Source organism: Triplophysa rosa, linkage group LG2 (assembly GCF_024868665.1).
Source record: "Triplophysa rosa linkage group LG2, Trosa_1v2, whole genome shotgun sequence".
NCBI lineage: Eukaryota > Metazoa > Chordata > Actinopteri > Cypriniformes > Nemacheilidae > Triplophysa > Triplophysa rosa.
The window spans coordinates 12,292,229-12,430,013 of NC_079891.1; the positions used below are offsets into that span (position 1 = coordinate 12,292,229).

Below are 137,785 nucleotides of genomic sequence, written 5' to 3' on the forward strand. Positions count from 1 at the left end.
GCATCGTGTCCGAATACGTGATTGAGGAATAAGATGGCGGACCGTCTTTTTTGGGGAACGGTCAGACAAGCGAAACGAGGTGTGAACGGTCCGTGAGCCGTGGCTGGCGGATTATTGCTCACAGTAATCCTCATATCACCCTCGCTGCTTGCCATAGTGGACGGCAGGGCCGTAGTCCTGCCGCCACGGAACGGGGAGCAAACGAGGTGGTGGCTGAGTCCCGTGGGAACACAGCCACCTGTGACGCAACATCTGAATCGTCACCGCCCGCAGTGCGGGCAGAACGTATCCACAACATCTGCCCCAGCGTACTGGAAGCAGGCATTGTTTCCGTCCCCCTCCTCGATGAGTGTGTTGCACCTATGAGAACAGCGGGACAAGCCACGCTGGAGAAATTTGCTCTTTTAGAAAAGGAAATTGCTCGAACACCTCCGGAACTGCCGAGACGCCCAAGGGAGAGTCACTGCAGGAAGGGACAGTCCGCTGTCCACGTCGTAGATTCCAGCAGAAAGAATGATCACCAGATCGTAGAGAAGCTCATCAGATGCGTAGGCTCTGAAGAACAAAAGGTGAATGAATGAGCACGCCGGCTTCCCTCTTACACCCGGACATCCGGGGAGGAGCCCGGCATGCAAATTTCATTCGCCAATTTTCATTGGCCTTTTCTAAATACTCAGAAGATGATAGGTTCTCAAGACAAACCCATTCTGTCGGTTCGACACAACGTCGAGAGACCGAGAGAAAGGGAACCTTTATTACCCTATGGAGCCATGTCGAGCAGTTTTTTGATCGGTGGATGCACTTTTCAGAGCTACAAAATCTCGTCCACAATTCACTACCATTCTGACGCTTGGGAAAAAAGGGATACGTGGTATTACAACTCTGTCTGCATTATTCTTGAAGAAAGTAAAATTCAAATAGGATGCCTTGAGGGTAAGTAAAACATGGGATTTTTTTTTGGATGAAATATCCCTTTAAAAGCTAACGTAAGACGTCAGCACCACCAAGTCTCCACCAACTATTTTTTTTTTCCTGATGATAAGAACTACCCCCCGAATGAATCTCTAGTCACACTTTTTGAGATTTGTACTCATGTTGCAAGGTTTATTGTGGCGTTTTCTAAATTCAAGCAGTTTTAAATGCAAACATATAGGTTTGTATAAAAACAAACTGAAATACATGTATAATCAAATATACAGTAATAGATGTTATAAAAGAATCTTGACCTGTACATGTTCATCACATTGCACTCAATCAACACTGCTCTTGTGTTATTTTTTATTGTTTGGGGGTTGAACATAAGGATGAGTAAATAATTACAAAATTTTGATTTTGGATAAACTATTCCTTCATATAAAAGTTAAAGGGGTGGTGCCTGTAACATTTGAAGAACCAGGCAGAGATTAGATGCAAATGCATTTTAGAAATTTCATTAAATAAACAAAGACAAAACAAACCAAGGTAATCTACGAGCAACACACGAATGTAAAACAAAGACCGACCCCAAACAAAGAAACACTTGGGCTTAAATACACTGGTATAACAAGGAAACAAGAAATACTGGGGGCCGTGGTGCAGTGGCAGAGGCTGGTCAGGCGGCCAGGGAGGCGCAGACTGGTCAGGCGGCCAGGGCGGCGCAGGCAGGGCGCCAGGGCGTGGAAGGCAGGGCTGGAAGCCTGGGCGTGGCGGCCATCTTGGCAGAGGGGGTGAAGGTGAGGCGGTCATCTTGGCAGCGAGCTCAGGCGAGGTGGCCCTCTTTGCTGCGGGCTCAGGTGAGGCAGCCATCTTGGCTGCAGGCTCAGGTGAGGCAGCCATCGTGTCAGCGACCTCTGGAACGGCATCCATCTTATCAGCGACCTCTGGAGCGGCAGAACAGTGCACAGCCCAAACACACCCCAACGCAGCAACCACCACCAGCAGAGCAGAATCCCAGGACAGGACCTCAGGAACTGGCGCCTCCAGGACCACCGGACTTGGGACCACCGGTGTGGCAGCCACAATGACTGGAGACTCTGGACAGGTGGCCATCTTGCGAGCGGGCTCTGGACTGGCGGCCATCTTGCGAGCGGGCTCTGGACTGGCGGCCATCTTGCGAGCGGGCTCTGGACTGGCGGCCGTCTTGCGAGCGGGCTCTGGACTGGCCACTGCAAACTCCGAGCCTCCCCCTACCCCCAAAAAAATATTAGAGGCGATCTCCTCCTGAACCTCGCCCACGGTAAAGGGGGAACCAACAAGACACAGGGCATAGTCCATATGTTGTCGAGAACCACCATGGGTAAGTTTGTCCTCGAGTGGCTGGTTTACTCCATAAATGAAAAAATCTATAAGCATGAAGTCCGGGAGATTGGAGGTATTGGCAATGTTCAAAAAATACATAATGTGGTCCTTGAGGTTGAGAGTTCCCTGGCGTAGGTGGACTATGGCGACTGCTGGATCCATAGTAGGTCAGTCTTTCTGTAACAATTGAAGAACCAGGCAGAGAGTAGATCCAAATGCAGTTTAAAAATGTAATTAAATAAACAAAGCAAAAAAAAACAAGGTAATCTATGAGCAACACAGGAACGCAAAACAAAGACCGACCCCAAACAAAGGAAACACTAGGGCTTAAATCCACTGGGATAACAAGGAAACAAAAAACACCTGTGGAAACTAATTAACATGAAAACCTACAAAGAACTACAAAACAGGGCACAAGACAGGAAATAATATAAAAGTCCATAATAACATCGGAACACAGAACAGATCATAACAGTGCCACAGTGTTTCATGTATTCTATCTTCTTTACAATGTTAAACATGCTGGCTTCTCATGCTTTTTTTACATGAAATTCCCTTACGTAACAACTTTTCTTAGTCCCTTATTGGACAATTCTCCCACGAAAGCAAGCTCCCAGGGTGGGTGCAGAGGTACTGCAGGTGGGGCGCAGTGCAATTTTAGGTTGCGCACAAGAGCTTAATATCTATAAAGTTGGCAAACATGCACTCAGGAAGCAGCAGCAATTACCTCTACATCATCTTAAGAAACAGGTAGAACATTTCTGGTTGTCTTTCAGACTGCAGTTTCAGAATAAGCGCAAGTCTCTCTCTCTCCCGATGAGTTCAGAGTGTGCGTGAAGGGAGTGGCGTGTAAATAAAGTGCCTTTTCATATATTTCTGAACTTGGACAGATGTTTAAAGGTGTTGACAGTTATTAAAGATGTAAAGCGTTATTTTCGACAGGCAAATGACACCACACCGCTGTGTTATAAACTGCAAATAAACTCTCGCTCGTGTTAAAATCAATGAAACTCGCACCGTTCTCGTGATCTGGCAGATTGATCCTTTTGGAATAATAAAGGGAAGGTGGAAGTGGGTAACCATAGGGCTGGGGAGGTTAAGATGGAGGGAGAAGGCAGGGTAGGGTCCAGAGCAGGGTGAACAGAAGGATCCAGAGACAAGCCAGGAGGAGGTCCCAGGGTGGAGTCGAGGGAGGGAGGAGCCATGGTGGAGAGCAGACAGACGAAACCCTGGGGAGAAGTGACGGAGAGGACGAGGGAGGAGTCCAGGGTGGAGCCATGCAGGCGGAGAGCCCAGGCGACACTGAAGGTCCGAAGGGCCAAGGCAAAGCCGATGGCTCATGCGACCGAGGCAAAGGCGTGGACACGGCAGAGCCAGTGCGTCTGAGGATGGAGGTGGAGCTGAAGGGAAGGAGGAGCCTGACAGAGCCAAAGGGGCAGAGAGACGAGGCCCAAGGCGGCGGATGGTCGATGACTGACCAAGGCAGAACCGGAGGGACGTGGGAGCCTGGTGAATCCAGTGAGATGATGGGCCACGGCGAAGACGAGGAGCCGAGGTGTAGCCGCTGGGTCGAAGGACCGAGGTGGAATCTGGGTCTCAGAGGCTGAGGGTGGAGACAAGATATAGTCTATTTCAGGGGTAGTTGGCGGCTGGAGATCCTGAGACTCATTCGACCCAACGGCGCTGGCGTGCTGAGGGATTTCCGGGTGCCAACAGGCCCAGGGCTGACACACAGGCTGACGAAGGCAGAGGTGGCAGGGGGAGGGATGGCGGGAGCTTCCTTGGTACTGGCAAAGGAGAGTTGGCTGCTGAGGGAGGGCTGGGCGGGGATGTGGAAGCACTGGGCCGGACCAGCAGGTAAGGTAGCAGCCAAAAGTCAAAGTCATGAGTCCAGTCCAAGAGTTCAGAGGCCGTTTGCAGCTCAACCTCAGTGGAGAGGAGTATGGGCGGAGCTTCCTTCAGAGCCCACGAAGTCCACCAGTACTCCCACTGCGGCAGACTATGTTGCCGGCTCACGCACCTGGTCAGATGTGTCTCGCGGCTCAGGCTGGACTGCGGAGGATTGAGGCGCGCATCCCAGGTGAGCTGAAACAACCCTGCCATTTACAGCCGGGACCGGATGACTACTGTACTCGCAATCAACACTTTCCCCAACACAGAATTCACACCCCACTGTCTGGAGGACCTGCCTTAATAAAGTCCTCCAGGGGGTATTCATCTGCGTTGGGAAGCATAATGAGAGCGAGTAGCCCATCATCCAGTACCGACAGAAATAAATTGTTAAATTCGGGGTCACTCCAACTCACCAGTCTGCACGCCTCGAAGAAATCCTCTGCATACCTCTCCAGAGACATGCCATCCTGGCAGAGCTGCAACAGCTGGGTCCACGGTCGGTGCCAGACTACAATTAACAAGGGGGCAAGTGGCTCCCAACGGGAGGGCACACAATCAGCATTATTAATACAAAATAGGTCAAAACTACAACATCTGTGCAAGGGCACACTTAAACAACTGGTACAGGATGCCGGCAAATTTTTCGTACATACAAACAACAACACAAATTAAACGATATTACCACAGTCAACGAAAACAACAGGTTGACAATTATATGGCGTAATATAATGCCCCTTTGCATTCAGGCTTCCAAAAAGTGAATGAAACGCATAACATACCTTTTTAAAAAAGCTGAAGGCGCTGCGTGCTAAAATTAAACCTCCTTAAAATTGTGTCCTTCCATTCGGATGTACATTTTCAAGTAAGATCCTTTTCAAAAGTCAGCTGAACTAACTGGGCCTTTCGTTTGTGAAGCATTGAGCATCTGTGGTCCGTAAAGACATTGCGCAGTGAAGAGAAAGAATTCTCATGGGTTGCCGTAGAAGCACCGCAAGCCAGCGCATGTTTGAGCGCAATTAGTACACTAGGCATTGTTTGCAGAGCGTTGTGGTCCTTGGAAAGAATCAATCTTGTGGTCCATTTTTCCCTATCTGTGTCTGATTCCTTATCAGACACAGACCTCAGAAACTGTTTTGCAACCTCAAACTCAGCTTTAACGATTGGTGATTGTGTCAGGTCTATGATATGCTTCACAGTCTCAGGATCCAGAAACGATTCACTCTCCGGATCAATCGTAGCCAGTGCGTGGTACAGGTGGGTGTTACGTTCACCAAATCTCTTATCCATTTCTTCAATCACTGAATCCACGGTGCTGTAGTACAGTCTTTTGAGTTCTGTTTCTATGTCATAATCTCTTTGACCAGTCGTTTCTTCCACCAGGTAATCAAACATAGTTTTGTTTGCTGTGCGTTTTCGCTTTGGGGTCGTTAAACTTGCTCGTGCACTGGCAGACTCCAACGCTTTCTCCCACACTTTTGTAAATCCCTCATCACAGCGAAGTTTCTGCACACAATGTTTTGCACTAGCCACAATGCTCAAACCTGCCCAAAGGTCAGTGTCCTCTCTCTGCAAAAGTTTACTTGGTGGATCCAACAATGCTAGCACTTCATGCACAAAGTTCGCAATGAACAGGAAGCTGGATGCAGTCATCTCTCTCAACAGACCAACAGCTTCCATTCGCAGCTCTGGACCATGGGCTCTTACAGAATCAATTTCAGTCAGAAGAGATGTTATCTCTTTGAAATTTTTCAGAATGACGACACTGTAGCTAAATGTCCTGTCCACCTTTGCTCAAGAAGTCGCTTGAGGCGCTCTCCCTTGTAGTGCACAGCAATTGTGGGCTTCTTGCAATATTTGTATATTGTATATTTGTATAAAAGGAATTACACACATTAAAAAAATCCTTTACAGCTCCCTCAGATGACATTGTGTGGACTACAACCAAATGTAACTGATGGTTAAGGCAGTGAATGTAAGGGATGTCCTTTTTGAGTTTTCCCTGTAACAGCATTCGGACTCCACTAACCTTTCCCGACATCAGCGATGCAACATCATATACCTTGCTAAGGATCTTTGATGCGTTAAGACCAGCTTTGTGTAGCACTGCTAAAATGGTATCCGTCAGCGTCTGGGCATCACCCATTTCAGTTGTGGCTATGGTTAACAGGAACTCCACCACTTTGCAGGACTCGTACTCTTTCACAAATTGAATGACGATTGACATATTTTTGCAGCCTGTAGGGTCACGGGTGCCATCAACTTTTAAAGTGTAATAGGAGTTTCCCACTTCTTTCACGATACTCTCAGTCACCACATCACTGAGTAAACCTATGAGCTCATTTTGAATATCGTGACAGGTATAAGTGGCATTTCGAGGAAGTGTTTTCACCGCGTCAGCCAACAAGGGATGCTTTTTGATTGTATAGTCCAGCAAAGAAAGGAAAAGGCCACTGCCTCCATCCACCATGTTGTCAAAAGCATCCAATTTTCCGCATAAAGGTAGCTGATTTTCCACGAGAAAGCCAATAACGTCTGGAGGACACATAGTACCTGTTCTTTAGGAGCTGGTCGGCGTTTAGTCGAGTTGAGATCTCTTTTCCAGAGCTGACACGTCTTTCTTGTTCTTTCCACATTGTGTATGAAGAAATGTGTTCTTTAGAAGTTTCGTGTTTGTGAAATGCTCGGTCTGTTTCACTGGCATTTTTCCAGTTACAATAGCCTGCGTTTACATAAGCATCCGAAACACGGCCAGCATTAAACTTTCGACAGCAAAAATAAAACGCTGCATCAGCTTTAACGCTGTACTCAAGCCAGTCTCGATTAGTACAGATTAAAGCCAGTTTTCTGTCACTAAAAATGCGAACAGGATACTGTCGTAATATAACTTGATTGGGCTGATCAATCGCGAGGTCATCCACGGCCTGAGGATGTGTTTTCTCTTCGGAAATAGAGCCGACAGGTGGCTTAGTTGTGGATGAAGTAGGCGGTGTTAGCTGAGAAGGAGTCGACAGAGTGCTGGTACATTCTGAATCTGAAAGCCTTGCTGAAGCAGAAGCACCACCACGACAAGCCATTTTCTGATGTCCATGTTTTATATGTGATCTATAAAATGCTGTGACAGCAACACTTGCTAATTTTTGGGCTAGCTCGCACTGCCCATTGGTCTGAGGGTGGAAACCGGAGGACAGACTCGCTGAGGCCCCGATCTCTCTGCAAAACTCTTTCCAAAACCGGGATGTGAACTGAGGACTCCTATCGGACACGACGTCAATGGGCAATCCATGCAGGTGAAAGACATGGTCCACCAACAGTTGAGAGGTCTCCCGGCTGGAAGGAAGCTTGGGAAGGGGAATAAAATGAACCGCTTTAGAGAATCGGTCCACCACCGTAACAATGACGGTGTAGCCACCAGAGGGAGGAAAGCCAGTGACAAAATCTAAGGCGTTATGAGAACATGGGCGGGAGGGGATGGGAAGCGGGCGGAGCAGACCAATGGGAGGGCGGTGGGAAGATTTACACTGGGCGCAGACCGGGCAAGCCAACACAAACTGACTAACATCTGAGGCCATAGATGGCCACCAAAACCTCTGGCGGATGGACGCCAGGGTTCCCCTGTTACCTGGATGGCCGACCAACTTGGAAGAATGACCCCACCGTAGGACTTTAGGGCGCAGCGCAACCGAGACAAAAAGCTTGCCCTCTGGACACTCCCTCTGTACTTGCACCCCTCGACCGGCCTGCTCTACTTGTCTCTCGAGATCCCAGATAGCAGCCCCGACCACCATCCCCTTGGGGAGGATGACCCTGGTCGGAGACTCCCCTTCGGAGATCTCGAAGAGGTGAGAGAGAGAGCATCAGGTTTGACATTCTTAGAGCCTGGCTGGTACAAGAGGGTGAAGTTAAACCGACCGAAAAAGAGTGCCCAGCGGGCCTGGCGTGAGTTAAGTCTCTTGGCTGAACGGATACCCTCGAGATTCTTGTGATCCGTCTAGACCAAGAAGGGTTGCGCTGACCCCTCCAACCAGTGCTGCCACTCTACCAAAGCAAGGCAGACCGCCAACAGCTCTCGGTTACCAATGTCATAGTTCCGTTCAGCAGGGCTGAGGCGATGGGAGTAGAAGGTGCAAGGGTGCACCTTCCCATCATGACTAGAACGCTGAGACAGATCCGCGCCTACCCCAACATCGGACGCATCAACGTCGACAATGAACTGTCGCTCAGGTTCTGGAAAACAAAGCACAGGAGCAGAGACAAAACGGGACTTGAGATTATCAAAGGCTACCTGAGCTTGGGAATTCAACCTGAACGGACTCTTAGTGGAGGTCAATGCAGTGAGCGGTACGGCTATCTGGCCGAAACCCCGGATGAATCGCTGGTAGAAGTTGGCGAAACCCGGGAACCGCTGAAGGGCTTTACGGTTGTCGGGAATGGACCATTCAGTGACGGCTCTGATCTTGGCGGGATCGGGGTTGATGCCTCTAGGTGAAATTACATGACCAAGGAACGAAACTGTGACAGCATGGAATTCGCACTTCTCCGCCTTCACAAAAAGTTGATTCTCTAATAATCACTGGAGAACCTCCCTGACGTGTCGGGTGTGTTCCTGGAGAGAGGGGGGAAAATAAGGATGTCATCCAGGTACACAAAGACAAATCGATTAATCATGTCCCCCAACACGACATTTATGAGGCCCTGGAAGATGGCAGGAGCATTGGTCAAACCGAACGGGAGAACCAAATACTCATAGTGCCCCCGAAGGTGTGTTAAACGCCGTCTTCCACTCGTTCCCCTCCCGGATACGGACCAGGTGATAAGCATTACGAAGGTTTAGTTTGGTAAAGACCTGGGCTCCCTGCAAGAGTTCGAAGGCTGCAGACATGAGAGGCAAGGGGTATTTATTCTTAACAGTAATCTCATTCAAACCTCGATAATCAATACAGGGACGCAGGGAGCCATCCTTCTTTTGGACAAAGAAGAACCCCGCACCTGCCGGGGAGGAGGAATGGCGAATGAGCCCAGCCTGTAGACATTCATGAATATACAGTACTTGTCCATGGCCTATCTTTCAGGAGCGGACAGAGAGTAGAGATGCCCCCTAGGCGGAGAAGTGCCCGGGAGGAGATCTTTGGAGCAGTCGTAGGGGCGATGCAGAGGGAGAGAGGTGGCTCGCAACCTGCTGAAGACAGAGTGAAGATCGTGGTATTTCTCCGGGACCCCAGACAAACCAGCGGCCTTGATCTGTAACACCGGAGACATATGGACAAGAGACGGAGCAGATCCAAGACAAGACACATGACAAGATGCGCTCCAGGCCAACACTGAACTGTTAACCCAATCAATGTGAGGATTGTGCTGTGACAACCAAGGATGCCCTAATATGAGGGGGGTATTGGGGGAATCGAGGATGTACAGCTCAATGCACTCACAATGATTACCCGAAAGAAAGAGCCTTACGTAAGGGGTGACGTGGGTTATGGTGGCGAAAGGCAGGCCCGCTAGCATCTGGACCAAGATGGGTCTGGAGAGAAGCTTGACAGGAATCTTCCACCAGGCAGCGGTGGTGACATCGAGAAAGTTTCCTTCGGCACCGGAGTCGAGGAGAGCCTTGCCGGTATGACTTCTTCCGTTGAACATGATCCGGAATGGCAGTAAGGAATGGGAAACAGGAGAGGAAATAGGAATGGCGCCCACCCGGACTCTCCGCTTTACGGGTGGGCGGAATCTTTTAACGGGCACTGAATGACCTGGTGCCCAGACGTCCCGCAATAGAAACAGAGTCCTCCCAGAAGGCATTGCTGCTTTTGCAGCGGTGAAAGGCAAGAGCGACCCAGCTGAATAGGCTCCTCTACGGGGCTTGCCCCGGTGACTTTAGGAGGTGCACTGGCGTCTCGGACTCGCCAAGAGGTGGGTGAGGGTTGCCAGCGTCGGCAATTGTTAATTCGGGTCTCAACTCTGAGGCAGAGGTTGGTAAGAGCATCCAAATCCCGTGGGGGTTGAAGAGTAGCAATCTCGTCAGCGATGGAAGAATTCACCCGTCAAGAAACCGAGCGCGTAATGCTTCCTCGTTCCACCCGCAGGTGGCCGCCAGTGTTTGAAACTTGATAGAATAGTCTGTGATCGAGCTACGGCCCTGGGTAAGGCGTGAGAGCTGAGCGGCCGCCTGCTCGCCTTGAGCTGATCTGTCAAACAGCCTCGTCATTTCGGCACGGAAAGCCACAAAAGAGTAACAACATGGGGCTTGGGAGTTCCACACGGCAGTTCCCCACTCTTGCGCTCGACCCGTCAGCAGGGTTAAAACAAATGCCACCCTTGCCTCTTCGGTGGCATAACGGCGAGGTTGGAGAGAAAACACCAGAGCACACTGAGAGAGAAAAGGGCGGCAGGCATTGGGATCTCCATCGTAGACCGGGGGGCTGTTAACATGAGGTTCACATTCGGCTGGATACCCTCGTGAAGGGGGGTCGGGAGATATCCGACTCGCAGCGAGTTCCCTGCGTAGCTCAGTGACAAGAGTAGTTAAGTCAGTGACTTGCCCGGCGAGTATTCCTACCTCCTGAGCGGTGGTGTTGAGCCGTGTGACCTGCTGTCCGAGGGCGACTCCTTGCTGCTGTAGGGCATTGCGTAAGGGATCCATCCCCACTGAGTCTCCAGTAGGGTCAGACCGTTCTGTCATGACACGGGGAGAAACAAGAGGTTCGGAGACTCAAATGCGGGTAAAGAAGGTCTTTATTGAACAAAATAGTCCACACAGATCAGCAGAGTCACCAGCCACAGGTACCTCGTGAGCCCGTGGGGAGAGAGCTCGACCCAGCGTTACTCATGGTAAGAAACAGTATAAGAATCCGGACAGGAAATCTTGACTCTACCGAACGCTCAGCGGGGAGGAACCTCGACCCGCTGGCAGACTCCGAGATGCCAGAGAACACTGAGGGGCACAGAGGGAGAAAGTAGAAAAAGGCAAAGGCACTGGAACACTACAAAAACCAAGAAACAAGACTAGGAGGTAACTGAGACTAAGACGAGATAAACAGTACTAGACTTCAGCAGTCAGAGCTGGCATATAACACGCAACGGTCTGACACAAGACGAGAGAACAAGAGGGATTAAATAGAGGGGACCTAACAGCGGGAAATAACTAACAGGTGAATAAATAATGAGGAACCAGGGGAGACTACTAATAGCAACAAGCTACCGGAGTGCAGGTGATGAGGTAATAGGAAACCGGTGAGGGGAAAGCCTGACGGGGAGACACGGGGGCGGGGCAAGTGACGTAGACACCGAACACGTGGAGAGCTGTCAGAACGGTTCTCCATGAGTTCGACAAAACAAACACAAACATTCCCACATGACACAAAAGACCACGACAAGACTGAGATCACGACACACAACACAAACTTATAGTGAATCAACAGATATGCAGGGATAATGCGATGATGTATTGTGTGCTCGTGCTGTTGTCCCCCACCCCCTCCCCTCCCCTCCCCTCCCCTCCCCTCCCTGCACGTGTTCAGGGCTCGCCTGTTTTTGAAAGACTCTTCGAAGATACGAAGTATGCAATACTACTCTATAGGTACTCAAGATAAATATGAGATTGGCAGAAACTGTTTGTGTTACATCCGCTTTAAACAAACAAAGCAGTGCTTTGATAACACAACAGTCACATACTTCATTTGTTGTAGCTGCATATTAAACTGGGCCAAAAGAAAAATTTTAACATGGCAAATACTTCAGCTTTAAAATAAGTGCACATATAAACATTATGGCCCCAGTTAGAGCCCCAGTCACTTAGCCATGACCCTTGACATGTCTAAAATCTTTAAGCTTTCACGATGGCTTTATTTGTCACTCTGCACTGTAGCCAAAAGCATCATGCCAGCTATGGTGAGATTAGAAAATTAAACAAATAGAAGGGTGAAAAGGTATCATTGAAAATGGCAAAGGGTTGAATGGGGAAGACATTTAAAATGAGAGCTCTGTGTTGTTAGGCTGGCAGGATGCTGGGAAACCTTGGAGCAGCATGCTGAAGAATCATTACACTTTGTGACAGTGCTCCAGGACAGCAGCCTTAGGATAAAGATGGCATGTCGCGCCCAGACAAACAAGAGCGCAGTTTAATCACGGAGATTACTGCACTGCTGCTGCTGCCATGACAGGGACTAATTGAGGAAATACAAGACACCTGCTAATGAACATCTAATTAAAGCCCCATAATGTTCCAAGGTGCATCTTAAGGAACATAAGGAAAATAAGACAGGGCACGTTTCCCAAGATGAAGGATGTACGCAAGCTCTTTTTGGTTTGTTTCCTGAAAATTATTATATACTACATAAATGTATTCAGATAAGACAAAGTAACTACTGGTAAGCGACAACACCTCCCGATCAAATAATCATATTAACATTTCATGGGCATTAACAGTCTACAATGTTACAGTACTTTTGGTTTAGTAATGTTTTATTGCAAATTGGAACAAAAAATGTATATGAAAAATGAAATTTGTATTTTAAGTTAGATAAAATTTAAATAAAAAGTGTGTGCCAAATGCATAAATGTAAATGTTATCAATGATCATAATTTGAGTAAAATTGTAAATTGTATATTATTTCAGAAAAAAAAAATATTTTCTTAATTGTACATATATGCCATTTGAGACATCATGGATATTAGTAATTTTTTACTTCCTTTGATTACTGACCTTCTGGTAATGTCTATATATTTGCATCTACAATAATTGTAAACTATACAGTATGTTTTTGCAGAAGAATGATCAATGTTCAATGCTTAACTTCCTGATTATCAAGCCCTGTCCTGGGGAACTTCTTCAGGACAATGTTTTGATGTGGAGCTTCTCTTTAACATTATCGGCTGGTATGCGTTTAATTTACCCAAGGTGCCAAGTTGGATGCCAACATATAACCTTGAATGGTACCTTAATTTGGACCACTGTTGGTCGCATTATATTTAGATTCACCGAACTCTTGGAGTTGCATCAGAAAATGACCCTTAGCAACCAAGGCATGTAACAACATTATTATCTGCATTATAACAAGCTAGTGACTTTTTGGAGAGCCTTTTGACATTGCCATTCAATTCTGTCTCGTATGGGCAACATAACGGAGCCTAACTCTGAGGACGAATGCCAAGGATGAGACGCATTTTCAAGATGTCACTTTGCTGGTCATTTCACCCTAATTGGGACATCACCGATCTGCTTTCCCTGAAAATATGTCACGGTTTGCCCTTGTAATTATGATGTACCTGTCAAAGGCTGTAATATCACACCAAACAACTCAACTTTTGCTTATTTTATGAGAATGAAACAAACTTTCTATTATATGTAACCTTTGTATATACCACAAAGCAACACTGAAGAAACTTAGTTCCTTAAAAAAAGTTGCAATCTTTTTTATGTTTAAAATCTACAAAAGATGTATGAGACAAATTAGTATCCTAATTATTGATGTGACAGTAAATATACACTAAGCAGATGACAGATGATTGTTTGTTGAATGTACGTTTTTGTGGGTTTCTGTTTTTGTGGACTACGTTATAGGAAGATCAGATCTTGTGTTAGATATTAAACATGGTACTATATATAGATACTAAACAGACGCGATTGTCAAATATCATTAAGGTTGTTTGAAAAAGTCACACTTACAGCTAATTACCTATCCAAACTTTAAAAGATGCTTACCATCACAAATTACACAAACATCAAATTCGCTGGAGCTGTTGTTTTAGCTACATGATTATAAGAGCTAAATATGTACAAAAGAAGAGATCTGTACCTCATCTTTCTGTAGATTTTCCTTGGCTTTCAACACAAACATTCTGCCACCAAGATTTAGTCAGGGACGAAGAAATGGCAATAGAAATATCCCTCAGGTTAAAACCCATTTTTACGGATGGTTTAAGTGACAATCACCAAAATTTAAAGCATGAACATTAATTGAAGTACTCTTTGGCCCACATTACCCACAGGAGCTTTATCAAACATTTTGCCAATTTTAGTCTTTACTCAACTGCTAATATGTTTGACAAGTCCTTTAAATCAGTTATACCGATAAGGCTGTTTGATTGGACCAGTTGTCACTTTAAAAAAGATGCCTGAGGCTGGTGATTGACTCACTCTCGATGGAATGAGAGAGCCTTGTAAGAGCTGCTGCTCTAGAAGTGTCCGTTGGATTAGGAGCTATTATGGGAACATCTATTATGACACCTAAATCATCAGCTGCAAGACGCAGCCAAATGCGCCATGAAACGGACCCGAGAAGACCTCACTCCTCACACTCCATCTGTGCTACTTGTCACATGCTTTTTCAGAGCTGCTAAGAGAGCAGGCTGGGGAGAAAAGAAATATGTACATATGTAGGCACTTGATCTATACAGTGCAACCCGAGGACCGCTTAAAAATACCTCATTGAGCTGAGATGTGTTTGTTTCCATTACACACTTTTGGGGTCAATCCACCACCCTATTGCCCTGGCTTGCTGTGTTTAAATTTGTAATACGACATGAGTTGTTTTTATCAACGTCAAATTGTCAAATTAAGTCTGACAACGGAATTAATTTTATGAAATGCAGTCCATCCATCCGTTCTCTGAACCTGCTTATCCTCTATTGGGTCATGGGATTAAATGCAGTTGTTTCAAATAAATGCTTGATTATGAATAAGACATACAGAACAAAGTTAGCTTGTATGAAAGGACCATGTGAGGTCTTGTCCCATTTGCTTTTACCTTGAGGTGAGTTCCTTCCATCTAATTAGGAGATAAAAGCTGCCACTTCCAGCATGCCCAGGGCATGCTCAGAGCATCAGAGTGAGTGAAGGCAAGAGGGAATGAGTTAGGTTAAAGGTGTTCTTGGGTTGCCATGGACACCTGTCAGGGCGTTGAAGTTCAAGCTCTGAGCACTGAAAATGCAATGAAGAATCTGAAGGTCTACTGTAATTTTAACAACTTAAGCAAACCGTGTTGTGATGTTTGTGTGATTAATGACCTAACTGATGACCCTAATTTTAGCATTATTTAACCAGATATGCTTAATAAAACTGTCATGTTTACATTGAAGGCCTGGCAGCAAGAAGGATGGATGGGAGCAACCTGTCCAACCCATGCAACAAGAAATGCACAAACAACGCACTGGACCGTTCACTGAATTAGTGTCTCTATCCGCAGCAGGAGAAGCTTTTGTCTACCATCATTCTAAAATTATATTTTGCAATGATGACATGTTTTGGAGTGTGATTTTCAATTTAACCCATGAGGATTAACTGTATTTACATTACACCCATGTATTTATTATATTACATACAGCACAGCATAAAACAGTCCCAATTGCTTTTCAAAACATACAAATATTCTAAGTGTACTAAGATCAAACAATCATGTTTATAAGTAAAAGACCCTGAAGTGAGCACTACCCGCAGTAAATCTTCACATCCCGGAACTTCCGGGTGATATACACGTTTAAAATTATTGGCAGATGAAGTGACATGTCAACTGTGATTGTAAAATAGCATTGGCTCCCGTGTATCTTGTGACTGATTCCGTCATTACGTTGGCTTTAAATGTGAAGTGCCTATAGGTGTTCAACTTCATGCAGCGCCACAAGAACCAGCAGGAGGATGACATCAAAGTATAGCTAAAGCGATTAGAAAAAGAAGGAATATGCTTTTGAATCATTCTGGCGATACGTTGATGTCATCCACCCGTCGGTAATTGTGCCGCTGCATAGTCGAACACACCTATTTGGCTCTCGTGACCGATTGCGTCATGATGTCTGAATGAGATCTGACTGCATTTGTTGCTTTCGTGGATATCTTCGTATAAAGTTATCTAACGGCTTTAATTTAGAAGGTTTGAAATGTGAGTTGTTTTTTAATATACTGTTTTTTAGTCAATTTATGCTATAAATACATGTGACTGTACTTTTAGTCATGTGTTGTGTTTTGCATGGCTGGGAAGTGTTTAGGTTTAGGATGGTGGTGGCGGTGGCGGTGGCGGTGGCGGTGGAGTCAGTGTTCCAAAATATCTTTAAAACCATAAATATTGCTGAAATTATTGTATATACTATAACAAATATAAAGAATAAAATGCATAAAGAGTAAACAACCTAAAGCGATGGAATACCTGGCACATCAATACTCATAACCGTAATAAGTATTACGGTTACGTAGTACGTAATAAGCTGCTGCTGCTAGAGGGCGCTCATCTTTTAGAAGGAATAGGGAGACAACAAAGAATTATACAAAGCTATACAACAATACACCATATGATTGACAGAGCAGAAATAATGACTGTTCAGCTCGAGGGGGCATACATTTGGTTAATTTAATCAATTTGCACCTACACATATCACGCTTTAAATTCTTTATTTACTCACCCTATTCAAAGCTGCACTTTTGGCTTAGTTTACACAAATACTAATTAAACAAACAGCAATAGCAACAACAGTAATAAGCCCCTTTTATTTTAGTTTTTTTGCTATTGTAATAGCAGGACATTAAAAGTCAGAGCAGCCAAAATGTTTAGTTTTTTTGCTTTGGGAACATTGTAAAGGATGCAATTGGATGATTTAGTTTGATATGTTGACACTGTAACATTTATTGAGCTGGTGTCAAAGACTAATCATGCAAGTGAAAAAAAAAGTTTCATGTTTTAAAAAATGTTTTAAAAACATACTTAGAAACCCTTATTGTATTCCTTTTGTAGTTTGGAGTAGTATTCATGTAACAGCAGGGTGGTTGTCATCATAGAGAGTTTATATGAGAGCTGGTGGCTGTGTCTGTGGCAACCATAGTGGTAATAGGGGAAAAATAAGTTGAGGCACCAGCCCTAATCCTGCTTTCAGAAGATCCAGATGGCTAACCTTTCAGTCAAAATATTGTTTTTGGAAGGAGGTGTGCAGACTCCTACCTCTCTCTCGTCTCTATGTTCCCCCACCCACCCCCTTCTTTTCCTTTTCTGTGCTTCATCAGATCTATTCAGGCTGAGAGTTCATGAGAGTTTTAGCATGGACCACGCAATCATGTGACATGCTACACGTGTGCGCATGCATTTGTGTGTCCATGGATGAATATGTGTGTTAAACGTGGGCTCCCCTCAGTCTTCTGGGCAGGACACACACAGAGCGACCTTGTGTTAAGGAGATGGCTGGCTTGAACCTGCCCACACCACTCAGTACGATTGATATAAAGACCACCAGTGGATTTTCCATAGAAACACAGTTGCTGAGAGTACTGAAAACTACTTAACATGTGTTATGGCATATGCTGATTTGGATATTCAAAACAATTCAACGGCCAATTATCTATACAAGAGACCACAGAACAATTCCAGCAGAAAACAGAAAACTTCAAATAGAATACAACAATTAGCAAATGTTTTTTTTCTGTTGTATCGAAGAAAGTATGAAATCAAAATATTTATTTAGTTATAATAATAATAATAATAATAATAACATTTTAAATAGAATAGCTACAAAATACTTTAATATTTTAGTGCTATTTTATTAGAATACTTTTATTGATCATTTTATTTAAAGTATTTTCATTTACTTAAAATAATTGTATTTATTTAAACTAAATACTTTTATTCAAAGTTTTCTGGTGCTATTCTATTAGAATTCAGTGTTTCCCAACTGAGTAAGCCTTTTTTATTTAATTTAACTTTCGAAAGACAATCTCACAAAATTCCTTAGCACACTTTTTTCAATAATATGGTTAAACCTAAAACCAACATAGTAGTTAGTTGATCAAAAAATAAGTATACAATATATAATATATATCTATCAATTGAATTATCAAAGAATATGAATTGTTACTCTTATTCAAAATCTTAGAGGTCTGTCTGCCAAGGTCTGTAAAAACAAATCGCAGAAACAAATCTGTCAGTAAATTCATCAAGTTAATTGTTTTTAATTTGCTGTTAATGACTGAACTAAAAATCTAATTGCGCTAAAGTTTTAAAGAAAACACAGCCTGAGGAAAGATGCAGTTTTGCCCTTCCTATTCGCCTTCTGTCACCTTTAAGATAACAGAGCATGTGGTGTTAAATACAGACATAGGCCTACTCACCACACTAAAATATACACATAACATTTTTTTGAACAAATCCTTCTCTTATTCTCTCTCTTTCTCCCTCACACACACATACTTGGGTTCAGTCAGTGTGCCTCATGGGGGGAGCCGCGCTGGCTCCTGTGGTTGAATGCTAGGGCGTCTTTGCTGCTGTGAATTGCCACTGGTCTTCTTTCCTCCAGAGCCGCGCAGACAGGCAGACTCCTAGATGTTGCTGCCGCTTCTGCCGCTGGAGCATGCAGCCTGTCCAGCAATGAGGGCTCTAAGAGCGCCTGGCCATTAAACATAGAGACGGTCACTGGGAAGCTAAGAGAGAGCGAGACATTCAAGCTTAAAAATGTTTTTATTCAATGTAGGAAAGCACTGTCTGTGACTGGTTTAGGAGGAAGGAGAAAGGCAGAAGTGTACTGACTCTCACATACACTTATCCAGGCAAAGACCTGGGTAAATGAGGCAACGTATTGTAACTCAGTTAAGAAAAGTGGGGACGGCCAACAATAAATGCAATTATGAGCAAATTATGTTTTTGTTACTAAGTGCTCTGTACAGTAAGGGATAATTACACCTTATCCCCTTAGCAGTTTCATGTTCCCTTGTGACTGGCCCGGTCTACATCCTGTTGCAGTGTTTTTACAGTCAACGAACACTTTTACTGCTTTCTGTCATATTTTTGTGTCCTATACCGATTAAATCCCCATTATGCTATTGTAACATTAGCTATCTATGATGAACTCATTCCATCATACCCAAAACCCATTCCCGGTAAAGGTCACATATCCCAAGGATATTGCAAACAGGGTCAATACAAATGTGATGTCACAAAGAGAATGGAATTCTGTGAGCCTCTGGGAATACGTGTTTGAAGCCGTAAATGCTTGTCTCCCCTGTTGTTGTGCTATTTCAGGTTAAAATATCATTTATAATTGGATTATCATAAATACTTCTTGAAAATGTGTTATGACACGGACAGCATAATGTGCTACGGTTTGATGTTATTCAAAAAAAGTAAGCTAATCAATGGCTCATACCGGAAGGTGCTTTTACTTCACACCTTTCACACTTAAAAATGTGCGATAGCTAAATCTATCAATCATCCTTATGTACATATTCATACAGTATGGACGGCATGTCCAGTTTTATTTGATGTTCTCTTCTTGATGACAGTTGGGGACAGTGATCTGGGCCAGCAATGACAAAGGTCTGGGTGTCACTGATATCTCTGAAACCTTAATATAACTTTAAGGCTGGAGAGACAAGAACAGGTGGAGATCGGGCAATGCCAAATACTTGCAAATACTGCAAATCTTCTGGGTAACTTTATTCATGGAGGGGGTGTTTAGGGAGTAAGTGTCTCATTTATGTGCGTACGCATAACACCCATGTCAGATTCAAGAGAGTTTGCAGGGTAACACAACCCACATTAGGATTTCTGTTCCAAGCCAGCTGGCCTGGCTTTATAAATGCAGGACATTTCTTATGCTTTCTTCGTAAATATTGTTTTGTGAAAGTTTGACTTACCTGCCTGACAGCTGGAACTGCAGGGTGTAACTTCCTGGGGAAGCACAAGATCGGCACCGGTGAGTTTTTCTCTCCAAGCTCTGCCCTTCCTCTTTCCCTCTTGTGATGAGCTGAACAAATGTGTCCATGGAAAACACGAGAACTGTACCGTGGCTGGGCACAGTGTGTGCCGATAGTGCCCAAAAATTGTGAGGTAGTTCATTTTCTGAGGATTTGTCCTTTTGTAGGAGGATTACAGTTTGAACAATATGAACAGAGACGTTTGAGGGGGTCTGAAACAGTCATCTCAGGTTAAAGAAACATATAAGCTACGTAATGATTTTGCACTTATTTGTATAATCTAATATTAAAAAAAACCACAAGAATTGGCACTTTAATGTTGTCCTTGTTCCTCAAAGTCAGGGCTAATTATGACTCTTGTTTAAGGTAATTGAATGTAACAACTATTTGCTTGGTTTGAAGTGAAGCACAGGGAAACTACCTTGCCCCAGCAGAGTGTTTAGATTCTCCTCACTTCTGAGCGAGCTACCATGACAAAATCAATATCAATTTGTATCACTTTGGCCTTAGTACAAGTTTGACATTGCTAGTTTAAGTTTAAAATAACAAGGGAATTTGTGAGCTTTCACTATAGGAGCAGTCTGAACAGTTTGCAAATGAGAACTTTTGAGCTTGAGGGAATCTGTGGGGCGTGTTTCAATAAATGACCAGAAAAATTGAGTTATTGAAATTGGAATTGGTGTTCTTTATATATTTCATATATAAATATATATGATGAAATGTATATATTTCAATTTAACTTCATAGGCCTATATAAGTTTTGCTAATGCATTGAACATGTATTCTATATAAACTTTAAATTCAGAGTGTTTTCAAGACTATAAACAATTAAACGGAACTTAGATTTGACATTAATTTTCAGAGGTGGGTAGTAACGCGCTACATTTACTTCGTTACATTTACTTGAGTACCATTTTGGAAAATATGTACTTTTTAAGTAAAATTGAAAGTGTGTACTTTTACTCTTACTTGAGTAAATTTCTAATAGAAAATCTGTACTTTTACTTCGTTACATAACTTACATTGCGTGACGTTCCTTCGTTCCTTCATTTTAAAATATGCTTTTTAAAACGCGTTGTTTATTTCAAGGTTGTCGTCTCTTTTTACGGGTGATTGATTCTTTTGAGTCGATTATTTTGAAAGCATTAATTGAACAATGGGCAAAACCATTTGAATAGGCTAATGAATCAGTTCAAATGATTTGTTCAGTTCGCAGCACGATCTGAATCATCTGAATCAGGATTACTCACTCCTCGTAGCGCGAAATTTAAGAACACGCAGAACACAAAGAGCGTTGGATGAAGTGGATATTAATCTATATCTATACAATCAAAACTGCAAATGTGTCATATTGTTTGCCAGCAATGATAAATGCCGGCCATATGCGCGCACCCGCGCGACCTGTTCGTCAGACACCGCAACATGCGCGTTACCCGTCAGACACAGAGACGTGGGCCTGCAGAAATATACATTTGAAGAACAGAAGGAAGAAAACTTGTTGATGGGCGTGTGGTTCACTGTTTACTGTTTGTTTACAAGTAAGAGCGTTTCACAACACACACGTGACACAACACGAGAAAACATGAGCTTTGTTCAAAAGTGTGTATTTCATTTAAGAGAGCACTGCAGATGTTCTAGATCATCTTAGGAAATGCTCTGAGTTTAGTTCATGCTTTAGTTTGACATGGTCTATTATTCTAAATAAGTTGTGTAAACTACATTGACATCAGGACTAGATGAAATTTACAGAAATGCTTGTCTCTTCTGTGTTTGTCTATTCTTTAGTCTCTCTAGTATATTGCAAAGATATCTGCTTATGATAATAAAAATATTTATTAAAATATTGGCGTTAATATTAATTTTATGTAGTAGGCCTATATAATAAGATACAAAGTAACTAAGTAACTAGCTACTTGAGTAGTTTTTTCATTGCATACTTTTTTACTTTTACTCAAGTAGTTTTTAAAATAGTGACTTTTACTTTTACTTGAGTAACAATTTCTCTAGTTACTTGTACTTTTACTTGAGTAAAGATTTTGGCTACTCTACCCACCTCTGTTAATTTTGAGAATCCTTTTAGAATAGAATTCCAAGCCCAATCTGTTTTCTCTTCTAGCACAGGTTATTTACATTCTGAGAACAATATTTCTGAGGCAGCATATTTTTAAGGAAGCATCCCTTATCCCTTTCTTGCCATCAAATCCCTCTCTTCCTGGGTGTTCAGTGGGTGACATTCTGCACCCCCCACCAACCCACCCCACGGAGACACAGCCAAGGCAGCTCTGACCCAGTTTACCAAAGCTCCCATGTTTGTCATTTGAAAAACTTTCTCGCTACCAAAATAAATAAATAAAATATAAATCTTTGATCTGAATTGTGGTTGGGAAAAGCGTTGTTTTCTTGCAGCAAAGGTGATGAACTTAGTAAAGGAGGCACCCTTTTTTTTTAACTGTTCTCTGACTTTTTAGCCAGTGGCTATGTCAAGGATTCGGTTTGTCTGTTTGTGTGAATGTATGTGATGTGTGTGTGTGTGTTTGCTAGTCCTCTTCTCCAAGAACTCACAGACTTTACAACAGTCCCAAATTACAAATTGCAATAAATCGAAATTACACAAATTGTGCATTCTGCTGTTGCATTTGTTTTTTCTCCTTTTTACATTTTCTACAAACATAGCCTTAGCAAATAACTTCAGTATCACCGCCACTTGCCAGTAAGTGTGTGACAAAGACAAACCTGTTTGCATAGGCTACTTATACAGCTACTAAGCCTGCATTTGCTGTGAAACATATACAGTGCTGAGAAATCAACCCCCCACGTTTATTTATATTAATCGTAGTTGGCACGCAGGCGTCGCGGTTGTTACCATCCTTATGTTGCAGATCCAGATACTATGTTCTTAGGTTACATGGCTCCATATTATTCAGGAGTATTTCATATTTAAAACAAATTATCAGCGACATAATAAACACATGGAAATGGTTTTATCTCTCCAGCACTGAAACAAGGGGAATTATCTGTGTTGCTGTATAATTGCTTGCAGTGACTTCTTTGTTTGTCGTTTTTCCTCCTTTTCATAATCTATTTCCAATATTTCACACTGGGGCTGAAGTCTTGCCTCTTTATCGATCATTTTCTCTGTCTGTCTTTGCTCAGCTTACTCTTGTCTGCCCCTTGGAGAAGATGGAATAAGCATAGAGCTCCACTCCTCCGTGGATCTTACATACATGCTGGATGGGGCCCATCTGAATCTACAAAACATGAGTGCTTCACTGCCTTTTGATCTCAGGCTAATCTCTATTGCCTGCCTCCAGTCTCATCTTGTTTGAATAAGAATGAGTCTGGGGTGCTATTGCAGGCAAAAAGAGGTTTAGGTGGCATGCGTTCAGCATGCATACACTTGGAATCGTTCGTCAAAACTCTCCTATGATTTTATATTCTCCAGCGTAAAGCTTCTGCAAGTATTTTTGCGAGCGGTATAATGACATGCTATTCTTTTAGGTGAGGATAGAATATTCGTGACTTTACCTGCGCATTTACTGTAATTAGAATGTGTGATCCAATGTGTGGTCCCTCTTGTTACAAAGTTTTTATTACAAAAGTTATTTTTGTTGGGTTTTCTAATATAGTGTGGTTAAAATGACAGCAGTATTGCTCTTTCAGACAGAGGGTAAAGGAGAAAAGTTTTGTTTCTTTGCAACCCTTTATAATAAAGATATATATCTTAACAATATTATTAACAATAATAAGTAAATAAAATTTATTTTCACTAAAAGTGGTGTGTCAATGTTTATATACTAAGCCTTCTAAGTACCCCATTCTAATATATTTCTTATATATATTTAATAGTTTTTAAGCTTGCATACAAAACCAGTGTGTACTAAATACTAAATTAATGCTAAAAAATATTAGCACAAAGAACTTACAGTAACATAACCCGTGATTAATAAATGATGTAACCTTGCCTTGTCAGTTTTTCAACTGCTTGAAATGTGTATGTGAGTGTCCTTGGCATCACAGCCTAAAGTTACTCTGCACAACACTGCGGGAGTAAGAGAAAATGAGTAAATGAGAGAAAAATGTAGGTATAATAGAGAGATGAAAGTGAGTAAATAAGAGAAAAGAATAAAGGGAGGTGCTGAGATATTAAATGTTTTATGTAATTTTTTGGGGGGGGTAAATAAAATGCAATAAATACATGAAAATAAAATACATAGTTTATTTCCTTTAACGCTATAAAAAGCCCCTCAGAGATAATCTGAACTGTCTGGTACAGAAACCGTTTAGGTTTAAACATCAGAAAATATAGGTGTAATTTTCACTGCCTGTCCATAATACCCAACATCTGTTAGGGCCCTACTTCTGCACAAGCTCAGGAAACACCAGTTGGCACTCTGAGTCTGGACACAGAAAAATGTGACGTTGGCATCTTTTTTAGTGCCGCCAACCTTAAAAAAGTGTTGAAACAATGAAATAACTGTGCAAAGTTTGCAGAGGTTTTGAGTGAATTAGTTTCCAACCATTCAAAGGAGGAAAAATCATTTGAGTCAGGTTTTTATATTTTTTCCATCTTTTAGTATTAGACAGACAAAGGGAACTTTGAGCTGAAGGGTGAACATAACAGTGATTCAACTGACTGCAGGAGGACCTGTCTACTTCATAAATTTGAACTGAAAAATTAAAGGAGACTGCTGGTGCACTCCATGAACTCTGAACACATGAACTGAGAGGTGTGCATGCTTGTTTTTACACTTTTTTTGTGTTGTTGTGACATTGCATGTTTTCAGTTTTGCTGCTTAACATGCACTTGTTGTTGTACACTATATTCTGAACATTTTGTAACATTCACCTTTCAGTTATAATCAGAGGTGGGTAGTAACGCGTTACATTTACTTCGTTACATTTACTTGAGTAACATTTTGGAAAATATGTACTTTTTAAGTAAAATTAAAAGTGTGTACTTTTACTCTTACTTGAGTAAATTTCTAATAGAAAATCTGTACTTTTACTTCGTTACATAACTTACATTGCGTGACGTTCCTTCGTTCCTTCATTTTAAAATATGCTTTTTAAAACGCGTTGTTTATTTCAAGGTTGTCGTCTCTTTTTACGGGCATTCCCGAGTGATCGATTCTTTTGAGTCGATTCTTTTGAAAGCATTAATTGAACAATGGGAAAAACCATTTGAATGGGCTAATGAATCAGTTCAAATGATTTGTTCAGTTCGCAGCACGATCTGAATCATCTGAATCAGGATTACTCACTCCTCGTAGCGCGAAACTTAAGAACACGCAGAACACAAAGAGCGTTGGATGAAGTGGATATGAATCTATATCTATACAATCAAAACTGCAAATGTGTCATATTGTTTGCCAGCAATGATAAATGCCCGCCATATGCGCGCTCCCGCGCGACCTGTTCGTCAGACAGATTTCCTGCAGAAATATACATTTGACGAACAGAAGGAAGAAAACTTGTTGATGGGCGTGTGGTTCACTGTTTACTGTTTGTTTACAAGTAAGAGCGTTTCACAACACACACGTGACACAACACGAGAAAACATGAGCTTTGTTAAAAAATGTGTATTTCATTTAAGAGAGCACTGCAGATGTTCTAGATCATCTTAGGAAATGCTCTGAGTTTAGTTCATGCTTTAGTTTGACATGGTCTATTATTCTAAATAAGTTGTGTAAACTACATTGACATCAGGACTAGATGAAATTTACAGAAATGCTTGTCTCTTCTGTGTTTGTCTATTCTTTAGTCTCTCTAGTATATTGCAAAGATATCTGCTTATGATAATAAAAATATTGATTAAAATGTAATATTAAAATATTGGCGTTAATATTAATTTAATGTAGAAGGCCTATATAATCAGATACAAAGTAACTAAGTAACTAGCTACTTGAGTAGTTTTTTCATTGCATACTTTTTTACTTTTACTCAAGTAATTTTTAAAATAGTGACTTTTACTTTTACTTGAGTAACAATTTCTCTAGTTACTTGTACTTTTACTTGAGTAAAGATTTTGGCTACTCTACCCACCTCTGGTTATAATACTGTTTGTTCAACTGTGATGGACAGGGTTGCCTCTGAGAAAGACTTAGTGCGCCCCTGCTGGCACAGATGTGTATTGTAGTTTCAAGTTTTACTTTAAAAGCCATGATCCATTCTCATAAATTGGCCTTTGCACCATGCTTATACATTATTGGAGTGCAACAAATATAGTTTTCAACTTTTGCTGTCACTTGTCACCAACTCATTTGGGCCTGCATAGCAAGTAGGACATAGTACAGGTGTATTGACAGGGGAGATAAAGACTTCAGTAGAGTTCAGAGTAACTGGAACTGGGCTGGCTTTTTCCAGCACACAGCTTTAAAACTGAAACCAGAGCAGCAGCATCCTGCACAAAGGCTTAACCGAGTTGTGCTGGTTGTGGTTCATCTATAATGAATCAAAGGTGTAGCCTTCACGCGTTGTTTGCCCAACAGAACATGCAAATTACCAAATTTGTCCCATGCAAGTAAACACTTCACTTGCATTTTTCCTCCAACCACAATATGTGTTAATGTGCACAAGTGCTATTTAAATTCAATGAAGAAAGGACTCAGACCATGATGATTGCATCGTCTTTGTGCTTTTAGCAGTTTGTAACTTTTTACTGCAACTTTTTCTTTTATACCTTGAGGTTCATAGAAAGTTTTGGTAATATAGATAACATATAACTGTGTGTTTTGTTGGTCTTATATGCTGCCTGTAAGGTCATTCAGACATTTGTTTCATTATTATGTATAACATTAAATTGTTAATATAAATAAAACTAAATAATATTACACAGATTTAGTACATTTGGTGCACAAAGACCCGTCTTATAATAGAATTATGTGAGCATAGGGTAGTATGGCATATCATTATTTTGCTCTCAATTTTAATTTAAACTGAAGGAAGAAAAAGAAGGACATGACACAAAACATACTGTGGTGTAGCAGAAACAAAAATGCACTTCTTCGTCACCCATAGCTGATGTACTGTTTAAATACCAAGTTAGTTTGTTTTTCCCCTGTCTCCCCTATTTCTTCAAAATGCAGACGTATAAAGAGAGGAAATTAATCTAATTAAAGGTGGAAGTGAGAGAAGCAGAGAGGTGGAGTGAGATAAACTGAGAAAATTAAGGCAGGGAAAAGGAGTATCTATTAGCGGGCCAGGCTGCAGAGACACACTCATCCCCAGTGTTCCCCTGCATTGTGAAAACTCAGTGCTGGTGTTTGAGCACTTGACAAAATTATCAGCAGAAACTGCCAGATTGCGTTTTCACATGAGCCTGATCAGCAACTCATTACACGCACACACTTGCACATACACAAACGGCCTTGGTTTGTTCCTGTTTGCCAAATGTAATTTGTAAAATGTGTTGATGTTTATCATGCTCTTAAGATAAAATAGAAGCTTTGTCCCTCTTTCCTCTCTGAGCGCTACTTATGTCTGACAGGAGATAATAAGATACACGTGGGTAACTATCGGCCTTCCGAAAAGAAAACAACGTAGGTGGGATTGTTGTCAGCCATTAACATTGTGTATTTATCTTTCACCTTACAACTGCTTGTTACAAACACAAACAGATGAAATAGAAACTTCAAAATTACTTTTTTACTGTTTTACATGTTTGTGTAAATGAAATGACATAATTATTACTGGGCACTTTTAACGCTGCTTTGAAATTTTTAGAACTCATTTTGTTGATATTGAGTAATGGCAAGCAGGTTCAGTTTGGATTAACTAAAATTGAAAGATTGAAAATAAGAGGGACAATAATTCATTTGTGCATACATGTTTGTAAATTAGGTCAAATCTAATCAAAACATCAATGTTTAATGTTATAGATGACATAAAAGGTGTCTGTGTGGAATATGTCAACCAAGGAATCGTAACAGTATTCCACAATCAGCTCTAAACATTTTAAATTGTCTCTTGTTTATGACAAAGGAACAGGATATTCAATTTTATATTGTTATTCAAAACTTGTGTTGTGTTATGTTGTGACCTTACTCATTCCACTTTCATTTACATTCAATTTAGGGATTTGTGCAACTATGTTTTACCTTGTATTTCAATTTTAGTATAATGAAAATAATTGTGTGTGTTAACCTCATACTAGACATTTTCTTCTAAATCTCCTTTTCCTAAAAATGTTTAATATCTTCGCTGCCCTTTTGAAAGCTTGTATGTGAAAATCTGCAGTTTTTTTCAGGAAATAGAAAAAACACAGTGCTTTTTAAATGATTAAATACTGTGTTTTATTAATTAAATTATTTTATTAATTTATTACATAATAATTTATGCAAAAAATATAATAATATCAAAATATGGAGATACAAGGTTTCAGAAGGACAGCAGCGATATGAAAAAGTTGTTAATGAGGCATGTAAAATACTATTATTTCAAACATGGTAATACTTTAAAATATTGATTACACCAAATTCTAATGTATAGCCTATATATTTCCTATAATACAGAACCTACTGTATGCACAGTCAGAACTGAATCAGTTTAAATAGACCATCTATGGTTAAAAATGACCTATATTTCATGCATGTCAATGGTGTGCCTTGGAAGTCACTGGTCTCTTTAGTTTTCTTTTAGTTTTCATTTGATCAGAAGAGTGTTTGAAGATTAGGGGTGCACAACCTGAGAGTAAAAGTGTGCAAATAATAGACCAGACCCAGCCCAGCCACGAAGAAAGAGGGACAGAGAATGACAGGAAATGTCAGGAACAATTTGTAAAAAGAAAATATAAACATTTACTTGCATATTTCTAATAATGCCTTTTGTCTTTATAAGGAAAAAGATATCTGGAACAAACTAATATTTGTGATTAAAACTGCAATTAATTTAGGCAGATCTCAACAGGGTAGCACTGATAATGTACAGTAGTTGCCGTAGTTACTGTTGTTTCTGTTCCTCTTAGTTTATCTACATGAATATGCAAAGGCAACTCAATTACAGTGTTTATATATTTATTTATTCCTTTTGTAGTTCTTCCAGTCATGCAGTTTATCCTGAATCTATATATGGCTATTAAGACACAAATAATTTCTCTCTCTATGTTTCTTCACCAAGTGCCAACTAAACAACTAACACCACGTACTGAAACCTCAAAGAGTCTCCTGGTGAAACCAAGACAAACCACATGCTGGATCTGAAAGAACTGAAGGAATATTGAACACAGTGAGTAAAACATGGTAATAAAGTAAATAAATTACATCCTGACCTACTCTATTCTGATCATGAGGTAAAAGCAGGTCCTGCTAGGCAGGCTGGAGGGCAATCAGACATTCTGAACGGGCAGCGGTTGTAGTAATATAATCATAGTTCATTGCATGCGTAATTTTCTTTGATTATTATGTAATATATTATTATTTAATAGATAATACAAATAAGAAATATGTAATGTTTAATTTTGTCAGCTAGACATTTTTGAAGGGACCCAAAGGAAATCTGTGAGGACAGTGTCCTCTCTAGACCCAGCCCTGGGTTAAAGACATTTTCATTGGCTTGCATTTACATTGGAAAAAAATGTCTATGCAAATACATGGTGAATCAAAGAATCTGATGAAACATAGCATACAGTATGGTATCATATAGCTGGTGGAATTTAAGACGTATTGATTTAAATATGAAAATTACCAATAAAATGCAATTCAAGATTACTGTGTAATCCAGAAGTGGGTTCTAACAGAAGCTGATACCACCTGATCTAGTTGCAGTCTGTCAAGCTGATTAGCAGGTTTTATTAATTTACTAACTGATTTAATGTTTTACCTCTACATCTGGTTTGTTTCAGTGACTCAAGTGGCCCACGCTTGAACCTAAGACTTAAGATGAGGAACTGAAAGCAACAAAAACAAGATAGTTCCTTTGTCAAACCTTTACACTTATAATCGATTTCACATTTTTTATAGGCTGGTCACTGGTGGGGAACTTTGGTGAGTGCACCAAAGTGTCCCATTGTATTATTCTAATTGCCTTGACTCCTCCTGATATGCTTAAATCATTGCATGGTGAGGCAGTGATTGAGAACATTTAATTTATGTTTTCTGAGTAAGATAAGTAATAAAAAATAAAACGTTTTTTTTTTTGTACAACTGCAAGTTCTGTTTGGGTTCTAATAAAAATTGTAATATAATTTCAATATTTATTTAAGCTAAACATGTTAAATTGTAACAATAACAATCTCTCTCTCTCTCTCTCTCTCTCTCTCTCTCTCTCTCTCTCTCTCTCTCTCTCTCTCTCTCTCTCTCTCTCTCTATTTATATTGTTGTTGTTATTTCAAAATTACATTAAAAATGTATTGGGTGCATCTGATAAGTGTCAATCAACCTTGTTACTTGCGCTCAGGTCAACTTTGATAATACTCAGAGTAGCTTGACTTTTATCAGGTAGGAGATAAAAACGTGGATAAAAGAGTGTTGCTTCTTTCATTAAAACGCTGGAGTGATCTAAGCCCGTCCCCCTTCAAGAGTAAACCCGGCGTATTTGCCGTATTTGCCCGGCGTGTGGGGAGAGAGAGAGAGAGAGAGAGAGAGAGAGAGAGAGAGAGAGAGAGAGAGAGAGAGAGAGAGAGAGAGGCTGAGGCTCGGAGCGGTGCTCAACATCATCACTCGCAATAACGGCTTAATCATTCCTCACCGTGGCCGACCGACACCAAGCGCTATATCCTCAGCATCTGAAACGATTCATCAGACACAAGAAAAAAAACACATCTGTAGAGAACGACACTTTTTTCGGTGGTGGTAGTGATTGTTGGTGGATTTTAAGTGTTAAGCGGTGAAGTCCACCCGGCGGCTCAGCGCCTTTCGTCACACCGCAGGACAAACTTCACCGGACACACTTTACACGCACCATGAAGTAAGTAACACTAATATCTCACACTGTTGTACGTTTGTCAATGAAGAAATTGCGTGAACTTGTTAGAATGTTGTGTTAAACAAAAAATAAAATAATGCGTTATATCTCCGTTAGTTCCCGCGACCACAAGGGTGAGTGTTACAGTAATAGACTCAACTACAGTAATAGTTGACATGACAAACGCTCCGCTATTTCTACAACACTCACATGTTCTTTTTATTAGGACTGACATGCAGAATAACAGGACAATCACTTAGTATACCGCCTAAACACTTTATTTATTTTAAACATAGACCCATGGGTAGGCTATTTTATGCCTACTAAAGTGCTTTCTGAGTGCAGAATAAACTAACACTTTCAAGCTGTTTAAAACAATGAATGAAATTACAATCAAAGTGAATACAAAGCTTGGTGTTAAACCAGTCCGGTGGTCATCAGGAGTTAATGCATTGCTAAAATATTATGCATCCATTTATGATTAATTTTCATTAATTTCATTCAGACTATTTATTTTTATATCTATTTTTTGTAAGTGGGTAGATCAAATTTAAATGTGACTAACTACTGACCAACGTTCCAAATAAAATGGAACTCTGGAGTATAAATAACAAAACCACAGCAACTTCTAGTAGGCTAATAGTAATTGTAAGTATAGTAAATAAAACATAATGCAAACATTACTTATCCAAAACCAATGCAAAAATCCTATTTTTCAGTTTATTAATAATAAATTATTTGATTTCCCTTTTATTAATTTTTTATTATAGTTTATTTGTAACTTTTTAATTGCCAAGTAAATTAAATCTAAAAAGAGATAACAGTGAAGTTTGCAAGATTGAAGTTGAGTGCCAAAGATTTTAAACAGCTAAAATAAGTTAAAGTGTTCTTCATGCCAAAGAAGTGTAATGTAGTATAGAGGAATTATTTAGTGATATGAATCAGTGTCAGGTAATTTTTTATATCATTTTTTTGAAGAGTTAGTCCAATTACATTTTGATGTCTAATTAGGCTGGTAGCTGCAAAAATATGAGAATTAGTAGTTTTACATATAAAGGTGAAGACAGAAACAGATATAAATGAATGAAAGTGATTGTTTAATTAACAGAGGAGACGCTTCTTTGACAAAGAAGGATCTCCTCTGTTAATTAAACAATTAACAGAGAACAAAAATGTGACAAAAGTGACAAAGAATCTATGTCACTGTTTTGTCTAAACAGAGATATTATGTTGCCGTTTCTGTGCGAAACAATATGACAGGTTCCATGCAATAGTTTTCTTTGTTAATATTTTAAGCAGCATTTCAAAAATTTTAAACAAATGTGCAATTTCTCTGTCTGAAAGGGCTTTCGCATATTTTATTTCTGTCACTTGTATACTTCAAGTGCACTGTTGCCGACTACATCATTAGACAGACAAACACAATCAATGAGGCTCTAGTATTTATCTTTGTGTGTGTCTCACCTGTTGCTCTCCTGGGATTTAGTGTTTGTTTAATCTGCCCAAGAGGAAAATGAATTTACTTTCATGTTAATTCACATGGTTACACTCAGAGACGTGATCATATATGCGCACACACGATTGGTCCTCAGACATGTCCTCTTTGTGAAATAACTGGGGATTAGGCTTCTGTCGATTCACAAAACCAACAGTGACAACAGTGTTACACTTCCCTCAAAGAGGGATCATCTTGTCATGTGTCATTCTGATTGGCTGAGGTACTTGAGCCGATTGTTAGGGGCTTTTACAGGCACAGTTTGTGTGACCCTCCGAAGCGACAATCCGTAATTGTTCCTGTACTTAATAAATGTCACTAAATATTTGTTCAGGTTTTACACAGTTTATCCTGTTAAACAGAAGAAAATGTTTTTATTTGCAAATTGCGTACGGGTAATATGCAGTCCAAATGTAAATTACACTTCACATACATATAGTGGTGTAATCTCTAATCATTCAAGTAAATGTAGCGATTATATTGAATATTCCATAGTGATTCATTTTAAAACATTGTATTATTTAAAATAAGCAATGGTGTTAATATGTAATCTAAATATGTTACGTTTTTAAACCAAAGTGCTTAAAAAGGTGTTTAAACCAAGCATTTACAATTTCCCATTGACTTTCAAACATTCACAGTTAAAGAAAGATGTCTTTGTTTTCATTTTAACAGTTAAGCAATAATAATAAAAAGAGGTGATATCGGTGCATTTTATTACACAGCAGTTCGTTAATTTTGAGTCAAAGAAGTTAAACATTTTTCTCATTTCATTTTATTCCATTCTCTCTCTTCATTTACTAGGCTAAAATTGGTTTAATAAAGCTAATAAACCAGCATCATATCAGTCGTTTTTACCCTCAAAGGGTTATGAGGTTGGGTATTAGATGAACGCACTCAGTGCATATGAGTCTGTCCTGGTTTCTGCATAATGAATTTAACTTCGCATCTGTCTGTGTTTAGTAATTAGCTGTGACGCTTGGCAATTTTCTTTCTGTGTGTAAAAGGGAAGGTAGTGCAGAGTCGATTCACCAGAGTACTAGACAATCACATAGGAATAGTTCTGCCTTTGATGTTTAATTATATTGTAAAACACATTTTAGAATATTTCTGCATAAAATTAAAATTTTCAGCTGAGCATTCTCTGTTCTAAAGATCCGCTGCGAGCTCATATGGTATGTACAGAACACAGAGTAATTATTATGTATGCTCAAAAGTGTCTGTATTCGACTGGAAGTATTTCCAAGAGTTGTGTATGTGAATGCATTTGCATGATATGAAACGGATTGTGTTTTAACGTGTGTTTGTACATGAGAAGATAATAGGATGCTTTGAAAGATAGGAGAAACTGTCACAAAGAGCATGCCAGACAAGTCAGTGTGTCAGTGTGTATGTGTGTGCAGCAAATGTGTGTACACAACATGTCACACGGTGAACATAAAAGAGGTGCTGTTCCACAATATCAGATGGGTAAAGGTAACTCCTCTTTCTCATAATTTCTCATATTGAGTTTTGACACTTTTGCCCTGGGTGGTCCACCATAGACACGTTTGGCGTTCTCCTTAAACACAGCGATTCAAATCCAAAGGTATCTAAACGCTTTCATTACAGTCAGTATCTTAAAAGAAAAATAAGACAGGTTTTAAGCCCAAAGAACACTAGAAAAGAATGACAAATATAGTCAACTGTTTGGAAAGGGTTCAAGGGTTCCTCCAGAACGTAACATAAACAATTTGGAAAGCACATTTGATGCATTTCAGTTATGTGGTTTTAAAGTATGTAGTTAAATATAGCCAAGGTTTAGAGAACTAGAACTGTCTTTTAACCAAATAAATCCAACGAACACAGTGATGATCTGCAAAGCAATTCCAGCAGTCTTGGTGCCACCCAACCTTAACTCCACTTTTTGTTGAAGCGGCTAGATCTGTGTTTGCCGAGACTTTACTTACTGTTGTCGCAGGTTCTGTGATAAAGCACATTGGCTCTGTGTGCGCTTCGCTTTGCGGCTGAGGGACCCATGGCACACCAATGGATGCAAGCCTATAAAATGCCAAAAATCTAACAAAAAATGGGAGACAAGTCAGAGGAGGAAGGAAGTGGGGAAATGCTGAAATATTTTTCAGCTAATGTAATTTATCATTGTCAGTGGGACAGCATAGCCCAGTCATTCTGTAAAGTTCTCCGGTGAGATGGGGGACAGAGAGTCCTCTATGCCCCAGCTTCTCGTAAGATTCTTAACCCTCAATGTCTCTGTTGCTGGAGCTGCCCATAGCACAGTGTTGTATGTCAAGACGTATATTTTTAGCAATTTGTGCACTCACAATAGAATCAAAAGCAGAGGCCCTACACTTTTAGTAGTTTGCAATACTGTGATTTTTTTCTCATCGTTATATTCTTGTCTAGTAAACACGGTCAATAGGGTGGCCCCTGGAATGCAAATAAAAAGAGTGTTTTAAATGAATTCAAACTAAAACGTTTGGAGGAATAGTCTTTTCCTTAGTATAAGGATGAGGTATTTAATTCAGCCAAGCTTGCAAAGACAGCCTCTCAGCGCAGCTCTGGCGCTCACAAGAGCAGCTCTTGAGTGGTGTTCTGCCAAGCTACACGTGTGTCTTTCTGCAGTCTTTCTGTACCGTTCTCAACAGCGGCCTGTCACCATCGGATGCTGAAACTCCGAAAAAAACCTGCCGTGCTGGACACTCGAGATAGGAGAAAAAGAAGGGAAAAGAGAAGCAGTGAGAAAAGAAGAGGAGATGTGTCTCTGAGTTTGGCGTTGAGACACTTAATGCCTTTGTGTTTGTCGTGGCCTTTGCACAGGGCCCTTCACCAGGCTGTCATCCACCTCCAAACAACCAATCAGATGAGCCAGTTTCAGCCATTGGCTGTCTGCTCTGTCTAAACTTGGTTTTATACAAAATCAATGTCAGGCACAATTAAGAGAAATGCATTCCCTCACAGAGTTTCTGCATAGTTTTACTTTTTCCTTTAGGTTGAAAAGTGAAAAACGTTTTGATCGTGAGGACAAATATTTTATTATTTGGCAGTCTGTGCCTTTATTTGTCCACTTCTTGCTTTAACTTGTAATCAGACCAATGCCTTGTCTCATGCTTCTAACAAGTTTTTGTTTGTTTATTTGTTTTTTCTTCTTTGTTTTTATATAGTGTTTACTTGGATGTATGGATTTTTGCAGTAGTTACCCCAAAGTTTAGCCAATGATGTCATTAATTTTATTACAGATTTTGCATCTGGAAAAAAAGAAAAAGAGAGAATGAGAGCGAGAAGGAAAGGAAATGTGCGGCACTGAGTTGTATGCATAATTAATAAGAAGCAGCACTTCATTTGGAACTTCAAGGTTTGGTGGGCAGCACGGGCCGTGGAGTGCTTTGCTTTGTATGGTGAAGTGTGGAGGTGGCTCATTTCACCTGCAGCTGCTCTGTTACAGCCCCTCTGGAAAAACAAATAACCTTGTGCATGCACGTGTGTTTGTGTGCGTGCTTGTGCTCAACCCTGACAATGGCGCGAGCTCCTATGACAAGAGACTGCATGACGCAGGCGTTCTATTACGCTGCTAGCTGGCTCATGGCCCAAACTTCCTAAATGGTGCTGTCCGTCCAGAAATAGCTTGGCCAAGAGATTAACTTTTTGTGTTTGTTCGCTTGTGTGTTGTGCATATGTATGCCAGAGACTACAAAATTGTGAGGCTGCAGTATTATTCAGGTTAAAATTGGTCACTGTCTTATTTTTGGATCAGAGTGGCTCATGGGTTATAAATAGAAGAGGAAGGGAAGGGAGATACCTGCCGAGACTCTGGCTAGCTTTGCCGTTCCCCCTCCACCCATTATCCACATCGTGTTCCTGTTTTTCCACTTGTATCAAACTCTCTTTCTCTTCTCAGTCTTTGATCAAGGGTATTTTAACAGGCATTGTTGAACTTATAAAAAAACACAGCCCAGTTGTTGTGAAATAAATATATGTTAGGCTTAAAGAGATGAGAGCTTTCAAACTGGTTTATGGTTTTCACGTCTGGCAAAGAGAAGGTGGTGTGCGAGAAGAGAGAAAAAGACGCGTAGGCATAGAGTGTAATCTAATATGGCGATGTCCACATCATGAAATATTTTTAGAAGTGAAGTGCTAATTTTATTTCTTCATTACAAACTTGAGCTGTTTGTGAACACTGAAGTTATTTCCCACCTCTTATAGAAGTATCCCATACAATCTAACAGCTCTAGGTGTTAAAAATAATGTAATTTCAGTGTGTGTGGAGCGAAACTTTCATGATTTTTGCCAATGGAATAAATCAGTTTACTAAATTCTTTAAAAAAACTATATTTTACTTCTGGGTTTAATTAAATATATACAGTATTTGTTATATTTGTTACAACAACGCCCCACACTTAAAACATGAAAACATCTCATGTCCTGTTGCTAAGCGTATTAAGATTTTAAATGAATGATGTGGCATATTGAATTTGACTCAGCAAACATTCCTGCTAGCTCACCCGAGTTTCCTGCTGGTGTTTTTCTTGACTGGTTGTGTATCGGACCCGTGGACCCCACTTTAGTGACTCTAGACCACAGAGGGATGCCTGCACAAAGTGCTGTATTACTTACGCCATGTCCTAATGTGGCACAATACAAGAAGCGAAAATTCATAGAGGAGATTATCATTTGTTGCTTTGTTGCATCGCACCTGGAACACAGAGTTACATCTGGGCTATAAACCACACAATAATAGTCAAATGTTAAATGTCAAATAATATCTCTAAAACCTGTTTCCATGTTTCCGCCTTTATACTTTTTCTTCTTCAACAGCACTGCATGTCTCATCAAAGTGTAAGACACACAATGGACATAATTTTGTTATGTGAATAGTTGCTTTTATCCTCTGGTTATTATTTCCCTGGTCAGATTAAAATCACTCTGCTCTTAGTCTTTAGGCCTGTTAATGCAGGAGCAATCTGAACAGATTCATCGTCTATAGCAAGAAAGATGAACAGCTCTTGCCAAGCTTCAGTTCACAGGTGAAGAAACTGTTGTCCTCATGTATTAATAAACTAATTAGCTTCTATCCCGCTCCTTCCCTTTATCCCTGAACAGGCAAGTGCCGTTATTATTGTATTTATGACGCTTTAAGAGGATAAGCAGGCCACAAGTAAAACGTCTACTATTGTTTTCACCAAGAAGAGTGCAGACCTTTTTAATGCTCTTCAAAATTCTGCCAGGCAGCCTGTCAATGACCCACTTCTGAGACAGTCGGGAAAACAAGGATGAGCTGAGTACAAACCCTTGAAAATATGAGACAGAGAAAAGAAGGAGGGATAATTTTTTTAATTTTGTCGGGAAGTTGATTTGAAATCCTTTTTCACTTTCCCTCCCACTCTTCCTTCTTCTGAACACAGCCCACTTTTCTCTGAGCTTCCCTCCAGCGGAATCGGAAGAGAGGGACTGGGAAAGCTGGTATGGCTTAGCTTCCGATGCTTGGCTAGCCCCCTTGGTTAATTACATGTGTAGTGAGTTGTTTATTTGGAATAATGCGCAGCAGGAACGTCTGCCTAATGCCGGAGCTGGGAGCAGACCCAGGGAGAGCAAAAGAGAGGATAGGAGGATAGAGGAAATGAGAAGACTGGAGAAAGAGTCTCTACTGTCAGCGCCAGCATGAGGAAGGGAGGAATTGGTGGAAGAGGGGACTGGGCATTCTCATCCCATCTCAGGGTCAAACAGCCATAGGACTTTTCTCAGGAGTAAGGGGAAAAGAAATTAGGAAAAAACACACAACAAGGGAAATGAAAAACAACGTATGGGGGGGCAAGGGGCGATATGTGCCCAGCGGTGCAGAAGGGAGTGGAAAAGTCCATGGGTGTAGAGGCAAAGGAGGGAGGGAGAAAAGTGAGAGACAAGTTGTGCTATCATAAGCCGAGAAGGACAGCTGGGGTTATGTGAACACTGCAGCTGGATCGGGAGCTGAGGGAGATCATTGGGCAGGTCCCTCTGCTATGGAGTGACTGGAGCATTGGAAAAAAGCTTCTCCCTCTGCGCAAACTTCTGCAGGCTGCGCTTTCCCAACCCCCCCCCCTGAAATTGAGATTGTGTAGATAAGCCTCTGAATCGTGAATTAAAAACACACAGACTTGATTTATACATCACTGGCTGTAAGCACTTGCTTTCACCTTGTTTTCTTTTCCTTTGTTATCAGCTGGAATCAAGGAACGGTCATTATTTACTGAGAGTGAGCGATTGCCATCAGAAAAACAGCAATTAGAAGGGTGATTATTTTTTATATAAATGCCTTAAAAACAACACTATATCTGTCTCTCAATTTTTATTCTTCATTATAAGCAGAGATTTTTCTTTTTCTCATTTCTTTTTTATTTGAGTAGGATATTTTTCTCCTTCATTGAGATGACTGAAAACAGTATGAAACAGGAAGGGATGCTGGTTAATCCGACATGTAGCACTGGAAAACTTTGGCTGTCACTGTTTTCTGATCAGAAAAAGAAAAAGAAAAACAAGCCCTTCACAGCTGCAAGACGCAAGAAACAAGAAACACACAGCAAAGGAAGCTATGCAAATGCATGCAACCCTGACACGCTACTGAACAACAAGGCGAAGCCTGAAAAAACAAATAAATAAATAACATAGCGCACATTACACATGGATACTCCTGTAAAACGACTGAATGGTGGAATTGAGAGTTGGGGAGAAAAAGAAGATGATACAAGATACAGAATTTATGCTCACACAAGGGAGCGACAATGATGCATGGCAGGACATTTTAATGTCACTATGTTGTAAAAAAAACATACCTTATTTCTTACCTGTACAGACTATTCTATGCTAGCAGTGTGTCAAGTAAAAGTAGGTGATGGACGAAATGGACAGAGTTTGGCATTAGGTCATCTGTGTGTTACCCAGAAGCTTATTATGAAGTCAGTCAGCGTGTGTGTGCGTTTAACACACAACCAGAAAAGGCCACTCCACCATGAGAGAGAAATATATTTACTCTCGATTGCATTCTGTTGTTTTATTTTCTCTCAAGGGTTAACCAGCAGTACTCTTTATCAGCTCGCACCAGCTCTGCACTCTAAACTACTTGTTCATGTTTTGTTTTTTTTCTGGGTCGTTTTGATTCACCGCAGCTGTGCTGACTCTTTAATCAAATGCTATCTTTTCACTGGTTTTCCCTGTATACCCTACCCACTCTTCCTCCCCTCCCTTGTCCCTTAACGCATCTTAATTGGTTGCTTTCTGTGACAAATTACGAGCGCGTGCTTTGATGAGGTCGGGCCGAGTCGGTACTGGAGTAACTTGTGCCAGCCCCTGGTGGTTCCTTTCACCACTACAAACGCCGGGAGGGGGTTATGTGTCTGCATGCTGAGGCCGTAATGAGAGACAGGGCCCGGGGCCGACAGGGCCCGGGGCCGACAGGCCCCCCACTTCACGCTAAGGATGCCAAAGGGGGAGGGGGCTGGGGGATGCAGGTACCGAGGAGATCGAAGTGTTTTATTACTATATTTCCCTACATACATTTCATACAGAAAACAATTCATACATGCACTGGGCTTGCTTTTGGGGCAATTTATCATATTTTGTTTGAATTAAAGGAAGTAGAAAATTAAGGGAGTGAGTCAAAAAAGAAGGATTAGAAAAGGAGAGATCGGCATCATTGTAGCACTCGTGTTTAGACAAACACTAAGCACAAAAATCACAGTTTAATGATCCACAATGTCAACAGCACAGTAATGTTTACAACAACCAGGTGAATTGGATTGGTTTGCGTTAAAGTCCCAGTGAAATTAAAAATGTCAATGCCTATTTTTTCATGAAATATTGCAGTGTTTATTGTAAATAGTTTATCAATGTGGGTCATTCTCTTTTTAATTTTTTTAAATTCCCAGGGCCGGCGGGTAACAACTGAGGTGCCCTTGAGCAAGGCACCTTACCCCTACTTGCTCCCCGGGTACTGCAGTGATAGCTGCACACTGCTCCGGGTGTACGTGTGTTCACCACTTGCTGTGCGTGTGTTCACTACTCTCTGGATGGGTTAAATGCAGAGTCACATTTCGGGTATGGGTCACCATACTTGACAAATAATTGAATTATATTATATATTATAATGACTATCCATCTTAAATGATGTATCCATCCATTAACTCCTCCCCTTCAACTGTCAGACTGATGCCAGTTCCTTTTCAAAATGCAACGGCTGTTTTTATACATCCAATCAAATCGCATAGAACATTTACATTTAGTCATTTAGCAGATAGAAAGACGAAAGCTACACCCACTATTTTTCTCATTAGAAATTACATTTCACTCAGAAATGCGTCAAAATATGGAAGTAAAAACGATCGCTACTTCCGGGTTCACGGGGACTTTAAAACCAAACTGTGATATTATTTTGGAAAGCTGAGGTGGGGGAGGGGGAAAAATAGCATGACATTTTGCAGCTAGAGATTTGAGATAGTGTCTGGTCTCGCACAATCTTTCTCTCCTCTTCCGCGTTCTCTTCCTCCTGATCTGGGTTACTCGGTTTCATCGTGGGACCCATGAGAGTGAGAGAGAAATATGGGGAAGAAAAACTCAGGTCAATGTTGTGAAGGACATCCTTGTTGAGTGGGTTTCAACTTCAAATTATGTTTTACCTGACAGATCTAAACGGAAAATAAAATGTGCATTGTGACCAGTTGAGATGTCTTCAGGTCACCTAAAGGGGGGTTCGTAAATTCAATGCGTCGTAAAGCATGTAAGGGCAGGTATTTATTCATCTCTCTGGCCAATGTAGGCACAGCGAACAGTCATTTGGAAATATTGCTTCGTCAGTTTGAAACCATGCCCCTGCGAGTCATGTCATTTGCTTACAGAGCTGCTCGCCATTCAGTCAGAAGCTTGTATTTGCATGGGTGATCCAGCAAAAACAGGGACATTGAGATTTCTACATATTACTAAATGGCATGTACTAAATATTCAATGATACTTCCGCTGACTTTTATTTGCTATTGCCTTGACTGCCACTTTTAACTATTTTTGCTTAGTTTTGAATACAGTGAAAGTGAAAGAAACATCTGGTACCAGACTGTTTCACCATCATTACTGAAACATTACTCATAAAAAGACATTTCACGCAATCACAGCAGTTTGATCGGAGAAGGGAAGCGTGATAACTTCTCTTTTCCACATTACCACCAACAAAAACTTTAGCTTGTAAAAAGACAGCAAAAAATGAGAAAACAGCTACCCCAACAAACAAAAAGATTTGGGTGGGTCGTGCTGAAACAATAAGCTTTGAAAGGTAATGGTTACAGTGATGGAACACCATGGGTAAGAGGTGTTTGGAAAGCATGTTTTACTATTACTCAATTTTTCAACCCAACCAAATAATACAGTTCATTAAAGGGATGGTTCACCCAAAAATGAAAATTCTGTCATCATTTACTCGCCCTCAGATTGACCCAAACCTGTATAAATTGCTTTGTTCTGCTAAACACAAAGGGAGATATTTGGAAGAATGTCAGTAACCAAATAAATCTCATCCCCCATTTACTGCCATAGTAGGGAAAATAAATGTTATGGGAGTCAATGGGGGGATTAGATCTGTTTGGTTACTCATATTTTTCCAAATACCTTCCTTTGTGTTTAGCAGAAAAAATAAATGTATACAGGTTTGGAACAATCTGAGGGTGAGTGAACTATCCCTGTAACCAAAGTGTTGGCAACCATTTCTTCGCCAGATAGATAGATAGATGGATGGATGGATAGAGGGAGGGAGGGAGACAGAGAGAGGATAAAAACATGGCAAAGGAAGTATCTTGGCCCTCGCACTTCTTCAGTGAGCCACGTTAGCCCCTGGGCTTAATTGAAGCCAGGAGGGAGCATTTAATAATTGCTGTCAGAAGATCAAATTTAATTCTCTTTTCACAGGACCGCTGTAGGGTAGAGTGAAACAAATTGTCATTGGAGATTTCCAAATGAACAAAGCTTTTAATTAGTCTGATTACAATGCCATGGTACAGACCGATACAAAAATGTGCTATAAAATGATCATCCAGGCATGCAGTCTGATGTTGTGGGAAGGTCACATGACTTTGTCTGCCGTCACATAACAACTCTTGACCCCACCTGTATGGCTAACATCACAAGACATCGTCATCCTCCAATGATAATGTAATATTCGGGTGGCTCTGTCTGTTTGCAGTGACCATTTTTTGTGGATAAAGCATGGAAAAAAGCTGTGAGAACAGCACGAGTGGGGAATAAACCTAATGTTGTTTCCAGTGTTGGCTCCTAAACTTTGTATCTGCTGAACAAGTTTCCCCGATGCTGGTGAATAAAGTTATACTGTCAAATAGCCAAATAAAAAAACATTGTGGTTCAGATAAATTAAAATGTTGCAAACATGCCAGTTTCTCTCTGTCTCTCCCCCTCTCTCTTTTTATACATGCTCAAGGCAAGCGTGGTTAGACTTTATTTCAGTTCTCCTTTCTTTGTTTAACTCTTGTTCCACTATACTGAGAACTCACCCAGAATTTGTGTTTCTTCGAGGTAACGTTTTTGCCATATTGATTCATGAAACCACCTAAGATAACTCACACAATCTCCATTTTATGCCCAGCACAGGGCCATTGACCTCTTCATAAACAGACTAAGTAAAGTCTTATTGCTTTATTTTTGCCCTGTTTTTCTGCTAACCGCTGGCCAGCCACAACAGGGCTATGATCAGTCACTACAACATTCACTCAGTGTGTATCTGTCAGCTGAGCAGCTGGTTTCTCTGCACCTCTATCAGTTAGAGTTGACGGTACTTTGTGACACGCTTTGCATGGACCAGTTACCAATTGCTAATTGAAAGACAGCTCTCAGCTTTCGCGGCCCTGGCATTAGTGGGCTACAATCACTGTTTAATAAGTTTGTGAAGGATGAGTCTGATGTTAACACCCTTTCATCCCTTTTTCCAATGTGAAATTAGGTCACATCACATGTTTTAATTTTAAAGACCAACACATCAGCGCTTAAACCAGAGAGGTTCATAGGTGTTATTATCTTATTATAATAATGGTGACGATGATGATTATAAATTGTGTTGGGTTTAAAGAAGACAGAAAAGGGTGAAAAGTAGAAAAAGTAAAGGTGATTTGGAGCTTGATTCAGAAAATCACAAAATATGTCCAGAGCATGCTATGTTTCTGTCTTAGCCTATTCATATGCAAAAAATGTTTAGCTGTTTTAGAGGTGAACTTTCAGATGGCAGCATGTTTTTAATGTAGAACTACGTATATGGGTAATTAACTGTTGATTTCTGTAGAGACAGAAGGAAGGTAATGCAACAGAGTCCTGAAAGAGGGCCCTGTATCACCTAAATAAATTCCTCCACCCAATACGCTAATCTTGCAAAGCACCTGAAAAGAGCTTTTCACTAATCACTGCAAAAACAGAAAAGCAGTTCAGCCATAATTTTACACATTTGCTAATAAAACCTCACATTTTAAAAATGTCTCTTTTAATCTTTGCTCTTTTCCCCTCTGGGCTAAAGCGAATTTATGAAGAGAAAAAGTGACTCTGGATTAGAAAATAAACTAGGCTGTAAAAAAATTGAAATTGAAATTAGATTGTTGTGTGTGATGAGGGAGCTCAAATCTAGTATTGGTTAAAATGTCAAATCTAATTATTAATAATTAATTAATAAACGTCCAATGATATCTGGTGTATGTTGTGTGCAGCAGGTTAAACCTTGCTGAAAAGACCAGATTAGACAAGCATAAACTTTCATACTGATTCAGGATTGTTTAAACTGATTACACCATTTTGTTCTTCAGTGAAACCTAGCAGTTGGTGCTGGTTGACCAAGTCTTGTTGGGTAAGCTAGTTACGAAGCCTGGTTCAAATACCAGCATGCAAAACATATTCTGGAAGTTTCAGCATGGTTGTTTGTACAGTTTTGGCCATCACCAAGTGTGTACAGTAAATGAAATCCACAAAGCTTTTCTGTCAGTGCTTGCATCAGTGGAAGGCTTGTTTACAGTCAGCTGTGGTGGCTCAATATCTCAACTCTTTTTCGCTGTATTCTTCTCTTCATCTTGGTCTGGAGAAGGAAGCGCATGAGTTTTGGTTCCCATTTTGTGCACACTGGAACAGTTTAGGAAAGGAAGCACCTTTACAACTTTGATTGTCTGTGGTTGCTGATGTCACATCCTTCCACCATTCCATGTGTGTGCACGCGTATGTTTCCTGTCTGTCCAGTCTTACACTGAGGGGCTTAGATGTGAAGAACTCAGAAAGATACTGATGAACCCTTACATTAATAAAATTGTAAGTTTGTGTTACAGTTGTGCTTAGTTTACATTCACAACATGTTTTTGGTGCATCTGATTTTCCTTTATTATAATTGTTTTAACAGAATAAGCATTGTCCCTTCCATCCCCAATAACCACTTTGTATATGTTCAATTTTTTATTTAAAAAAATATATAAATCATCCAATTGCACAAAACATGTACTGTCAGCACTGTAAGCCACCACTAAAACTGCCAGGGCCCCTCCCATATTGATTGTAATCTTAGGTTAGTCACCCATCCTGTGTGTTTTCCACAGCCCAGATTTATAGGCTCTTGTCAGCATTGTCCCTTAGGCAGAAGCTGCCACACTTAAGAGCCACTGCCCATAATGGCCTCACACAGACAATAGGCTGTTAACAATCCTTGCTATGACCCCCTGTATTTATTTAATTGTATCCATAATGTCATGAAAAGTTCTTGGGTTTTAAGTCTCAAATCCAAGACAGCCCAAAAGCATGCTGTGTATTCAAATTGTTGGGATAATGTATTCAATTTTGTATTTTGGGCTTCCTAAGGAAATGAGAGTTTATTTTGAAGGAGCAAGGGTTTATTTAATTTATCATGCACCTCCTAAAAGGTTTACTTTTTGCCCTGTAATATGTTATTTCAAATCTTTGCGACCACATTTCCCCATGAGGATATAGGATACAGCCTTTTTTTAAATATACGAGTACCAAATGTCTTGCAGATGTGCTATGCAGGAAAGAAAAGAGGAAAAGTGGAAGTGAGAGAGTATACCAAGAGTGGCAATATTGTGCTAAGGTAGATATCTTAAAAGATCTACTCCAGTTTGATTGTAAATGATTGTAGATGACTTAAATTTCTGAGGAGGCTACACTTTAGCTCCCATTTAATGCCCAGATTGTGCCAAGGCTCTTGAAGGTCACTTGAAATTTTCCATGAATCCACTTTGCAAGTGTTTCATTATCATATCCGGTTTTCGCACTTTTAACAAATGTAATTCATGATGTTTGCATCTTAATAATTTTTCATTCTTAACACAAAACTCCTAAGAGAAATAAAACAGCTTTGTTTCTTTTTTAACAAAATTATATCGCTGGGCATGGAAAAGTAATATTCACTTCATTACGACTTTGACAAAACAATTGTGTGCATTTTTTTTATATTTTTGGAGGAACACTAGGGAATGAGACGACCCAGGATTCAGCTTGTTTATGAATGTACCCACTGCCCTCACAGTTCCATTTCTTAAAGGTACAGATAAAGAAATATGCACACCCCCTTAAGGGCCAGGTATACTTGACTTTCCGCGTCCATGTCCGTCTTGCACACGAACGCGTCTGCACAGCTTCTTGAGATACTCAATCACGGATAAACGCGGATAGACGAGTTTGACACATGCGCAATATGTCACCGAGTGGAATTGGCCGATTCAACATTTTTTCACTCATGCGCTGTTGTACGCGTTCCGTCCGCGCGGTCTCAAAAAATTAGCTGCACGCGGACGGGGTGTGCAGACGACCGCGGAGCCTCCTGATAACGAAAATTACATCATGCAGGTGGCGTGCGGACGCGGACGGCCGGACTATACTTTGGGCATTATTACATCCCAGTGCTTGTGCTCCTGCCTTTCTATCGTTACATAATGTTTTTCCTTGTTTCCTCACCAACCTTGTGCTCTTGTTCTCATCTGTGAAGAGAGGCATGGTTAACAGATGGAAGAGTGGACGGCAGCCTCCGCTCTTTTTCCTCGAGGGAGACCCTTCTCACGTCACTCTCCTCATCTCTGTTCGAAAACCTTGTGAGCTTCCTTGATGCTTATAGGCCTACATGCTATGCGGGCAGATGCCTTTTATGGTAGCGTCATAATGAAGACTGCTAAGTGACCAATTTGTTGTGACCAATAGACAGAAACTCCACTCAAATACCTCACAGGAGATTAGCAGTAGTGCTTTCGGGCGACCCCAATCTGGGTCCCTGCTTTCGTCCGTCTCTGGATCCTGTTCCCACTCTCCCATCCAGTTTCTCTACACTACACTCTCACACATAAAACTGTTAAACCCAAGATGTAATTTACAAAATCATTATTCTACTGCATCTTAATTGAATTCACTACCTTTATAAAACCGTTTTTTTTGGGGGGGGTTCTCTTTGTTTCTATCTCTGTAGCATCACTCCATGACCTTTCCGCCATGATGGTGACCCCTCTTCCAAGCGTTCTTGTTTCACACTAAACCAAATCTATTTTGAGATTATTTTGAGGAAAGGGAAGGGCTCTTTTTTGCCCACTGTTCTCACTCAACCTCCCTGTATGCCTTGGCTATGGATTAGTCAATTGGCGTACCATGGAAGAGAAGCCTGTTACTAGACTCTCTCCACCTCACTCTCTCTCTCTGGCATAATTGAACAAACTCAACACTAAAGCCATCAAACAAACATATTCATTCTCAAACACACACATTTGTTCACATGCTTTTGTCAGGGTATGTGTCAGCCGCGCTTGTATGTCAGTACAAGGCTTGCCCAGTTTTAGAGTTATTTTCTCTGGTATTATAGAATTGCATGAGAGCAATTCTGTGATGGTGACAGGCCTGTTTTTACATCTAAAGTGCCTCTGGCTGGTGATCAACTACAGCTTGTCGGCACTGTAGTTTGGCCTCACTAGTGTAAATTGGATTGTTCTCGTCTGTGTTAATCTGAAAGCAGATGAGTGTGAGCATGTGTACACCTGAAGGAGAGGATAAAGGAGTTAAAGGGGTCAGGGCTGAGGGCAAAAAGGGTAGGATGAAACCGTGCTTAGGTTGACTGTAGTTGTCTGGTGCTTATGGGGGGGAAATGGGATTACAAAAGATACCTAGCTCAGCCCCCAGTGCAGGAAACAGACAATATTTTTTAATTCACATAAATGTAAATTTATTATTATTATTATGTATAAAATTAATCTTCTAAACTAGTTCTTTATAAAAGATAAAGCTTTGTCAAGATGGCTGTGAGTAATTCTGAATCGCTGACCTGTAAACTCTTACTATGATAATGGGTACTTGAGGCTTGTAATTCAGTGTAATCGCTGACTGGCTATTCTTATGATGTTATACATGTTATAAATATACATTGTAAAATACACAGTTTGTCTTATTAAATATATATTTTCATTTAAATTAGTATTTTATAATAGTTATAATAGTTGTGTTAAGTATGTGGTTAGGGCGACAGTTAAATGAATCCAAGGATTAGATGGAAAGATTTCCATCAAATGTTGCTGTGTTGGGACTACGGCGTTGTTGAATCAGGGATTACAGACCTGTCATAAACAATGATGAAGCTCTTCTGAGACTTGGGCCATAGACCCGGTTTTGATTGAATTATCTAGCTAATCAACTTTCAGATGTGACCGCTGAAACTGAACTTGGTGACGGCAAGTTTGACTGTCTGCGTGATGGGTAAATAGTTACACAGGCGTCAGGTCATTATCATTGGCTTGTAGTCGAGTTGTTTTGCTCCTTGTTTAATTTCTTTTACAACGGTCCTCTAAGCAATCATCAACCCACTTCAGATTTTGCCACTTGCGCGTTAAGACATACTCGCTAACAGTCCTGCTAACAGCTCCTTGCGAAGTTTGAGTGATGATGTTTGGTTGCTAATAGAAAATAATCGTATTCAATGTTGTTATTATTAGAGACAATAAAACACAGTGGAACAGACATTATATCAATAGCACCACAATGATGTGTTTGTAACACAGAATATGTGTATTTGACGACTCTCATTTATATTTCAACGGCTGCCAAGGAATCCAACAAATTTGTGGTGAATTTCATAGATTAGCCACACTTTATAAGGAGCAACAGAATTATAGTTTGCTTGTGGTTGACGAAATGGAAAAGTCTTGCAAACACCTAAAACCGTACCTCACCCATAAACACTTGATTATTAATATATGAGGTAAGCATTGGTGATGCAGATAAATGTAAGTAGAGACCGAGCAGCTTCTCATTAGAGGTGTCTACATCAGTGTTTCTTGCTCGCTTTGGCAGGTAAAATCTAGTTCAGATACAAGTAAAAGAAGGAAAAAAAAAGAGAAAAGGATGGAGGGCTTTTAATGTGACACCACTGACAGCTTTACTGCATTACACTGAGCTTAAATAATGGGACGCTCATTTGCATAATGAGGGACGTTATCACCTCTACTGTCAGAATAAAACACAACAACACTTCTGCCGATCCTCCCAAAGATGAATCGGGTTGGCCTACTTTACGGCAACAAAGAGGTGCGCACATGCACACAAACACACACGTACACACGCGTGTGTTCTGTGATCGCTAGCTCGCACACTGTGCGGATCTAAGCTACGAGCACTTTATAGAAAGCCTGGGTTAGCTTCTCGGGTGAGGGCAGCCTTTCAAAAGCAAAAAGATCTCTGCAGGTGGGCCCGATAAAGGCCTCGCACGCGTCTCTGCCTCAGAGCACAGCAAAGCTTGTGACGTGCTAACAGAATGATATTCCAGATCGGTTCAGGAAGCTTGTTTGACGAGGGGTAAATCAGGATGGCCCGGGTTTGCATTAGGCTTCTTCCTCAGAACATAAGATACCTGGATCGTCTTTGTAAATAAACCGCGCTATATAGGAAAGTCTCATCTGTGGGGGCCACCTGCCACCGTATCTCATCCACGGTCTCGCCACTTCAATGAACCAATTCTACACACAAATTCATCTCAAAAGGAGATAGCCATCTGATTGCTCAGTTCACGTTTTACAAAAACACATTTGTGACAATTCAGTGTGATGTTACACCGGTGTTTTGAGGAACGTGCCGCTGCTTGTCGTTCAAGCAGCGGTAAATGTTACACTGCAAGTGATTAGAGCTGTTAAGTTAGTGGCATTTCCAAAACACTGTCAAATTCTGGGTGATGGTAGCGGGAGCATGACAGTGCTGTCTGCACTTGCATTCGCAGCCAAAGTGCGACAATCTGATTTGCATTATATTTATGGCAGAAAACAGAGCGGCCTTGGAAGTTCAACGGATTCTTTTGTCTTTATTTGCTGTTCCATGTTGCTCAGGCTCTGCCTCTCCCTGTTTTTAACGCTGCGGTTTTGCTGTATTTCATCTGACTTAATGCCTCTCTCTCTACTTTTCACAGGTACAGCTACTGGTATCTTTGAATTAAGTGGAGGAAGTAAATAGAAGAAAGTCTGGTTTGAAGAAACGTCTGAAAGAAACAGAGGGACAAAATAGTCAAGTATAGTGGTGAAAGTGAGAAAAGAAAAGACGGGGAAAATGGGGAGAAAAAAGATTCAGATCACCCGGATTATGGATGAACGCAATAGACAGGTGAGTCACAGTGACCGAAGAACTCACTTAAATCAGTTTCAATTAACTTTTTGACCGAGGCTTGATAGGCACCAGTGTGTTTTATTTCAAGTTTCAATAGATCTAATAGGTGGTGAACACACTCTAATTATTGGCATACCAGCAGTTCTTATAGCAGTGGAATATAACTTTAGGAGGGGCAGGGTGGATGGGAACACAAACATGCAGGCGAATAGAGATGGCAGTAGTGGAATGATGATACATTCATCAGGGCTAACGGTGGAGCCTGGGGTAGATGTGAGGTAGATGATGGCCTTCCCTAAAATTGACTTCCCTAAACTATCTAGTAGCTTTGCTCCTTTGAACCTGCCCTTTTTTGTGTGGCTTGTAAATCATCATTTTAAATGGGTTACTATAGTAAAATCATAAAACTATTGAATTTATTTTGTCCTCATGTAAATCAAAACTTTCATTTTTTGCCATGAAACATGATCAGAAACCTACAAAAAAACAGACAGATATTATGCATAGGAGATACTGTAGTTGTATTGATCGTATTGGTGCCAGTTACATAGATGCTTTCTGCAAGATCAATGAACTTTCTTTCGGAATGACATTTACATTTGTCTCCTTTTGAACAAAATTAAGTTTACAGATGCCTTCAAAAAACGACCTGTCAGAAAAATCTGGGAGGCACTTACACTTTGACAACAAGTAACCTTGACTAGTTTGAGGATGTTGTATTTGACTTCTCCTGTCTCTTATTGCTTTGTGCTGTAACTTGACTCTTTGAAATGCTCTCTGAACAGTCAACCAGAGTGCTCATATCCCTTCACAGGATGACACTTTGTCACAGGCGCACGCATTTGAAAGTTCCTCAGTCTGTTGTGAAAAATTTGATTTTGGGGAAAGGACTTGGCTAACAGTTGATATGACTGAGTGAGACCATATTGCTGCAGTTAATGGCGGCTGTCTTGACCTCGGATGGGTTGATCAATTATTGAAGATAGTGTAAGAGCCTAAGGAGAAGTGGGGGAGAAAAAAAAAATGGGCGTATCATCAGGAGCAGACGGAGGGGGCACAGTGACATTAGTCATTCAGTACTTGTGGGTTGAGTAAGTTCTCCCCCTTGAGGGAACCAGAGGCTCACATGCATGTGGTCTGTCATGCAGAACGCTGAAAGAATGAGTCAAGGTTCTTCTCAAGCCAGAATCATCTTTATTTTTAAAACCCAACAACTTTAGAGTTTAACAGGACAACATTTTTACTTTGCCTGTAAGTTCAGAATTTAAAAAATGCAATGTATACATTACCTAGTTTTGTATTTATGTAAAAAATATTACAGCTTTGAAACAATGTTAAGCATAAGTCAGTAATAACAGATTTTATGTTTTGGGTGAACTATTCCTTCAAAAATAGTTTAAAAACCTATATTTCTATACTTCTTTTAATGTTCAAAGACATGCACAATAATAATTGGGGTGGTTGAAAAGGAAAGAGGGAGATAGGGGTGGGGAGGAGGCTGAGGTCAGGATGTTTTTGGCAATGCTATCGAGTTGCACAGAGAGCATCCTGTCTTGGTGTTATCACCGTTCTCCTCTCTCTTTCTCTCGAACTCCCCCTTAACCAGATTTCAAGATCAGAGATTGATACAGGAAGGACACCTGATGAGAGTCAATGCCACAGATTTCCAGGTCCTGAGTTAGAAAAGAAAAGGAAAGAAGAGGAACAAAGAAATTAATTTCCTCTATTCCAGTTGCCTTGAAATAAGATTAAAATGCTTAAGTGCTTCAAGTAATTACCTTCAACTTATAAATATAGCAATATAGACAAATGCTCAAATATTTTCAAACACAAAATCACACAATAATGAACATATTGGCAATTTATTGATTAAAAAAAGATTCTTATTGTTTATGAATTTTTATATATATTTACAGCTTGTGAGGAAAAAGTTACTATTTAGCAAAAAACAGAATAGTGTAATGTTCAAATACTACAAACCCAAAGTTCAATCTAGATCCAGCAGTGGTGAATTTAGCATTAAAATAAAAATTGTGATCAGTTCTTGCAGTATTAGAAAAGTAATTAAAAATTAATTAAATTAAAATTAATTAATTATTTACATTTTTATTTAAAGATGTGTGTTTCACTAACAAAAAATAACAGCAAGCAAATTTGGAACAACATGAGCAAGGTTAAATAATGACTTCATTTTCAACCTAAGGTGATTAAAATAAGTTCTAAATACTGCATAGAGGTTTTGGTCAGCAGATAGAAGATGCTTTGCTTATGAAAAAAATCATAAATTGTAGTGTATTTATAGAGAGCATGCCATAATCGACAGCTGGAACAGAGGTTATTATTAACTCTCGCCCCTCGCTGCCATTCATTAGAGGCAGTTGCAAACAACCCGGTTCTTTGTACTACAACAGCACCATGAAGACAGACATCACAAGACAAGAATGGGGGACATTTGACCTACAAAGGGTTTTTTCTTTTCTATTTTTTTTCTCTCCCCTCAAACTAAATGTGTTAAAGACGGGCTGCGGCTGTGCATATTTTCACTTCCTCTTTAAGGAACCTTTCCATATCAGAGCCAGATAAACAATACACTGCTTCAGTTGTGTTACCTTAAGCACAACATTCTTGAGATGCATGTTCTATTTTTATGCAAAAACATCCACATTTTGAAAAAGCACCAGGGGTTTCTTTTATTAGCTGACCAAAGGTTAACAGGGTTACAAATGTATTTACTCCATATATCAGAACACATTACATTATTTTTTTTATTATTTAATATGTCGTTACTGTCAGACTGAAACCTTGCATCTCCTTTTTTTCATAAATCATTGCTATTTGTCACCCTTCATGTTTGTCTGTGGGTTTTGCAGATATTTAACCAACAAAAAAGTATTTAAAAGAACTTGTCAACTTTCACAACAGTGTTTAATTGTTGAAAAAAAAACTTTTTTTTTCATTTCCTAGACAGTTTTTGGAGACACAAGCTTTCAGTCTGAAATAAAATTATTTCAGTTAAAATTATAATGTAATTTCTCTGCTAAATGGACCTGTTTAGATCAGCATGATTTTTTAGACATGCTATACTAGTTAGTGGAAAATTTAGTGCTGGTCAAGCTGGTAAACAAACACAACCGTGCTATTCAACACACAAACCCAAAGTGTGCAGCTGATTGACCAGGATCTGGTCTTTCTGGTGAAGCTGGTTAACCAATGAAATCTTGCTGTTTAAGCTTTTTGTGAAATCTAGTGGGGAGCACACCAGAATTCAAAACACAACATAGTGAATGCAGATGAGCAACAATGCTACTATTTTTAATAAGATATTTGCTACAGTGTGTGTTTGGAAAAGGTGATTTTGCTTGGTTTATACAAAATGTTTAATCATGAAAGCCACAAATATAGTCTACTGTACAGACGCAACAAGCATAAATACAAATTGGCAGTACAATCTCGAAATAGCCTGAGACTAGTTGCTTTCTAAGAATCACTCCTAATACATGTAAAGTTTCAACACTCTCAAATCTTTGGCCAAAATGTTGTCTTCCATCATTTCCTTACTGATATCACCTCCTTCAGATTGGCAGTCTCTCTACGGCCCACCCTGTCTCTGGCGCCATGCTTATGGGCACAAGGCCTCAGTCGCCCTGTGCGGCCACTTTGGCTCTCTAGCCCACCTCCTGAAAACACTTGTGCAGAGCACAGGCACCTCCAGTAGCCCTCCCTGGCGTTGACTGGCTGCCCAGAGGCTTAGACAGAGAGCAACAGTGTTAAGGGCCTGGCTTTCTTCCCCATTGCCACTCAAACACTTTCCCTGGGCAGGTCACATGAAAGGACCCCCTGTGTCATAAAAGTGCTAGCCACATCGCTAACTAGAGCATGCTTAAAGACTGATTTGCCCGTGCTGAAAACATAGACGACGTAGAGATGTTATTTATGTCAAATTGGTGTCTATTTTAATATCCACTGAAGTATTTTTAGAGGAAACAAGACAATAGCATGGATATCCATTTTTTTCCTGGAAAACTAAAACCATGAAAAATGGACAGATGTCACTCTTTGGTTCTTTATTAGAAGCATGGTTTCTGAATATCACCAAAGTTCATTCAAAAGTACATAATTTAATTGGCACTCAGCATTCACTAGATATGGTTTTTCACAAAGTGACTTGGCAAAGCAGGCAACCACACGTTCTGTAGGCTTCTGTTACCTTTCTTTTCATGTGTGATGGCATGGAGACATGGAGTTTGATCCAGCCACCCATGACAACAAAGGCGTCTCTCCAATCAACAACGGAAAGGTGTAAAACAGTTTGAGTAAAATTAACAGCAAGAAAATAATGAGGCCCTCTGGGCATGCCATCACCCCTTGCTCTTCTCTCCACGATTCCCACCTTTCTCTTGTGATCGTTACCTCTCTGCCTGTTTCCTCACGAAACACGCTGTGCGTATTTTTTCAACTTTTTCATCTCTCTCTCTCTCTCTCTCTCTCTCTCTCTCTCTCTCTCTCTCTCTCTCTCTCTCTCTCGATGTCTCTGTCTCTCTTCTCTTCTGCTTCTTCACCATCTTCGCCAAAATTCCTTTGCTTATGCAAAGCCTAACTTCTTCAAATTTCTCCTCTCAGAATTGATTCTTTCGTTCCTCTTAAGTTAATTGTTATTCCCCTTCTATTTTCCTTTTTCATGTTTATTTCTGCTGATGACCTTAAAGATATCAGATTTTAAATCTGATGCACAAATATTATATGACTCTTACTACAGCATAAACAGTATGTAGTTTATGTACAGTTAGAAAAAAATGCCAGTGCATTCCTAGATACGTGCATAGTAAACAGTAGCACCATGTATTGTCGTCTTAAAAGTATTTCACTGCCCAACATTTAAATATGAAATTTTGAAGAAGCCAGGGGAAGAAACAGAGCAAAAGGTCTGTTGGGTTCAGCATATTAACATCATGTAACAGGCCTACTGTCAATGAACCTATTAGCTTACGTATTACACAGTGTGTAAGTGGGGAGATTTTGTGGAGCGTGGGTTGCATGGATTAGGGTGCAGGGGCGGATGGTGACTAATGGACATTCATCCTCCCTGTCTCAGTCCTCTGGAGGAACTCCCCAGAGGAAAAAATGCACTGGAGGCGGGAAGCAGAAGCGAAGCTATTGTGAAGGGGAAGCTGTCAGGCACTTCCTGTTATGAGAGGAAATGCATACAAATGTGCTTCCTGACCTCCCCTCTCCAACTCCCCCTCAAACACACGTGCACACGCATACACTCAGGCTGGGAATTTTTATTTGTAAGTGTTTTTTACTCTTTCTCCTGTAATACATTAGTATTGGCAGTACAAAAGTGATTTTGAGTTACAGGTAATTCAGGGGTGATAATGCTGTTTTTTTAGTGGGGGCTGTTGCAGAGCTTTAAATAGTTATTTAAAAACTCACATACTTTAAAATGCAATAACACTGCAGAAAAGAAGAAATCTACAAACATGCCAGTTTGTTTGTAATGCATGATAAGGGCATCTTACTCTGGAGGCTTCAGGTTCAAACATTAACGACACAATATCATAACTATCACAGAACCATGATCCTCCATTTTTGGCAGCACTCACCACATTGAGGAGGTGTTGCAACTGGCATTTTCTGCAATTAACACACTGGCTCACTGAAGGCATATGAGCTTCACATATAACAAGGAATGAGATGGCGGAGACAGGTAGTGAGCAAGAGATCGGGTAACATCACATTTAACGGCTTTGTTATTACACATATGAAGAACGTTTAGGTTTTAGAGAGATATTTAAACTTTCTTAATTTGAAACACATGGGCTATCATTGCGTACTTTATCATCAGATTAAGACAGACACAACACATGGTTTTCTCTTGTTTACCTGCACCTACAAAAGTCACTGGAACTACTGGAATCACTAGTGCATCTATGACTAGCAATAATTTAAGGTATTTAAGGTTTTAATGTAAAATTTCACTAAACATGAAGAGGAATATGTTATACTGTGTTTAGTGTTAAGATATTAAAATGTCCATGTACTTGTTCAAAAAGGATGATGGATTTGTCAAGTATCTTTTGTAGGTTGTGTCACTGTGGGTGTTGGTGTCATTCCTATCTTGAGCACAATGATTTATTTAGAGTCTGTATATCTCCACATCTTAGTATGTGTGATTCTGCTTCCCTTTTCTGGTAAAGCTGACCAGTGCAAATTGCTGCATTTATTTTTGATGTGTGAATTAATAACAATCAACGTTATTTGTTATTCAGATGATCCAAAACATAACGTTTGCTTATCAGTTTTTTTCTCACTCTTCTAGCCATACTAGATGTCAAAGAAGATTTTTTGTTTCTTCTTATCACAATTGCCAAATCTCTAAAAACCTTAACAAGCACCTGCTTAAAATTGCATAGCCACAGCATAGAGTCTTTCTCGGGAAGGCCAAATCTGTCACTTGAGCTTTATTTTGCAAAAGTAGGAGCTGTCAAGGTATTATTTTTTTCTGTTGTAGCCTATACAACTTGTCAAAAAGATCAAACTTCTCACATAAATTAGAAATATCATGATAGAGAATGACTACTATCACTACTAATAAGTCTACCTGTTCTCACCGATCTGCATATAATTAACACGCTGTTGCAATATTGTGTAATACGTACGCCAAAGTTCAATGGTGCGTGCATACGATACGGCAATGTTTGCGTGCAAGTCAGTGGAGAGCAGCCATTTTGAAACGTACATGACGGATATCCAGGTATAAAAGGGAGACGGCGTGCCTCATTCATTCACCTTAGTTCTGAGGAGACGGCGTGCCTCATTCATTCACCTTAGTTCTGAGGAGCCTGAGACCTCTCACGACTGCTGCAGTGGGCAGCACTTGTTGTGGCAAGAAGGACACAACGTCTCGTTCCGTCCATCAGGGAACTGAGGTTCCCTTTCTGTCTGTCTCTCGACGTTGTGTCGAACCGACAGAATGGGGTTTGTCTTGAGAACCTATCATCTTCTGAGTATTTAGAAAAGGCCAATGACCACGGGCGACCAAGGTGACCATGCGGGCCCTGGGTCGGACGATGTCCACACTTGTGGTCCATGAGAAACTCCTCTGGCCGATCCTTGCGCAGATGAGTAACGCCGAGAAGGCCCGCTTTCTCGACGCACCCGTCTCGCAAGGGGGGGCTGGTTGGTGTTACTGTCGAGCCGCAGCGGCCCCGCTCACCCCCCGCCCGTCGGGGGCGGGCGCGAGACCCGCACGCGGCCTCCCCCGGAGGGTTCTCGACAGTAAGAAGCAGTCCTCCGTGCCGCAACTCGGTCGCCTCGGCCGTCGAGTCCCGTGCACTGTCTGCTTCCCAGCAGCCCTGGTCCTCTTGGACGCCTTCCAGCTCCAGCTCTATGCACATACGACCGCTCCAACACTGGTTGCAGAGTCAAGTTCCTTGGAGAGCGTGGCACACCGGCAGCAGGCGTATGGTCACATGCTTTTCTGCCGACACACCCTAACCCCCTGGTCTCCATGACCTTCTTGCGGACAGGGGTCCCCTTTGGGATGCCTCCCTGCAAGGTTGGGGTGCCGTGTGCAACGGGCAAGCAGTGTCGGGGCGGTGGACGGGCCCCCGTCTGCATTGGCATTTCAACTGCCTAGAGTTGTTGGTTGTGCTACTTGCATTGAGGAGGCTACTTCCTCTCGTGCAGGGAAGCACGTGCTGGTCCGGTCGGACAGCACAGCTGCTGTGGCGTATATCATTGGTGGCATTCGCTCACGGCAGCTAACATGACTCGCCCGGCGCCTCCTCCTCTGGAGTCAGCAGGTGATCAGTTCCCTGCGAGCCACACACATCCCACGCGTCCTGAACCAGACAGCAGATGCGCTCTCTCATCAGTCGACGCCTCGCGGAGAGTGGCGACTCCATCCCCGCGCAGCCGGCTCATTTGGGAGCATTTGGGAGCGTCCACCGTTGCACACGGCACCCCAACCCTACAGGGAGGTATCCCTAAGGGGATCCCTGTCAGCAAGAAGGTCAAGGGAGACCAGGGGGTTAGGGTGTGTCGGCAGAAACGCATGATGACCATACGCCTGCTGCCGGTGTGCCACGCTCTCCAAGGAACTTGACTCTGTAGCCAGTGTTGGAGCGGTTGTATGTGCATCGACCCAAGGGGGACCACCCCCGCCGAGGATGCCATATATCCCAGGAACCTCTGAAATTGTTTAAAGGGGACCGCTGACTGCCTGAGAGCTTCAGGCAGTTCAACACTGATCGGGCGCGCTCTGTAGTCAGTCGCACTGCCTCTGGGAGGCCGCGTGGGCTTCCTCGTCGCGGTTCTCGCACCCCCCCGTGGGGGGTGAGCGGGGCCGCTCATGAGGACAGAGTCGAGTTCCATACCGAGAAAGAGGACGCTCTGCACCGGGGAGAGCTTGCTCTTCTCAGTTGACCTGTAGCCCCACTGATCTAGGTGCCGGAGCACCAGGTCCCTGTGTGTACACAACAGATCTCGAGAGTGCGCCAAGCTGCGCCAGTTGTCGAGATAGTTTAGTACCGCACACCTCCTTCCCTAAGGAAGGTTCGAGACATGAAGTGCGCGTCCTTCAGGTCGATTGACATGAACCAGTCCTGACACCTGACGGATGTCAGGATGCGCTTCTGCGTGATGAACCTGAAAGGCAGCTATTGTGTAGGTGCCTGTTCAGAACACACAGACCCAAGATAGGGCGCAACCCCCCGCCTTTCTTGGGGACAATGAAGTACGGACTGTAAAACCCGTTGAACATCTCGGCTGGTGAGACGGGCTCGATCACTCCCTTCTCCAGAAGGGTGGCGACCTCAGCCCGAAGTACGGGAACATCCTAGCCTCTGACTGAGGTATATCGGATGCCCTGAAACTTGGCGGGCGTGAGGCGACTGGATCGCGTAGCCGAGACGGATCGTCTTTCCTAGCCAGCCTGACAGTCTGGGAAGCCGGACAGGCTCCCAGAAATGAGACAGGGGGACTAAAGGTACGATCTTTTTCATCGACCCCCCCCCCCCCCCGAGGGGTTGTTCGATGGCTAGCAGTATGGATTCCTTGCCGGGGGAGGTCCCCCGGGGAGGAGATCGGCTCTGCTGTTTTTCCTGCCTGGCGACTGCGCAGCTCAACGCACTGTCTGACTGAGAGTGCTGAGGGCTGGTGTTTATACTCGACATTGCGCTTCGCCATGACACAACGTCGAGTATGCCGTTCACCGTCGTGCAGAGGGTGCGAGCGGTTGTGATAACCCAGAGAGAGAGGAAACTCTCTTTTTTTAGAGTAAGTGGGGAGCTCCATCTGCTAGGCCGGAGGGGGCTAGCAGATGGAGAGACGGGGCAGGATCCGTCCCTATCCGACTTCCCAGCGATGTGGCTGGGGTCGGGCCCAATGGTAGCCTCGATCCCCCTGAGGTCTTCCCATGAGGGCCGCTTCACCGCGGCTGCTGATGGGGCGATGGTCTCCTCTTCGCTGTCTCCTCCAGGGGGGGCCGCCTGAGTGGGGGGCGCCAGAGCTGGTCCGAGGCGGCCGAGTTGCGGCACGGAGGACTGCTTCTTTACTGTCGAGAACCCTCCGGGGGAGGCCGCTTGTGGGTCTCGCGCCCCTGACGGGTGGGGGGTGAGCGGGGCCGCTGCAGCTCGACAGTAACACCAACCAGCCCCCCCTTGCGAGACGGGTGCGTCGAGAAAGCGGACCTTCTCGGCGTTACTCATCTGCGCAAGGATCGGCCAGAGGAGTTTCTCATGGACCACAAGTGTGGACATAGTCCAACCCAGGGCCCGCATGGTCACCTTGGTCGCCCGTAGAGCGAGGTCGGTGGTGGCGCGGAGTTCTTGCATAAGCGCTGGGTCGGTCTTACCCTCGTGGAGCTCTCTCAACACCCTGGCCTGGCAGGAGCCATAGCGTAGAGAGAGGAGGCAGCTTGGTCCGCCGCAATGTAAGCTCTCGATACCAGAGATGCCGAGACCCCACATGCTTTGGACGGGAGTCTAGGTCGAGCCCCATCCCCAGGTGGCCGCCGCCTATGGGCACGAGTGCACCGCGGCGGCATACTCCACCTGGGGGACATCGACTTATCCTCTAGCTGTCCCAACCTCGAGGGAAGAGATGGTGACAGAACTTTGTTTGACGTGAAACGTGCCGGAAAGGGGGCGTTTCCAGGTCTTACTAAGTTCCTCATGCACTTCCGGTAAACATGGCACTGTTGGCGGGGGCGGCTTGGAGCCGCGCTCAAACCCGAGGCGCCATGTAGCCAGCCGCGAGTGCCAGGAGAGGCAGTGCGGGCACTGCAACCCACACTCACGGCGGCCCAGGAACTGCAGGGAGGCATCTGTCGTCACCACGACGTGCCTCATGACCTGTCCGAGAGGGACCCCCATCCGTAGAAAGGTCATTGAAGACCAGGGGTTAGGGTGCGTCGGCAGAGAGGCGTAATCACCATCCGCCTGCTGCCGGTGTGCCACGCTCTCCAAGGAACTCGACTCTGTAGCCAGTGTTGGAGCGGTCTCATATGCATCAACCCGAGGGGTATCACCACGGCCGAGGATGCCATGTGCCCAGGAGCCTCTGAATTTCAGGGGGACCGCTGACTGCTTAAAATATTCCAGGCAGTTCAACACTGACTGAGCGCTTTCTGTAGTCAGTCGCGCTGTAATGGAGACAGAGTTGAGTTCCATACCAAAAAAGAGGATGCTCTCCACAGGGGAGAGCTTGCTCTTTTCTCGGTTGACCTGTGGTCCCAATCGATCTAGGTGCCAAAGCACTAGGTCCCTGTGTGTACATAACAGATCTCGCGAGTGTGTCAAACAAGCCAGTCGTTGAGATAGTTTTGTCTCCCTGAGGGGAGTGAGGGCGGCTTCCACGATCTTCGTGAAGACTTATGGGGACAGGGACAGACCGAAAGGGAGGACTCTGTACTAATATGCCTGACCCTCGAAAGCGAACCGTTGGAACGGGCGATGACGAGGGAGAATCGAGACATGAGAGTAAGCGTCCTTCAGGTCGATTGCCATGAATCCATATTGACATCTGATAGATGCCAGGATGTGCTTCTGCGTGAGCATCCTGAACGGCAGCTTGAGTAGGTGCCTGTTCAGGGTACGCAGATCTAGCGACCCCCGCTTTTTTGGGGATGATGAAGTACGGACTCTAAAACCCGTTGAACATCTCGGCTAGAGGGACGAGCATGATCGTTTCCTCTCCAGAGGGGTGGCGACCTCGGCCCGAAGCACGGGAGCATCCTTGCCTCTGACTGAGGTTGAGAGGATCCCCCGAAACTTGGGCGGGTGTCTGGGGAGTTGGATCGCGTAGCCGAGACGGACCGTATCCCATAGTCACCGTGACGGTTTGGGAAGCTCTTGTCAGGCTCCCAGGGACCGAGACAGGGAGGCTAGGGGTACGTTCTGCTTCATCAACCTCCCGGGGGTGGTTCGATGGCTGGCATTGCGGATCCCCGGAGAGGAGATCGGCTCTGCAGTTTTACCTGCCTGGCAATGATGTAGCACAACGCACCATCTAATGAGAGTGCTTAGGCTGATGATTATCCTCGACATTGGGTCTTGCCGCAACGTCGAGTTGCCGAACACCTTCGTGTAGAGGGTGAGAGCGGCTGTGATAATACCCAGACGATGATGTGGCACAACGCACCGTCGATTGAGAGTGCTTAGGCTGCTGATTATCCTCGACATTGGGTCTCGCCGTGACGCAACGTCGAGTTGCCGAACACCGTCGTGTAGAGGGTGAGAGCGGCTGTGATAAACGCCCAGAGAGAGAGAAAACTCTTAGAAGTGGGCTGTTGGGACGGGGCAGGAACCGGATCGACCAACCAGCGATGGAATGGCTGGGGTCGGGCCCGAAGGTATTCTCGATCTCCCTGGGGACTTGCCATGAGGGCCGCTTTGGCTTCCGCTGCTACTGTTGACCAGGGCTGCTGGGAAGCAGATGGTGCACGGGATCTTGGCGGCCAGAGGGCGGTCGAGTCGCGGCTGGGGAGGATATACTTGATATCCTCTGTCTGCTCCTTTACTGTCAAGAACTGCGGCTCGACCGTATCACCAAACAGCCCCCCCTTGTGAGATGGGTGCGTCGAGAAAGCGGACTTTCTTGGCATTACTCCTCTGTGCAAGGTTCAGCCAGAGGTGTCTCTCCTGGAACACAAGTGTGGAAATCGCCCAACCCAGAGCCCGCATGCTCACCTTGGTCGCCCGTAGAGTGAGGTCGGTGATGGCGCGGAGTTTCTGCATAAGCGCTGGGTCGGTCTTACCCTCGTGGAGCTCTCTCAGTGCATTGGCCTGATGGACCTGCAGTATGGCCATAGCGTGGAGAGAGGGGACAGCTTGACCCGCAGCAGAGTAAGCTCTCGACACCTCAGATGCCGAAAAGCCTACGTGCTTTGACCGGGAGTCTAGGTCGAGCCCCTGGGGGACATCGACGTATCCTCTAGCTGCCCCACCATCGAGGGATGAAAGGGCGATGGAACTAGTTGACGTGTACGTGCCAAAGGGTACCGTTCCAGGTCGTACTAAGTTCCTCATGCACTTCCGGGGGAATACGGCACTGGGGGCGAGTGTGGCTTAGAGCCTCTCAAGCCCGAGGTACTGTGTATCCAGCCGCGAGCGTTGGGAGAGGCAGTGCGGTGCACCGCAATGCCGGCAGCCCGGGAAAGCATGGCTGACATTTCGACATCCTCTTCTTCCTGAGCTCGCCCCCCCGAGGGAGGGAGCTTCAAGGAATCGTCTGAGTCTGATGCCAGTAATTCACCCTCCAATGCTGCAACAGACATCTCATCACTATGTACCGTTTCCGATACGTGGTTGAAGAACAAGACGGTGGGACCGTCTCATGGGGAACGGTCAGACGAGCGAGACGAGGTGCGAACGATCCGCGAGCCAGTGGCTGACGGATTAGCGCTCACAGTAATCCTCATATCACCCTCGCTGCTCGCCGTAGTCCTGCCGTCACGGAACGGGAAGCAGACGAGGTGGTGGCTGAGTCCCATGGGAACACAGCCAACCGTGATGCAACGTCTGAATCGTCAACCGCCCACAGTGCGGGCAGGACATATCCACAACATCTGCCCCAGCGTTCTCAAAGCAGACATCGTGTCCGTCCCCCTCCTCGATGAGTGTGTTGCACCCACGAGAACAGCGGGACATGCCACGCTGGAGAAATTTGCTCTTTTAGAGAAAAAACTTGAACACTTCTGGAACCGCCGAGACGCCCAGGGGAAGTCGCCGCAGGAAGGGACAGTCCGCTGCACCACGTCGTAGAACCGGCAGTCTTGTAGTTGCTATTTGTAGCGAAGTCTGTTGATCATGAGCGAAGGCTCCGAAGAACAAAAGGTGAATGAATGAAGCATGCCGTCTCCCTTTTATACCCGGATATCCGGGGGCGGAGTCCGGCATGCAAATTTCATTCGCCAATTTCATTGGCCTTTTCTAAGAAGTCGGAAGCGATTGGTTCTCAGGGACGACCCCATCTGTCGGCTCGACACAACGTCGAGAGACCGACAGAAACGGAAACTAAAATAATTAAAGGGGTCGTATGGCACGGCTAAAACAAATATTATTGTTTGGTTTAGATGTAATGCAATGTGTATACACGATTTAAGGTTCAAAAACGCTGTATTTTCCACATACCGTGCATGTTTGTATTTCCTCTTTGCCCCGCCTCTCTGAAACGTGTATTTTTTTTAAAAAAAGCTCATCGCTCTGAATTGGCTATGATTGGCAAGTTAACCAGTGCGTAGTGATTGGTCGAATACTGCAAGCGTGTAACAGAAATGTAAGGCTTCTTACAATATTTGGAACATCAAGTTCCAAAGCAATTGTATTTGGGTGGTCTTAGTCAACTCATACCACGAACTGACGTAGATTTGTGGGGGTGTTGTTACACGAGGCGTTTCAGACAGGTCTGGGTGAGCATTTGCTTTTAGAAAGAATGCATCTTTTGTTCCGACACTTTAATTTTTGCAATTAAAACATGCATGGGCAACTTATAACACACCAATGACACAGAAAAACATGTATTCGCGCCATATGACCCATTTAAAATAACACCAAAAATTGCCATTTTATATGCACACATGCTAAAATTGGTGTATCATATGCATGCAAAAATAGGCGTATTGTATGCACTAACAATTTAACTTTGGCGTACGTATTACACTATATTGTAACAGTGCGTGTTATATATCCGCAATCGCTGAGAATGGGTTCAATAAGGAATGTAGCTCTTATTTTTTTGCCGTATTGCGAAATGTTCGCTGTTCAGTTTTACATTCAGAGCACCTGGATTTTAAAATCAGAAAGTTTGCCTTTATCATACCAGAAGAGCTAAACAGTTTCACCATGACAATGTCAGAAACTAATTAGGTGCATGAAAGAATGTAATTACTTTAGTGATTACCATGAACACAAATGTATTTTGTTATATTATGCATTTTTACTATGTGATGTAAAATTTGCTGTGAACATTTAGCATGATGGGGCTAAGCAGTGTGTGTGAGATTTCGCACAAAAACATGAAGGTTATTGCAGGGCTTTGGAACATGAATGTAATATTTCAATTACAAACAAATGCTACACTGTTAATGCAGTCTATTTATTTTCAGTCTATACAACAACAATTTTTCCCTTGTTCTGTCTTTTTAGGTGACGTTTACGAAAAGAAAGTTTGGTCTGATGAAGAAAGCCTATGAGCTGAGCGTGTTGTGTGACTGTGAGATAGCCCTCATCATTTTTAATAGTACCAACAAGCTGTTCCAGTATGCCAGCACAGATATGGACAAAGTGTTGCTTAAATACACTGAATACAATGAGCCTCATGAGAGCAGGACCAACTCTGATATTGTGGAGGTGAGTTTCTGCAAACACATTTTTTAGAATATTTTTCATGACATACACTGACCAAACTCAACTGTAGACCATTGACAGTCTGTACTGTATATAGCCTAACTTAACCACAAGGAGAAATTTCGTGCCATAGACCATGCATCACCCTTGTGATGGGTATTATAAAAAAACAGTACATGCCTAAATCTATCCCATGTCTTGCCATATCTCATTTCACTGTGTTCATTTTGTATGGCAGCTGCTTGACGCCTGCATTTTCCAGTCTACATAATGCTTCTAAAGGGACTCAAACCTTTGAGACATGTCTGTTGGCTTGTGCTTTTAAATCTCAGGTCAAGTCACGCTATGTGATTGTTGCCGTCATGAGGCGAGCATCCAAAAGCATGTTAACCACACAGTGAGCTGGTTATGTATTCTGCTTTTCTAAGAGGTTGAAAAAGCAATTATAATTCTATATGGGTTGATAAGGTGGACCCCTGAAGTTCTTAAGGGCTTTGAAAAGGGTTCCTTTTCCCATTCGATACATAGCAACACTGCAAATAAACAAAAAATAATAATAATAAACAAAAGTTAAGATTTTAACTTAACAATAGTCGCCCTCACAATGATCATTGAGACCTGTTAGTTAGTTTGTAAAACAAATGTCCCTAATTTTGATACTGAAATAAGTGTCATTCCCCCCTACTCTGTGGTTTTGTCTTATCTACATTCCACCCACATTATTATTCACATCAAGTAATTATAATTCTGCATCTTCGTGTTTTTAATATATAGGCATATTTACATATTCAGCAAGTGTGTAAACTTTCATGTGCATCAACTGTATCATGAAGGCTTGTGTTCCAAATGTTTTCTATATTCTCTTATGAATTATATCCCTGTATATTTGTTTCACCAGAAGATGCACTCTCAAAAACAAATTTGTTTTTTGAAGTTCTGTCATTATTCTGTATGTCATTAGACTGCCCCTAAGTTGTTGTATTTTATACAAGCTCAAACCCTCAGGCAAAGGTTGGGATAGAGGGGATAGAAACTGAAGTCCTTGTTTTTTTCCTGCTATATCAAACAGAATTGTAAAAATACACTCAGAATGAGCAGATGTGCAATGCACTTGAGGTCAGACTCCATTTGTATAGATGTACCCTTGAATACTACATTAACTGTGAGATTTTTAAGTGTTCCATACGTTGCTATCATCCATATTGGAATTCTCAGAAACCTGAATATAGATGATTGTCCATAATAACAATAAGATCCATTGCACCCTGGACGATGTATGTCAAAATAAGATTTAATGATAAGAGACAAAATAAAAGATTTTTCAATTGCCATAATGAAAAATGTGCACAACAACTTGAACTTAAATAAAATAAAAAGTTAAAGTTATATTACAAAACTGCAAAAGAATTTAAAGATAAAGAAAACGAAAAGCATTAAAAAGGGAATAAGAATAAAAATGAGTATAGCCAAACAAACCGCTTCCATCACCAAGAAACAGCTTTAATGCGTTTTTTTTCTTCAATTTGCCAGAGTTTGTGTTAAGAGAAATCGATTTGAAGGTGGCTAAAATGCTGCTCTAACTGGATTTGTCTTCAGTCAAGTGTTGAACTCCTGCAGGGCCCAGTTTTTCTGCTGCTAGGTTACATCACGGCCAGGGGATGTGGGCGGTGGGAGGTAAAGAGGAACAAAGCAGACTTCCTGTTGTGATGGCAGGATGGGGACGAGGCCTTGGGGTGGACCGAAGGGAGAGCTCAACATAGGGGTATCAGTCCCATAGTTCAGCTTTGAGCTTTAGAGTGTGTGACCATTTATCAACCACATCAAACTACATGTTAGAGTTTCAGATGTGAACTTTATTTAGCATTGTTTAAAGAGTCAAAAAGACACTTGCACACGCACACACGTTCGTAGAAAATGCACAAACACAAATGCAAGCAATCTTTCCTGTCTTTGCCTGGAGTGCCTGTGGGGTGCTGTGGGAGGATAAGGAGAGGCAGGGGAGCCGGGCACAGCGTGTGGGTGTCTTGAAGAGCAGCCCGCTACATTAGCAATAAAGCTCCATGTAATTAACATGTCTTTGGTTGATAATTAGCGTTGTTGGGAGAGAGGCAGTGAGAGTCTTGCCCAGCCTCTTTAGCTCTGTTTATGAGAGGCTACAAGCTCTTGTACCCTTCTGCTCCCTCTCTCTGGCTCTTTCTTTCTGTTGTCGTCTTCCGTTTTTACCCATTTTTATCTCGACATTCTTGGGTCAGGGCATTTTTTCATTAATTTATATTTAAGCGTTTGACAGACGCTCTATTTAAAGCAACTTACAAAAGTACCGCAAAGCATCCTGAGGAAGCAATAAACCAAAATGTGCTCAGACCCTCTTGTCTCATTTCGGCATTGCCATAGTAAAGGATAGAAACATGAGAGAGGATAACCGAGAGAAATAGGGAGATAATTTACTTAGAAAATCTATCTCATATGTATTATTCATCTTTACACTAGAGGGATAGTAAACAGATAAAAAACATAGTTGGTTGTCAAAATGCTCTCTTGGCAGAGTTAAAAAGCATTATTATTAGAAAAATAGATATGCGCTGAATGAAAATTAATGTATCATATATATTTTCGAAGTAATAAATAAATAACACAACATATCAACAAACCATAATCAAACAAAAAATTGTAGGGAGTGGGGGGGCTTGTTGGTTGTGGTTCGGGGCGTTTCATTTGTTGGGACTGTGTGGGTCTGGTCTGGTTGGTCTTGTTTTGTGGTCGATGTCGGACAACAGAGGAATAAAGTTAATTATGCCATTACTACTTTTCCCTGGTTGTTCCTCTGTTGTTGATCGCGGAATGGGACCGGGTTGGACCTGCACGGTTTCGGCGGGTGGGGCTTCCTGGGTCGCGGCTCGTGGACTCTCCCTGTTCTTTGTGGACGTTGCTCGGTGGCTTTGGTCACTGATTGCAGCTATGACACGTCAGAGGAGATCTGGCCCTCCCGGCTGAGCCTGGTTTCTCCCGAGGTTTTTTTTTCTCCATTATTCATCATTGGAGTTTTGGTTCCTCGCCACAGCAGTGAAGTGTTGGCCGGGAGACTGCATTTATTTATTTATTTATTTATTCATTTATTTATTAGATATTATTTATTATAATGATCTTGCTTGGTCTATAAACACCATGCACTGTGCTGTGTTTTACCTTTCTGTGTTTTTCTTATTTGCTCCTGTAAAGCTGCTTTGGAACAATGCACATTGTGAAAAGCGCTATATATTGAATTGAATTGAATTGAATTGAATCCAAAAACATTATTAACCCAGCACTTTTTACCCCAAGTCACTTGATAGTCTCTTTATATTTTGCCCAGCTGAAAAACTAAATCTGGTCATATGCTGTAGGGTAAAGTCTGTGTTAGATTTAATTGAAATAAAATTCATGTAAATTTAGTTTTTTTGAGTAGAAATGAGAACATTATGGAAACAAACATGGAGATTACCAAGAAAGGAAAAAAAGCACATTGAGGCTGCATGCTTAACTCGTGCCGACTCTTACATCATCACATGGAGCAGAAGTGTGAACAGGACACAAACACTTATAAGAGAGTTGGCTAAACCGTCCAATTGTAGATTAGCTTTATCTGAACATCCACCTTTTAATCTCCTCTCTTCTCTCACCTCCACAAGTTCTGAATGAATTGGCGATAGAAAGGAAGGCATTTAGCTGCATGCACGACAAACTGAGAGAAAGATGCAGTGAGGGAGGCTGGTGATTATTTCCAAAGGTCACACTGTTAATGACTACCTGCTTGGTTAATGAGATTCCGCAAAGCTTCCTCACGATGTTTCACCCTCGTATGTGTTGCCGTGTTCGGAGATGTGTGAGAAAGGTTGCAGGTGTCAGCCTTCTCTCAATTTACATCTGTCTTAAATTGAAGGAGAATGAAAAATATAATGAAGATCAATTTAGGTTCATTAACCGTCTTGGGAAATGCTTAATGTGGACAAGGTACACTAATTAACTGAATTGCATTTCTCTTCAAAGTAACTGTAAAGAGTTAATTAACAGATTTTCCATGAAAGGTGTTTGCACATTAGCGGGCTTCTCTGGTAGAACATTCCCTTAGTTGTCTTTTAAAAACACGTTCTTTAAGTAATCAGAGATCAGAGAGAACATTAGCCTTAAGCACTTTTCTCTCAGAACTGGGACTCAATGACCATTTATTTAACTCACAAAGGTCTGTTATGACATAATACACTGACATAACTGTCTCATTACAAACAAGCACAGATCAGATGAGTGAAAATATTTGTGTATAGATCCAGCACTGCACACACACATTCATGCTTTTAATGGCTCATGCAAAGAGTCAATAAGTTTACGGTAATTATAGCCAAGTCAAACTGGACGTTTTTGCCAAATTTGGGATTAAACTCAGAAGAGGCTTTGTCTAGTTAAGCAAATAAACCTTATGACATAGGCAAGTCAACAGTGTTGAGGACAACAATGTGCATGTTGCCAACAGGATGCTACTATAAATTGGAGTACAGAAAAAATCCTGTATGATTCCCACATGTTTTATTAAGCCCTGATTGCCTTAAAATAATAAATACACTTATTCAAAGCAAATACACTTATTCAATAAAGTCTTTATGTATGCAATAAATAATGCAGTGTAATTAATAGACTGTCATGCATTTATAAGATGTCCAATGCCAAATTATGTTATTTTGTGTGTTTTATTGCAGTGTAATGATTTAGGCTGTTCCTCTTAATACTTAAACATTAGCTTACAATGTATAACTCTGTTTTCAATTCATCCCAAGTAACTCAAAGTAAATTATTAGGCCTACAGTTTTTTAGTAAACCTTGCATTTCATCTGTGTTTCTAAAACAAGAAAACAATTAAATAAAGTACATACGTTTCATAATCATTTTTATTTTTTATTTAAAATCTTTCTTATATAAAGTCTAAATATTTGTAGTGTTCTATAGTGTACTAGGTAGACATTGCTTCTCGCAGGTCATGAGGTTTTAGAAGTCTTCACAGCACAAACAAGTCATGTTTAGATTCTTAGAGATTTCTGAAATGTTGCAAAATGTGTGTAAAATTTGACATGCACATGAGACCCCTCCCCAGCCTTAAAAGCAGATCAGTTGGTCAGTGCAGAAACGCCATCCCCAGACCCAGTCCAGAGCACGATGACCCCATAGTCTGAGAACAACTTTTTTTGCATCATGGCTGCTGGATGTAGATGAGGAAAAAACAAGAACATTTGTTCTCTCTCTCTCTGTCTTATTCTGTTTCTCTCCGTCTAAATCTCTTGTGTTTTCTCTACACTTCCCTCTGATTGAAAACAGCTGCAAAGCATCTCCTGCAACACTTTTAAAAGGAGTGCATTTTAGATGTGTCCAAATTAGGATCCCTCCCCCTTCCTCTGTATATTTGCTTGTGTGCGTGTGTGTTTTTTATAGTATCCTTCCCTGAATAAGTGTCTCAAAAAATGGTAGTGTTCTAAAAATAGTGTGCTGTGTTGCTAAATTTGGCTCTTGGCTTATTGCGCTGGCGAAGCAAATGGAGAAGAATAGGCGTGGAGAGGAGGAGTGAGTAAGCGAGACTATTCATTCAACAACTTGTGAGGAGACCTCTAGTGAACTGGTGCCCTTGGACACCCCTCTGCCACCAGACCTGGGGGTGCCACTAACCATTTGATCCACAGGATAACAGCTGTTATTATTTATTTATTTGAATGACTTAAAATGTTTTTTCTAGCTCTAGCTGAGAAGGCAAGGCTTGCTTTTTAATGGTCCTACCGTGTGACAAATATGTTTTTGAGTCTCAATTACAGTGAAATGCAGTTTTTAATACAAGTAGTTTTAAATGATTTTTTGTAATATTAAGAAAAATAATAATCTACATGTTAAATTGTTGAGGTTGGTGCCTGGCACAAGTTTAAAGTTCATCCCCTGCCTTTCCATAAAACCTATTTAATCAGGATATGAAATTCATACACTGATCTTAAATCAATAACATCAGAGTAAAAGAAACAAGACTGTTCCTTACACAATTAGTGGGAAATTAATGATCTATTTCTGTCTGTGGGTGTAGATGGCAGCGTCCCCACCCACAGGGCTTGAACGGCGTGCAAACACAAGGTCATGCCAGAGAGGTCAGGTGCCTGCACATTGTTCCTCAAAACCTTCTGCCCCTTCCTGTAATGCAGTGTGATAAGAACCCCTGCAGACAAAGGCTGATAACTGATGTGAGTGTGTGTATGTTGGTATTCTAATTCATCGTGTCCAAAAAAAGAATCACAGCCCTTTGTGTTTATAAGAATATGTGCGTATCCAAACATGTTAGGTGTCCTTCTGTGTGCCCAGAAGTAAAAAAGACAGAACCAGCATATTTCAAATGGAAATATGGCCATGGTATAAGCACCCCTTTATTTAGCTGGACTGAGTGCCATTGTGTGCATGTATTGGATGGTCCATTAGGTCATATGAATGACTTGACTGTCTTTCTTTCTAATACAGTCATGCAGAGAGAATATGAGATGACACGCTTTACAGTCACGTACCATAATCAACATAATCAAGCTCATGAAAAACAAGGCACAAATTTTCTACAGCACTGTGATTTTCAGTCAATGGCTCAAATCTGTGCACCCCGTATACAGGCATACAACATACAGTATATCATACAAATACAACCCCCCCTCTTTTAAAAATCACATGGTTTTTATTTGAGCAGCAGCTGTACTTATGTACTGTAGAGTGCTTTGCTATAGTTATCAATTGTCTGTCTATCTGTGTTGTATCTTACCCCATACGTCCAAAGAATTGCTTTAATTTTAGAAATGTCAAAATAGTTTATTTTAAATGGATTTGGGGGTTTTCTACATTTCTCTGTGCTGGGCTTTAGGGAGCTGTAATAAGATGCTTAAAGTATGATATTACTTACACAGTCCTTACTGTAAAGGGGTCATATCATGCAGAATCAAATTTTCTTTGATTTTTGAGACAAAGGAGTTTATTGTGTGGAAAAGATTTTCTAGTTTTCCAAACCTTCCTCCCCAGTCTAAAAAGACATTCATTAAAACAAAGCAGTAGTGGTTTAACTGCCGCTCTACATATCCTTCTGAAGGATCCCATCATTTGTATTGACGTATATCATTTCATACACAAACTTAAAAGACACATGTTTACTGCTGTGCTTTTAAGACCTAAGCATCAAAAGACTGGGAAATATCAATGAACAGTACATTTTGACTTGAAAAAAACTCTCTCAAAAATTGTATAACTAATGAAATAAATAATAAAATGCATATGTTTTATATATTAATAATATGATAGATTGTATAATAATGATGGGATAGTGTGTCTATAATTTATATTTTTGATGCTTATTTATAGCAGGCTATGTAAGGAAAAGAGCTCAAAGCAATGCAATTACAGTAAAGTAGCTATATCATAAGAGGTTAGTTTTAAGAACTCTTCTGTGATACACCACATCACCCTAACATTATACTGTACACACACACAGGGACCATGTCCATTATCATTTACATTTGCATCTCACTATTGTACATGGCCGTAGCTAGGGGTGTAAATCGGACAGTTCATTGCGATTCGATTCAATGTCAATTTTTTCCACCAGCGATGCGATATTTGCCAATACATGTGAATTTTTTGCGATTCGATTTGATTAATTGAATCGATATTTTGACATTACTATGCTAGTTTAGACAAGCAGTTACATTTTTAATAACCCACAAATGAAACCAAAATATTAAACATGAATGTTTAATTAAACTTTTTGAAAATGGCACAATCTCTGTCTCAACTGGGACATTTAAAACAACAAACTAACAGAAAAACATTTTTTTAAATAAAGAAAAATAAATAATAGGGGGGAAAAATGTCACATAAAATAAAGCTTATGGTGGCAGCAGTCTTTCAACAATAGTGCAAATGACTGAGGTAGTTGTAGAGAAAAAACAAAAAATAAACTATAAAATTACAAAGAATAAAGCTTTTAAACTTAAACGTTTGATCTGTCACACAACTTCAGATCATTTAAACAAGTGCTGCAGCAGTGGTCTCTTTTGTGAGATTTTTCTTTAACGATTTGCGTCCGACAGCAATCACGTCTTCTGCCTCTTTTGCTGTGGTTTCACTGCTACAACTGCCTTGTTGTTGCTGGATCGCATTCACTTTTTCATTCACAAGACGAAAATAAGCGAAAATGCATGCTTTGGAAATGCCTAGGTGGACGTTATGTCAAGGAATGAGGATGCGGAGAGTGTCAAAATAAAGGTACCTCATATTGATATTTTATGCGTGGCATTGATGGATCGTATCGTTAGAAATTTAATCGATGTATCGATCCATATCGATGTATTGTTACACCCCTAGCCATAGCAAGTTCCAACCACACTTGGTGGCATCCCTCTTTTTACTCCCAACCATCTGCTTTCAATGAGGTCAAGACAGACTGGCTCTCTCCCTAAAGGCTTGCACTCGTGTGTTCAACAGGAGCAAGAGTACCATATCAAAGCTCAGAGTTTGCAGTGAATCTATCTGCAGAAAATCTTTGGGTCGAGTGCAAATGTCTGTCACCAAGCCTTTTTTGTTCCTTGACATCCATCTGCTCAGTATAAGAAAAACTTTTGTACAACTGTGTGCGGTAATCATCTCTCTCACAGCATGGGCAGGAGAGGCTGCACATCCAGCACACGTTTGGAGTGCACACATGGAAACATAGCAACTGAGGGGCATTATGTCATTTCTCTTGGCCTAATGGGACCACCTCTGAGACAGTAGCTTTATAGTGGATCTGTGTTAAAAAGCAATGGGAAAAAAACACCAGTACATGTGCTGAGCAAGTCGAGGCCCTGAACAGCCAAACTAGAGTTCTAGTCTTTTTTGTTAACCACTAATGTGAGGTAACGAAAACAAATGTAAATGTTTCTCTTGTGCCTCAAAATACTATAGCTGCACACGATCAGCAAATTATAGCTTCATGATTATCCGTGCATGTACTGTGGATCTGTTTTATAAGGAGAGACTTTTAGTGCACCTCAGATGCCCCATCCAATTAAAGCAGTGTCTGGATTTTGTATTTGTTGTCAGGCTTGTGAATATCATATAAATAAAGACTGTCTGTGCTATCTTCTGGTCTCGATAAGCTAAGTGTTGAATGTAGGCTCCTCTCCAGACCTCTCTCCAACCTGCCAGCTCCATCCCACGAAATACAGCTTAGATGTGCTGGAAAAACCCTTTTTGAAAATACCCGTTATACCATGAAATCTGTCTGGGTCAGTGTCCCTCTACAGCAGGGGTGTCCAAAGCCAGTCCTGGAGGGCCGGTGTCCTGCAAAGTTTAGCTTCAACATTAATCAAACACACCTGAACAGCTAATCAAGGTCTCACAAAGCAGACTAGAAACTTCCAAACAGGTGTGTTGAGCCAAGTTGGAGCTAAACTCTGCAGGACAGTGGCCCTCCAGGACCGACATTGGACACCCCTGCTCTACAGTCTGGCCTGGTTTAAACTAGATGTATAAATGAGCATCAGTGGATACTGGTCAGACTTTGAAAAGAGGCCAGAAACAATATAGTGTAACAATCAGTAGTAAGGACTTCAGAGAATTGTCTTTGGCTACTTGGGGTCTGGCTAGTTTACAGCTGGAATCGCAAGAGCAGAGTTGATATCAGTCCATTATTTAGGCTTTAGCCTGGAGAGGAGTTCTGAGAGAATGAGCCAGGAGACACAATAAGTATGAAGGAGTTTAATGAGGAACATACCATCATTTTTCTCTTGTTCGCCTCCCTTTCTTCTCCTTTCATCACAAACCCCCACCTGCTCTACCCTGCTATTGCATGTGCATTTTGCTTTTTATCAATCACCCTCATACAACCCCGCCTGGCCATTTTCCACTCTACAGATTGATTACTTCTCATCGATAATGTTTTGGACGGATGATCGTGCAGCTTTTGTCACGGAACGGGAGGACAGAACCCAAATGCAGGCAGGTGAAGGGTTAACACAGATTTTAATAAACAGAAACAAAAACCCACGATGGGGAAAACAGTACAAAACAAAACGAATAATCAAACAGAAATACCTCCCGCAAGGGGGACGAGACAAACGGGGTCAATACTCCAAATAATAAGTCCAACGCAAAAGGGAAAGTCCACAGGATCGCAGAATCCACAAGACAACAGGGTAACAACCATAACAAAACCTCCCAGGACACAGAACAAAGGGACATTAAGTAGGAAACACTAATGAGGGATAATTACAAAAGGGACGTGACGGGCAGGTGACAGAGATCAAACACTAAGGGCATGATTACGGGAGTCAGGAGGGCGGGGCTGAGCGACATGACAGGAGGACACACAGCGCAAAGTGACAACAATGGCCACGTGTCTTCCACACATAACAAAACAAGCACAAAAGACATGGCACCGTCACAACTCTGTCCACAGACCAGAAACCTCATGATAGGAAAGACAGAGTTGTGACACTACCCCCCCGCTCCAAGGGATGACCCATGGCGTCCCAAGGGAGAATCCTCAGCGGGCAAGAACAGAGAAACACAAGGACATACACCATAAACACAACATAGAACAGACTAAGGGTAACATAGAAGAGACAATGATGATGTTGGGGTGGGCCAATAAAAATAACAAACATGGGAGGGGGGTGGGGCCAAACAAGGGCTCATACGGGGCAGTCCATGGGGGTAGGGAGAAGGGGGAATAGTCTTAGTCCCCGGCTGCGCTGAAGGCACGGAGTCCTGAGGGACTTACGGGAAGTCCTGGGGGGGACCGCCGACTTGAGCATCGGCGGGACAAGGCTGGGACCCGGCTGGAAGGCCGGCTGGACAGGGCTTGATGCCGGCTGGAAGGCCGGCTGGACAGGGCTTGACGCCGGCTGGAAGACCGGCTGGACAGGGCTTGAGGCCGGCTGGACAGGGCTGGACGCCAGCTGGATCACCGGCTGGGACGCCGGCTGGATCACCGGCTGGGACGCCGGCTGGATCACCGGACTGGATGCCAGCTGGATCACTGGACTGGACGCCAGCTGGATCACCGGACTGGAGGCCGGCTGCACCGGCTGGGGAGATGCCCGCGCTGCCCGCCGCTGCCTCTTTTTCTTCAGCCGAGCCACCCGCCTGGTGGTCGGCTGAAGGAAGGAGGTGAAGGGTACGGCTGGCTCGGGGTTGGAGGCCTCTGACGAGGAACCCCAGGATTCTCGCCTTCCCCGTTTGCCACCGAGGCTCGCTGGTGGTGGAGAGGATGGTGTTGCGATGCCCACAACCCTGATCTTCAGGGAACGGCCCTCAGGGATCGCGACCAGCAGAGATGAGTAGCTGGGTTGAACTGAGACCTTGGACTCTGATCGATACATACGGCATACAGCCATATCGCATCAAAGTCCAGCGGTCTCAGTGACCTCATCTCCGCACGTGTGAATGGCTCCCTGAGACCGGCGTTGAATAGCGTCACCAACTCCTCCTCTCCGAACACCGTCTCCTCTGCGACTTCGAGGAACCGGCCCGCATAGTCATCTACGTCTCCTGTTCCCTGGTGAATGCCGCAGAGGAGACGAGCCTGGCGGGAACGTACAGCGTCCATTACAAAAGGGACGTGACGGGCAGGTGACAGAGATCAAACACTAAGGGCATGATTACAGGAGTCAGGAGGGCGGGGCTGAGCGACATGACAGGAGGACACGCAGTGCAAAGTGACAACAATGGCCACGTGTCTTCCACACATAACAAAACAAGCCCAAAAGATATGGCACCGTCACAACTCTGTCCACAGACCAGAAACCTCATGATAGGAAGGACAGAGTTGTGACAGCTTTCCTCTTTCAGCTTTCCGCTATTAAAGCATCAGATGTTCTTGCTGCTTGAACCAAGTACAGATTCCTTGTCGTCTACTGTATTTTATTATTAAGATTAGAGACATTATTGATGCAGTTCTTGCCTTGTAAATGTATTACTTTGGCTATATGTTTTGTCTCTTCTCAGAATCTCAGGCATTTTGGGTTTTATCTTACTTGGGTTCTACCTTACTGGTATACTGGTGATCCTTAGAGATGAAGATCATAAGATAAGCATGAGCGTAATGAGAAGCAGCATAAAGAGCCATTTATGGCCATCTCATGCATACACACTCTCTGGTTGGCTAGCTGCACACCCCAAGACCAAACTATATGTGTGTTTGTGAAGGCTGGTGACAGGTGTGGACACTCTGACAGGTGCACATGTCTGGAGTGACTGGCGTAGCGACCGACCTTCGGGAGCTTCACAGTGGCTGCATGCTGAGTCTTAAACTGATGATCTCTGCTTGAACACTCACTCAACCAGCATGTCTTCACATCACCATGCTATAGTCTACTCTGCCTCCTTGCACTTCACTGCCTCAGATTAACGGCAGCTCCGCTACACCATAATCTTCTTCCATGTTACCGATGCAGCGCCTAAATTCTGCTAGTTAGGTGGCAACCTGTCATTTGTGACAAAAAAATACTTTTGAAGTAAATTCACCAGGACACAGAAAATCTTACATGATATCACAATATGGAGTTCTAAACTACAGTGAAGCATGCGTATCTAATCCGGTGGATCCATCTTCACCTTCATTTCTGTTATATTTCTAAGGTCACATAATAACTAACTCTGAGGGTAAGACAATGATTCAAATATTGTTTCCCTTTTTTATTTAATTGGTTTATATGAATGTGATATTGTGTGAAGTGTGTAGGTTTGTCGTTTTAATGATTGAAATAAAGAGTCGTTTTAAAATATCTCACAGAATTTCTGTCATTTTCAATTTCTATCACACCTTCAAAGCATTTATCAACTCATTACTGTATATAAAAAGAAAAATCTCATCATACATCGCCTCTCTACACAATCCTGCAACACCTAATTGAAGCATGTCATATTGGAGGGAACAGGATGAGAAGCCCGTCTTCATCAAACCTGCACGTCGGTAGAGTAACTTAATTTCTGTGTGATTGATGCAGACAGGCAGATGAAGGTGGAGAAGAACTAAGTGTGAGAGCAATAGCTGCGCATATGTTAGCGGGTGGCTAATATCCCACCATGCTGATGTCCCTCTGTTATAGCCAGTTCATTGACACGGGTTTCACTTTGATGGGACGTCAAACTCTTCTAGCACCTTGTACTCAATGACATAAGACAGAAATTTTATGGGCCTCTGTTACAGCATGAGGTACATCAGGTTTTTGTATCTAATTTAAATGAAATGACGATTAGAGTAAATTTAAAGAAACAGCTTGTCATGTGTAAATACAAAAGTAACTCTTCCTATTTGGCACACGTTTCCTCATAGGTTCACTTAACTCTGAGAGGAATATGTCATTTCTACTAGAAGGTGGCCATCAGGTGGCAGAAAGTGAAAGTGCTGTTTTAATATAAACAGCGGAGCCCATTCTATCATTTTCCCTGTTATCACATCTTCTTTACGAAAGAGTGTCATGACTTCTTTGCTCCATTACACAACTATTGGTTTGTCTTTAATGGCTCTTTTTTGTTAGGTTATTTGGGTGTTAATCTATTCAGGTCTTTGTGGCTCCTTTTGTCCACTTTGATCAAAGCTGCTTCTCACTGCTGGAAACACATCTTGACTTTTTTCTTCGGTACCTAGTTAAATAATAATGTTTACATTTTAGGTTGACCCCTTCCTGTTTGTGTATCCTGTTGTCTTTCTTTAAACTCATTTAAACCAGGAAAACTTTGTTTGTTTTTTGTTTATGAATATAAACACCATGCCCTTAAGCAAATATTTAAACCAAAGACATTATTAAAATAAATCTAAAATAAATTCTTAAATAATTCTAAAAAATACAATATTTTATATCAATTGAACTAAGTCTGGTTAACAAAAGAACTACATTTACATTTCTCTAAATTCAGTGCATTTGGAAACCAAGGGTCTCCTTAGTGATTGGTATTTGAACTGTGTGCAACCTTGTATTTACAGACTTTAAGAAAGAAGGGTCTCAATGGTTGTGACAGCCCTGACCCCGACGCAGACGACTCGGTGGGCCACAGCCCAGAGTCAGAGGACAAGTATCGTAAAATCAACGACGACATAGATCTGCACATGATCAGCAGGCAGAGGCTATGTGTAAGTACTCACATCTCAGACAATATCTCTTACACTTTTTTTCTTTCTCTCTTTGTGCTCTGTCTCACCGTTCACCCTCCACGGGCCTTCAGGCATTGAACAAGAAGGAGAACAAAGGCGGCGAGAGCCCAGAGCTTGAGTCTGTTCTCACGCTTACTCCGCGCACGGAAGAAAAATACAAACAGATTAATGAAGAGTTTGATTTTATGATCAAGACTCAAAAGATCAGTGAGGGAAGAAGAGTCCAGAGAAAAACTAACAGCTCTGTTTAGAAGCTGGCGAACCTAACATGCATTTTTTTGGAGAAACGAAGTTTATTGTCATGTTTATTTTTCTACTTTAAATTTTTAGTTCTACTTATTTACAAAATTCAATCAAGGATGGATCTAGAAATGATCGCATTATGCTACCAATGCCCTTGGAATCATGTGACATATTTTTATATTTCTAATGTGAGATATAACTAAAGGAATAACCTTTTTAAAGCACCAAAATTGTATGTTGTGTGTTGGAAGGTCTTCTACTGGTTTGGAAATAGATATGCTTCATTAAATCTTTGCTAACCTGCTGCCTGATTTATAAAAATATCTGCAAATGATGTGCTTTCACAACTGATTATGAGGCTCGCTGAATGAAGAGAATAAATCGAATTTGTTTAGAAACAGAATGTGCGCACACACAGCATACATATTAAAAGCATAACTAATATAACAGTGCTTTACTGAAAGAAAACTTCTGCCTGTTTATCTAGAAGCTTATAAGTCAAAATTGTACTTTTATTGATTAATTCAATATTGTTTTATAAAGAACAATAATATTCAATTCCATACAATTCAATTTTATTTATATAGCGCTTTTCACAATGTGCATTGTTCCAAAGCAGCTTTACAGGAGCAAATAAGAAAAACACAGAAAGGTAAAACACAGCACAGTGCATGGTGTTTATAGACCAAGCAAGATCATTATAATAAATAATATCTAATAAATAAATAAATAAATAAATGCAGTCTCCCGGTGAGCAAGCCAACACTGCACTGCTCTGCTGTGCAATAATAGAAGTTGTTTCCAGGAGTTCTTGCTTTGTTTTTAGGGGTTTGGGGGTTTTAGGGTTTGGTTAGATTGGACCCGGTATAGGGGTTGGTTTCTGACAATCTTTAACTGTCATATTCGTTTTACATTTTCTTTTGTTGTTTTTATGTTTGATGTACCAGAGTCAAATTATATTTGTGCAATAAATAATAATAGCATGAATCACCATCTAATCTCTTTTTTGCCTTCAGATTAATAAATGTATTACACCTAATCAAACCCCAGTAGTAAGATAATATAACAGCATTATATTTTCATAACTTTGTTTTACCACTACGTACATTGTTTCTGTTTGGGGTCAGTTGAATAGTACAATAAAATAAAATAAGTATAATAATATGTTATTTACAATAAACAAGGATCTCAAAAGATGAGAAGGAGCATCAAGTAAATTTTTCAAGCTATTAAATTTATCCTGTCGGCTCAGAACATGGATCTTAAAATCACAACAGAAAAGAACAGAGTCTGCTGTCTAAGAAAGTAACGTAAAGATGTTAAAGATTCTATTAAAAACAGAGCACCTAACAAAATAGGAGCTGTGCTCACCAAGACCATCATTGTGGAGAGAAAATATTTGCCTGCCTCAAGCAATGATTGCTGTGGCCTTGTGAGTTAATGAAGAATGAAAGAGTGAGAAAAAGATTGCAGCTCTTCTTCACTTTCTGTCAGCTGATGTTCTCCCAGATGAGCACTTACAGACCCTCAGGCCTCATGCTTACAATTAGGGGCTATTTTGTCCTCAACGCAACATGAAGGTGAAAGGACTTTCTTGTCACTCTTCAAGGTTAAGCCTATGTCTTGTGGAGTGGCATGAACAAGAAATAGTCCCTTTAAATCATTTTCGCTTTTTTATTTGAGGGAGATCAAAAGGCTCAAAAATACTTTTTAGGACAATCACATGCAAGAAATTGATCTCAAAATTTGTCTTAATATTGATTGAAATTAATTTTATTTATTAAAACTGGTTTATTAATATGTACTGTATGTATAGTATGTAACTCCCATATTTATTTATGTCATGTTTATATATTTTATTTAGTGTCATACCATTTATTTTTGTAATTTATATGTTGATCTTGATCGTATTTTTTGCTTTTTTTTTCCAATAGGCTGTTCCCCCTTCCAGCTATGATATGTCTATTCCCATGAATAACCAAATCTACCCAGGCAACCATAACCTGCTTCCCTTGGCCCACCATGGCCTACAGAGAAATAGTATGTCACCTGGAGTCACACACAGACCTCCTAGTGCAGGTACTAACAAATTAGTATCATTATTGTCCAAATTGTATGCTTACATACAAGTGTCTTTTCCTCCTTAATCTCCTTAAACACAAAATGAAATTAATTTGACCCTGGTAAATTTTGTGCTAAAATTACACTTCAGATAAACGTCCATTTTCATCTAATCAAAATGTTGTATTTTTTCCTGTTACAGCATTTGTCAGCTGATGTAACAAATACAATTTTCGGTAACACTTTAGAATAATGGTCCGTTGTTAACAAGTAACTATGCAGAAAGTAATAGGCAGTACTACATGAAATACACTCACCTAAAGGATTATTAGGAACACCATACTAATACGGTGTTTGACCCCCTTTCGCCTTCAGAACTGCCTTAATTCTACGTGGCATTGATTCAACAAGGTGCTGAAAGCATTCTTTAGAAATGTTGGCCCATATTGATAGGATAGCATCTTGCAGTTGATGGAGATTTGTGGGATGCACATCCAGGGCACGAAGCTCCCGTTCCACCACATCCCAAAGATGTTCTATCGGGTTGAGATCTGGTGACTGTGGGGGCCATTCTAGTACAGTGAACTCATTGTCATGTTCAAGAAACCAATTTGAAATGATTCGAGCTTTGTGACATGGTGCATTATCCTGCTGGAAGTAGCCATTAGAGGATGGGTACATGGTGGTCATAAAGGGATGGACATGGTCAGAAACAATGCTCAGGTAGGCCGTGGCATTTAAACGATGCCCAATTGGCACTAAGGGGCCTAAAGTGTGCCAAGAAAACATCCCCCACACCATTACACCACCACCACCAGCCTGCACAGTGGTAACAAGGCATGATGGATCCATGTTCTCATTCTGTTTACGCCAAATTCTGACTCTACCATTTGAATGTCTCAACAGAAATCGAGACTCATCAGACCAGGCAACATTTTTCCAGTCTTCAACTGTCCAATTTTGGTGAGCTCGTGCAAATTGTAGCCTCTTTTTCCTATTTGTAGTGGAGATGAGTGGTACCCGGTGGGGTCTTCTGCTGTTGTAGCCCATCTGCCTCAAGGTTGTGCGTGTTGTGGCTTCACAAATGCTTTGCTGCATACCTCGGTTGTAACGAGTGGTTATTTCAGTCAAAGTTGCTCTTCTATCAGCTTGAATCAGTCGGCCCATTCTCCTCTGACCTCTAGCATCAACAAGGCATTTTCGCCCACAGGACTGCCGCATACTGGATGTTTTTCCCTTTTCACACCATTCTTTGTAAACCCTAGAAATGGTTGTGCGTGAAAATCCCAGTAACTGAGCAGATTGTGAAATACTCAGACCGGCCCGTCTGGCACCAACAACCATGCCACGCTCAAAATTGCTTAAATCACCTTTCTTTCCCATTCTGACATTCAGTTTGGAGTTCAGGAGATTGTCTTGACCAGGACCACACCCCTAAATGCATTGAAGCAACTGCCATGTGATTGGTTGATTAGATAATTGCATTAATAAGAAATTGAACAGGTGTTCCTAATAATCCTTTAGGTGAGTGTATATCTCTATGGATAGGCTATATATGTAGAATATATCCATTCATGTTTTGGTATTTGGCTTTTGGTATTTGTATTTATTCATAAATTAGTTTCCACAAACAACCTATTTTTTCACTTTATGTACGTTAATGTTGAGATTAGTAATTAATTGTTTTTTCTTTATTAATTGGTCATAGTTCGCAAGTTGTCAATGATGGCATTTTTCTTTAGTAATTATCAAATACCAAATAAGGAACTACCTTTGTCCTAAATTAGCTATTACTTACTGCTTAGTTAATCTTGCTTCTATATTAGTTAATAGTATTAAGGTAAGTGTTAATGTAGTACTGCCTATTACTTTCTGCATAGTTACTTGTTAACAACGGACCATTATTCTAAAGTGTTACCCAATTTTCTATACTCAGAAAAACATCAAGTTATAAAAGTGGTAAAGTTAATAATAATAGAAGTTAAAGAGATCAAAAATGAAAATTCTGTCATCATTTACTCACCCTCTTGTCATTTCAAACCTGTCTGTCTTACTTCTGCAGAACACAAAAGAAGATATTTTGAAGAATGTTGTTGACTGGCACCCATTCACTTGCATTGGTTTTGTGTCCATACAATAGAAATGAATGGGTGCCAACGATGTTCGGTTACCAACTTTCTTTAAAACATCTTATTTTGTGTTCTGCAGAAGAATGTAAGTCATACAGGTTTGAAATGACAAGAGGGTGAGTAAATGATGACAGAATTTTCATTTTTTGTGAACTATCCCTTTAAGCTGTTAAATGCATTATGAATGTTAGTGTATGTTGTCTTCAAATTTAAAAGTGTACCCGAATAATCAAAGCTATTATATAAAAAAAAAATAAAGATCCATTTTTCTTCTATAGTACCAAATGCCCAGTCGGTGAGAATCAGGCTAAAGTCTCAAAATTTAAGTTTGATTTCAACCATTAAATTCACTATGATCTTATATGGCCTTACTCAATCAATATAAAATATACCAAGGATACAATTTCAACAGAATGTTCTTTACATTGTGTAGGACGATTTTTACGTATAAAAAAAAACATAAACCACAAAAAATGATTTTAGGTGGGTTTTACAGACTGCGTCACATATTTCTGTAAATTTCTCTGTATTTCTGCAATTCCATGAGACAGATGTCTCATGCAGTGTGATCCTGTTGGCAGTTTTGTTATTGTTGTGTTGTCTTGGTTCAATAGTCTTTCACCCACAGTTCTGTCATTAAAACAGCTTTCTCCTGATGCAATCAGCCCTGTATTCCAGGAGCGCTTAACTAAATATGAGTTTTGGCCCGGCCAGTATACCTCTGACCACACTTGCTCCTCTGCATGCTTAAAAATAAAAATGTTTCATTTTTCTTGGACACCACAACCAAGCCCCACTGGCCACATTGCTTCCCCCTCACAAATGTGTACTGAGGTACAGTTTTGTTCTTCTCAGACAAACAGACAAACACACAAACGTCCCTGTCCTTTTAAATTTGTTTTTCGGTCCCATTGCTCTTACACATTCTAGGAGGGATGAAGATCAATGTGGTTGACTTGACAGATTTAAGGAGCAAAATTTTGTGGTCGGATATGTATGTCAACTGCAATGAAGTGACTGAAATATAGTACTCCCTCTTTCTCTGTCTTTCTCTTTGCATGCTAGGTGGTCTGATGGGCACTGATCTCTCCACTGGCGCGGGCACCAGTGCTGGTAAGGACGGCATCCCAACATACTACAGTATGTTTCTTTTTCATCACATCTTTTATATAGCCAATAATTGCACTAATTCTCTTCCAGCACAAGCCAGCCTCACAAATGTGCAGGAGAATGTTATGTTTGTATAAAGTTGGGTTGTGTTCACAGTTATTTTTTTGCAAACTACAGTCATTAGCTGAACTAGACTGGTTCAAACCAAATAGAATTTGAAATAGATGTTTTTTTTTATTCAAAGACCTGCAAAGTAATTACTGTACAACAGTCGCTTTTGTGTTAAATAACAAACTTCATATTTCAGCACTTCTTAGCCATATTTTGTCTGCCACACAGTTCTGTCACAAGAAGGGCCAGTGTATCAGGGTCATTATATCAAATGGGTGCAATTAGTTTCCGTGTACATATGTATAAAAAATAACAATGAGTAGCTGATTCCAGCCTTTTCTGCGTGGTAGTACACATCCTGTGTAATAAAACATGTAATTGTTTTCGCTTTTTACTGTATTTTTAAAAGCTAATGCACAATGGTACCATCATATTTTTTCCTTTGAAAAGTAACAATTAAGTAACAATATATATAAGGTGATGAAGGCCAGGAAATGAATTCTGGATTTTTTACTTCCAGAAATCATCAAATAGAACAAAGCACCTATCTATTAGAGTGACCCATTGAATATTATGTGCATAATTATCATGAAATCATTTTCTTACTGATTTTTCTAGGGACTGGTGAAATGCTTACGGTCTCCTTGTGTACCTACTCTCATAAAGAAAGTTCTTCTCTACAAGCTTTGTAAATATCAGATTATTTTTAGTAAAGAGGTAAACAGGCATATTGGCATTAGGTATAGGCTTCTGTTTGGTTTAGTTCCTATTGTCTGATCCAAATTGATCACTACAGCATACACAACTCCACTTTTAGGCTGCATTTCTACTCTACAGTATGTCTCTTATAGGATAATGACTTTCATATGTCGGGAGGAAAACATACTTGGAATACTTTACCATCTACTAGTCTAGTTACCATATCCTTTTGGAAAAATTATGTATGGTTTCTGTAAACAAGCATTATTCACTTGAAAGGGATAGTTATGAGGAAGCACACAGCCAGAATGGTGGCTTGACTTGTGGTTGCCTGCGAGTCTCTGGTTATATGTGTATGTCTGTGTATGTGCGTGTGTGTATGTGTGTCTGCCAGTCTCAACCACTAACCAGCGGTCACTACAGAAGCATGGCTTTGGATATTTAAAGCAGGACAGTAGATCCTTTGAACTTGACTTCTGGGTTGCTGAGACACAGCTGGGTAACCTTGTCTGGCCCTGGGGCCATTGTATGAGGGTGAGGGTAAGGTCTGTCAACTGACCCCCTCTTCTTACTGTTTCTGATGCACAAAAGTGCCACTTGTTAGTGTGGCCCTTCTATCCACATTCAAGGTCTATGACCATCAAATGTAACCATTGTGCATGTGTTCAGGCTAACAGAGGCCACAGTGTGGAGTTAATGTAGGCTACCACTCGAAACAAGAGTTAAAGAGAGTCAAGCGACACAAGTGCTCTCAGTATTAATAGTCTAACAGAGAGAATACCCAGTCTTTTTTCAAGCAGCTTTAGTCACCCCATATTCCAAAACGTTTAGGATTAAGTAGTTTAGATGTCAGATTATTGGTTTTCAATTTCTTTTTTTTTAAATAAGATTTGTTTTCTAATGAAACAAAATGATATGTTGGCACATAGAAGATTCTGGAAACATTTTAGTCAAGTGTTTCCAAACTATATACAAGCCTACTGGATCCTAAGGATCCTGACATTCTCCAACAACCACTACCCTGTGTATTTATGCAAGTGTGAAATATTGCGTTGTGCTAGCCTATGACATATGGAGAAGTCGGTCAACACTTTTAAGAGAGTGAGGTGGTGGAGACTTTGGCTTTCAGGTGGAGATTTTTGGTCCTACAATGTAAGTTTATTGTTAATTGCTTGCATGCATCTGTTCCTACCACACCTTGGCAGTTTAATTCAGTGGTCATTACATTAGCTGTGGACATAAAATCCTCTCCATTGCTCATGGAAGTGCTGCACTAAAACCTCATCACTGTATCAACTAATGTGGACAATAGGATTAAATGAAGCTGTTAGACCACAATAAGAAATTAGAGAGGGTCCAACTTGCAGGAAAAGCGTGTACTTAACCACACTAGCTGGTCAACTTGCTTTAACACTACGTGGAAACTTAACCGAGCCCATTTACAGTTAAGCCTCCTCTTCAGAGCCCATTGTGAGGGTGATAGCTGGGCCTCAAGCATACAGAGAAGAGCCTTTGTGGCTTTAGCGCACAAGGAAACAGCATGAGTCATAAAACTAAAAGTAGGTGGTTACTGTAGTGCCCCGGTCCACAGGTTTTGGCTTTGAGATACTATTTTAGACTCACAGAACAACGCATTGTAAATGTCAGTGCATAGTTTTGGAGAAATGAGCATACTACTGTGTCCTAGCCAGACGGTGCGCGATGTCGCAACACATAATAAAAGGTATCTTTTCTGTGTTATTTTGAGTTTTGCCCTAACCAGCCGTGACAGTTATTAGGCAACACGCGACAGTGGATTCTATATTAAAAACTTTTTTAATGTTGCAGCGTTGCACCGTGACTTGTTAGGACATGGTGTAATGCTGCTTATTGGCCACCTGAATCCCAGCTGTGCTGCTTCTGATCCATAAATCAAGCAGCCGTGGGCTCATTCATCACTACTGTCTAGCACAAGTCCTTATGTGAACTCAACTTCGCTGTCTGTCTGCCTTCTAAGGGTCACTTTAACTCCTGGGTGGTATTGCTAATCACTAACAACAGAGCTCTAGTTGTTAAATACACCGCGGCTTGTCTGATGTGAATGGTCCATGTGTTTCATGATTGGCCCATAATGTACTGTACTCTATATGCCCCTTTAATTAATCTTGCACACATTATGGATTCAGAGGTTTCTATGGTTACCAGAGCAGAACGGAGGACAATCTCTATGAATGGCTCTATCTCTTAGTAATTTGTGCAGCATTTTCCCAATAATAGTTATAGGAACTGCTTGGCATTTCTCATTGTTCGCTTTCTATCTGTCATGCTCTTGCTGTAGACGTGTGCATCGTAATCTGTCAGAAAATAGCATATTTAAGATGCACGGATATTCACTAAACCCTAAATATTGGCCCAGTTTATTTTTATGACTTTGATGCATAATTTTCTATTCTGCGAAATGTTATTTTTATTTCCTCATCTCCACTTTTTCACAAAACCTCAACAATGAACTGTGGCTGTGTAGCGATTAAGTGTTTAGAGAAGAGCTCCAGCCAGCTGTTAAAGAGCCCTGCACTTCACTGTTTGAGAAGACAGGAATCGCATTGGTGCACATGGCACATACATCCACCCGCACATACTTATACAAACACAGTCTCTCACAATTGCATTTACTGTTCCTGATTTCCAACTCGTGTCCTACTTATTTTCCTTGAATCGTGCAAATTGGGCTTTCAAGACATCTCATTTCAAAACAACAAAAACCATCGCCTTCAAATTAAAGAAAGATCACCAGGGCGAAATTGCCGAGGACGACATCTGCGTCTAGTTTTCCTCTTGAGTATATGATTGGGAAATTCATTTATGCCTACCGTATAATTCCTAACCCTCTTTTAAGTGGCAAAAGCCATGCAGCACTCACCATTTTCCCCCTCGAAAGTTAAAAAAGGGATTTGGATTGAAACAAAGAAATTCTGCTTCCCCTCCTCTTTTTTCAGTATAATGTATCCCTCTGGCTCTGTGGAGGGTATGAAGTCGGCCTAGCAATTGTGGATGAGGAATAAAGATTGCTTGTTTGATCCACTTCTGGTAGTCATATGAGAAAGCCACATGCACACACATGTAGTTATCATTGATTGCTTTGCTGTCAATAGTTGAGGGCCATGCAGTTTTATGTCAGTTATAGACACCGCTTGCTGGGAAATGAGATGTGATAGTAGCAACCTTCTTGTTGTGCACCAGATGGCCCTGGAAGTGATCGTTTACATTTTGAGTATCAGGTCTTAAAATTGACTTGAATATCATACATTCTATTCCTAAGTAAATTCAATGTAATATATTTATTTATTTATTTTGGTGGATTGATATTAAGAACTGGAATACATACAAAACAGTACAAAATTGCTTAAAAATGTTAAATAAGGAATACACAAACTAAATTAAAAAGGTATTTTTCTAACTTGAGCCTGTCGTTTGACATCAGGTCTACAAACACTCTTAAAGGATAAAGATTTACAAATTCCACCTGTCTCTATTCATCAGACACCTGCCTCCTTACCACAAGCCCACAGGAACAGCAAATGAGCCTCATCTCTCTTTGTCTTTAGACCCCCTCCCTTCCCACACTCAACATATTTATCTCTCAACTTCTCCAAAGAATCACGATACTGAAACAGAAACGTCCTCATATGAGCGATCTTACGTCTGCTTTTGCTGGAGACAAATAACTGACTTCATACCTTCTACATGCACTAATGGTTTAAAATGATTAAAAATAAACATTAGCTTATCCAAAATGATCAGTTGAACTGGTGGCTTGGACCTCTTACAGAGACAGAAAAATACATATTTTGAATCATAATAGCATATAATGATTCATGAGGCAGAATCGAGCTGTGTGTGACGGGGTGATTCGGGACAACTGAATTAATCTGGTTTGGGTTGGTTTGATGGGGCTTGAATGAGAGGGTGTGTTTGTACAAATGAATGAGTGGTGGTTGAGGTAAAAGTAGTGGGAAATGGTGTGGAAACATCGAATTGAAAGAGCACATTCTTGGTGAAAGATAGTGCAATACTCCAGAACGGATAAAACTGTGTTTAATGGCTGCATGCGGTGAAGGTTCACTGGAACCGTGTGGAGAGCTGTAGACAGGGCTGAATAGAAGCTTCACAGTAGATGACGCTGGAAATGGTGCATTCTGGTGCAGGCGAGAGGGTGAAATGAAGCTTGCAAAAATTGTGTCATGGTGAAAGCTTGATGTACTGAATTTGGCACTGTTGTGTGTAATGCCTTTGATTTTTTTCCTCACATTGTGACTTTCTTTCTCATTCTCTCTCATTAGGAAATGGTTATGGAAACCATCGTAACTCTCCTGGACTTCTGGTGTCCTCTGGAGGCCTGAACAAAAGCATGCAGGCCAAATCTCCTCCGCCGGTAAACCTCGGGATGAACAGTCGTAAGCCAGACCTGCGAGTACTTATCCCGCCAGGAGCCAAGAACAACATGCCTTCTATTGTAAGTCCATAATAGTATAGTATTTTCATAGACGTGGTGTCTGAGCCTCAGTTCCTCTGTGATTCTCCTCCAAATTATTCTCCTTTTTTCCTAAATATATTATATAATTGTTAAACCCTGGTTAAGTCAAGTAGTGCCACATGCCTCCATCAGCTTTACTCACCACCGCTGTCAGCCAATAACGCTAATTCTGGATTTATTGCCCTCCCTTTACTGCCATCAGTCTGAGGATGTTGACCTTCTGTTGGTAAGTGAAGCTGTCACTTAAACTGGTGACAATAGAATGGCGCATTGACCTGGAGGTCATTTGCCATGTTACTTAAGAACAAGAGTAAATTTCAAGAGTGCAAAATAATAATAATCTAAGCAGTTAGCTTTTGTTCTCAGGCCAACCGCACAATACACAAATTGTCCTGTAAAAAACAGATTTTACCACAATCTTACTAGTGAGAGGAAAACACTGCACAGCTAAGCTCCACAGCGACATCTAGTGGTCATTGAAGCCACCTATTTTTTAACCCCTCATCTACCTTTTTCTTTTCTAAACCTAAATCATTCAGTCAAAATGCCAGCAAGAAGATATAGAAAAAAATTCCAAGCCCTCTGTTGCTGGCTCTGTTGCCTTGGAGACTTTGAGTTTCTATAGCGACCATGTGCCCTTTGAGAGATTTGAAGTCATATGTTGAGAGGGTTCAGTGTTGCTTCATGTCGAGTGATTATTTTTCACTTTCATGATTTGAGGGGTGTGGAGTGTTTCTCTCTTTGCACTGTTTAATAAAAGTATACATGTATATTCTGTTGTTTGCTTTTTCATCATGTATATTCATCTCCTCTGTTGTTTGCCTTACAGAATCAGAGAATAAACAACTCTCAGTCTGCGCAGTCATTGGCTACCCCTGTGGTTTCTGTAGCGACACCCACTTTACCTGGGCAGGGAATGGGTGGTTACCCATCAGCCATTTCCACCTCATATGGTACTGGTATGTAGAACTTTAAATTGCTTCTAAAATAAACAACATTATTAAAGGGATGGTTCACCCAAAAATGATCCCCATTAACTTGACCATAGAAATTCTTATTCCTACTATGGAAAGTCAATGGTGATATCTTTATTTCTTTCAAGTTAATAGGCTATAATGTTTATTGTCACGTGAAAAGGATTTAAACATTTAGTGGGTGGGCATGAATAATTTATTGGATATATCTAAAAAGACTGTTTGGCCATTACTCCTGTCACTGCATATTAAAAATTTAATTTAAATTGCATTAATACCATGTAGTTTAATACCATTTACTGTCTTTATTTTGTTTATTCATTGTTTACTATATTATTATAATTTTGTAATTTAGTTGATTTTATTATTATATTATATTATATTATATTATATTATATTATATTATATATATTTATTATTTATATAATTATAAAGCTGCTTTGCAACAATAATCTTTTTTGAAAAGCACTATGTAAATAAAATTGAATTGAATTGTATATATTTGTTTTCTTTTGGTAAACTTTTACTAAATCTTTGTAGAATCCCATTAACCTGCCTAGTCACTTTGTAATGCCAATGTCTCTCCAGCAGGTGAGGACAATGTTCACCATAAAAGCAGCACAAAATCTCACCAAATTGCAAACATTAACCCCAATCATGTGTTGTCTTGCAGAATATTCCTTGAGCAGTGCAGATCTTTCCTCTATAACCGGCTTTAACAGTGCCAACACTCTGCATTTGGGTTCAATGAGTGGATGGCAACAACATCAGATCCAGAACATGCAGCACTCTGCTCTCAATCAGCTAGGGTGAGTCAAAACACATGGCACTTAGTTACACACATAAGGATTAAATTGCCTATTCTTTTCCTTACACTTTAATGTGAAAGTCTCTATTTTGTTACTGTTTCAAAAATAAATGTTTTAAAATTGAATCTGTTTTAATATGATACCATTAGGCACCAAAATTTGCCATATTTTGTTACAATTGTTAAAACGATGATTTCATACTGTGATCTTTGTCACATGTGTACAGGAGTGCACAAGCACTCGTTATGATCCGTAACCCCCTTCATTTCCTTTCCTTTCAACAGAAATTGCTCTAGCACTCACTTATGTCAGGGTTCAAATCTGTCCCTGCCTTCTACTCAAAGCCTGCACATCAAGTCCGAACCTGTTTCTCCTCCTAGAGACCGCTCGAGTAGCACCACGCCCGCCGGCTATGGCCCTCTACCGTCCCACCCGCAGCACCAAGGGCCGCTCCCGCAGGGGCGACAGGACTCGGGCCGCTCTCCAGCTGACAGCCTCAGTAGCTGTGGCAGCTCACACGATGGCAGCGATCGCGACGAGCACCGTCCAGACTTCCATTCGCCCCTGGGTTTGGGCCGGCCTGGCTTGGATGAGCAAGACAGCCCATCCATTAAGCGAGTCCGCCTGTCAGAGGGGTGGACCACATGATCGGCGACATCTCTAAAACAGCCCCATCATCGATCTTGACCTCCCCCGCGCAAAACACAGAGATTCCATGGCTCCACATCCCTCATGTTCTCGCTTTCTCTCTGCTGTTAATGACGAGTCACAATCATTGCTATCCCGTATTCTCTGTTTTGTTGTAGAGGGAGAGAAAGTGCTCTCTAAATTACCTGTAACTTTGAATCCGAGTTTGTTTGATATACATATTGTTGTGATCGACGGGTCTTAGGGAGGGAAAAGGGAAGGTGGATTAGTAAAAACATGGTCGGGGAGGGTTTAAGGGGAAGGGTTACTATGCATAACTTGTGCAGTGTGTGTAAAGAATTGCCATATATGCATATATATTTACACGTGTGTGTACTGTAGGTGTACATGTATGCAGAGTAACAAACCAACAAAAGTGTCAGGTACTCTTTTTTTTTTTTTGTATTTACATTACCCTCAGTGACATTCGGCCACAAGAGGAGTGCAGCAGATGGTTTATCACAGAGGTAGCAGGTTAGCACTTGAGTTAGTACAATATGTACATTTTCGTGCCACTCTCTAAAAGATGGCCCCTTTACAAAATGTATGTTATGGGTAACAATGTCATGTTGCAGGTTCAACGAATTGTACATAGAGAAAAGCCAGGGATAAGGGGGAAGGGTCAAGGTTGATAAATATTGCTCTTTTCACACAAACAAAACTGTTATGCAAGAATTTTGCAGGATTGTACAGATTTATGTGCTGGTTCCTGGGTTTTTTTAGGGGGGGGGAATATATGTCAGGACCTCCAATGAAATAAACAAAAAACTTTCCTGCTGAAGGAAGGAACGAATCAATAGCAGGACATAGTGGCGCTGAGTAGATGAAGGACTTTAAAGTAAGAGCCATGTTACTTAATTCTGATGAAATTTCAAATCTGGGACTTGCATTTATTGTTCAGTATTAAAAGAAAAAAGAGGAAAACTTGTATGTTACACTTGCTTATATTTTCATATAAAAAGGAATACAATGCAAAGCGTTGTGGCTTTTTGTAGTTTATAAGAGCCAGAATGTGTTTTGATAGCTTTGCGTGTATAAGAAATGACAGCAGAAGGAACTAGGAACCTTGGGCTTTTAATCCCTAAGCCATGAAATCTGAGACAGTGAATTTTTGCTTTGCTCAGTGTTTTCTCTCTCTTTCTCTTTCTAGAAGTTTTGTTTTTAAATGTGTATTTCTAAGTATATTGAATAATAATATTAAGAATCTTTTTAAAAATCTGTGAAATTAACATGCTTGTGTATAGCTTTCTAATATATGAATATATATGATAAAATTTATGGTCATCACTTTTCCCCATTGTGGGCTTATGTGCAGTTGCACATGTTAATTGTAATATTATTCTTATTTTTCTTAGTTTTTTTTTCTACCGGACTGAGTCTTTCAGAGGAATACGTGTTTAGAAGGTTATTTTCAGGTTCGCCCCCATGAATTTGTCTCATTGCCCTAACCTTTTGGAACCCTTAATAAGCACAACATAATTGTCCTCTTCTTTAGTTGCGACGATTTACAAAGAGCAGTGTCCTGTTAATCAACATTGCACTGAAAAGTTTAAACATATGACAGCACAGTCATAGATACCTCATGACTGCTTGTATAAGCTTATATCATCATTTAGTAAATTGTGGCTGGCTTTGTTTTTGATACATTTATAAAGATGTAGATATATATATCACATATCATTGTGCATTCTGTATTATTGGTATTGCATCTGTAGTCTCTTTTTCTACCAAAGACAAAAAGTGTTTTCCCGATCCTTTATGCTTTTTTGGGTTCAACACCATTGTGTTTCCTCACAAGTTGTTTGTGCTAGTGGCTGGTACCTCTGACTTACCCTCCCAGTGCCTCAGATTCCCTTTTAATGAAGTAGTCTCGTTAAGAATTCGAGATTGTTCTCCCCTAACAAGTTTGCAGTAATGTGTGAATTGCCATCATTTGTTATATAGATTTCAACTGTCCATGTATGACTCTCCGGTTCATTTTTTCATCACAGATTATTTTTTGTTTGTTTTTTTCTTTTTTTTGAGTGTTGTTTCCATTAAGTATATAAATAACAAAATAAAAAATGAAAAATGAAAAAATGCTGAAAAATTCTGTAGTAACAGATGTAGCTTGGTTGAAAGAACGTGTGTCTTTTTTTAATCAGGAGAAAGAGTCTTTCAGCGGCACAAGCTGGACTTTGTCGCCACTTGAAGACAGATGTCATTAAATTAAAACACATCTCTGTATCTCAAGGAACTTGATTTAGCTATATGTAGTAAAAAATTAATGTATGGATTAAAAATTGTTTCTCCTGCTGGGGCTAAAAAGGTATTTGTATTTTGCAGAGAATTCAGTAAATTTACTGGCTTTCTTAGTTACACAGAAGTCCTGGTGTGATTTTTATTGTGTTTTACGGATACCCTGAATACACCATACAGTCAGTATCTCTAATTGATGACTTCCTATCCAAACATCTCTAACTCAGCAAAACATATTCTTTTAAGGTTTCCCTTACATGAGATTAATATCACATATTTTACATCAACGATATATGTATGATAGACTGTAACGGAATATAGCGAGGTAGCTTTCACAACATCATAATAAATTTGCCAATGTTTAAGTTGACTTGTGGAGCTTCGTGTAATGACATCACATTAAAGGTCCACAAAATAATTATTTCACAATTCTTCGAAAAACATTATATATTCAAATACAAAGGTCAGCAAGCAGTCATACCTTCCCATATGCTATAACTTTAAATATGAGAAGTTCAGAAATGTTCAAAAATAAGTCTCAAAAAAGTATTTCAAAAAAGGAGCTCTCCTCAATCATTTTAATATCATACAATGTGGTAACCTTTAAGCAGGAGAGTTATTTTATGTAAAATTTGGGCTATGTTTGGGAGCCCCTAATACGAGCTGCTGAAGTGTATGTGGTGTAATACCAGCAAGAAAATAATACTTAGCCTATGTGTTAACATTCCAACCAAGAGATATCAACCTATGTTTTAGCGGTGGCGAGATGAAGCCCCATGAAGCATTGAACCTTTTCAGCCAAGTGGTTCACAAAAGGGTTCATTTCTCGAGGCTTCATTTGCTCACAATACCACCTGGTGGCCAAAGGGTGTAAAACAAGCAGACACATTACAGATGTGCCTGATGTGGTCTGTGTTACACTGTATTTTGCGCCAGTTAAGGCTTAGAAATAACGGTCAAGAAAAAAATAATTTCCAATTTCCTAATCTATTTATATGAATACAATGTGTATTTTCTGGTGGTATATAATGATTGTATAACATAACTGTGTAATAAACGTATTGACTTGAAATGAAAGGGGCTATCAAATGTGTGTATTAATTATTTGGTCATAATAGGCATAAGGGGAAATATTATTATTCTTAAACTGGAAAGTGTCTCGGCTTAACTGGGAAGGGGGCAGTGAATGTGCTTGTGTAACTTGGTTTATATAGCTGTCAAAATGTCGCGGCAACATTCGAACCGCTTACTCTGGCGGAAGCAAGGCTTCAAACGTCATCTATGCCGTCATTGGTCTAAAGCGACTGTTGGCCAACTAAATTGTATACCAAGACCATTGAAGAGATTTTGAATCCTCTTATCCACTAGATGTCACCATTGTCTTAGTTTTATTTTTTAAATTCGTTCATTGATGGGTTTATGACGAGAGTGTATTGTCTTTATTTGATTGCATTCAACCACATCTATGTCGGAGAAGACAGACTGCATTAAACAATACATTCATTGTACATTTCTGGACATTGATTAGCTCTGTTTCTGCAATATATTTCCAACGCAAGTTTAATCATGTATAGGCTAATGTAAGTATAGCATTTACACTTTAAAAATAAATTACTGAGGACAGCTTCGTATATAGCCTACTATTTAAACTATTTTATATTGTATTCGATGAATAACTTACAACAAAGACACGATGTTAAAGTTTAATAAGTTTAAACAGGCAAGTTAGCACCAATTCTTATCTCAAAATTACAAATCATGGTAGTTATTAACGCTCCATTGAGTTACACTCATTGAGAACACATCAAACGAAAATAAAACAAACGAAAGATAGCAAATCATACATTTTAACACGGTTGGAAATTCTTAAAGCCTAAACATCCTGCATAGGAAGTTTTTATATTAACTTCTATATTAATGTGCATGCGTGCTTTCCAGTCACCCACAAACAAATGATGAAAAGAAAAACAACGAAAACTAAACACTGCAAACTTTCAGGATTTTTGTAATCTAGACCTGTCTGTAGTAGTAGTAATTCCAACACACTATTATTTGTTGAAAATTTTACGACTAAACCTCAAATGTTATGAGACAAAGCAAAGGTGTATAATCAGTCACGTTGCATGTTTCTGCTGATGTGCAAAGGTGACTAAGCGCTGAAAATCAACGAATACATATATAGCAAGATAACAATAACGATAGGCTACCAATTCCTTTAACAATAAAAATGTCATAACTGTGTAAATTCAACGCTATAGTCGTACTATGACAAAACCCATTATATATATTTCATAATAATCTGTTGTTGTAGATAATTTGCCATAATGAAAAATACAGCCGAATATATTTTTGGGTCATACTTTAAGCTTATTGACAAACAAAATGGACACACGTAAATGTACTAATGTATCACATTTGTATATAATTGAAATAATTCACTCAAGGCATTTTGTGATTTGTCGCTTTTTAACATATGCAATGGTCGGAAGTGCCTGCATTCAGTAAATGTGTCTTTAGAAGACCTCTTTATTAACAGTTGGCGTGCATTATTAATAGCTACAAACCAAATCTAAATGAGCATATTGTTTTTTACATGCTTGCAATTCCCGTCAACTGCGCAATAATGCGTTTAAAAATTTATAATAATAAAGACAATCATTTACTTAGGATTAATTGATAGCCCAGACTGACAAGACTTTAACTAAAACCTAAACGCGTGGTAACAGAGATAATTGTATTTAGATGCTAAAACTCCTCGTGCAGGTGATTGTATATTTTTATTTCAGAAACAAAATGAGTTCGTACACGGAATAAACATAAATATAGTTCGGTTAAAACAAATAGACTTTTGTTAATTTGTGTATTATTGTAATATTTAAGGTTTGCTTATAATTATAAATTGCTGTAAAATAATCTACTTGCTTTTGAAAAAAAAATAGTGCAGCCGTGGCTGATTTACAGTATCTTATAGGCTATTGATTGAAAGTCAATTTAAAAAGGAGATAAGAGAGAATGGGAGAGAAATAAGAAAATAATTTTAGTCTACTAAAAACGATAGATTTTTGCTTATATTTTTAGCTATAGGTTGTATTTATCTTTAATGTTGAAGTGTTAACGCTCGTGCCACTCTCAGATCGTTTTATTTGTTTTCTGCAGAAGTTTCCTTCTGAGAATTAATCCACTAGATGTCGCCAGGCGTCATAAAAATACCTTACGTTTAATTTACATTCTAATGTTCAATGAATTCATAGGCAATATGGTTAATATTATATAGAATAATATTATAGAATAGTAATAAAGAACCTTTAATTTCTAAAAAAAAAAAAATCAGAAATCTATTAATGGCTTTGAAGTTATCTCGCATTATAACGCAAAATTAAAGAAAAACTTGCAAAACTGCAGTTAGTTGTATATCGATAAAATGTTTGTAATACTCATTTGCCTCCTTAATTTTCTAATATTCTATATTCTATGGTGTATGCATTGCATTTTGGAGATTTTACACATTTAACATTGACTCAACTAGCTTTAATTTATCTTGACTACTTTTTCATCACCAGAGTGATATTTCTGAAAAAAATGAACAAAGAAGATTTGGGATAACAGAAACAAAAACGAAAAAGAATGTGCTGATCAATCTATGCTAGACATTGTATTTGCTCTGATTCTTTGCTCACATTCGATTAAGAAAATTATTTAGGCAAAAATTATTTTATCAATGGTGCGTTACAAGTGCTCTTTTTGCACTAAATATATTTAATATTTTAATGTATTATATATTTAATACATTAAATATTTTTTATATTTTTTCAACTTTGCATGACTTAATTAATTTATTGCTGCATTAATAAGAATAACGTTGCCAGAAAAGACCTAAAACCGGATAATCTTTTTTTTTCTCAAGTCAAATCAGATCAACACGTATTTGAATAATTTAACTTTAAACTGACTGTTAGACATATTGGTCCCGAAAACATCTAATAGAAAATAGTTAATAATGCTATCATAAGAATAATAGCCCGCATCGTTTAAGGTTTTCAATTTATAACTCTTTCAGAACTCTTTCAGAACTAATTCATGCGTATATTATAGTACAAGACATCTGCATGATACATTGTCTCCCTTCACAGTTTAATGGGTACTGTGGGAAAGTTTGATTTCCTTTTCTGTGTAGATTTTAAATATGCATAAGTATGGTAATCACGGTCCTGCTGTATTGCAAACAGGCGCAGCCTATCCCACACATGTCCTACACAACTTCGGACCGTATGAAGTTGCCAAGATGAGGACATAGGTCAAATTTCTCTCCTTGGCGTCTGTTCATAGAAAGAGATAAAAAAGGGACAGTCTTAAGTTTGTTGTTTAAAGCGGATAACATGCGAGCATACGACAGCACGTGTTGACCCATTGGGAGTAAATTTTTACTTGTGCCCGTCTGACCACTTCTATTGGGTGCCAGATCAGCTGAGCAAAGGTTCTCAAGATGAAGACCAGACGCTTTACGAGTAGGAACTATAAAGAAGAGACATCAATTGCACGTAAAAGTTGGGCAAGCGCAATATCTCGAATGTGAGGGCACTTATATTAATATAAAAATGGATATCAGGCCTATAATCATGACTTTATACGGTAAGTTTTAGGGTCGATAATGTTTTTATGAATGATAAGTTGAAAGCAATCGGTGTTGTGTGTTGTTTACATTTTAAGCCTTTTAAATTACAACAATGTGGGTTTAATTTAATGCCCGAAAGGAAACAAAAGTAAAAAGTTAAGGATTTTTGTGATTGTAGCAGAGTATTATTTGGAAAAGATGTAGTCTATTACTTTAAACGTCTTTAATTATAATAGTAGTGTGTTCATTTTTCTAATTTTAGTTCGTATGAAGGACTTTAAATTGTATGCATTTAACATTTTTGTTTGTATGTCCAAAAACTGTATGTTAATTATCATTCTGACAATTCTAATTTTCTAAATGAACAAATTACTCAAGACACACTACGGTCGTTCTTGCTCTTTGTTTGAGCCATTCAAATTTCTTTGTTCTCCAGTAATGCTTGTATAAATATTTCAAAATCCATTTTATAATATGTATGTCAATTAACGAATCCTAAGGAATGAATACGAAAAATATGCCGTGTAAAATCTTGCGAAACCATATCTTGTTGTTGAAATTAAGAAATAATAAATACAGCGCATACAAAACATAAAATCTTAATCCTAAACAGTGTAACCAAATAATTCTATCGAAACAAATGAAATAAATCAACGCAGCCACCTTGAATGCAAAGAATAATTAAATATAGCTTTTAAATATGCATCAATATTAAACATAAAACACATGCAAAGACCAATGCGGTGAAGATGTAAGAATGGCGGAGCAGTCGTCTCATTATGCTATGTGCGATTTCCCTGGCAAACAGTCTTCGCTTCTTTTCTGCGTGGTCCAGTGTTCACTGTAAAGAATGATGGTTTCTTTCAATAAAAACAGCAACTTACATATTCTTCGCAAAATGAAACGAACCACCTCAAAGCCGATGAGGGGAAATTACTCCGACCGCTGAAAGAAAGGCTATGTTGGGGGATTTGCATATTTGATGCGCTAATTTCCCTGATGTATTTAAATATGGCTGCACGTAGCAGATAGACATGCTACGTCATTGGACGTGACCTCGTTGTAAAATCTAAATGTGAATTCGTTTTCATCAAATTTAAGAGCTAGCAATAATTGAGAATAAAACAACGTGGAATTAGACGTAGTAATGGAATTGAAACGTCAAAACAGTATATTAGCTGAACTTGACATTGATAAAATAACAACAACAGGCAATATAACAGTAACAGTAATAATAATAATAATAATAATAATAATAATAATAACAATAATGTTTGTTTTGCTGTTTGTGGGCTGTCCATTAGTGGCCTTTGCTGTAGACAGCGTATATCCCCGTTTCTGTGCCCGTGTCTGTGCACACTCAATGTTTTAAGAGAGCTCTAAAGTTGTGTAACCTTTTTTTGTATAGGTTACATATTATTATGAAAGTTTTCTCCAGTCTAATAATGTCCTCTCCGTGTCAAAGCTGCCCATTGCGTTCCGTAAATCAAAACGTGTTGGGCAGAAGAGCACGGAGAAAATTCATTACCGCAGTCAATCCGTAACCTGGTCTGGGAACCCGGGACTAGTCCACGCCAATAGAGGAACAATGCCTCCTCAGTTCAAGTCCAACAAAAGACCTGGCGAACTTGTTTGAATTTCAGAGCACGTCCTTTCTTTCACAGAGAGGACTGCCCCCTCCCGAACACCCTTCATGAAAAAAAAGAAAAGGAAAGGGGGAAAAACATGCCGACCTGCTCTGCTCAACAGTGCACTTTTCTATTTGGTAGGCTACTGCAGACAAATGGGTTATGGGAAACTTCTCAACCCCTCCTCCCTCTCTCCCCCTCTCACCGGTCCTAGCTTATACGGGAGCTGTCGTTTTCGTGCGCTTGTACTGTGCTCTTGTGAGAATCAGAGCAGCTGTGGCACGCGTAATGAACTGAGTATTAGCGGCAATTTTAAACGTTTGTCGTGTATGTCGGGTTATTGCTGAGTTCTTTACCTACAGAAGGAGTTGCATCTGGTCACGTCCACTTCGGCACAAATAAAACCATTGCTCAAGTGAGTACATCTGGGGACATTTCTTATCCTTATTTACAGGGCCAATATAAATTATTGTGTGCTACATACTTTAATGTTAACATATTTTGAACCCGTTTAACCATGGGCTAACCATTAATGGGCTTTTCTCAAGGCCGAGCTCTCAGTGGTTAAAAAAGTTCTTGATCGGTTGTTAATTAATAATGGTGTACCGCCAATAAGGAGTGAATTGATTTCAAGATGTACTTTAGTTACACCTTTTATGTTTTATACATATATTTCAGTATTTCTGTATTCGATGCTGGGCGGTTATAATTTAAGCACTGTAAAGTTTATTGAACCTAGTGACACGTGATTTTTTAAGCAAGTGAAAGGTTTGTTTCGATAGAAAAAACATAGACAAGTTTGTTTAAATGTAAATGTAAAGGTTGCTTATAGTTAAGTCCTTAAGGTAAGCATTTGGCTATGTAAGCTATTAATGTCCTCTTCAGTGTCTAACAACTTTATTCATTGCTAAATTGATTTTATTAACTCTGTCTCGTGTTTGTGACTATACATGATATTTTTATTCTAGCCAAATCCCGTTTTTGCCAAACACCAATGGAAGACATGAATAGCTATATAGCTTAATTGTTACCAATAGATGTAACAATGAAAATTGTAAAAAGCGCTATATAAATAAAGTTGACTTGACTTGACTTGTTAAAAATATAAACTTAAATCAAGCAAACCAGTTTCCTTCAAATGAAGGCTATTTTACTTGGAAATACAACATATTAGATTACTAATTGTACCTGTCCTTGCCAATTTACCCCTCCTGTTAGCCCATGTTTGTAAAGTGCATTATGTTATTCAGATGACAATGTCTCAGATATTTAATCATTGCCAAGAGGTGAAAATGAATTGTAAAGTCAATGTTATTGAACAAGTTTTTCAGATTCACAACGTCTTGAGCGCCCCCTTTACAAATGTGCACGAGAAGGAGAAAGAAAGAGAGCGAAACAGAGTTGTACAGTAATTCACATTCTGAAACCCACACATGCATGGCATTCTTGTGATTTATAGGTTTGTTATTACTGCACTTATACTGCCATATAACTGAACATAGCTGTACATAAGCATTAAATTATTCATTTCAAATAGATATACTGTAACCAATTATCAGAATAAGAGGCATCGATATGCACGAAGTCAACCCTATAGATCATCCAGGGCTGGTTCTGCAATACTGAACATACCTTGCTTATTGACTTGCAATGCCAATTGATTGCAAGAATCCTCTCGCATGCGACACGTTTTATTCTGCCATATAATCTTAAAATTGGTACTGCTTCTCAGTTATTTCCATCAAGTTTGCTCGTCACTGTCGCCAAAACGTTGGCAAGAAAAAGCATTAGCTATGCGTTTAGCAGTAGTGCGTGACGGTTGCAGCCTCATCAAAACGGATGCAAGCGCACTCTGGAGATTTCCAGTTACATAATCATCATTGCCTTACACTCGCGTGATCCGAGACCTTTGACCCTCTCTGGCTGGTCCATATTTTGGTACTGGAAGCCCGTCCCCCGCTTACCCCCTCCGCCCCCCACTCCTCGAGATGTGGCCCTGTTCCCTCTCTCAGACCGCTGGCAGCAGCAACACAATCCTCCTGTCGTCTCGCTTATAGCAGCTCTCGGGGATCTGTGGCATTACCGATCTCATCCAACAACGGACAACCTGCCACCACTCTGCCAAAATAAGAGCCAGATTTTCCATTCAGTGGCGAAAGAAAGAGCGATGTTATTTCCGTGTACACTTTTTTCTTCTGGAATCGGATTTTTCCTTTGTATTATCTTGCTGCTGGTTCCGTGGGATATCTATCGCCGCTGCCGCTACGATTTAATAGAGCCAAAGGAGCCTTTTGTGAGATTGGGAGGTAATTTGCAATGCAAATGATGGCCTGTGCGAGGATGACTGCTCCTTATTCGACAGGCTCCCTCACTCTCATATTGTTTTAACGTTAAGTGTTCCTATGTCCAATGGATTATAGCTTCTGATTTAATTTTTATTACCCTGTGAAGAAACGGTTGCATGTTTTTATTTTTGTAATGGCATATACTTGTAATATCTTTGAACTGGATGAGTTGACAGTTGAGAAGTTCCTTGCATATTGCATTTTGTTTTAGCAACTTCTCCACCTGGATTTATTCTTTCACAAAACACGAAGGTATCCGGGGATTACTGTTGTGGAATTGGAAGCGAGTTGTTATCTTTGGTTATCTAGCTGTATGAGTATGTTGGACTTCATAAAGCTAGATAACCGAAAGTAAAAACTGCCTCCTGGCTCATCGAAAACTCTGGATAGCCTACTGTAAAAGCCATGAAGATATACTAGCCTATGTAAATAATAATAACAATAACATATCGAAATAATAATCACCGAATAATATAAAAGTTGTCTTAAATCCTCATATCTTAAACGCACTGCCATCAGATAATTTAGTTTTAGGATGTCATTTGGTTGCTTTTAACATGTGGTTTGAGCTCATCGTGTGCGCACATAATTGCACATTACAGAACAAAAATAAAGTCAAGTCAAAGTTTATTTTTTTATAAGTTTCAGTTACCATAATAATTAAAGAAAAAATTGGATTATGATCTCTCTGGAAAATAGTCCAGCCTATATTATCTCACCAATTATTACACCAGTTATTAGCGACAGGAACCCACGTGCTCACTATTTATTTAAGCTCGGTCGCATTTGGCCAGGAAACGGCGCTGGCATCCCAAACAGAAATAATTAGGACATATAGAGAGAGCTGACAAAAATGAAAAGGGGTGGGCACATGTGGAGCTAGGGGGCCGGTCCTCCTTAATTGATTCCGTTAAACGGAGCGCAGTAGATGTGAACGACTGGACGCTCCCATTCCCACGCTCGGGGGCAAGTGGCAATGCCACGGCCCTATCCAGAATATGACAGACAGCGCCGGCGGGGTGGGGGGCGACATGGGTCATGAAAAGATGTCAAGTGCACCCGACTCATCTGCATCCCTTTAGAAAGTGGCGGCCTTTCCCAGCCTCAGCAGACGCGGGCCCCAAAGCAGGAACAGTAGTGTAACGACCGTGAATATCATACAAACATGATATAGGCCTACACTGCTTGTGAGGTGTGTGTAAGTGTGTGAAGGCGTGTGTGAAAGACGTGGAATAGAAAGGTTGTTTGCATATACGTTTTTAAGCAGATCTTCAGGCCTGTCTTAGACTGTGCTTAAAAGATGACATCACCTCTATTGTCCTAGCTTGTATTTGAACTTGAAAATAGTGAAAAAAAATAGTCTGGCTTAACTCCTTCTCATTATAATGTCTTTATTCTTTACAATATACTTTTAATTTATTTTAATCCAACATTTTTAATTGATTAAAAGTAGGCCTATAGGCATGACAAAATCTGTAGGATAATATGTTAATTTACAGACATAGCATAGAAAGTATAATTACTTACTGAGTCAACCTTAGCAGACATTTTGGTTTAAACTAATAAATTCAAAGTTTTTTTTAGCTCTTTACACAGAATAATTGCAGCTTTATTAAATGTTGTCCTACTTTACCAATAAAATTATTAGCCAATAATAATTGTAAATTACATTACAAACTTATGACATTTGTTTGTAAATGCCTTCAAAAATGGTATTCATGAACAAAAACTGAGAGCATGAAATTGCACTGATTTTCCAGTCTTTAGAGGAATTGTTGTTTTCAAATCTCCACGTTTTTTTAAAGACTTGAAGCGAAATATCCTTTTTATGCACCTGTTATGCTTAATGAATTTTATTATACAGTATATTTTTAGTTTTATGATAGATTTTTAACGTACAACATTCCTGCCTCCCAATATATATATATATATATATACAGTATATATATATATATATATATATATATATATACTGTATATAGGCTATATATATATAATTTTTCTGGTTATTTAGATTGCAGTTTGATTTGTATATTTGAAAGGCTGATGTAGCGTTGAACGTTTGCAAATTATTTTTAGGGTCACTACTTTCATTAGCCTACTGCTATTTTATGTGCATTGAGTGATAGAATGGGGTCATACTGTATATGGGAAAAACAGCAATGCATGATATAATGTAAGTCGCAGCTTTAACATGAAAAATGCATTTACTTTGTGATTAATTTTGCTAGATGATCTTGATTTTCAAACATAATCTTGAGTGTTTGCTGATTTGGATATTTTTGTGAAATTAAACACAATCCACACAATTGAATTGGTTTATCTGAACTTAAACGGGTGAATTGTATACAGACAAGTAAAACTTAAGTTCATCAATTTATTTTATTTAATTTCAGATTAATGTAATTCATTTGTGTTAAGACAAATAAATGTTAATGCTTCAGTGTGACACTTTAAAAAAAATAAACATATATTTTACTCATGTAAGGTATGGTGCTAGCAGGGAGCCCCAGAGAGTTTACTGCATTTGCAGAGTATTTACTCACTGAGTAAAGCTGAATACATGCAATAATGGCATAAATGTGCTCGTCCCCAACCTAAGTAAATCTAAGTAAATCAGAAAATCTTTTGAATTTTAAAATTACAGAACAGTAAACACTAACAAGTCTCCTTATCTGCATAAAAACACGAATACAGCACTTTAACGATTTTAAAATCTAAATCCAATCATAAGAGCAAAGCATGCTGGGAACTCAATCCGCTCTGTAGTTTCAGTTAGTTAATGAAACTAATTAACTTCTATAGTGTTAATTTGACCTTTTTTAACACTGGCGATTTTGCTGTGTGTTGTCCCACCACAAATGGACTAAGTTATGTCAAAGAGTTGCCTATTTATGTCACTATTACACATTGAAATTGGGCTTGAACAAGAAACCAATACAAATGTGTTATAGCAAACTATATTGATTAAGTAAAACAAAAAACCTTTAAAAAACATTTTTTGAGTGCATTATGTTATATATGACCATGGACCTAGATTGGCAGGAACTCCAAGGTTCCTTTTGAATATTAATTTTCTTGTAGTAAGCTGGCAGTCGACAGCGCTATGAATGGACACTTCCTATTGTGAGTGTCTTAGACAGTGCAGGCATATTGCTGTCTTGTAATTGGCTGAATAGTATAACCATGGCGACCATGACAGCTTATCAGTATTCATTATAGGCAATCTTCATATTTTTGGCTACTCCACTTCCTCCGCTGCTCTCAGTCACAAACCTTTTACAGTGTTTCTGCATAGTTGTCTTACTGTGCTCATTGTCATTGTTTGTGATATATGTTTACTTACCTGAAGAAGATTTCTTTCCTCTAGTTTAAAAATAGACTTGATCATTGTATGATTAACCTTTCAAGTATTAAACTTTTGTCCTCATTTCTATATTTAAAAGATTGTCACAAAGATAGTATTCTTCTACAGATGGAAACCTTGTGGAAAATTCTTGTGTTGGTAGCCTAAACAAACCAATGTAAATAGCATTTTTACAAGATGCACTTGACAACTATTTTTGTACATGCAATTTCAGCAAGATGCTACTACTAAAGTCTTCTGTATATGTTGCATCTTTGTAATTAAACAAACATATTTTTTGATGAGAAACAGAAGTCATAGCAGCCATTTGTTTTAGAAATCCAAAGTCAAATAATGTTAATCTCTCGATGAAGATAAAAAAAAAACATTAAAAAAAATTCTCATTCAATTTCTGTTTACGCGTATCATAATTTATATCTTAGTTTAATACATAAAATGACATTTACTGTAGTAATACACATGCAATATATCGATAAAATTTTTCATAAAAATGATTAATTTAAAGTCCTAAGATTAAAGTCTCTAGAGATGCTGATATAATTTTAATTGGACAAATGTAGCATCGCTAACCTTTCTCACTACAACCAAGCTGATTTACTACCGCTCATTGTACTTTAAAAGTTTATTCCTGAAATTAATGAAAAAAAAGTGCTTTGAAATGGGATAAGATGTTAAACAAGCAGATACAGTACATGTTGGCAGAGAGCATTATATAGATCCGCCCCTTCTCAACCAGGTCACATGTACAGTGTTTTTCTCCCTGGTTGGAGTCGCTGTGGCAACAGGGGGTGATCTCACATGCTTATGATGGCAGTGTGCAAAGACAGAACAGGTTTCATATACTGTATATGTGGTTGTGTGTATTATTAAGTGGAGGAGTCCCTGTGCGTAAATGTACTTCTCTGTTTGGACATATAAATCTGAGCGTGTATTATTAATGCACTCTGCATTTAATTTATTTGAGCATTTTGCATTAAGCTTTGGCATTACTTGGGTATGTAATTTTGTAGTTGACAGACCGTGCACATCTTAATGAAGTTTAAGCACTTAATAGAACAATTCTGTGGTGTAATTCATATTGCAAACTACCCTAATATTTCGAACAAGTACATTGACTGTAATTTTTAAATAATTTTCTTTAACCTTGTTTAATGATTATCTTTAACCCTTAGTTACATTTATTATTTTATTTTTTATTTTTCTGCCATTTATCAAAATGACGAGATTATGAATTACACATGTTCTGAAGGTATAGAGTTCAGAGAATATTAAAACTGCATAGTCAGATTAAACTTTCTCACAAATTACAAAAGGTATATAAAGTTTATAACATGTTATAATTTTTGTTTTTAATTTAAGATTTAGTAGTTTATCTATTGTTTTAACCTGAAAACCAGGCATTATATTTCATTCATCAGTTTGCACAGCATATTTGTTAATACACAAAGCAATCTGTAGCAGTTTCAGAGTAAAAATTGTCCTTAAGAGATCAAACTGATTTGTGCAATTACAATGTGGTGACACAAAATGCATTTGTCATGTTTTGTACAGTTAACCTGCAGCTGATATCTCTGTTGTCTGTTGTATTTAGGTTATGCAAATTTTCAGAGCTATAAATAAGCCAAAACAACTGTCTTGAGTTCCCCTCAAAGCTTAAATGGTTGAGCCAAAGTACTGCATTTTGCTGTAAAAATTTACTGTATTAATTGTACATAAAAATTTAAATAAAAAAGAATGAACGTTAATCATCATTTTTATGTATTTGGGTTATATACGTTAATATTTTGTTATAATAGTTTTAAATGTAATAGATTTAAATAATATACAAGAAATTATTCTTTCATGTATAAAATAAATCATTTTAAAAATAGTAAAAATGGTAAAATTAGGGTTGTAACTATTATTGTATATAAAATTAGCCTTTGTGTCTACATAAAAAAAACATTTGTTGTAAGTGGCAGAAATGTTGCCTAACAAAGAGTAAGAGCTGCACATTACCCGTTACCATGCGTACATTTGAATAATTGCACTTCTATGCAAATGTATGCATGCGGACTCATGCATATATGCGGGAGCTCTACACTTCATGCATAATATCCTTATTAGTCACGTGAGAATTAAATATTTATCATGCAGGTGAGGTAGGCGAAGGGTGCCCCACAATCTGCCCAGAATCGCATTGCAGACTGAATAGGGAGGAGGTGGGATGGGCTCCGTCAGCGCTGTAGCATTTCCTTCAAGGTGCCACCATCTTAAAGAATTTAACAGTGGTGAGCATGCGAAACGGATAGACCTAAAATGTCCGCTGAAACGCGTTTGATTACGAGGCATCCTTGCATGTTCCAATACGCCGGAACTGCGTTCGCATAATCACGCTTGCCAATTATGAACTTAGCTTGCATTGCTGGCAATTTGCAAATGAAACAAATTATTTGCATGCATAAACCCGCCCCACTATTGTCAGCTGTATATGCAAATTCCTTGTGGCAAGCCGGCACAGCACATGCTCCATATTCCAACACAGCATGAAATCCTCTGCATATGATTGTACAATTCTGTGAGAACATTTGTTTGAATTGCTCAATTTAAACACACTGAAATTCCCTCACTATTGCCGTTAACAGATTATTATGAATAGCAATTTCTGTTGTGTGCTGTTATTTTATTTATTTATTTCTGACAAGGATTTCACTTTATGCCACTAAAATCACATTAGACAGGACAATAGACATTGCAAGCTGCTGTAGTAACAATTAAACAGCGTTACGACTGGTTGGTTGCTGTCTTTAGAGCAAAAAGTCACTCACAGGATTTGCTGTGTTTCACCAGGGCTCCTCTTCAATTCCACTGTCTTAATTATTTCAAAGGTGGCTGTCTGGAATGGAACTCGCTGTATGACACTTCCATTTGCATTACCTTTCATCTCTGTGTGTCCTCCTGGCACAGCCGAGGCAGAAGTGGCAGAAATTACTCTTAATGCTTAGCTTCTTGTATCACCTGCATGCAGACCCTCAAAAAACATAGAACTCGGCTTTGCATGATGGTATGAGCGAGCTCATCAAACTACCTACCAAGGGTGTAAGTTTGATTTTGACATTGGTGGGGACATAAAATTGGTCTACAGAGCCGCATTGTCACTAAAGTTTAGCGCTGTTTACTTGACTTATTTATATATATACGTATTTATGCCTACATTGTTAAAACTACTGTATGTATGACTGAGTGCTTAATAGACCTCTATAACAGTGCAACCTTAATATAATGCACAACAAAGAACATAATCATGTTTTAAAAGGCTAATCACCTGTGACCCTGCCTCTGCCTCTGCACATGGGCTACAGCTTGGCTACAGCTGCTTCTGCCACCTAATAAAATGACACAATTGGTGGTGCATGGCATTTAAACAATTCAAAGCTCTCATTTTAAACACACACTGAGAAACTATACTGTAGATTGTCAACCTAACATTTGTCACAGACACAGTACCTAATTTCACAACTAACATACTAGTATGTCATTGTTTGACCTCACCTGTGGCCCTGCCACCTCCCCAACATGACAGGCCTGCTTCTGTCACCTGACCTGACAAAATAACTCATTAATACATTCCATATTAACACATTTAGGGCTTAGATATCTATAGTTTACCATAATCTTTACAAATGCCATAAACAAAAGTAATTAAGAAAATTGTTTAAGTGACGTGGGTTAGAGAGGTGGAACTCATTGCCGAGAACGAAACTTAACCATTTGTGTACCACAAACTGCTCTATTTTTCCAGAACGCGGCTGTAAATGATTTTTAATTTCAATTAAATGATTAATAAATGTTGAAAAAAGTACAAGACACAAGACACAGACGGTTATATATACATATAGATTAATTGTTTGGTCGAAATTATTGGTGTTTAAAAAAAATGTAGTGTTCCCTGAATATTGGTCCCTACCCAAATCGACGATTTGCTACCTACCAAAAATAAAATGATGTGTATGTGTGCTTCCTAAAGGGGAAGTAGAAGTTGCTGTATAGTGGTTCACCATCAAACCCCAACCCTTTTGTACCTCACCAATGTAAATAACGATTCATAATAGAAGCAGTGTGTTAGTTTTATGCTGCTCATCTTGGAACGTCCTATATGCATCCATCTGCAGAAGTGACACCAGTTGACAGAGAATAATGGGCTTCTTTAAAATTCTCTGAATTCAGTGTGTGTAGAAAACCATCAAAAGACATGATATTATAGTGCAGGGTGGCAGTGAAGCATTGCCGTCGACAATGATAAGTTACATGAATCAGACCAGGGTCCCATGTTATCCTGGTTCAGACAGACTGGTGCTGTAGACTGCTTGAGTTTTTGCAGGCGACAACCGGCGAGGACAGTAATGTTGTAGTATCAGTGAAGATGTGTTTCACATGTGTACATTTGTTACTGTCAGTTAGGTGTTTGCGCATAATTTGATTACTTTGGGTTGGTTGTGCGTACACTGTATGTTATACTCTCTCACACATTTGTAGCAATGAAAGCACTGTCGAACCTTTATCTACACAGATTGTTCAGTGATGAAAGGTCTGTGCAAATGTCCTCTTGAGCCTGACATGTAGACTACCATCAGCCAGAACATCTGAGAAGTGTTAATTAGCGTGAAAGTGGGCAACAGAGGTGTCAGCAAAACTCACTCCCTTCGGCACCCACGCACACTATACCTGATGTGTGCAATAGCCACCCCCACCCCACCCCAGGACTGCTGTTGAGAAATAGTCGAGTATAATTAAATTCCTGCATGTTTTAGACTCAGTCTGTCAGTGGTTAATGGTAGGAATCAAGGATATATACACAAAAAGGTATATACTGTATAAGACACGAAAAGAGCCTGGACAATGAGTAACAACCTACCAACGAGTCCCAGTCATTTTTGATTTTTGTGTATTATCCACATGTGGTCTAATGCTTTTTTAGGTTCCATTTAGAATATTTAGACAAAATGACATTTGTGTTATTTCTGGAGCTATAAAAATAGATTTTGAATAGTACGAAGACAAAGGCTAATCCACAGGGATATATTTTCAACCAATCACCAGCTCAGTGTGTGTCAGTGTGTGTGTGAAGGTGTGGGTTGTATTTCATGTTTATGAATGCTCATATGCGTGGTTGTATTTGATTGTTTTTAGTTTGTAGTTGGTCGTGATCCATGAGGTATATGGGTCTGTGCGTATGTATGTGTGTGAGCTCCTGCTCTCCAGCCATCAGATGTGATGCAGTATGTCAGCTAGGGAATCATACCTTGCTCCATGGTAGAACAGTCGGCCTTCGTATATAGTCCAGTGGCCGGTGATTGTCAGGACGGAGGTGTTGGCAGAGGGATCCAGTGAGTGCAGATGCTGAGAGTGTGGAGAGAGAGGGTAGGGGGATGGGGAGGACTCAAAGACTGCCAACATCAAGAGCAAAAATGGACCTCGATTTTGCTGTACTGCAGGCAATACAAACACATAGACTTCTAGCTTTAGCTTTGCTGCTTAGCTATATTATTGATGCCTTCTTTCTATATCCAGGAAGAATTTCATAAATATCTTGAACAGCATATGAATAATCACTTTGTGATCAATAATAAATATACACAGAAACTCAAAGTGTACCCTGTGTTATCATTTATGAGCTTTATATAGTTTTGTGCTGTATTGCATTAATAATCAATTACTGCTAATATGGGTATAACATGGGAAATTCTCACAAATTAAAATAATAATAAAAAGTGAACAATGCACCATTGAATGTGTTACAGTTTTTCTCGAGTCATCCTAGACATTTGCAAAACAGTAAGTGCATTTCTCAAAACAATTCGTACAAATAGCAAAACACCATGGATTACCTGCAAAAGCCAGTCTCTTGCTCAAAATCTTTAGTTCATCTCTCAAAAATAAATATCTGTGTCAATGAACATGTCAGTGCCATTAGAATGACAAGTCCTTGTGTATGTATAAGACAGTCAAATTGTTTAGTCATGTTGTCAATATAACAGTGTACTCTGGAGGGATTTTCTGATGTAAACTATGGCTAAAGTTTTGATGACAATTATTGAAAATTGTAGGTTACACCTTAGTGTATGTGGGAGTTTGATTGCAAGAGACTGGACATGATTCACATTTACGCTTTTACTGTTTGTACTGTAATTTATTGGCAGACCATGTCATTGCGATACAGAAAGGAAAAGACAGCACTGCATAGCACGAAGAAAAAAAAAGTAGAAATGTGAACATAGGACAATCTCCTTAGGGAAAACTGTACATGCAGTGCTGTAGGAATTACAGAGCAGTCTTCCTACACCTCCTGACATTCCTGTCTGTTGGGCCACAAATTCTCATCCACATCACAACAAATATCTTCTCTTGCGATGAAGCATGGAAAGAATCTTTTAGAGTGTCTTATCCAGCCTCTGCAGAAATCTGCTGTGATGTCATCACACGCTGCATCCATGGCAGCCAGAAGGGTCATCTGTGTATGTGGCTGGCGATCATATACTTTCCATCTCCATGCTGAGAAAAATTGCTCAATGGGGTTAAGGAATGGAGAGTAGGGTGAGAGGAACTCCATCAGCATCCTGTTGTGGGCCGCAAACCATTGCCTGATGATGTTGGAGCGATGGAAACTGACATTGTCCCAAACTATCACGTACTTTGGCAGGTCATCTCCAATCTGACCCCACTCTTGTTCAGGGATGAGATCCCTGTAGAGAGTGTCTAAAAATGTGACAAGACACTCTGTATTGTATGGCCCAATAATGGGAATATGCGTTAGCACACCATTCTCAGAGATTGCAGCACCCATGGTTATGTTCCCGCCCCGTTGGCCTGGCACATCAAGGCAGCTCTGTGGCCGATGATATTTCGACAACGCCTTCTGCGTTTCGTTAGGTTGAAGCCAGCCTCCTCCATGTAGATGAAGCTGTGCGGTGGTTCACTTGCTTCCAGTTCCACTATACGCTATATCCAGAAGACACTAAATGAGTTTTATGAATTACATGCATTTTCATTTTGGCCAAGATACAGTTACATCAAATTTGTCCAGCACATATTGCATCTTCTTTTCTACAGACATAGCAAATGTGTAAAGGTCACACTTACTGTACTGTATATCACTATACGATGTTGTACTGTTTACTGGGAGGTACAGTTGCTGCATGCTCATACATGTTTTACCTGTACATACTGGTAGCGCAGCTCCTTCACTTTTTCACCATTTCTTTCAAATGGAACAGTGTACAACTGCTTCATATTCATTTGGTGTCTTTTCAGCACCCTGGCAATGGTTGAGATGCTGACTGTTTGGATGTTTTCAAAGATGTTGTTGTCCTCTATAATGGCACTCTTTATCTCCCTTAGTCTTATGGCATTGTTTTCTAAAACCATGGTGCAAATAGCCTCCTCCTGTTCAGATGTGAAAGGGGGCCCTCTGCCGCACCCCTGTGAAGTTTACATTCACATTTACATTTAGTCATTTAGCGGACGCTTTTATCCAAAGCGACTTACAAAGAGTTTAAGGAGCAATAAGCGATATGTCATACAGGAACAATAATGCAATAGGTGCAAATACAAAGTTACTGGTTTCCACAAAAGCTAGACCACTACCTGTTGAGAGAAAGGGTTAGTGTTTTTTTTTTTATTTGTCTGTCAAGTATTCACAAAAGAGATGGGTTTTAAGTAGTTTTTTGAATGTTGTGAGAGATGGTGTTGACCGTACCGAGTTAGGAAGAATGTTCCACCAGGAAGGAGTTGTGAATGAGAATGAGCGGGAAAGCGATTTACTGCCCTTATATGGGAAGGCAGTACAAGACGCATAACGCTGGTTTGCTGAACGCAGGGATCTTGATGGGGTGTAGGAGTATAGGAGGGTGTGAAAGTATGTCGGTGCAGATCCAGTGATAGTCCTTTTGTCTTGCAGTTGTCTTGCAGTCCTATGTGGAAAAAATATAGTAATGCAAAACACAAAATTGAGTAAGATAAAATGTCACTGTTTACGTAAAGTATACTTACTGTATATTGTACAATGCAAGTGGAATACTGTAATATTGTATGAAGAATTACAGAAAATATACAGTATTACAGTACAGTGCCTATTGTTAGATTACATACCTGTTCAACGAAAAGTCAGAATGATTGAGGACAGTTGTTCTCCCAACATTTGGCTGAACCCTTCGACCAGCCTCGGCCATTGTAAGCCCATGATTGAGAACATGGTCTACAAGTGTGGCTCTTATCTCATCAGGAACGCGCATATGTCCTCGGCCTCTTCTGCTTCTTCCTCTGTTTGCCTCCCAACTCCTCCGCCACGCAGCCTCACTCCTCTTCCTCGTCTTCTTCTCTCTGGCTGTTGACCCTGTCCAATTCCTTGTCCTTCCATTGTCAGACATTGTAACATTGTGTTGTGCTCCGGCTATATATATACTTGCCAGTTGATGGTTCATGAGATGCACATTCGTTAGAGAAAGTCAAGATTCACCTGGGAGCAATTTTCCAATTCAGGACAGATTTAGAAAAAAAGTCTAATGGAAATGTATAGAAATATGCTTGACATATTATAACAACTTGTTCAACCATTTTGCATGTAAAGCCTTATGCTATGAACAAATGACTAGATGTTTATGCCTCGTTTCCACTGAGTACAGTTCAGTACGGTTCACTACGGTACGCAATTTTTTCAGTTTCCACTGTGAATGGTACCAAAAAGCGAACCGTACCGTACCACTTTTTTGGGACCCTTTCGTAAGGGTACCTAGCACAGTAGTACCAATAGTACCGGAACCTAATGGGTGGAGCTAGTCTCACTGCAGAACGCTGATTGGTTTACAGAGAATCATCACTTGCGCGTGCTACAAGGGGAACCAAAGAGTATAGATACCAAGAGGCGAAACTCAATAGAACGTTCCATTGCGACACCTGCGCCCTGCGTTTCCGCCATTTTTGGGTGAAATCGACTCTGCTTTCTGCTGTGGCGATGGCAATATCAGCTGCTTTGTTTAAAAAACAAAACATTAAAGCTGAAATTCAACCTAAATGACGACAAAAGCCTTGGCTCGCTAGAAACCTTGTCAGATATCAAGCATTTTCACCCCAAAATGGCAGCCGCGCTGTTTTCTCTTAAAGTTGCGCCTCTTGGTATCTATACTCTTTGGGGGAACGACAACACAGGAAATGCCATTGTCATTACAGATTGCTTTGTTGCGTGAGAATGACATCGATCGCTACTTTCCGGCGTACACCAAGCCTACCTGTTGTCAGTGGAAACGCAAGCCTGATAATGGTTACCCGTAACGAAGCGTACCATACTGTACTGTACCGAACCGTACTGCTCAGTGGAAACGAGGCATTAGAGGGGTAAGACAATTGCACAGAGAACTATATGATACATTTTGAGCAACATGAGCAACTGACAATGTAGGAAACAGCAGAGAATTGTACATAATCATTTGCATGGATGTACCAAAGCATTTGCAACTTGTTCAAATAAATGAGAAACTGCTTTTTTGATATGCACAAGTGACACAATGATGTTTGTGGATTGAACAGGTAGTTTTGAGAATTTCAATTCTGATCTGAGAAATGTACCAAAGCGACTGAGAAAAACTAATTTAAGTGATATTACTTATTACTTAAGGTGTAATAAATGTCTTATAAAACCTTATCAAGTAAAAGGGGTCCAAGTTGTCTTTATTTTCATTCAACCACGTGTTACTCATACATACTTACAGAAAACATAATATATTCTGTGGAAAAAACAGGCTGTGTGGGATGCATTGTGCAGCAGTGGTGACAAAGTCAAAAGCTCAAGCCAGACGAACACAGAAGCTTAATAAAACCTGTCAGCTGTCACTCTGGTTCTAACATTGTGTCAGGAGAGAACTCCCTTCATATGGACATGGTCCTACATTGCTCTTTGAGTTTCTGTAGATTATACACACTGCACACAGGTTGACAAAAATTATTATTTTTAACCTTTACAATAATTAACATAAAAGCACAACTGCACAAACGTTTTCTGTAATGTATTTTAAGCAACATTAATATAAAGAATATGTTTGTACAAATATTTATGACCATTAAAAAGTGTGATCTGTGTTCAAATGTTTATGTTCATGTTGCAAATGTAGTTTCTTATATGTTGAACCGGTTCACAAATCGGACGTGTCCGAAAGACAGCTCTCGGTTGGTTCAGTGGTGATCCGAAAACTGTGGCAAGCGATTGTTGAATCGAGAACGAGGATCGCTCTAGGCGGAGCGTTCGATAGAACACGCCACTGCACGCATGCTCACTATATCAGCTAGCTTAGCTATAACTTGAATAGCTTCTCCGCTCGTGCTGAACAGGTCAGTTCAGCATGTAGTAGTGTACTGTTGGATTTACTGAAAAGTCGTTGATACTGGCTGATTTATTTTGAGTCGGATGGGTTTTCATGCATGTCAAAAGTGAGTAACTGAAGGAATTTGTGGATAAGTACTTTTTGTAGACGCGAACTGTTTCGAACGATTCAGTCCGATTTGGTGCTAAAAAGAACCGGTTCAAATGAACGATTCGTTCGCGAACCGGCCATCACTAGAGAGGACCGGGCCCGGAAGTGTTAAGTTTTGTTTATGTTCGTGTGTTTACTGCTATTTATTGTTTATTTATTTTTTATTAAAGTGTTTGAATGTTCGCCGGTTCCCGCCTCCTTCCTTCCCATTTTATTGAGCTTTGCTACATTGGTGCCGAAACCCGGGAGGAGGGAGGTACATGCTGTCGAAGAGCCCTCGCCGCCGAGGGGCATTGCAATGCTGAGGAGTTCGGGCAGCGCGGACGAGGAACGTCCGCCAGTGGCTGCCCGATGCGGTGGTGCTGGAGCAAGAGGAATCGGCTGGAACGAGGACCTCGCTGCCGTGCTCCTGGGCCGAGGTGGGGTGGCAGCCATAGAGGAAGGAGCGGAGGAGTTCGGGCCGTTTGCAGTGGGCCGGAGCCTGCTGCCGTCCACCGAGGAAAAGGGGAGGAGCAGGGAACAGAAAACTCGCTGCCGGCTACCCTCAACCAAAGAAGCCACCACCAACCGCCAGGAAGCGGAGGAGGAGTGGGCCGCATCCCCCCCACCCCCACCGATGTCCAGCGCCACCGCATAGCACCGCGAGGAAGAGCCTCTCGGCTGGCTGAGGACCGAACGACAGCGTGTCGGGGAACCAGACTATTTTTTCCCCTCTCCCCTGTCTCGTCCGAGTCGCTCGGGGTGCTCCTGGCTCCGTTCTCTTGTCTCGTCGGTGCATACCCCCAGGCGCTGGGGCTCTCAAGGATTATTTTTGATTAAAGTGTTTGAATGTTCGCCGGTTCCCGCCTCCTTCTCTCCGTTTTATTGAGCTTTGCTACACAGTCAAGTAAGGTAATAATAACTGCCTATTATTAGAAAATTAACATGTTTTTACACCGTGTTGTACGTACACTTGTTGTTGGACACTCCATAAACCAAAGTAGGACCTTAAAAATCACAAAATATTTACTCTTTAAAAACAAGATCTCAGCAAGAAACATGCAAAACAAACAAAATCACAGACAAGGCTTAAAACTAGTCCCAGACTAAAATGAAAGTTTGAGCTGTCTTAACTGAAAATAAATTGCCCTGACATATCTTAAAATGTGTCATTGCCATTGTTTTGTCAAGATGCACACCAGTGATGTTTTTATCTAAGGTATTTTAATTAAAACAACTTAAATATCCTAATTTAACTAAGGTACTGGCTTCAGCTAAGCCTTGTCTGTGAAACCGGGCCATAAAAATCTCAGACAGGCAAGTTGATTTATGTAAACTTTTAATGTATTTGCCCAACATACACTGCCTGGCAAAAAAAAAAGAAATAAACTACTGAGAAGTTTGATTAAATCATTAATTTCAGCAAAAAATGATTCAGTTGGCAAATATTTGAACCCTAACCAATTCAATGTGTATCTTTTTGAAACGTATTACAAATGTTTGTTAAACCTTTTCTTCTAGGTTTTTTGTTAGTGTGAACAAACAATATATACAATTCTTTATAACACTTTTTAATAATAGGCTATATATCATTAAATCTTACATACAACAGAGTTCTAAAACAGATTTGATATGTTTATAATGCATACTTAATGTAATTTCCATTTCTTTTCTTTGTGTTGCAGGTTTTAAAAATAAGGAAAATGTGACCATTAGTCACATTTGAAGCGAAAGAGGACTGGCATTAATGTTCTCAACTGATTAATCAACATGAGGTGAGTTCTTCAAGACAAATAATCTGTTAGTCAGAGTATTGTCTACTATTCTGTATGTGTAGGTCAGACTTTATTTTACAGATTTAAAACTGGAGAAAACTGGCTTAATAAAGATATTTGTATTGAAATTCTATTTATAAATACAATACATTTAGGATGTTTGGGTCAGGAGTAATGCTAGTAGATAATATAATTAGCTCAGTGTCACAAAAGAAAAACCATAAAGGTCTCTACCTTGCACAAAAAGTGTTTGTATAGAATGAAATTATAATAATGTATTGTACTGTATAATGTTTTCCCAGAACACAGATCATATGTTGTGAAAATACAAAGGTTTCTTTACTGCATCCTTATACAAAAACATAAACATGATCAATTAATCCGAGTATTAAGATCAATGCAAACCTGGCAATATCTTACATTTACGCATTTGGCAGATGCTTTTATCCTAAGCGACTTACATTGCATCATACTATACATATTATGTTTCTGAGTATGTGCAACCCCTGGGATCGTACCCATGATCTTGCCGTTGCTAGCGCCATGCTCTAACCACTGAGCCACAGGAAATATCAGTCCATTAAGTAATAGCACATAATAACAGCACATACATTTCATTTCTTATTAATTGTTGCAATCTGTGCCCTCTATCATTTATCACAGTACCACAGTGACAGTGAAATATTTCAAACACCCCACAGACTCTTCGCATACCTGGAAAGCTGACTATCAAAGTTTTCAAATACAAGAAAAACAAGGAAATATGCTTAGTGCTGGCTTGCATGCTATCTGCACACTTTATCTGTATATCAGCACCTCACAGGCGATGCCTGGCTGTTTTATGCATACTCTGTAGCCCCTCCTCTTTTATGTCGTCCTGTGGTGTGATTAGCGTTAGCCCTGAGGAGCTAATGAATTTTGGCGCCTGCGTTTGCATGATTACAGTCGGCTGTGGCACAAAGGGAGGAACCCATGAGGACAATAGATGTCAGTTTACTGTATGCTGGCCAATGCCTCTACATGTATATCAAATGCCTCACACCGCTGTGTTTTACTGGACACGATAGAAGGCTTAAGGCTTATCACAATATTCTCCTGCTTTTGGCTCAGATATATCATTTGAAAAAATACAAATTTATGAATGATATAGTATCATTTAGATTCCATTTGTAACCCATATATTTCAAATTGTAATGGAAATTTTAATTTATTTAACAATCCCCACGTTCCACTTTTAACACTGGGTACTGCCTTATGTATCCTACTCTTTTTTTAATTTGTGAGTTTTTAGAAATCTATGTCTCATTTTCAAAAAACTAGTTAATGGATGTATGACTACGAATGATGAAGCACTTTTGAATTCATGAAATATCCAAGCATCTTCAAGTGCAGTTTATTACAGTGATGTGCAATGTGGTCTTAACACAAATCATCCTTTCCCTTTGAGAACAAAGAATATGCACATGGTAATAACACGCAAATATATGCAAATTTCAAGCAGAAAGGGGGAGGAGTTGAGAGGGGAGGCAGAGGAAAGGCAGTTGGTGAGGTTTGTAGCAAATGCATTGAATGTTTACATATATATTCCTGTGACGCATTGTTTTAAGAATTTCACGGAATGGCAGATTGGACGTCTAGAGAAATGCGTAATTATTTAAGGTCTTTGCATAAACCTTCCCACCTCTTTTTTATGTAATCTCTATTCTTCTTAGCCGTAAGGTTTTTCAAAATGTCTGCCTTTTTGGCAATCCTTTACTGTTGATTCACCTGATAATGTAAATTATACAGCTCAAAATGCAGCATTTTTAACAACTTATATCAGTTCAGCTGTTCAGGGCCATTTGAGAATATATTATTCAAAATTCTTTCTTTCTTTCTTTCTTTCTTTCTTTCTTTCTTTCTTTCTTTCTTTCTTTCTTTCTTTCTTTCTTTCTTTCTTTCTTTCTTTCTTTCTTTCTTTCTTTCTTTCTTTCTTTCTTTCTTTCTTTCTTTCTTTCTTTCTTTCTTTCTTTCTTTGTGTGGTTGGCAATTCTTCCACTTCCAAAAAGATTAGTGATTTGTGTGCACCAGCACATAAAAACGACTTAATAATAATAATGCCCATCCCCAGAAAGGAGACACAATGCTGTGTTAGTCCGTAGCACACACACATGCCTGGGCCTTTGCTCAGACACAATATGGCGAATGGAAAAGAAAGAGAAGGGGGGTGTGAAAGCACAGACAGACACTCAGAATAATGCATAATGATGTTAACATTCCTGCATGTCTAATAGAGCAGGACCCAGCCACAGAGATGCACCAAGTCAGACAAGTGCATGTGTGTGTCTATGGTGGGTGTATGTGACCATGCACTCAACAGCCAGAGATGATACATTAATCTGGACTGTTTATGCACAGATGCGCACAAATCTTTCATTTGAGGTAATGGCAGTGGGCGCCCAACCAAAGTACTAAATAGGTTGACTAGATCAAGCCGTCGCACATCCCTTAAACACACCGAACGGCATCTGTAATATTTCTGGATGTAAAAAGACAGAGACTTTTTTTCTTTTACCAAACTTGTAACACTTGAATTATTTTGATATTTTGAAACCAGCTATGTTTTAGATGTGATGGGAGCATATTGTGCTATATTATGTCTGAAAAAAAGAAGTGTGTATGTGAGCGTGTGCAAGAAGGGCCAATATGCAATGTGACTGCCATGCACATGCATATACAAAAAATAAATCCTAGCAGCCACAAAGCAGTGCTCCGTTCCCATTTCAATACAATCTCATTCTCCGACATGGAAGGCTGTATCATTTTAATTGGGAGCTTAGACTGAGGTGAGATTGCCCCGTTTCCATTTATTTCATTTTGTTAACCTCACATCAGGCAGAACTTTGCCAATGGGACCAACTGAATTGGATATGAAAATAGACAGGAAGCATTTGTCGAGGGAGAGAAAGAGTGAGTGAGAGACAGGCATTGTCTCTGGAGGAAGGCAGGCGAGGACGGAAAAGCTCATTTTCCATGGCCACTCCATGGCGTCTGCATTGCAGATCGGTGGAAATCCTACCGAATATGATGACGAGGCTCGGGAGAGGGTTTATGTTATCTATGCCTTTGGTATGCTTTTGTTTTTTTCCTTCCATATTTTTTCTCTCTGATCGCCATAAAATGTCAAGTTAATTTCCTGGGTAGTGTGAGCGACGCCTCGCCTCACGTCGTGTTTGTGACATGATGTGTTTAAGTGTGTGTGTGGTGGGTAGTGGGGGAAGTGGTTTGCAAGAAGGAGCCCATGCAATGTGCCACATTACATGCAGGTGTATGTGTGTGTGTTTTCTCTGAAATTTTGTTACCATATAAAGTACGTGTGTGGGGGGTTTGGCTGCATATTATACAAGCGAACAATTTTTGTGTCCGTGCGCGTTTGTGTACATGTAAATAAGCCGCTGCTGCTACACCGCATTAGTGTGGGTTCCGGAACCTCATATAAATGCAACTCAATGTGAAAGATTACAGCTAATGATTTTTTACACGATTTAAACCATTTCTGTATTATAGGGTTCACAAACCTCCCTTGATAATTGATGTACTGTGTGTACATATAGACTGCTTATATGTAATCATTTCCCACTTATTTTTTGAGATGTGAATTTCACTGTTATTTTCTGGCAGTATTATATACTTTCTAAAAAAGATCCAGTATTTTACATGCCTGCATTTAAAATATTTGGCTGTATTGTAGTTTTAACTAAATAGGTGTGAAATGTATAAGAGCAGTTACCAGTGAGTTCAGTAACAACCAAACTAATGCATTATTGGTAACCATTAATTTTGGTGTGGTGTGTAAATGTATGTGTGTTTAGGTTAAACTGTACATGCACATTTTTTTGTCTGTAACTCATAAATTATTATTGTAGATTATTCTTAAAATGACAAAAACTGTTAAAAAATAGTTAATCGTGTCATGAGCAAAAGCATTTTGAAAAAAAAATCTTCATGATCTATTAAGAAGCTTTCTCTGGTCTTTCTCTGGTGTTTTTGTTTATATCCAGGATCTCTCATACCCATGGTGTGTCGATTAAGGAATTCATACGTATCTGTGTGTGAGCATATGATAGACCTGAAAATTTTTGAAATGTGAAGTAATGTATTAGGCATTTGTCACTCTTGCTTATGCAGATCTGTGCTTCTGCCCTACAAATGTCACATCCCATAAGCTGAAAAAATTATCAGGGGCTCAGCCTAATTGACCATTTTTATGATGCCGCTTTGCATTTCACTTGTAGTGGATTGTGCAGCGGTGTGAGAGAGATATATGATGTTAAACGGAAGGGCGGAAGGGCAATGCAAATGTGCACTGCAAAGACATTAAGGTGGGACTTTGACGCACCTGATTTTCTGTAATAGACAGAATACTGTAAGCTTAATTATTATTATTTTTGTATTAAGAAGAAATATTCATATTTGCAAGACCATACAAAGAATGCAGCATTTATGTTTAAGTATCTTTGTTTGAGTCTTGATACATAAAATACATAAAACATTTGTTTTGCCTTTACTTCATTAATAATTCTATTTTTAAATAAAATCATTTTTAATGTTATTGTTATTTTTATTATTATTGTTTTGCTGATGTACCATATTTATCCCTTGCCCTAGTTTGTCTATTTACTTAGCTTTAGAAAGTTGCTGATGAACTGTGAAAATTACAGAAGAAGTGCTCTTGCATGGCAATGCGAATATAAATATATATATGGAGTGTGTATGTGATAGTGCTGAAAACCGTAAGCTTTTCTGAAAAACGTATTTTTTCCCATAATGGTTGATGCTGAAAGGTAGCTCTTAGTAGGATATACAGAATTGACATTATCAGGAGTCCTCTGATTAATTAATGGGCACATTAAGGACCTCCGCTACTGCCTGGGTAAACAGCAGTTGTTCTTGGCCCCGGGTTTCCAAATAATGTGGTAACAATGACGATATTGTCCCCTTACCCCTCATTAGAGAAGTGTGAAGGAAACTTGGGTGGACTGTATATGTGTGTGATGTGCGTATGCATCACTCTCCCATGCGGCTTTGTGGTCCTGGCTCCTATCACTTCTCCTATGCCAGCTGCAGAGAGAAAAGAGAGCAAGCCTGTCATAGCATCTTCACATCAAAACCTCCCATCGTAGAGAGGAAGGGAAACAAGGAGAGAAAATGGAAGAAAGACTTTGTTGTGTTGTGTTTGGACTTCATTAGCATAGAGGAAGGAGGAACAATGGAGGACTTTAATTCATTCTTAATGAGAAGCAATCAATTAACAGGGTCAGACCTTCCCTGGCAAAGCACCGGGGTCTGTGAGAAGCTCTTTCTCTTCCATGAATAAATGTTGTCATTTTCAAAACCCAAATGTGTATTTAATAGGGTTGTCAATCTGTTACATTTTTTTGCTTAATTTATTAGCATGGTGTGCTGGTTTAGTCAGATTTATAGCATTTGTATTGTATCATTATCAGGCATTATATCATTGTGGCAAATACTGCATGAAACATTACAAAAAAATAATATTTTATGTATTACTCTTCACATCCAAATGCTTGATGTGGTTCACTAACAATGAACACGTCCAAATGATTTTCAAATGTGCAAAATATACCTGAGGAAAATATATTTGTACCATGTACAGGAGCAGTAAAGAAACGCCAACGCTATTCTCAGGGTGTAACTCTCATTACTCTCCCTCTCTCTTTACTCTCTAAATGTAAAGGAGCCTCTGAAACCTAGAATTTTGTATCTGTGGATTTGGTAAATCATATCACACATTAGAAAGAACACAGAAAACTGCTCTTAAAATGCCCTGTCTGTTTAGCTAGAAGCAGTCAGAGCTTTTACAAAATAATAGTCGCAGAAGGGAACGTCTGCAAAACCAAACGACCATTGCATACAAAATTGTAGTCCTGCCACCCCACCCAACCCCAAAACAAATCCCCATGTGTAATTCTTATTCACTGCTATAGACTCTTCTGGTGTTTTTCTCCACCTGAATTGTCCTGATAATAGCTGTAATCTGTATCCAAAAAGCAGAGGGCATTTCCCTCTCCAGCAACCGTGGCTGACTTTCGTCTGGAATCTCTAATTGAGCGGCATCAGTGAATCCAACACTGTGATGTCAGATTGTAGGTGGGAGATGTTTCGAAAACTGATGACTTTACAGTGTCAGTTTATACAGGCTTAAAGGCTATTTGTCAGAGTAAAGCAACCAGACTGTCTTCGTAAAAACATAATTGTTATTATTAATAATATGTTTTTATTAATGTGATATTTTGCAAATATTTATTTAAAATCTTTGTTTATTGTCATATTGCTGTTGCCCCCATTCTTTGAAACTATTAAGCTACTCGAGCCTTTTTGTGATTTTAAATTAATTCTACAATAGTATAGGGCATTTTATGCCCTTAAACACCCCTTACCCATGGTTAACTGAATATTGCACAAGTAAGAGGAATTTGACATTTTGTAATGTGGAAAATTCTTTTTTGTTTTGTTTTAAGTCTAAACATACTGGTTTTGTGTGTGTGTGATTTATAGTGTGTGTGTGTGTGTGTGCGCGTTCATGTTTGTATATCCCGGTGGGGACCTAAACCTGAATACACACCAACACATGGGGACTCGTGTCACCGTGGGGACCAAAATTGAGGTCCCCAGGGGCAAAAAAGTTAATAAATTTTACAGAACAATATTTTTTACAAATCTAAAAATGCAAAAAGTGTTCTATGATCTTTAGGTTTAGGGATAGGGTTAGGGATAGGGGATAGAATATACAGTTTGTACAGTATAAAAACATTACGCCTATGGACTGTCCCCACGGGGATAGTCAACCAAAGCCTTGCGTGTGCGTGTGTGTGTGTGTATGCTTGTGATTTTTTTTCTTATGTGGTCTGCCATCACTTAATGCTTCAGCAGCACCACTTTTGATTAGTTGAGGGTTTATGTGCTAGAATGCAAATTCATAATGTAGGGCACAAATCTTAATCTTTGCATTACTCATTTCCCCCTTTTCATAGACATGTATTCTCGATTTAAACCATCATGGGCAAATATTGAGTTCTGATTTTATCGTGCAGCTGTACAGTACATCAACCAACACCGTATGCACCGTATGCTACTGACCAACACCAACACCGTATGCTACTGTATGCAAGGACATATTGTAAATGTAGGGTTTTCATTTAAAAAATCTTTATTTTTTTCCTTCTCTACTTTATCACATGCAAGTTATATACAAATAGAAGATTTTATCACAGAGGCATGTGCTGTTAAATTGACGGTCCCTGACAATTCGTCCATCAAGCTTTGGTCAAATACCACACACATACACACACATTTTCCAAAATGCGAGGTGCTTCCTCCAAACCTTCCTCCTTTGCTTCTTGCTGCACATATTCAAAGAAATTGTTGTGTTTTAAAAGGAAGCCCAGGTACATTATTGTCCACTTATTCAATTCTAATACAGATTGCGTCCACCGTGGCGGTCTTCCAATCTGCAAATCCGCACCCTGGGTCTTTGTGGCACTCTCATTTGCATAGAAACTGCTGTTCGCTTGGCTCTCCTAATGGGACATTACTGCGGCAACAGCATGTTGTAAGCAAGGGAATAATTAATGACGACCCGATGACACGGGTACTTGCGGCAGACGCAGACAGCCATACTCGGGTGGTATTCTTTGGATAGCATTATCCAACATTGAGAAGAAATGCAAGGCACCTTCATTTGTATAGCTGAATGAGGAACAAAAGGATACAGAATAAAAGAGACGACATAAATGTGTGTAAATGGATGGATGGCTGTTGGCACAATCAAGCGTGCAGACACAGAGCTTTCTTATATTCTGAACCGATGCTGAAAGTCAAGACTAGAAAAGAAGGATCTGAATACTCTAACATACTTGAATAGCAGGGTTTTGTATTGCAGCTAGTGCAACATACATCGTCGCTGTGTTTTGATGGGAGGGTGCTTGAATACGCTCCCAGTTGAAAGTTGAAATCTTCAATATTTAATACAGTGGGAGAGAAAGATGGTGCGTGCGTGTGCGGGCAAGGGCGCGGCTGCAATGATTATTTGTGACAGAAGACTGTGTGTGTGGGATCAGTCAGCTGAATGTAGGGCAATGTCAGAAAACCTTTCTTCCTTCTGTGGGTGCTGCTGAGAAGAAGAGGGTGGGGGTTTGTACAGCCCCTCACTTGAGCAATAAGAAATACCCGGTGTCAGTGCACTTTCCTCTTTCAGTTTCATCTTTGGTTGTTATTTATGAAAACGATATGTGCCATGATAAAACATGAGATCTCTTCCATTACTACAATAGAAGACTTTTTTTAAAACATCAATCAAAAGTATCCATTAAAAACCAAGTCAATTAAAAAAATGTAAAGGCAGAGAAAACATATTTTAAAATAAAGTACCATAGTTGAATCCATACTGTGTCATTTCCCCCCATTCACCAGTCTAATCCCGAAATGGTCATACTTGCTGAAAATCATTTCAAATTTTGTCTTCATCCTCCGACTCTGATAAAACAGTCCCTGATTTGTTACAATTTAGAAGATGTTATCAATACTTTTTTTTACATACACCAAAAATGCAAAGTATTCACTACTGCAAGTTCATTTTCAATTTTACTAATTTACTTTAGTTTGATTCAATGAATGCCAACAAACACTTTCATTCTTAATTAGAACCCTAAATTATTACTATTTTTTATAGTCATATTTTTTGTCATGTTAGTTAAGTCCTCGACTATTGTTGGCTCTGGACTTCTTGGCCAAGAGTGGCCCTCCATCTGTTCTGTCCATCCGCGTTTGTGTTCCAGCCCAATCACGCTTGTGTTTTGCGGAGGTCCCCCTCTGTTTGTTCACATTTCAGCACCTGTTTAGACACGGCCCACCAGGATAAGGCTCTATACGCCAGATTGCCAGCTCACCCCTGGTCAGATCTGGACTGCCACTAGCACCCCTTCATAGAATAAAGTGTATAATGTACCCCTGTACCCATACAGATGCTACACTGCAAACTCAAGCCAAATCTATTATTCACAGTTATTACTATTCATTTTTACTGTGGTTGTATTTTAGATTTAACAATACAATATGAACTCTATTATATCTACTATATCTAATTTATTGAAACTAATTATAGGTTAGCTCTAGTAGTACTTTTTTTAATCTATAGAAGGCAGTCGACACACAGTTTTACTCAGTAAGACAGACAAGGAAAGAGTTGGTTTGTAAAAGGGAGATTTATCTGTAATTCAAAGGGGGCAGGGACAAGGCACGCAAATCCTAAGGGCCCCCAATACATACAATCTTATAGAGCAGCCCCTGGGAACGAAGGCTACTGGGGTTCAAGGTCAATGTTAGAATAGGGAGGCCTGCAGGTCTGTTTAGCCCCAGACTTACTTCTCACACACATATGCAAACACACACACTGCACTTTTGCACACCCACTACCAACACGTTACCAGCACCCCCTACCAGGGTCTGTTTGTGTGTGGCACACAACAAAGTATAAGTTGTGTGCATCTGTTGTTAGTCTGAGGGGGCTCTCTCTCGTGTACATACTCCCCCAGCCCATCAGGACCACTATGGACTTAACAGCTATACATATACATAGAGAATAAATATCCCACTGCTTTGTTAGTCCGTCTGAACAAGCTTCGAGCTAGCTGGCCAGCTAGTGGTGGGAAATGATCTAAGACCTAGTGAAAAGAAAGAGTCTCGCTAAGGCTGAGGAGAGACTCTGTGATTAGCTCCTTTGTTGGAGGTCTTTTGAGCTTCATTGGCTCCAAAGAAAAAACATCTAATGAATCCATCCATGCTTGGCCGAAACTTTGTATGGACGACAAACTAAGTTATGGTGGTCTCCCCGTGCACCACCTCACAGCATAATGATACAGAACGTTTGCACATATGGTCCCCTGATTTCAAGACCCCACGTAAGCACTTTCTCATATGCCTGGTTATCTGTCCACTCTGAAGCAAGGGGAATAAAATAACTGGATCTGGGGGGTTGAAATGTGTTAAAAAGAAATTGCATCTTACTGTAAAACATCTAACCAAATACCAACTAAACTAAAATGGACTACTTGGTTTCCTTAATGTTTTATGTGTTTTCTTCAGTGTCCATGCAAATTCATCATTATTTATTAAAATGCCATGGTATTTTTATGCTCATGGCACTGTTTGTGTCACGAGCTGTGGCAGGAAGAACCCAACCGCAGGCAGGCAGTGAAGGGGTTAACAGAAAATATATTTATTAAACAAATAGACAAAACAAAAACCCACAATGGGGAAAACAGAACTAATAATTATATATATATAACAAAAGACTTCCCACGAGGGGGCAAAATGAAAACAAGGACAATAAACTAAACTAAAGAACACGACAAAACGTCTTAAATCAAAACACAACAGGGTAGACCACAAGACTCACGGAACAAGGACAAGGCTGAGAACAGGAACACTGGACAAGGCACATAAACCGTACACAACGTAACATAGCGTAATACACGAGCACAGGACAAAGAAACAAGAGGGTATATATAGGGAAGACAAACGAGGGATAACGACATGGGGCAGGTGTGGGACATTAAACACTCAGGGAAAGATAACGAGGAAACGAGATGGCGGGAACAGAGACGAGACACTGGAGAGAACGTATATTATTGTCAAAAGGACAATAATATGTTTCTCTCCACACATAACCAAAGGCTTTGCCATGACTCTGCTACAGGACCAAGAAAAACATGACTAAATGAAGCAGAGCCATGACAGAAGCCCCCCCTTTAATGAGCACCTCCAGGTGCTCACCAAGGGGTAGACGGACGAGACAAGACCGACTGAGACAGTGACAAAAACCAGACAAACATTGTGAACAAGACAAGGGGCAGACAAGACAACAAGACTAAGGATTGGGGTGGGACTAACAAAAATAACAAACATGGGAGGGGGGGTGGGGCAAAACAAGAGTTCATGGGGCAGTACCAAAAGGATTGGGGGAAAGTCCCAGTCCCCGGCTGCGCTCGAGGGCGCGGAGTCCTGGGGGACTTAGGGGAAGTCCTGGGGGGACAGTCTTTGGCCCTGGGAGTCTCCCGATGGGGACCGGCTGGAAGGCGGCTGACAGCGGCTAAGGCCGGCTGGACAGGGCTTGACGCCGGCTGGAAGCCGGCTGGACAGGGCTTGACCGGCTGGAAGGCCGGCTGGACAGGGCTTGACGCCGGCTGGAAGGCCGGCTGGATGACCGGCTGGATCGCCGGCTGGCACCGGACTGGACGCCGGCTGGATCACCGGACTGGACGCCGGCTGGATCACCGGACTGGACGCCGGCTGGACACCGGACTGGACGCCGGCTGGATCACCGGACTGGACCCGGACTGGATCCGGCTGACACCGGACTGGACCAGGGCTGGACACGACTGGACACCGGACTGGACGCCGGCTGCACCGGACTGGACGTCGGCTGACACCGGACTGGACGCCGGCTGCACCGGACTGGACGCCGGCTGCACCGGACTGGACGCCGGCTGGATCACCGGCGTGGATGCCGCTGCGCCTCTCCCTCCTTCTCCGCACCACCGGATCCATAGCCGACCTTGGCAAATCCGTGGGGACCGGAGGGAGTTCCGCAGCGGAGGAGTCCGCCGACGTCATCCCGGATCCCCCCCTCCCCGCCCGCTACGGCGCCGCCAGAGTGAACGGGGACCGTGGAGCTCAAGCCGGAGGGTACTGAGTCCCCCCGGGTGCGGCAGCCAGGTCGAGGCCCTCCGGCGTGATCGACCGCGAGGTGGAAGTCCCACGTGGAACCCCACCCCCGGGATCGTCCCGGTTGGCCACGAACCTGACCATTGCCGCGAACCCTAGGGGACCCAGCAGCCTCTTCTCAGACGGGGTGAGGCGCTGAGTGAGGCAGCAGTTGAAGATCGTCTTCAACTCTGCCTCGTTGAACTCAGCCCTCTCAGCCACCGCCGAGAATGCCCCGGCGAACTCCCGATTCCCGTAGTTCCCCTGGCGGAAACCTAACAGCAAGCGAGCTTGAGCGGACCGTGAGGACGACGCCGTGCCGTCCATCTTACTGCCCGCTGGGTTCTGAATTGGCTCGTGTATTCTGTCACGAGCTGTGGCAGGAAGAACCCAAGCGCAGGCAGGCAGTGAAGGGGTTAACAGAAAATATATTTATTAAACAAATAGACAAAACAAAAACCCACAATGGGGAAAACAGAACTAATAATTATATATATATAACAAAAGACTTCCCACGAGGGGGCAAAATGAAAACAAGGACAATAAACTAAACTAAAGAACACGACAAAACGTCTTAAATCAAAACACAACAGGGTAGACCACAAGACTCACGGAACAAGGACAAGGCTGAGAACAGGAACACTGGACAAGGCACATAAACCGTACACAACGTAACATAGCGTAATACACTAGCACAGGACAAAGAAACAAGAGGGTATATATAGGGAAGACAAACGAGGGATAACGACATGGGGCAGGTGTGGGACATTAAACACTCAGGGAAAGATAACGAGGAAACGAGATGGCGGGAACAGAGACGAGACACTGGAGAGAACGTATATTATTGTCAAAAGGACAATAATATGTTTCTCTCCACACATAACCAAAGGCTTTGCCATGACTCTGCTACAGGACCAAGAAAAACATGACTAAATGAAGCAGAGCCATGACAGTTTGTGTGTTTCCTCTTTTGACATACAGCTAAACATCTGTTAGTAGATTTGATAACATTAATGTACCATGCAACCACCGCAGTACTTCTTTGTCTGCATCTTCAGATAAACATTGCACTATAAGCTGTCTTGTTAGATAGATCATTAATATCTAATATTTTAATATAATGGATGTTAAAATAAATTATATACCATTTGCAATAATCCCTCAGGTCCAAACATTTACCTGAAGTCTTATGTCCGTCTCATGTCCAGCTGTGTGGGGAGATACTTGAGAGCTATCCTTTTATAAAGACGTCATCACTGTAATACATGAGGAATGGGGAACGTCCCAGCAATGTTTTCCCTGTCCTGCCACACAGGCAGAGGCGGATTAAGACTTTGTGGTGCCCCTGGGCAACAGCCCTATTGGTGCCCCCCCATCCCCCCCCCCCCGACCTACCTACTCACAATTGATCACGCAAGAATCCAATTTCTTATTAATTTAATTTAAGATTTTGTAAGAATTAAACATTCTTAGCAATTTGTACATTTTACAGTAATGAACTGTCAAAAATAACATGACATTTTTGTAGAGCATAAAAAAAGTATTTTACAAGTATCTATCAAGTATTTTAAACAACATCTGCAGTTAATGGGCACCTGCTGACTATAATCACATTGCTTGTACTGAAAAAAAACCCACTAACAAAAACAATGAGCAATCATATTACACAGAAATTCTCAAACAATTTACAATGGTCTTTTTCTGGATTTTGACGAAGCAAACTGGCATATGATGTCTTCAAAATCTATGTCCATAACCAGTTCATATTCGATCGCAAGCAGGGAAATTGCAGAAAGCCGTTTCTGTGTCATTCTTGCCCTAAGTTCATTTTTCACTCGCTTTAGAGTAGAAAAAGACCTCTCTCCTTCACAGTTAGATACAGGCAAGGTTAAAAATAGCCTAAGTGCAACAAAAACATTAGGAAATGTTGACTTAAGTCCATTACAATCAATAATTTGGAGCAGCTCTGCAGGTGAGGTCTTGTTTTTGCTAAAATGTCTGAACTGAATGAGTTCATCAGCCAAAGTTTTATCTAGGTCTTCTGGATAAGTGGAGGACAGTTTATTAGCCCTTATGCGCAATTCACTTTCTGTACAGTCCTTGTAAAAGAGAACACCAAAAAGATCATAGACCTCTTTGTATGCATCGATACGTTTGGACAGGCATGATGTGAGTCTGTCCAAAATTACATAATATGCCTCAACCTTAAATCTCTGACTTCCATCAGTAATTGTTACTTTGTCTTTATCAGAGGACTCATCCGCGAACCGCTTTCTCTTACGTTTGCGGCAAACGTCATATTTATACGTATGAGTAACACTGAAAGCACGAGCAGATTCTTCTACCTCAGCAAACTGCTCTCGTAGTGTGCCAACATAAAAGTGTAGGGATTGCAATAGTTCAATAGCAGTTGCCAAGTCCATGTCGCTTTTTTGAAGATGAACACTTGTTGCCTTAAATCTGCTGAGCAGGGTGTTCCACAATGTAGTCATAATCGCTGTTTCTAGTTTATTCAGTTTACCAACGAGTGCGGCTGCATCACGTCTAGTCTCTGCTTTCTCCTCGCAATCTTCAGCCATTTTTGCAAGCTCTTCTCTAATTTCATTGTAATTTTCATAGAGCGCTTTGGTGGAGTCGGCCCTAGAGCTCCATCTTGTAGTACACAGAGGTTTAAAAGTCAAACTAATGTTAATATCACTGTTATGAAATATCCGATTCCAACGATAAGTGGATGCGCTACAAAAGCTATAAAGGGATTGTAAAAGATTGAAAAAGGATGTGACCTCATCACAGCAGTCATCTATGCTGTTCACACCAACGAGATTCAAAGAATGAGCGGACATATTACTCGCATTATCATAGCTTTGTCCACGGCAATTTGATAAGTCCAACCCCAAGTCTCGCACCATTTTTAGTACGCACTCTGCAAGGCTTGCACCTGTGTGGCTATGGAGGGGCTCATATCCAAGGAATCTTTCGACTACTCTGCCCTCAACATTAACAAATCTAAAAATAAAAGTAAGCTGGTCAACATGAGAAAGATCAGGTGTCGAATCCACAATTACAGAAAAATATTTGGCCTGTTGGATTTCAGCTGCAATGATTTTCTTAGTTTTTTCGCCCATTAATTAGATAAACTCTTCATGAGGACAACTCTTCGCGAGGACAAATAAGAGGGCTTACCTTTACCTTTTTGCCCATGCTTCTTTAAATGTTCTTGTAAAAAGGGCTCAAACTCAGCAATCAGTTCAAGCAAACCAAGATAATTCCCGTTGTGTGGCGATCCTAGTTTTTCGTCATGCCCTCGAAATGGAAGCCCCCTCTCTCCCAAAAACTTGACAACAGCTACTACACGCCTCAAGACCTCCTTCCAGTAGTTTTGTTCGGCCTTTATCTGCCGGCGAATCGAAGCATCGACTGTAGATAATTGCTTTGCTCTGTTTAATAAAGCAAGCATGTGGTGCCGGTGATCAACACTTTTTTCGTGTTCGGATATCCTCTCAGGATGTTTCCAGTCACAGAAGCCTTTAATGAATGCATGATTTTGCGTGGACAAAAGTTTACACCCATAGCAATAAACTAATCCAGTTGACGGGGAGTAAAGTAGCCATTCCCGAGGCGCAATTTCATTGTTTTGAAGACGACAATGTAATAATTCATTTGTGAGAGAACGCGTTCTTCCCCCTATTCCATAATCTCGCACAGACGCTGGATATTTGGCAGCCCGGTTCTGATACACTGCAGGCCCGCGCTGTATAGCCTCTTCCTTCGCTAGCTCCGTGAGGTATCCCCATAAGGCCGGATCATCAGGAACAACGTAGCGATGCTCGGTTTCACCATCCTCCTCAAACTGGGTTGAACTTGAATCTATCCGTTGGTCGACTGTTTGCGGATGCTGAGGCTCATCAGGTGTACTGCTGGTTTGCTCAGCGGTGTCACTAACATTGCTTGATTGCTTAGCCGACTCCGAGCATACATTTGATTCATTGTTAGTGCTGTGAACTGGCTGCTCATTATTCTCGGCGGTGGTATCGGCACCCACGCGACTAAAGAAACTGCATATTTGAGGAATTTTTTGTAACGTGGCTAAATGTATTTTTTCTTTGTCTTTTTTTCATTTTCGTTTGGCACGGCCACTTAGCTGCTGCGGCTGCTGCCGCCGGTTCTCCGACATTTTCTCGTCGTCTTTGCCGGCCGCTTTCGGCTGTCTGCCAATGATTTTCAATGTGTAACTTTTTTGCATGCCATGTCTACGTAGCGCAGATGCGTGACTTACGTCTTAAAGAACAAGTGCTTACATAATTAAAAAATATATATATTGCTGCAAGTTGGTGCCCCCTGAAGTCTTTGTGCCCCTGGGCAGTTGCCCAATTGCCCATATGGTTAATCCGCCTCTGCACACAGGTCCCTTTACTGAGCACGGCTGAAGACAAGGGTCCACTTTGTAGGCCCGACCCATACCTCTTCTGCTTCCCAATCTGTCATGCTTAACAACTTTATTGCGAAGGTTTATTTTATTGGGAAGTGAAAGAAAAGGACTGGGTAAAATAATGCAAAATGAGAGAAGGGTGGAGCATTTTTCTCTTTATGTGGAACAGAAAAATGGGAGATCAAGATGAGTAACACAAGAAGACAATTTTTTGTCAATGTGGACTAACTCTTAAGACTAACATATTGTTCTATGAACTTGATCTACAATGTCTGGAATATTACATCTTTGATTTATTTATGTATTTTTGTAGACTTAAACTAAACTTTGAACTGATTTTGTTTTATGGAAATGCAGTTTTGCTGTCTTTTTGGTTAAAAGTTTAGTACTTACTTCTCAGCTGTTATTATATGTGTCATTACTAAATGTAAAATAGGCAACATGTCAATTTTAAGATCCAATTTATTGTAAAGACTGAAAACCACTGAACTCAGCCAACTAACAGAGAGCAAAGAGATTTGAAGATAAACTTTATGTATATTGTCGCAGTTTGGCCGGTAGGGAATATTCTCTTCGGATTTTGCTTTGGATAAGTGTCATGGTGTTAGACTTCTCTGAGGGTTTAGAGCCCGAATTAACAATCCTCACTGTGGGGCCATTAACTGTGGTTACCTTCTTTCTTTCTCAGTTCCATTCTTACAGTCATGATACTCATTTAATCAATTCGGATTCCCAGCCATTTGAAATAGCATAGCAACTAATTTGAATGTGATAAGTATGGAAGAGGTAAAAGTTAAGTTTGTGTGTGCATGTGAGTGTGGGAGTGAGAGAATAGGAACCGAGGGGAGTGGTGTGTTCAGGCCACAGGCTTGTGAGAAGTAGTAGCCCATGGCTCTGAGACAGTCAACAAAAGATCTTCTCTATCCATTGTATTAGTGCTGGATTTCCCAAGAGAGGCCTGTCTGCTTGAAAAGGGGAGTGTATCAGTTTCTCCTGACATGGATGTTTATTCATTCTGTGGCCAACTGCACTGCCAGCTCAAAAGGATTCACCTTACCATTTTGATGTGCATGACACACACACACTTTTTGGGGGGTGGATACAGTAGGTGAAAAAGAAAAACACTGGCACATGGAGACACTGTTGTGAGCCATGTGAACAGGCATGTCCGCCCTCGCGGTGACAGTGTTTGTGACAGTATCGTGGTGACTTGTCTGGACTTAGCTTTTCTTGAGAAGTGAGCCACGATTTTGTAGTGGAAGATTTCAGCATGATGCTGCAAGTTTACCTTTACTGCTGTTAAGATTAGTTGTATGTTCCTTTCATCAGAGTTTAGGTTATGAGTTGAGAAGCTCATATGCAAACAAACAACTTATCAGAAAGATTGTGGAGCCATGGCAGATTTTGACTACTTGAAGCTTTGAGGTCCACTTACACTACAGCTTTAGTTTAAAGAGCAAGCCTACACTGTAAAATATGAAAAGTTGACTTAACTTAATATTTCAACTCGATGCATAGCTTTTTTGAGTTTACTCAACTTTTGGCGAAGTAGTTCAACTAAATTAACTTATCAATGTCACATGACATTAACTATATGAAAAATAGTTAACCAACTTACAATAAATTGAGTTCACTTACAGTCCTGCTCACCATTATTGGCACCCTTGGTAAATATGAGCAAAGAAGGCTGTAAAAATAAATCTACATTGTTTCTCCTTTTGATCTTTTATTTAAAAAATATACACTATTCCAACATTTCATTAAAGTAAAACAATTTGAAGTAGGGGGAATATACATAGAGAATTGTTTTTTTCTCTAATACACCCTGGCCACAATTATTGGTACCCCTAGAAATTCTTATGAGTAAAATACCTCCCAAGTATATTCCCATTGATATTTACATTTTCTTAGCACACCAAGGTGACTAGAAACATGACGTTGTCCAGTTATGACTTCTTGTTGCACAGGAGAATAAATATTAGTAACACAAAGCCCAACCCCCCTTAATCATTTATCACAATGGATAAAACCAAAGAATATAGTTCTGATGTGCAATATAGTTCTGTTGAGCTACACAAAATACAAAATGGCTTTAAGGAAATAGTTAAAACAATAAACAATGTCATTTCCAACATCAGGGCAATGATGTTAAAAATCAGCTTGAAACAGGATGTGTGTCTATATTGTCTCAATGCACAACTAGGAGAAGAATTTGAGTGGCCAAAGACTCTTCAAAGAGCACAGATAGAAAATTGCAGTAATCAGTTGAATTTTGGGGTCAGAAAGCATTTAATAAAAATAAAGGAAAACTGCACCTCCATCGCCACAAGTTGTTTGGGACACTGTTCGAGAAACAAATCTTCTGCTCTTATGCAAAAATAAACTGCACCATATTAATCTGCCATACTGGAACTTCAACCAGGACTGGGGTCTATGGCCATATGGAATGAAAAATAGTTTTTTTGGCAGCAATAACACAAGATAGGTTTGGTGCACACAGGGATAAAAGAATGCCCCATGTCCACAGTTAAATATGTCACCAGATCTTCATTGTGGTGAACCTATTTTTATACCAGAGGTTCTGGACATTTTGTTCAGATACATGTCATCATGTTTTATATCGAATACCAACAAGTAAAAGAATCAAAACCTTACTTTCTCTGCTAGAAATATTATAATGGGTCGTGGTTAGATCGTCCATCAGCACATTGGTTCAAAATAAACATCAACATCAATAAAAAATGGGTCACTGAACGCAAAATCAAGATCCTGCCATAGCCATCCCAGTTCCCTGACCCGAACCCTATAGAAAATGAGTGATATGAACTGAAGAAGAGGGAGGACCAACATTTGAAGGATCTGGAGAAATTCTTTATGGAGGAATGGACTCAGATGACTCTCAATGTAATCTCAAACCTCATCAGACTGAAAAGAAAACACTCAGAGCT

The 137,785-nt window shown here is 40.5% G+C and overlaps 1 protein-coding gene and 1 long non-coding RNA gene across 3 annotated transcripts; both read left to right on the forward strand.

Moving 5' to 3' along the window:
• The first annotated feature begins 19,657 nt into the window (after positions 1 to 19,657).
• LOC130570569 (uncharacterized) lies at positions 19,658 to 29,977 on the forward strand. The gene is made up of 3 exons (XR_008964979.1): positions 19,658 to 19,827; positions 28,943 to 29,050; positions 29,667 to 29,977. It is a non-coding gene; the product is annotated as an uncharacterized LOC130570569 (long non-coding RNA).
• A 443-nt stretch (positions 29,978 to 30,420) lies between these two features.
• On the forward strand, positions 30,421 to 118,646 carry mef2cb (myocyte enhancer factor 2cb). Of its 2 annotated transcripts, XM_057360894.1 has the most exons (11): positions 30,423 to 30,730; positions 49,651 to 49,841; positions 64,493 to 64,696; positions 78,696 to 78,842; positions 81,041 to 81,185; positions 84,362 to 84,436; positions 89,536 to 89,708; positions 90,559 to 90,688; positions 91,377 to 91,512; positions 91,797 to 99,066; positions 118,556 to 118,646. In XM_057360894.1, exons 2-10 carry the CDS (start codon positions 49,788 to 49,790, stop codon positions 92,158 to 92,160), a joined length of 1,428 nt encoding a protein of 475 aa, XP_057216877.1. In that variant the 5' UTR covers positions 30,423 to 30,730; positions 49,651 to 49,787; the 3' UTR covers positions 92,161 to 99,066; positions 118,556 to 118,646. The 2 variants fall into 2 exon arrangements, with proteins under 2 accessions (XP_057216885.1, XP_057216877.1); XM_057360902.1 differs by lacking the exons at positions 91,797 to 99,066; positions 118,556 to 118,646 and having other exon boundaries at positions 30,421 to 30,730; positions 84,362 to 84,409; positions 91,377 to 91,516.
• Positions 118,647 to 137,785: the final 19,139 nt, after the last annotated feature.

Excerpts from the sequence above, each read along its gene's own strand:
- mef2cb (XM_057360894.1), top strand. The coding sequence starts at position 49,788 with ATGGGGAGAAAAAAGATTCAGATCACCCGGATTATGGATGAACGCAAT. Across the intron at positions 49,842-64,492 it reads TGGATGAACGCAATAGACAG|GTGACGTTTACGAAAAGAAA; the intron begins GTGAGTCACAGT and ends CTGTCTTTTTAG. Across the intron at positions 81,186-84,361 it reads ACACAGACCTCCTAGTGCAG|GTGGTCTGATGGGCACTGAT; the intron begins GTACTAACAAAT and ends TTTGCATGCTAG.